A 144,179-nucleotide genomic window follows, 5' to 3' on the forward strand; every position below is an offset into this window, starting at 1 on the left:
ACATTGCCAAAAATAACTCACCGGGTAGAGCGGAAAATTATCGGGAAGACACATTTAGCGCTCCTGAGTAAAGGAGATGATGCTCAGCACCTGCTGTTCATCGGAGATCCCACCTGAGCTACGCCAAAGCTCATGATCTGAGTATGTATCATAAAGGAGCTATTAGTAATTTATATTACTAGTGGTTATCAGACAAGCTTCACTGCGCTCTTGCCAGTGGTGGAAATGATGTGGCTGTGATTATGAGACACCTGCGAGGTTTTGGAAGTGGTTGTTTGCCATCTAGTGGGTTGATGCGATTTTGCACGAAAGCATTATGATGGTTATTTTTGTATCATCCTCGATCACGCGCAGCGAGACGTGCAGGGGATGCTGAGATGCCAAGAGCCTCACTAGCAAAGGGAGAGGAAATTAAATCGCTAATATATAGGTAAGATTTTCCTTACTGGTAGAACCAACAGCAATATTAAACACACAGAGGTTTTGCCACTGATAGAGCGTAAATCATTTGCAAATAAAAGAAACTGCTAGTTTGAAATAATTAATTATAGATGTCATTGGGGAACTCTGTCCCCACAGAGCTGAGAGAAAACTGCGATATAAATGTAGACAGAATGCACATTTGGGACAGCAACGTCCCAGAGTATCTTCAGTACCAGTTAATTAGAAACAAGACTTGAAAATCCATGTTAGCAGGTCATTTATGAGCGTGGGTGGACACATCTTGTTCAATGATTGACGTGAGTGGGGACTGCTGTTGTTACACTCAAAGCTCCCCCATACGCTGCAGCGCCGTAAGTTAGAGTCAGGTTTATGCTTAATATAATTTACCTTTTAGTCAGCATAAATTAATGACTTTGTCACTTATTTTTGTAACAGATCACAGTCTCATTCAGTAAAATTCTCTAAACCGTATACAGGTTCTGTGAAGACCCACAATCTCATTTTCCTAAATTAATGAAAAAAAAGTTTTTGGCAAGTATGTGCAATTTGATACTTGGGTAAAACTCTTCATCCCTCCCCCTTTTTAAAAAGCGGGTGGTATTTGCTTTATTTGCTGGTTTTGTTCTGTTTTGGTTTTTTGTTTGTTTATTTTATGGTTTGGTTTTGGTTTATATATACATATATGTATAGGGATGTTTGGATGCAGCAGCAAGATTTCTGTGTGTTAGAAGCAGCGAGCGTTCCCCATTCCTCCCGCATGGGATTCACCGCTCCCCTTGCACCAAACTGGGCCTGATCACCAAGGTTTGGGGCAAACCAAACCTGTTTTTTCTGGCGAGGGTGAAGCAGAAATAAAGACGCTGCACTGAAATGCCAGGCTGTTTTCTTGAAGACCTTCCCTAGGCTTTAGACTAAATACTTTATAGGAAATTACTGAAAAAGGCTTTATTCTAGGGCACTTACCCAGCAGGAGGCAGCACTTTACTACAAAACCAACCCAAAGTAAGGATTTGACCTGAGGTAAATAGAACTTGATTTTGAAGTGAATTGGAAAAACAAATCATCAAAATAACACCCATCACATTGTGCCTGTCTCCAGTAGCTGTGCTAGAGGTTTGCAAAGACACTGTTTTACACATTGCATGGCTTGTCTCAAACTATGGAAAGCCAGTGTGCTTTCAGGTTCAAACATGCAAGTATTACCAGCAGAGTTGGGAGAAAGACTTTTGACACATAACAGGACTTACCTTGACTCTACACTCTAGAGAAATGCCAGATATCTGCTTTAGTGTTAGCGCAACCCACAGAAGTGATCAGCATAACACCCTTTAAAACCTTCCGGCATACATCCTTATCAAAAGAAAATTCACAGTCTACTACAATTATTATTTTTACTGCGCTGGAGCTTAACAGAAAACCTGGATGATTCAATCAGCTGGAAGCATTGGAATCTCAACCACTCGCCTGCACAGCTCTGACTCTCGCATGTCCAGAGCACATCGGAAAGATCATGATTTCAGATGAGATGGATTTCACAGGCTGTACTCCACCAAAGGACAAGGGGTGATGGCGTTAAACTCAAGGAGAGGAGATCGAGGCAGGACATGAGGAAGGAATTGTTGCCCTGAGGGTGGTGAGAGCCTGGCCCAGGTTGGCCAGAGAGGTGGTGGATGAACCATCCCTGGAGACATCCCAGGCCAGGCTGGACGGGGCTCTGAGCACCCTGAGCTGGTGAAGATGTCCCTGCTCATGGCAGGGGTGGCGCTGGGGGAAGCTGAGAAGGGCCCTTCAACACAAACCATCCTGTGATTCTATGAAATATTTGCCCCTTCTCACTAGTGACCCCAGAACAGAATACAACCCCCACAAAGCTCTCTTCTCCTTTGAAATAATTGCCACAGCCACCCATTTTATAGCCCTGTGGCACCTGCAGCCAAATGACCCAAACCCCGGCACCTGGTTCTCTGTCACCTCTGCAAGCCCAGGCTCTCACTTGTTTACCCACCTCAAGCCTCGTTGCTCCTTAGAAGGTGAGAAAACCTGGTTTGCTTGAGCATAAATGGGAATTCCCAGGTAGTTTTGGCCAAGTCCCATTTTGGGCTGCAGCTTGGATGAGGCGTGAGCACGCTGCATAAACTCTCACATTGGGCCAAACAAATGAAAGATGTCGCCAATGTCTTGGGGCCCATCAGATTTTAGCCTGTTAAAGCAATCTACTAACATTTAACAAGCTGCTGAAATCCACTGGTGGACAAGAGGCATTTCTGGCACTTTTGGACTTCACGCCAAGCTCTTACAGCAAAATGCAATCATCAAAACAATGCGCGTGTATCTAGACCTTTCCGAAAATTACCAGGTCTGGTGGGAAATGCAGTGAATCTGTAGCGTCTGTTGACATTCTCTGCAGGGAGCAACTTGTTTCGCCAGCAGATTTGGGTGCTGGTAAAGAATTGAGCGATATCTCTGCCTCCCCAACAATTTACAATGTGCTTCATCTACTCACATCCCGCTGAGACTTTGCTCATCATTTTGTTATTCTGAATTGCATAGAATCACAGAATGGTTTGGGTTGGATCATCCGTGGTCCACGAAACTTCTTCATTCCTCTTTTCTTTCTCTTTTCTCTCACCTACCACTTCATACCCGTCACTGTGCTGTTCTGGGACAACAGGGAACCTCTACCATGGGGACACTTTATCCCGTAGAAACTGTAAAGCTGGTAGAAAGGAGCTGGAAAATTCAAACCACTGTTACAGTGGGAACTCCTTGCAGGCAGCGGCTTCTCTAAGATCAGTCCTAAAGATTCTCCCTACCAAATAAACAGACAATGTCTGCGTATAAATAGGTGTCTCTGCCAATAGGTTTGTTTTGGCAAACCTGATCTTTCCTCAAACGAACAGGCGACCGCTATGTCCACCTTCATCCCACGTGCTCAGGTCCTCGATGTCCCGTTGCCTCTGTTAATCACAGTCTGTTTTTTTCAGATGGAAAGAACAGAGATGAACTTTTCCAAAGAAAAAATGAAAAGAGGAGCGGACGAGAGAAAGTGACTGATATAGAGGCAGAAGTGGAAAGAAGGGTCTTGCTATACCAATATTAGAACTATAGATCTAAAGAAAGGAAGATTGAGAGGAAGAGGCAAAATATTTGATACAGGAAGCCCTGAGATGCGGCTTTTTGGGTAAGGGCAGGTTTACAGGAGTGCAGCTGACAATATTGTAACTGAGATTCATGGTGAATCCTTCGGGAGCTGTGAAAGTTTAGAAGGCCCATTAGCTGCTTTGGGGATGAAAAAGACTTATTTTGCTCATATTTCAATGGACTTGTGGCCTAGTTTGCTGTTGCACTGGATGGTGTGAGACTCTGCTGCTCCTTCTGACTGAAGGGGTCAGAAGAAACAAACTGTGGAAACGTCCTGCAGATCCTCTTGCATTTAAGTACTTAGATATAACTTCAAATTTCCGACTAAAACAATGATCTGGAGTCACCTTCTCTTTGACTCCTCTGTGGTGAGACCAGGAGCTGATGTCTCCGCTCCCGGAGCCAGAAAACCCCAGTTCTGGGCACGTGAACCACTCTGGTGCTTTGCAGTGCCTCCGTGCTGCCATCAGAACACCTGCAGATGAGGACATTGAAATGATCAAACACATAATTAAACAGCAGAACTCGTAGCCATGGGATGATGTGGAGGCCAGGAGCACGGATGGCTGTAAAATGGATTGGGCAAAATCGGTGTTAGGGGTGAAGCATCTCCTGGCGACAGCAAAGGGGATGGTGCAGAGAGGGGTTCACTGGATATTTGTCTTCTCCCACGTTCTCCTCCAGCATCTGCTGTTGGAGGTGAGATGCCGAGCAGCTGGTTTTGTCTGAGACCATCGATCCGCCCCATCACAGCCCTCCCTGCTTACGGGCTTTACAGCCCACTGATGTTTACACATGGGTTTTATTTCTTGTGCCATAATAGTATGTACAACAGGTTGCTGATAAAATCACCATGTTTCCCATCAGCCTTCCTGCCCCTGCTGCGTCGCCCTTGTCAAAGGCAGTCGGAGCAGCGGGACGTTGTGAGTGAGAAGGTGACTGTGCGGAGCTAATGGGAGCAGAAAGGGAAACCCGAAAGCCGAAAGGAGCTTTTTGAAGAGGGCGACTGCTTTTCACATGCGTTCCCCTCTGTGATTAAATGCACTTGGATACAGCCAGATGGGAAACACTCAACAGAGCTGAAACGGTTTGCAAGAAATTGTTTGGAATACTCAGCTTCTCTTCGATTTGCTGCTTTTTGTTTATCCACAGAAGTATCTGGAGGGCTGCAGGGTGTTTACCAAGCTATTGACGAATTCTGGCTGGAATAGCTTTGCACAGGACAAACGTTTCTCCCTATCCAACATTTACCATCATTTTTTCTTTTTCCTGTCTGTCAGGATCCGCCGTTCTGTCAGGAAGCAGAAGCAGCAGCAAGTGGCCCGTCCTACGTCCAGCAAAGTGAAGAACACAAAATAATTTGTCCCCTAAAATTATCAGCCATGTTCAAGGCCACTACAAGTCAACGCATCTCATTGCACCATCGTTTGGCTGATGCAATGAGACGAAGGTGGCTCCGGTGGCCCCTTCTTGCTGCTCCCATGTAGCAGGAACAAAGGTGCTGCAAAACCTTTTGCTGTCATCCCATGAAACGTCACAGGGCTCAAAACTTGGTGGAAACGCAGCGGGACACATCGCTGGTGCTCAGGACTCAGCCCTGCTCTGTGTTCTCAGTGGTGTGGATCCATAGAATCATAATTTTGGTTGGAAGATCATTGAGTCCATCCTGGAAGACAGGATGGCTGGAGGTTTGCAGCTAAGGCAGCACTTAAGTTTATGGACATACAACCTTCAGAGAACCCAAGCCCAGCCCTTGGGGATAGGGTGCTTTTTTAGGTTGGTTGGGTATTTTTTAGAGGTCTTGTGCTATTTTACACATATAATTTGCCTCTTTTATGACCGTAAGGGACCTCCCTGGTGCAGTGCCCCCAGGTCCCTGGAGCCCAGCCGTGGAGCTCCTCTGAAGTCCTGCTGGATGGAAATCTCCAGCTGGCTGGGCACAATGATCCTGGAGACATCTCATGCTGGATCCAGAACTGCAAGGCATGAGAACACCATGAACCCAACCCTGTACAACCTCCGGCCGTGCACACACGGGACGTGTTTAGAAAGCACCTTTGGTTCTTTGTCATTTGGGCTGTAGTCGATGATTTGCAGCCGCACCTCCTGGGTGCTGGCGGACCATGTGCTGCCACCAGTTTTCTGGTGCTGATGCTGGTCCTGAGCTCTTGCTGGTGGGGCAGCGTGACGGACGCAGAGGGACTTCACGGAACCCGCGGCCACAGCAGCGTAGCTACAGCACGGCTGGAATGAAGGGCACCCTGGCTTTTTGTTTCTTTCTGAATTTCTGATCTATTTTATATTCTTTTCTTCCCTTCAGAAGAGAGGAGCAGCTGTACCAGGCTGCTGAGGAGCAGCACAAGAGCAGGATGCTCATCCAACCGCGCACAGAACCGTAGAATCACTTCAGTTGGAAGAGACCCTCAGGATCATCGAGTCCAACCATAACCCAACTCTTGCACTAAAGCATGTCCCTAAGAACCTCATCTAAACACCTTTTAAACACCTTTAAAAACATCAACGTTCAGAGAGCACCGAGGGTCTTAATGACACTTAACGAGACCAGCAAATTAAAACAGGTGGATTCCTACACATTAAACCCAGCACAGAACTGTGAATGATTCAGCAACAGGAACGAGACGTCGCTAAGGTCTGACAGAGCAAAACAGAGACCGCGTAGAGGGGAAAATATTCCTAGTCCATCAGGTGGGGAAGCGGAGCATGGCCAGGGCCTCTGAATCCCCACAGCGGCTTCTCCGTGTCATGGTGCAGTCATGGACAGCTGGAAAAACAGACTCTGCTGTTGCCTCAGCACCACCTGCACTGAGGCAAAGGACCTTCACGCTTGTGTTCTTCCAAGCAAAAACACCGCTTGCCACGAGTGTTTTCCCTCGGGCTGGAAGCCCCAGCCCACAACCGAGTGGAGCCCTCGGGCTGCGGATCCGCGCAGCACCTCCTGACATGTGGCCTTTCTGCTGGTGTTGACTCCGAAATGCAGAGTCGTGCCGCCAAACACAGGTTTGTAGCTATTGACAAGTGTTGCATGGGAATGCAAAGTTATCTTTTACAAAAAAAAATCAGTAAAAACAAAGGACTCTCTTACAGACACACATATTTTCCATGAATAACTGCCAGTAACTAGAAAACAGGGTTTTTTTTTTTCCTAACCTGGAGGCGTTGCTGTCCCTTCTGTGACTGTGTTTTTTCACTATCTGCACAGGGAAATCAGGGCAGAGACTCCGCACCATCCAGGGGTGACCACGGGCTGCAGCCCCACCAGCCTCAACCAGCCATCTTCTCCAAGCTTTGGCCCCAGAAAAAGCATCACCTGGTTCATCAGTACCCCCCAAATTCCGATTTCCTTGTGCTTTATCTCAAGACAGACAGAAATCACATGTCCAGGTGATTTCTGGGGTCCTGAGCTGGGGGTCCCAGGTGGGGCCGGCCAGGGACATCCAGGTACTGACCTGACCAACCCCAAACAATTTAGAAAGCTCTGGGTCGTTCCAGTGAATCAGTCAAATGAATCAAGTCTGATTTTGCTTCTTTCTTCACCTAATTAGACAACAGGGAGATTTACGGTATAATTGAGCCAACTCAATGTCGCTGTAATTTGACATCTAATTAATCAATGCCCAGCTCCTTCACAGGTGCGATATAAATACTCCTAATCAGTGCAGACAGGTTTCTATCAAAAAGCCCTAACCAAACCCCATAAAACATGTTTATTTTCTGCTTCGTCCTACCCTTTCCCTGCCCCAAAGCACAAGAAGCAACGTTGTGGGGCGGACACATCCCATAGGGCAGCCGCATTCTGGAGCAGCCCCGTGCACGTTGCCGGAGCCACAGACGATGCTCGAAGCTGGTGGGGTGAAAAAAGCAGCTTTTCTCACCAAAACCATCGTCTCTGACAACCTGTTGCCTGAGGTTTGTCAGTGGGGAAGGATGAGGTTGTGTTTCCAAATCTATCGGTGGTAGGAGCTGTAAAAGTACCACTAGGACAGGCGAGGATCGGAGTAAAGTTCTGGCCCTATTAGAGTTATGAGAGTTTTGCATTTGACCCCAGCGAGGCCAAGGATTTTACCCGAGGAGTATTAGTCACCAGCATCAAGCTGAATTAGACGACTTGTCAACAAGAAGCAGGCAAGGTTATTCCCATGGGCCGCTGAGCTCGGAATTGGAAAAGCTGGAAAAATAACGTCCAGCTTATTCCATTTATACCCACGACGCGTGTGATGCCTGTGCGCAATACCTCGGCATTTATCGCCTGTTTTATTCTGTTCCTGTCAAACGCGCTGGGGAACGCTTTGTTCAGGGAAGCGGGAGGGTAAAATTTCCTTGGAAAACTTCCCAGAACTGGGCTCGGCTCTCATAAACAAGCAGTTTCGATGTACAACCTATGGTTCACATTTCTAGGAAATACCGTGGAGTGGAGCTGCTAACGGCCCCGTGGCTTGGTTGTTAAAAATGTGATCCGCTTGAGACTCCGTAAGCACAGCAAAAATGTCCCAAATTTCAACTTGAATTTCCAGGCACAGGCAGTTTAGCACTGTGGGGGAAACGAGCACTGAATGAGGAGGTTTGTGGGTGATCACTGTTGTTTGTCATTTGGCCGCAGAGGCTACGATCCTGCTGTTCAGGCACAGAAATACCTGTTTGGGCAGGAAAAAGGGACTGGCACAGTGGTGGGTCAAGCGAGCAGAAACCGCCGTTTGCAAAAGCTTCACAAGCAGGAATATAAGATTGCTTCAGGGAATAATAGAACAAATGTATTTGGAACAAAGAGTGATTAGCTTGTGAGCAACAGAAAGGATAAATGCAGTAGTCAAGTTGGTTAGAGAAAGCAATGATTATTTATAATTTGCCTGGCACAATATCATTCATCTTCATGTTTATCTCACAAACCTTTTACCAGGTCAGTACCTTGTTCCTCATGTCCCCTGAGCTGTTGAAGTTGGGGTGTTACTCGTGATGCAGATCAGCCTCGGCTGCTTTGGTTTCACCCACCGACCAGGGCTGGATCAGCAGAGATGAGCCAGGAGAAACCGATACTTGGGCAGTCAGACCATGCGAGACACGAGTGGGAAACTGCAGGGTGAGAAATCTTTGATATCCAACCCTTGTGATCAGATGATCGTCTCAATAACAGGGACATGGGCTTGCATGGGAGAAACTCATCACAGGCTGAGGGAGATGAAACAGTCACAACCGAGACAAGTGAGAAGGAAGATCATAGAATCCCAGGATGGTTTGTGTTGAAGGGACATTCCCAGCTCCCCCAGTGCCACCTCTGTCATGAGCAGGGACATCTTCACCAGCTCAGGTTGCTCAGAGCCCCGTCCAGCCTGGCCTGGGATGTCTCCAGGGATGGTTCATCCACCACCTCTCTGGCCAACCTGGGCCAGGCTCTCACCTCCTCCTCTTCCTTCCTTGAAACGTGCTGCCATGGCCATCTGTTCTGTACTTAAAAGGGGCCTGTAAGAAAGATGGGGACAGACTTTTGAAAAGGGCCTGTTGTGATAGGACAAGGGGTGATGGTTTTAAACTAAAAGAGGGAGATTCAGGCTGGACATGAGGAAGGAATTGTTGCCCTGAGGGTGGTGAGAGCCTGGCCCCGGTTGGCCAGAGAGGTGGTGGATGAGCTGGTGAAGATGTCCCTGCTCATGGCAGGGGGGGCACTGGGGGAGCTGGGGAGGTCCCTTCCAACTCAAACTATTCTATGGTAGCTGCTAATGCATTTTTGGCAATCCTTTTGCCTCGCCATAGATCATAGAATAATTTATGGTGGGAGGGACCTTGGGAGGTCATCCAGTCCATCTCCCATTCCCAGCAGGGCTTTGGGCCAGCAGATCCCCCGTGGGTTCCACCAACGGCGCTTTAAGCCTCCACAGACTGTTGCCCAGCTGGAAGGCGGCTCATCCTACCACTGACACCCCGCTCCGCATCCACCGTCCCCGTCCCCGCGTGGTGCTGGCCCGCGATGGACCCGCGCTCCCGTCCTCTCCGCAGACGTGCTACATGACGATGCTGGTCCCGAGCGAGGTGCGAGCCAGCGCTTTCCTGCCAAAACCTGCAGCTTGTTCCCCTTTGTCGTGCTGTCGTCAGGCGGGCGCAGAAGTGATGCTGAAGCACCATTTGTTCTGGAGTGTCCTGTGAGGCCAAACACTCGCCCGGGCTTGGATTCTGCAAAGATACATGTGGTGTGGCACGGAAATCATGGTGGACACCAGCTCTTCCAGGAAAAAGTGGATTGTTTTCCTTATGCAAAAATATTCACAGAAGCTGGAGCCAATCTTTTGGAGAATCGTGTTTCCTGGAGAAATGATGCTGATCTGTAAAACTCGGTTTAGGTTGGGAAACTGCTCGCATTCAGGGGTATCCAGGTGCAGATTTTGGTCTGGTTTTATAGCTGTGGGCTCAGCTTTAGACTCTAAACCTCGCTCTGTCCCCTCGTATGCAAAGTGGACCAGAGGACACACGTGGCCAGGGACCCTCCCCGGGGCCACAGGAGCCCCCGCGTCGTCTCTACAGGGGGACAAGCAAAAACATGAGAAAACGCAGCACAGCAGAACTACCAGCACGTTCCCTGTTCAGAAAGCAGCAGCTATCGAAATTTAGAATGTTTTGATACGTTATTTTCAAGAATCAATAAATATTATTTCTATATTTGCTCAAGAGAAAATTTGCAACAGTGGGATTTATTTATCCTCTCATCCATATATCTATCAATTTATTCAATTAATTATTCAGCTATTTATTTATCTCCCTCCTCTCATCATAACTAGATTGATGATTCCTGCGTGTCTCCCTCTAGGATGATGACTAGAATAAGCTGCCATCTGAATTTCTCTTTTATTTTACTCCAAGTTTTAATTTAAGACAGCAGGAGTGTGGCCACGCTTCTTATTTGACGGAATTATATTTTGGCACAGCACCTGGGGCATCTCTGACTCCGTAGCCCTGCGTTCCATGTTGTTTCAATCACATTGGGGTTGACAGGAAGGATGCGACGGGTGACAGCCGAGTGCTGGTGACAAAGTCCGGGCAACGCAGCTGACACGGAGCCACACGTGACGTTCTCGCTCAGAAACTGATGGTGAGGTGGGTGCTCGGCCCTGATTTGTGCCCCCCCCGAACTCTGTCACACAGGTGACAACAGGCGCTTGTCCCCACGCACACACGGGTGACGAGGTGCATTCAATGGACAACGTAGCGCAGAGGTGGCCGACTGAAACTTGGCATCAAGATTATCAAATACAGACTATTTTGTCTGTAAAAGATGTTTTTAATGGCCGGCTTGGTGTGTCACTGAACCCCAGTGACGTGCCTCAGTGGGTCAATTTGGTGTTTAGTACAGGACACGATCCTGGAACTTGAGACCATAAATCCGCAAGTTCACACCTACGGGTTAACTTCATTCCCATTAGACTCAATGACGTGTCCTGTGGGTAAAATACAGATTTATTGGTCCAGGTATTGACAATTAAATGACTGAAATCCCTTTTCCTGGTCTGCCAGACAGGCTGTGGAAATTTCCTATCATCTGGTTTTTCCTACCTTTGTGCTGCTGCCTTTAAATTGAGGTTTGGCTCCAGGGCTTCCTTCTCCTAGTGGTGACAGCCTGGTCTGCAGAGCTGCATTGTCTGTATGGGAAGAGAAGAGGAAGAGGGGAGGAAGAGGGGAGGAAAGCCCAAAGAAACACAGAGATCCCCACCAGCATAGGCAACTAAAGAGGAGGGAACACGGAAATAGCAAACAGCCTCTCCAAGTTGAGCCTGAATTTCGTGTCACTGTAAATGGGAATTCACTGCACTGGGGCTGCCCCAGGTCCGTGGTGTTTCTCCCCAAAAGGTCTGATGGTGCTTTGCAGCTTGAGGAACAACTCTCTGGAGCTGCCAGCTCCTGTAGTACCATAAAACAACAATTTTTTTCTCCTTTTAACTTGAATAAATGCTCATTACCAAATGTTTGCATCTTACCTGTCAACGTAACAAATTACAGATTTCTGGCAGGCTGGAGAGACAAACCCCAGCAACACTCAGCACTTGCAACTTCTCCAACTCTAAAGCTAAATATTTATACAGACGATACAAGAATCCAAACTCTGGCCATAAACCCCAGGGAACAACGTCCCAGCAAGGCAGAGGACACCAAAGCACCGCATTAAACCACCCTCGGCAGAACCGAGTTTGCTCAGCAGAACTTCTGCAAGCTCCAAGCCGTCCAGCTTTCTGCCTCGTTGGGCTAAAAAGGTCCCAGAAGATGGGGGAGCTGTGTCCCTGCAGGTAAGGAAGGAACAAACGGGGTCTAAGAGAAGACAAAACAGAAGAATGTTTTGGTTATTGCCAAGAACTGATTTTTCTCCAGCTGCAGGTGCAAAATTGCAGCTGAAGGTCAGGACTATGACTGCTGGCCTGCCTGATGAGAGTGAAGAGATTTATCGAAGAACGGGGAGAGCCTGGGCTCTGATTTTGCAGTTGGCCCAGAGTGATGCCCAGGGTGCAGAGGCATTGGTAGAATCGCCCAAAGTTTGTCTTCATTTGAGGCCTCTCTTCAGGAGGTACCGAGCTCGAGCTGCTCTACGCTGTGCCTTGCAAATCAGTGATTTATTTAAGAAGAATCTCTGCAACCCACCTGGAAACTGAACAGAAACTTCATTCAGCCCCGCCGAGCGTCCCCACAGCAACCGCTGCCCCGTTTTCCCGAGGTGAGAGAAATTCAATGCAGAAGGAAAACCATGTCTGAGCTGTCCTGGGCGCCCTTTCAGAGCCACCAACCACCCCAGTGAAATCCAGAGAGCTGGCCGGTGGAAAAATCAGGCTGTAAATTCAGAAGTCCAGTTGTCCGACCTCACTCCGCCACAGAACAAGGTCTGATATGCAAAAGATATGTTTTTCTAGGTTGGAAAATTTCATACTTTTATTTCTACTCAGGCTCGAATGGTCTCTGAGTTAATTTCTTCACCCGCAGATTTCTCCTTCATTTCCCCCCCGCCTCTTTTTTGCTTTCAGTCTCTTCAGCACTTGCTCTGCTTTGGAACCATTGAGAGTGACACAGAAAACGAAACAGGGAATCTTCCAGTTTCGGAGAAATTTTGAAAAGTTGCAGGACAGAGAAGACAAATAATTAAAAAAACAAAGGGAAATAATGGTTTTTTAAATTACATTCAGTTGCAAAGCAGAGAAAAAGTAAGGGAAATCAAAACAGTTACATATTTAAAATTATTTTTCAGCAGTATTAAATCTTTAAAACTGCTCCATTTCAAACCTGAAAGCAGTAGCAAATTGGATTTTTTCCACCGACGCGTATAAACGGTAAAAGGATAAAGTACACGGAGATTAAATAAGAAGGAAAATGATCTGTTTACAGGTGGAAAGTGACTAAGGAAAGCAGAAAGTCCTCAAGTGCTCAAACACCCTTGGAAGTGTCCAAAGCCACCGAGACCTCGTGCATCTCAGCAGCCAGGGCTGAGCGCTTGGGGTCCAGGTTGGTCTCCAACCACGTCTCTTGGCTTGCAGACTATTACGCTGAACAAATAAACCCACATTTCACATGTGGACGTGGAAGGTGCTTCTACACCAGCAAATGTCCCAGTGCCAGTGTGCGCTCCCGCATGGCGGCCCCTCCATCACCTGGTAGCGCCATTGGGCGTTAGGCCTCTGGCGCTGCACAAAGCTCTCCCCGGCCCACGCCAACACATGGTCTCCCCATGTTATCTCATGGCCCTGTTGTGGAGGTTCAAGAGGTCCACGGCGTGGCCAGATGCGGTAGGTTTGGTGGCACGGCCATGGAAGTGCCAGCAGCTCTACAGGTAGGTGGTGGCCTCGCGGCTCTCCCGCTCCCTCGCCTGCGCCACGGCCACGTTGATGCACTGAAGCCACTCCTCGGCGTTCTTCTCGTCTTTGGCTTTGAAAACGTAGGTCTTGCTGTCGGTGAAGATCTCAAAGGCCCGGGGCAGGCTGCGGTCCCGGCGCTTCTTGGCCACCACTTTAACGCTCTGCACCTTGCTGAGCTCAATGGGGCAGTCGTCCGGGTCATCCTTCTGAAACACAGGAGAGACAAACAGAACCACGTTCATCTGGTTCAGCTGCCGGGGGGGGTCAGGTTGGACGTTAGGAAAAGGTTCTTCACCCAGAGGGAAGAACAGGCTCCCCAGGGAGGTGTCACGGCCCCAACCTGACAGTGTTCAAGAAGAGACTGGACAACGTCCTCAGACGCATGGTGTGACCTGTGGGGTGCCCTGCGCAGGGACAAGAGTTGGACTCCACAATCCTTGTGGGCCCCTTCCAGCTCAGGACATTCTATGATTCTATGGTAGAGCTTCCACCATCTTAATAAACAGCTGATGTCTCCAGAGCTGGGCTTGTAAACATTGCTCATGTGGCCAAACGCACTGATGGGACTTCCCAAAAGGGCCTTAAGGGAGTCAGAAACGCCCATCCCCTGTGAAGCCAGTCACCTATCAACCACCATCAGGTTATTTGGGGTGTCGTGGTCTGCATCCAATGGCCAAGGGTCCACAGTGACACCTACCAGCTCTTCCCCCAGCATCTGCATGGTTTAGTTCCAGACTCAGCTATTAAATGGGCTCAGATTTTCCTTTCTCTGGCTTTTAATACAAGTGACCTCTGTTAACGCTGCCACACAAAACTCGTGCCTATGGACCTGTTGTCTCCAGAGCTGCTCTGCCCTCCCAGCAGACCAGGTTTGCAACCTGGGACCAGAACTGGGCACTTCTTCATCCGTCTCATTCATTTTGTCTCAGGGAGCCAGTTCCCAGACTTGAGAAGCTTTCTTTACATGGATGATTTCCCTCTAAAACGTTCAGTTCTGTCCAAACCACTTTCCATGAGCAATGAAGTTCATCTCCAGCTTCACGTGGGAACAAACGTTTCCAGAGCCACCACTGATTCCCCACGTACAACCACAGGACATGGCCCAACCTCCTCCGCTTCCACAAACACTTGTTAGGGCTCTATCATAAAATCACAGCACGGTTTGTGTTGAAGGGACGTTCCCAGCCCCCCCCAGTGTCCCCCCTGCCATGAGCAGGGACATCTTCACCAGCTCAGGTTGCTCAGAGCCCCGTCCAGCCTGGCCTGGGATGTCTCCAGGGATGGTTCATCCACCACCTCTCTGGCCAACCTGGGCCAGTATTATCAGCAGTATTAAGCTGGCTCAGCACTGAAACCTCATCTAGGATAAACGCTGTGAAAACCTTAACCACAAAAAATACAAAGCAAGGATAGACTCGAAAACCAAAGCTTTGCACTCCATGAGCCAGACCCTTAGACTCAGAAGCCCATCTAGCAAAAATGATCTATTCCCTCCATTACCACACAGTGCTTGACCTCAAGTTGCTCAAGAAAGTTGATTGTACCCCAGGCACATTTCTGTGAAGGAGTTTACCACAATTTTCCAGGAGTTTAGGATGTGGCTGGCTTTCAGACCTCTTCTATTTTGGCTTTCTCCTGCCTCCCCTTTACCCACCATCCCCGCGGTTGCTTACACAGAGCGAACATTGTCCGTGTGGTTACTCTGCTCATGGTGGGGCTCCAGGAACCAGCAGGCACAGCCAGCTGGCCATCTCACAATGCCTTCTCTGTGCTGGGTTTGTGTTCTTAAGTGAACAACATGTCAAATGCAAACACCCACGCAGCACCCAGCCCAGGGACGATGGGGCAGAGCCGGCACGCTTGGCCAGGCGAGCGCCGGCCGGCCTCGGAGACCAAAACCAGCCCCAGATGCCGCTGGGCAGGAGCATCTTCCACCTCCCGCAGCATCTTGCGATGCTTTTGGCACCGGGACCGGGGCAGTGAGGTGCAGAGCGTGTCCTCCCACCGGGGGGGGGGTCTGAAAAATCACATTTTTATTGTCCAAGCCACTTCTGTGAGGCTTCACACCTCTTCAAGAGCTAGAAATGTTGTGTTTGGGGTCTGCGACAGCCAGCCCAGGGCACATGTGCAACCCAAATGGGTGGTGCTGCAAGCCGAGCAATGGTTAACAGCAGGACTAGATTCTCAAATTTAGGCCAAAAGTGTAGAAATAACAGGATATAACGCACCAGCTTGAAAGAGCGATAACCCAGGAGCAATAAGCTTGCTGCAGCCCCTGGGGACACCAGCTGGCTATGCTGACGAACCCATCCAGGTATTTGTGTTCATCTTTACAAAATAAAAAGCAAAGCAGCCGTGAGTTTGCCGGTTAAAAAGGGAAAGTTGATCTGTATGAATGACACCATTGAGCACAATCTGCCCTTCAGCTCCATGTGTTGCACGGGGAGCACCGGGAGCGAAAAGCCAAGGAGGCAACTTCTGCACGTTAATCACATCCCGGGAGCGATCAAGGGATTCTCATGTACCACACGCCTGGCTTGTTTGGAGAGCTAATTAAAGCCATTCCATTAAATATACATTTCTATAAGCCAATTGACTTGCTAAAAAAAGCCATTCTGGCATTCTTTCCAAAGGGAACACCAGCCGGTACTGAGCTGTAGCTACGGCACACAAAGTGTCTGCAGAATCTCAACCAGAACACCTCAGAAAGTCACTAAAAGTAAAGAAAAGGCTGTTTGATGAGGTACTTGTGTTCAGGAGGGTTGTGCTGTCCCACAAAAAGCAGACAGGATGTCCTGTTGTATTTCTTATAGGAAGGGGCTCAGGAAGCCACTTCAGCAGCTTAAAGAGCTTTACTAGGTTTCTATAATAATAAAGAATATTTATCAGAAATATTAAGGTTTGACTATAGTTGGAAGATGCTTCCATTTTTGGATTATCTAAGAGATAGGTCTTATAACAAAAAAGTGAAACAGACCATTTTGCGCCACGTTTGATAATTCTCATTGTGAAAAGCTGAAGAAAAAGAGTTTCTAATAACTGAGAGGTAATAATTATTAGGGACTGGATTCAATTAGCTGCTCTTCCAGGCCCTGGGACACATTTGTCTCTGAGTCCCTGAGTTCCCTTCCAACTCAGGACATTCTGTGATTCCATGAGTCTTAACAGTATAAATTTCAAACAATTTCAGAATAATCTAAGCAGGATTTATCTGAATTTAGGTCATGCTGGAAGGAAAGCAAAAAAACCCCCTGTTCCTTCGGGAGCAAAGCATTTTAGGATCACCTTGTTTTAAACACCCCTGGATTTCCTGCACAAATAACACCAGTTACAACGCCATCACCTCAAGAAGAGCTATTAATGTACAAAAGCAGGCAAAACACTCAAAAAAGGTGAACAGTTGCTTGGTTTTGGAGGCTGTCCTGTGGCGTTCAGGAGGGCCTGACTTTCCCGATATGCTGAACAAAACCATCACCCCCCAGACACTGCTGGTCCCACGAAAACCAAGGACCCAGAAATGCCATCTGGCTCGCAGCACGTTGGCTGTGGTGGCTTCGTACCTCGCTGCCCCATGCCGTGCACTTTGCAAATGGCAAAAACACATTACCTGAGCAGAATTTCTTGAATTTGTGCTTGTTAAACGAAATCAAGAGTCACTGTTCAACACTGGAAACTCTTTTAAGCCACTGTAATTCCATCGGGAGCAGAGGGCCTTGGGATGCAGAAGGCCTGGAGGTAGAGGGGACGATGCTCGGGCACAGGTCACCAGCACCGCCAATCTAAAACTCTTTAAAATCTCATGCTTTTGATCCAGAAAGGAAAATGTAACTAAAGCCAACGAGCAACCCCTTGGCTGAAGTTACTCATGTGGCGTACGGGCAAACCCAAGGGATAAAAACCTCTGGGAAAGGGCGTCGTGGAGGAGGGAAAGAGCAAAATCAAATGGACGCTCTTCTGACTTACGGATTTTCCTTTCCGAAAAAGCAGCTGGTTGCCAGCCAGCGTGAAGTAGCGAGTTTTCCACCTTTTGATGAACTTCCAGCGGACTTGCTTCTCCTTGAGCTTGCCCTCCATCAGAGGTTGGCCATCCTGGTTCACGACTGGGGAGAGAACACACGGCGAGAGGGTTAGTTCTGTCCAGGCTTTTGCTGCGATACAGGAAAGGGTTCTTTTAATTTGCAATTTAGCTGTGTCAGCTCCCAGGCCGCATTCCTCCCAACTTCGAGCGCTTGGCTGTCAGAGCAGAAAGACGTTTCAGCCCCGTGTCATGTTTTGCTTGGGAGGCCTCGCAGATGGAGCCGACAGCTCGGGCTGCTCCCTCCATCCCTTCTATTCCCTTACCCATCACGTACTCCTCCCCACCAATACACCCCCCAGTTATTCCTCAGCCCTGCAATTATAATAATTTACAATTTCATGCAATTAAAAGTAAGCATTTACGTTGTCTCTGAGGCTTCAATCCACACTACAGTTACATTCCTGCTGTGCAGAACTTTGGATAGGAATATTTTGAAGATATCGCTCTCCATTAACCACAATACTTTGCTTGATTGCAGCAGCAGCCCTATGGGGAAGGAATGAAGAGCCAGAAGTGGGACGTCCACATGGGGCTAAGACTTGGCACCATCCCACTGGAACGACTGCCAACCTCTCATAGGTAATTCCAGCCCAGAAATGTCATTTAGTTTGCTGAGAAAGGGGTTGGTGAGTCCCAGGGCTTTGTCTCCCAGGTGTGACCCTTCCCCACCCTCCCAAGACACGACTCCTCCTTCCCTTGGGAAGGGATGAGGTTGTTATCAGCCCTCCCTTATCCAGCGGTCGCGCAATAACCCAGCCCTGCGTTCTGCAGAGCTCACTCCCCGTTACATCGTTATTATCTTCTGTAGTTCTTCAGAGATATTTCAAAAGTCATTTAACATTAGCAATCCGTTCTGTAAAAAATGATCCTGACAAGAGAGTTTCTCATGCCCTGTAAATCTTACAGCACCGACCGGTTGGGAATGGGATATTTTCTATCGCTTTTGCACTCCTAAAATAACACAATTTATTTTGATATCTGGGCTGCCAAAGGCCAGAGCAGCCCCCGCTGTCTGTCCTGCGCCCTCGGGAACAGTCAATGTCTTTTCATCCCGTTACCCATTGAGGACATGGATGTTTTTACCATCTTATGGCAAAATTAACTTACAAACTAGCCAATAACACTCCAGTCCATACGCTTTCTATAGTGGTCTGAGAAGTGGCTTCAATTTGCCTTTGAAAAATAATTTAGGTTTGTCAATACAGATTTTCTTTTGATCACTTCTCTTAAAACCAAATAACGCTCCTAGGAAAGGGAAATAAACTCTTTTTTTCCCCCTCTTATTGCAAAATGATTGCTATATTTAAAATTACTTTCAGGATCCAAAGCACTGTGTGAGTATTGGGAAGCCTTGCGCTTCCATTGACGGCGTGTTCCTAAGGCTGTGGCCACCTCTGCCACCCGCCACACGGTCACTTGTCACCGATATTCACCACACTGACTGTGGCTGGAACCACACGAGGTTTCGGGAGCTGGAAGAGCCTTCCCAATCCTTGCACATAAAAGGGAATTTTCCAGCATAAGAAGAACCAAGTGACCAAGAGAACCACCACAGGCTTTAAACCACCGCAGAGCAACCTCCAGCCACTGCCCTTCGCAGAGCAAGTAGCTTAAACATTCTCTAACGCTGGGTTTCTTCTCCCTTTCTCTTCCAGTTTCGCACCCACAGACAGGACGTGATGAATCAGGTAGACCAAGAGCAGTCCAAGGCGTAAGCAGTCTGAGAACGGATGTTTTTTGATGTGATGTTTGCCTTGGAGCCCTTCCCAGCATCTGCCAGATGGTTCGTGACGGGCGGGCTGGCCGTCCCCACGTACCTTAGCATGGACATTCACCCATAAAGCCGCTTCCCAAAAACGTTTGCCTTTCAGAGTGCAAAACGCAGGAGGTTGGTGTGATGCTGAGGATGCGAAGGGATGAGGGTGGCCAAGCGCAGCCACCAAAGGTATTCTAGCACCTGGGGTTTCAAAGCCTTTATAGCTTTTGCGGCACATTCCTCCTGTCTGGCAAAGGAAAAAACAAATAGCGCAAATACAACACAGCAGATTTAGATAAAGAATGTACTTTTTCCCCAGCGCTGTTTATCTTGGCAGAGGTGCAGGCTTCGGGGGTCTTCAGCGTGTGCTATCGCAATTTCCTCGTGGAAGACCATAAATACTTCTGTTTCTGTAGATAGGGAGGTTTTGGAAGGAGATGGGCTGAATGACCTTATGAATGTTTATAAATATATAAAGGGTGTCATGAGGATGGAGCCAGGCTCTTCTCGGTGACAAACAATGGTAGGACAAGAGGTAATGGGTTTAAACTGGAACATAAGAGGTTCCACTTGAGAAGAAGCTTCTCAGTGAGGGTGGCAGAGCCTGGCCCAGGCTGCCCAGGTGGGTTGTGGAGTCTCCTTCTGTGCAGACATTCCAACCCGCCTGGACACCTTCCTGTGTAACCTCATCTGGGTGTTCCTGCTCCATGGGAGGATTGAGCTTTTGAGGTCCCTTCCAACCCCTGACATTCTATGACTCTATGAAAAGGGGGTGGCCAAGTCTCAGCTTCACTGGGGATCTGCAGCTGTGATTTCCACCATAAAACCAGGTTGTGCTCGACGCAGCAGCTCTGTTTGGTGTATTTGCATCACACCACCCAACTGAGATGGGACAAAGCAAAACAGACGCTCGCTTTCTCCCTGCGTCACCCACTTGTGGGTGGAACTTTTTAAAGCCTCTGCTGAGCAGGCTGTGCAGAGTGCGATGGAAAAGGCCACGGGGAATCTCTGAGCTCTACGGCAGGAAAACCATCCATCCATCCCTCCACCTCCTGACGTGGGTTTCTGCATCCCTGGTCCAGGATAGATGCCTTTGTAAAGGAGACTCGTGCCACACAGTCTGCACTGAATTTACACTCATGCGAAATACGTAGAATAAACTGCTGATGAATTAACAGCAAAATAATCCTGTGCAAACACACCCCTATTTTCTAGGCAAAAGAAAGAGTATCCTGTGGCAAAGATCCCCCATAACCACTAACCCTGTTCAAAAGCAGCTGAAATACAGCTCACGCGGGGAACAGGATGCACACAAGGAATCGTCAAATGCCACTGAACAAAAAATTACCAAGGAAAATAATAATCCATTTTAAGTGAGGAAAAAGCAGGTGTGAGTACAAGTTCTCATGCTCTCGTATCAGCCACTTTGTCTTCTGGTGACTTTGTTTCCCGTTATAAAGTCAGCATTATAATTTGTCAGATTTGTGACAAGAGAGAAAAAGGTTGGAATTTTTATAATGAGTTTGAAACGGCATCCAAGCTGGTCTTTTGCTAATTGTGCAAACGCCTCATCAAATGTCTGACTTCTAACACCCCTGCCATCCCCACGATTCGCCACTCTCCTGTGCACTCTCTTGACGAAGGACACGTTGTCACCATGAGAACATGTAGTGTGGTGGCAGGAAATCACCATCGAAGGACCACGTGGGTGACAATAACAGGACACGGCTCCGTGTCGTCCCCCAGGATGAAGCGTCAGAACTGCTGTGACAAAGTCTCTCTGGTGAGAGACAGAGCAATGTAAACCAGCAGCACCAAGCAGCAAGCTCTGCTGGTCAGGCACCGCAAGATACGGAGGTGCCTGGTGCTCAGGAATGCAACATGAGAAAGGAAAAGAATGTGCAATTTTGGCCTGAAGTGGATTTTTATGGCCAAAATCTTTAAAAAAATGTGATTTACTAAAGAAATGATGATCTCTCTTTAAGCAGCCGGTCCTGGAAACAGTGTTAACAGAGCACTTCTTGCGTACATCCACAAAGAAGCCCATGGGGAATTCTGATGTCAGCTTCCAAAGTCGTCGTAATGAACCTGATGCCAGGATGTCTGAGGGTCTCATTAGAAGAAAAAGATCCATGAAAGATAAGAATAAAGCCCTTTTTCCAATATTTTTCTAAGTCCTATTGCTTATTTTCATTGCGGTTAACTTCACAGAACCACAGAACAATTCAGCTGGAAGGGAGCTCGAGGGGTCTCTCATCCAACCTCCAGCTCAAAGCAAGGTCACCTATGGGGTCAGACTAGGTTGCTTGTGAATTTATCCATCCAGGACCTGAAAATCTCAACAACATCTCCAGGCAAGCTGTTCCAATGCCCGCTCATCCTCGTGGTGGGAAAGCTTTCCTTTCTAGCCAGTCTGAACCTCTCCTGTCCCAATTTATGCCCCTTGTCCTCCCACCACACACCACCGAAAAGAGCCCGGCCCCAGCTTCTTACAGAATCCCAGGATGGTTTGGGTTTAAGGGACGTTCCCAGCTCCACCAGTGCCCCCCCTGCCATGAGCAGGGACATCTTCACCAGCTCAGGTTGCTCAGAGCCCCGTCCAGCCTGGCCTGGGATGTCTCCAGGGATGGTTCATCCACCACCTCTCTGGCCAACCTGGGCCAGGCTCTCACCACCCTCAGGGCCAACAATTCCTTCCTCATGTCCAGCCTGAATCTCCCTCCTTTAGTTTAAAACCATCACCCTTGTTCTATCACAACAGGTCCTGCTTAAAAGTCTGTCCCCATCTTTCTTCTCGTCTCCTTTTAAGTCCGGAAAGGCCGCACTAAGGTCTCCCCGGAGCTTCTCTTCTCCAGCTGAACACCCCAACTCTCTCAGCCTGTTCCACAGCAGAGCTGTCCCAGCCCTACGATCATTCCTGCGGCTCCTCTGGCCCGTGTCTGTCCTGTGCCGAGATGCAGAGCTTTGCTCTTCTGTCTGAACTCCAGCCAAAGCCAAATTCAGCCACTGGTAACCCCAAATTCTTCCTGTGGCAGAGCAGCTTACACAAAAGCAGCATCTGCACTATCTAACTCAGTTAGAAGATTATTTTTTTTAATGCAATCAACTGCAAATTGGCACGTGCACATTTCTTGTACACATATTAATTAATGGAAAATGCCTAGTTTTGATTTCTTCACCTTGCGTGAACGAGGACGAATTAAAAGACTTCAGATAAGTGATACGAGAATGATGTAAGACTGATCTTTCATATGTCCATCCATATCATGAGAAAGTAACCATCAGGATGTGACACGATCATGTCTAGTGTGGTGCAGCGTTTGGGGACAGAGCAGAACCAAACCCACATTTTAACAGTGTGGTGACACTACCTGAGCAACAACGTAGGCACGTCATGGGTTCTCCTTCGCTTGGCTTTTAAAAATCACATTTAGATATCTTCAGAAAAAATATACAACAGTGATAGAGATCAAAGAGAAGACATTTCTTTGATATAAGCATTATTGGACTAGATTCTTGGACTATTGTTTGATAGAAGGTCAAACGAGGTGATCACATCATCTTTGTGTTTGAAATCACTGCGTGGTGCTCACATGGATGATGAGATATTTAGCTTCAAAAAAGAAGTTAAACGAATTGGAAGGTTACATTTACTATACATTTGTCATTTTTTTTTCTCTGGCAGAACACACACTAAAGCTGAAAATATTACCCAAACTCAAAACGAAAAATTATTTACTATAATATCCATTGTTTCTTAAACTATCTTAATATAGAGATACTCACTAACTCCAAAAGCAATTTAACCCTGAATAGTACCCAATGATGTGTAAGTGCCCAGTGGAATTATTACCTATCTTCCTTTCTCTGCAGAACTGCAATGCATCAAGCTTTAGGTAGTTTGGGTACTGAATGAAAAGTAAAAAAGCCTCCAAACTCTTCCAAGATGAACTCAAGACAGATAAACCCCAAAGCATTAAATCTTGCATTTGATGAAACAAAATCATCCACAAAAATCCAGTCCAATCATGAACCATCTCAATGATAATAAACTCCTCTTCGCTTGAAAGTGAGGAATGTGTGGGTGGCGAGCAGACAAAGATAGATGGCATTAACCTCAGGGAATATGGATTCGCTCTCATTAATCATCACATTTGGTTTTGTTGAAAATCTGGAAAGGATGCATTACTGCATGCCACTTTTTGTAGTTTTCAAGCAAGCTTTATACCGGGATATTTCAGTTCACTCGATAATCACCACTGCTAGCAAAAGATAAATGCATGCACAAGTTAATACGGTGTTGGCTATTCTGAGTGAATTGCTTTTTTTAAACGAGGAATTCATTAAAAACCCCTCTCGTTTCACCCGAATCGTTGCCCATGGGCACAATGTCTCTCCTGCAGCCCACGGGGATTACTGCAATTTCTGTGTCAGCTTCCAGAGCGGGGAATGTGCTGCAATTCCCTCGCCAGCTAGCGAGTGGTTTTACTGATTTGTGTGTGTGTGCAAGAGCTTGCGGAGCCAACTGTCAATACGGGAGGCGATGTCGAAATGAGGCTCTCAAAGGGCAGCTTTTCCTAACAAGAGGCACACACTGCGTTTACACAAATTCCAAAGGCTTTGTCGCTGAGCTCGAGTGGTTGTAACTGAAACAAGTAAAGCAGTGTAACCTGGTTTTCCTGGCTCTGAACGCGCCGCACGGCGAGGGCACACACGTGTGTCCGAACAGACGAGCGGGATTTGTGGGAACGCTCTTCCCCCTTGGCTCGAGAAATGAACAATTCGGGATGATTTAGCAGCAGTTCTGGAAAAGCGTGGTTGTACAAGCAATGCTTTGCAATCGGAAGAATGCATGAGAAGATAAAATAAATTCAAAAAATCCAACTTTCTCTGGGTTAATTGCCACTTTGGGCTTACGCACAACTGCCTTTTTCCTCACCAACTCCAAGAATCTTCCCAGCTACATCCCAATAAACCACCATTGATCTGGCGTCCTAAGGCAAGGTCGAGCTTTTAAGACACGATCTTTTCCTAAGGCTGGAGGATAAGTGGCATCTTGCAACATGGCATCCAAAAAATGCAATGTTAACAACAACAAAACACAAACAAAGACAATAACAGAAAAAGAATTTGCCTCTGAAATCCTTTTTTTAAGAAGAATTTGGTTGCTAAACAGCATTGCTGAGAGGGAGAAATTACTTTTTTGTCTTTCAAAAGTATTTGAGATTTCAAACACTCTGTCCCGCTGTGGAATGAAAAGAAGTTTTCCAGCCTTTACATTTCTTACCGATTTGAGGAGGCCTCTGAATCCTTTTCTTTTGCGTCAGGTCTTATAAACCCCAGCAGACCCAGGAGCGTCTCCCACTCTGGTTCAACCTCCACATCACCAACACTGGGCTGAATTTGTCATTCACCTGCAGAGGTTTATCCCTCTGAGCTCTATCCCCCATCGTCCTTCCTTTCCTACACCTGAGCTTTCAATACTTTACTCTGAGGAGCAAATAATGATATCCACAATGTGCCTTTTTTTTTCCAAGGTTGCTTTCAGCTGAGACAAAGGGAGTAATTGCTCGTTAAAAAGGACAGTTACAGGCCAAAAATATTCTGTGCCCAGTCCCACCCTGTTCCTGACCATCCCAAAGGCATCCCTGAACTCTCAGCTCTGGCTCTAGAACAAAGGGTAACTGATGATTCCATAGATGCTGATGTTTATTAGAGTCTCTTCCCTCCTCCCTGGGCTATGGCATTTTATCACATTAGGCTTTAGTTGACATCACAGGGATACAAGCTAAAGAAAAGGTAACTCCAAAAATAAATGGTTGTTTTCCACTCCTAGAAAGTGCAGAATGATTAACAAGGGCCTAGATAAGTACCAGCACACAGGAATTAAAGTCTAATTCATGCTGGGTGAGCTCAACAAGGGCAGCCCCCCCTTACCTGGCTGGCCAAGGGCTCCTGCACGTCTCGACGTAAGGCGTATTTTGGCACTTTTTAGGAGGTTTGAGAACATTACACTTCTCTGTTGACCCCAGTGAGTAAACAGAGAGCAGTATTTACACACCCAAGGACGGCGGACCAGCACATGCACTTTTGTCATCGCAGCCTTTTCGCAGCAGCTGGGGGAAATGGTGAACCCTTGAGAGATGTGACCTCCTCCCTCCTCTCTGGGGGACATCGTGACACCAGATGTACAGCCTACAACCCTGCGATGGGATTTTTCACCAGCCTGAAGGAAGGATGGATAAGCAAGAGGGGTGGCATTACACTCCTGCTTCCCAAGGACCAGTGGCCTCGGGCAAAGATCCAGTTGTCCCGACTTGAGATGTTGTCTCAAGTGCTCTGCAAACTGTCTCAAGAGCCTCTTGTGAGCGGTACAGATGGTCCCCACTTGCGCAAGCTCTTCTTGTGCTAACCCAAGAGCTCGCTAAGAATTGATGCCTGGTGTTGCAGCCTGTTATTACTGTTTGCCTGGTGTTTAGACCCATTTGAAGATACCAGCTCCATACTGGTTGTACTGGTGGGGTCTGGATCCCAGACCCAACAGCATGCTCCTGGCAGCTGGAGTTGTGCCACATGGACCTCCCGCACCGCATCCTGCTCCAGCCCTTCTGAGACCTCTCCTTGGAGGTCACGGTGCTTTGGCAAGAGAGCGACAGGGGAGCAAGGTCCCAGTTGTCCTCTGGTGTCTCTGGACTGGTGGAATCAGCAAAAACCACGGCATCAACAAGGAAATGGTGCCACATGTCATCCCCACCTTCATCCGGCCTGATGGCTCTAATACACCTGCTCTGCCAGCATAATCAATAACCAATAACTTCCCACAAACACCCCCCTTTTTAGAGGAGTTAAATGTCTTCAAAAACTCAGAACAAAGCTATTTGATGAAGGTTTGAAATTTTAAGCATTTTCTTTGTAGCTTGACACATATCTATCACTGATGTGTTGGACAAACCACAGCAAGACCACTGTACTGAGATGAAATTTCAGCCCAAAGCATGATTTCTTTTAGGGTCGTTGAGTCCCACGAGAGTTGTGGAAGGAGGAAGATGCTCAGACACCCACAAAATGAGCTGGGCCACTCTTGCAAGACTTACTAAACTCAGGGCTGATGAAATATAAGGAGATGCTAGCTGTTAAATTAAATAACTGAAACAGCCAATTATTCATAGGCTTGGCCAAAATATTCGGAATTCTTGGCCAGAATTGTACAGGCTTTTACAAAGTGGCAAAAAAACCTCTAAGAAAAAGGCCATTCCTTGGGATTGCAGTGCACAGATCTAAACCACATGGGTATCAGAAGGCTTCAGAAAGGTCACCAGAATCTTCTACCTGGCAAAAAGTGTGTTTTCCACTCACCTTGTTTTCTATAATGAAATAGCTGAAGTATTACGGGTGCTGCTAAGCAGTACTATGGATTCAATCCCCCACAGCCCCACCGCTGCGCAGCTCGCTCACCCGTCGCCTTTTCGGGGTTGTTGCACATGAAGCACTGCCACGCTCCCGCTGCCTCGCTGTACCCAAACAAATCGAAGAACCTCACTTCTTCCAGGTGCATCTGCACGTGGTCCAGCTCCTAGGCCGAGAATGAGAAAAGAAAACCAAACTCAGGAGGTGAACCACTGCACGGTTAGCAGCTCAGAACCCAAAATCACAGACTTCGCAACAGGTGCCAGTGGGTGTGCTCTTGCACATGTCTCCTGGGGGCAAACAACCTGCCAGGGAAACGGTGCTGAAGACGTATCTCCCTTTCTAGCGGCTAATATATAAATATAAATAAATAAGTATATATACATAACATGTCTGTAGGATGCAGAGAACTGGTCTTGGATTTTTTTGCCCCTCCAACACCGCACTCAGCAGTCACAGAATCACAGAATGGACTGGGTTGGAAAAGCCCTCAGAGATCATCAAGTCCAACCCTTGGTCCAACTCCAGCCCACTGACTAGATCATGGCACTAAGTGCCATGTCCAATCTCAGTTTAAAAACCTCCAGGGCCGGTGAGTCCAGCACCTCCCTGGGCAGCCATTCCAATGCCTGACCACTCTCTCTGCAAACAATTGCTTTCTAATCTCCAGCCTAAATGTCCCCTGGCAGAGTTGAAGCCCATGGCCCCTTGTCCTATTGCTGACTGCCTGTGAGAAGAGCCCAATCCCCACCTGGCTAGAACTGCCCTTCAGGTAGTTCTAGAGAGTGCTGAGCTCAGCTCTAAGCCTCCTCTTCTCCAGACTAAACAAGCCCAGCTCCCTCAGCCTCTCCCCATAGGGCTTGTGTTCAAGTCCCTTCCCCAGTCTTGTTGCTCTTCTCGGTCCTGCCCAGCACGTCTCCCACCAACTGGACTACTTTTATTACTTCCAGCCCTCTCCCAGGATGTTTTTAATTAATTAATTTAAATTAAATTAATTTATTTTAATTAATTAAATTAATTAATTAAAAAGGTCCACTGGATCTTCATTTTCCCCTCTTTGCTTTTTAAAGAAAGAACAGAGGCTCTGAACCCAGCCCCCTGGGAGAAGCGCAAAGACAAATGTTTAATATGAACGTTAATATGAACATTTCCAAAACCCCAGCAACAACAAGATGGATTTAGCTCACACAAAACACACCCAGGTAAATGTGACGTTGCTCTGCCCATGATCAGCAAGGGAAATAAGGATTACGCATCTGAAAAGTAAACTGAACATCTGACTTGATCAAAGAAACCTCCAGAAAGTATATTTGCTGCTTCAAGTACGGGAAAAGGTGGAGGAGTTTCCTTTTGAGGTAATTAATAACACTCTATAATCTAGTGTATTTTAAAACCCGTTATTTAGTTTTAAAACCCGTTATTTAGTTTTAAAACAGAGTGTGATCTCATAATTAAACAAATGGTGTTAAATAACAGCAACCAAGTTACTGCAAACAGAATGGGAATTACCAGGACCACTCAGAAAACACTCCTATTTATTTGCAGGTCTGCAGCAGCCCAAAGAAAACACCAATTTATGCAGCTGGTGGGGAAAATCCCATCCCTTGCCAGGGCCACGAGCTCAGCACACTGCCCAAGGCTCTGCGGAGGATGGAGTTGTCCAATTCGGGCCAATTTCGCTGGTATGGCGTCTCTCCTTCCCAGCCCCTTTCAACCGCAAAAAATGCTGTTTTCACAAGATTAAAACTACAACAAAAGCTGAATTTTAACCAGACACGAGGCTCTCGGGTGTCCCCACCCTCTCCATGCTGGAGACCATCTCCTGATGGATTTTTGGCTGTCCGAAGTAAGGATGGGAAGGCAGTTTGGGGAGCACTGCACACCACCTGAGCTGTGGGGAGCTCCAAAAACCGGCTGATACTGGGGAGCACAGGTAGAACTTGATTATTTTGCTCTGTAACTGCTCTTCATACATCGCTAAAGTTCTAATGTTTTTCCCCAAAAGGGAATTCAGTACATTGGAGGAATGGAGCTGGCTGTGCTGTGGACCAGGAGCGCTGCGCAGGGACACGGGTTAGTGCCAGGGTTGGGTTAATGGTTGGACTCGATCTTGAGGGTCTCTTCCAACAAAATGATTCTATGATTCTCTCCCTGTCTCCCGCTGGTCTGTGTGTAGTGGATCACATTGAACAGAAAGCCCAGGAGCTTCTCCACCCTGTAAAAAAACCTTTTAGTGGCTGCAATGAGCCAACTCCAGACTGAAAAGGAACAAATATCACTGAAATATCAATGCGGCAATCTTTCTTTTCCACTCTGTACGCTTGAAATAATCTGCAATAAGCCACTTATTTCAGGAAGAGGAGCATGGGGAAAAAGCCTAATTGGAGAGGAGAGATTTATCTCATCCCCATGCGCCATCATCTCAAAAACCTTGGTGACTCCATTGTGAGATGGTGGCGCTTCTTTCTGCTCCGTAAACTGAGATCGCAAACAAAGGAAAGGGAAGAACAGAACTAACAATGGCTCAAAAATGTTAATTATTCTCTTGCAATGCCGCTCAACAAAAGACCCTCTGAAGGCATCACATGGGGCTCGTAAAGTAGTCACCATCTCACTCTTCTGACACAGCGTGAGTCAACACAAAGAATTCAGCACCGAGCTCAACACCAGCTCAGTTTTTGTAATGTGGCCCCTGTGCGCTTTGATAAAGAACGATGAAGCAACCGAACGGAAATCTGCAAGGACGTACATCTGGAAGTGCTTTACTTCTGGCACGTCTTGAGCTGTGTTGGATAAATATTATTTGTGGCACGAACGGGCTGCCCAGTGAAACACGACGTGAGCTCTGTGAGCCAGGTATTCGCTGCAATTCCTTGCACGCGCGGACCGGGCCAAATGCAGAAATCGCTTACAGGGATGTCAATCTGAAAAATACTTCTCAGAATTTACTCTGGAATAAACCATTGATGTCATAGACTTTTTTTTTTTTTTCCAGCTTTGCAAAATAGTTTAGAATAAAAAGTCTAAGTTCGTTATTTTCTGGATTAGCCACAGGGTCACAGGGCAAAACGTGGATTGCAGAGCAGTGATGCAGGATGGACTCTGCTGTGGTTCCTTCGGACCTTCCCCACGTCCTCACAGCACAGAAACCCCTCGGTTCTGATACAGCATTCAGACGTCGCTGTCAGACGATGCAGAACAAATGTAAAATATCATACAGGGTGCTGATGCTGCATTTATATCCACAGCTTTCAAAATACTTTGAATTACAAGTGCTACGCTTACTGAAACAACCACACAATGCTAATTTGATTTCCTGCACTACCAGAAGAGGAATACAATTAGCAACTACAATAATTTTGTCAAATCTTTTGCAATATTTGAAGTACCATTAGCAACAGGAAGAACTGCTGAAAAAACAAATTCACATTACTACAGAAGCTTAAACGGACAAGTGAGGTAAGGACTAGGATTAGGTCTTGCTCCCAGAAAACGGGACTTTTCTCAGTAAATTGAATGAGAATTGCACTACAAACAGGTTCTGTACTAATAAGCTAAACAAAAACTGAGAACGTAAATCCAGCAGCACACTGTGGAGACTGAGCCTGAATATTCAAGTCGTTTACCGTTTCAGATGTGTTACATCTGCCTGTCTTCGGCCTCCAAAGGCTCGTAGGCAGTCCACAGTTCCTGGAGTTTCCAAACTTCCATTCACAGCTTAATTCATTAAATCAGTGAAAATCAATGTCCCATTTTCCAGCTCCACTATTTGGGAACTCGGAGATACGGTTACTGTCATGCAGCGATGAAACTTCCCAAAATAGGGCAAACACTCCTATCTGAGCATTAGCAGGATTACGCAACCGATGCTCCAGAGACTAATCACGTTTCTAGGGTGTTGGACACGTTTTGTAGACTTTGTGTGCATGATGTCTAATCCTACCACTCTTCCCTAAGCTTGTTATTCACCCCAAACTCCTTTACACTCCTCCAGCTCTGACTTTTGACGAGTAGATCTTGGCACGGTCTCAAGTTAAGCCAGTATTGAACAGCGAAGCAGTTCTAATGCCTTCAGATGAGTCAGGCTGGGATTTCGATAGCATTTAAAATACTTAGTGCCGGCTTCACTGTGTCTTAAGTAAAACTGGGCCATAAGCTGGGTCTCAGATGTGAGGATCCCCTAGTCCTCTTACATACACAGCAGGAGTCCCCACTTCAGTGCAGTATTATCTTGGGGTTTCAGTAGGTGTTGCTAACAAAACTCCTGTTTTTAAATCAGCCATAACCTTAGTAAATTAATCTGATTCAGTCAGACATCCTCATGCGTACAATATTCTGAGAGAGAATGTTTTAAAATCATGTTTGACAATTCATTTCATCCCATTGAGCTGGATGGAGATGTTCAGGAATAAATAGATATTTGTTTTACAATCCTACAGTGTCCTTTTCCAAGGAGCCCGATTAATAGCTTTGAAATAGCATTTGCTGAAATCCCGGAGACAGTAAACAGCTTTGAAAGAGTAATCTTCTAAAGGGATGGGGGTAGCTAATGGTGTATTTGCAAATGATCATTTCCATAAAATCCAAGCCTGTGTTTAACTAGGTGAATTTCCAAGTGGCTGCCAAACAGCCCACAGTGACAGCTAATCTGGATCTAGAGTTTGAAACTGCGAGCAGGAAAAAATCCATACGTAGCATCATTAGTTTCCATCACACCAGGAACCATCCAATGTGAAGCGTGTAGGAGAGGCTGGAGAACAAGCCTGGAGACCTTTTGACGCACGGAACATAAATGACACCGCGGACCTTCTGCAGAGGTTGAAAATATAATGGCTGGTCGACACTTTTCAACATCACCACAAGCCGAGTGTTCATGGCAAAGGGAGGTCAGAGGCACAGGCTGTGGATCGTGATCTGGCCATAGAGGAGGGAAGACTTGGGAAGATGCCAGAACTAAGGCAAAAAAGGGGAAGGGCAGGGAAAGGGGGTTTGTTTTTCACAGTGTGGCCACAGCAAAGAATTGCTGTCGTGATTGTAAAGGTCTTTGTACAGCTGTTCTAAATGTCAGGGGGAAGTTTTCTGCTATTTATTTTTCTGAGGAAGAAAAAAGCTTACCTTTTGGTGTGGAAATGTAGACTGGATCATGGCGGTTTCAAAACTGTGCGTCCCCTTGAGCTGTGTCTTCTCCCACAGGGCCTTGAGGACTTGCACAGAACTGCTCTGGATGGACAAAGGTTCTGCAAACAAGCTCTGAAGGAAATGTTGAAAACAGGGTGTCAAGCATCTTGTACTTGGCCATCAACAAAGATCATCTTGTTCTCAGAGTGGGACAGCCACGCGTGTAGCCAAGGATTAGCTCATTTCTTTGTAAGGAATTACGATGGATCAATATGTGCGCAGTTAGACAAATCCTCAAATATTTCATTTCCTTTGGGTCTTTTTCATTGCACATGTCTTTAAGTTTTGTGGCTCACTGAAGTTTATCTTTCAACTACGACTACACGCAGCAACTGGCATGTCATTTTTGCACTGAAATGCTGGTTTATCAAAACACTCGCAGCACTGAACCAGATGCACATCTCAGCGACACGTATTTTTTGGAAAGAACAGGTAATTTACCAGTTAACGCGAAAGACGCTTGGCACCGCTGCAGGTTTGTGTGTGGTTATCCAGACCCTGGTCCTGGCGTGGGGGACAATAACTGTGCATAACTGTGTTTGTGACCGCACTGAACAGAGAGTGGGATGAAACCCAAGAGAAGAAACCCTCACAGAACATGGTCAATGCAGATTTTGCTGGTGGGGTACCAGAGTATTCATCCCCTGAACATTCACAAACCAAGATGAACCTGTTGGGTGCTCTCACCCCCAGCGCTCCCTGTTTCAAAGGACAGCAAGGATGCAACCTTATCCTGCCTTGAATTATTCTAATATTTCACCAGCATTGAGCTCTTCACTGTATAAACCGCACACAAAGTCAGTGCTACAAGAGCACTGCTGCAGCTGAGAGCGCCCAGCACTTCTGCCTCTACTAGATCTGCTCCATGATCTTGGAATTAAAAAATGCATTTGCACACAGGAGCCAAGCTGAGAGCGCACGAGCAAACGCGATTTTCCACATTTTAAGTATTTGATTTCGCAATGTGAACAATGTCCTTTTTAACGTAGGATTCCTGGATGGATGTTCCTTCTCTTTCTGCACAGAAACCCAAGGATCCTAATCCCAGTGTCTGGCACCCAGCGCACACACTTCAAGACGCACCCAGCAACTTTATTGTGGCCAAGGCAATGCATTTTTTCCAGCTAAGCTGTCAGGATGGCGGGATCATTTTGTCCCAATTAAAAGGGAGAAGCAATCAGCTCCAGGCGGCCACCTGGCACAAGAAAACAGCAGCCCAATTAGCTGGTGTTTGGCTAATTAATGAGCAACGCAAGGGAAGGTGTTAGGAAGGGACAGGTCGGGCAGCCCCTTCCTCGCTGGTGACACTGTCCCACCTGATGAAGAAAATTAAATCATATAGCATTAGAGGATTATTTTAATGAATCTGTGAAACTAAAGCACCCTGTCTATCAAAGATGGTTGGATTCAATGATCCTGATGGTCTCTTCAAAATGATTTTATGAAATAACCTCTCTAACATCACCTCTTATTCTAATTTTGCTACTTTCGTTAATCGTTGCTTAACTATAAGATGATTTCTCAGGTCTCCGCTGACATACGCTGCTCTTCCTACTGTCCTGCGCTAATCACAGAATGGACTGGGTTGGAAAAGCCCTCAGAGATCATCAAATCCAACCCTTGGTCCAACTCCAGTCCATTGACTAGATCATGGCACCAAGTGCCATGTCCAATCTCAGTTTAATTTGCTGTTTCACAACTTCTGTCCAAGGGCTTTGAAACACAGCGAAACTATTCACTAATATTTTAAAAATTCAATAGAAAGCAGGGTTGTGAAGTTCAGGATCCGCTCTGGCGACCCAAGAGAAAACGTCTCTCTTCTACTCTTTGCGGAATGCAACGTCAAACAGAACATGGAGCCATTGGCATAAAATGAATACAACCACAGCAACTGCTATTGAAATCCTCAGAAACTGTATGTTAGCAGCCTGTCTGTGAATCTATGATGGATCTGCTGAAAACTACATTTTTATCACCAGCCTTCCATTTAACTTATTATTAACACATTATAAATACATTTTATGTCAAACGTATCTCTTGTACAATTTCACAGGTTTCAATAACATTATCCCACGGCTGGATTTAGTGCCCTGTATTTAACTTAACAATAGTTATATATCCAGTACTTAAAAGCCTTAAGATTTTGAAGAAAAGAGAGAACATACGTGATGTATATTAAACACCATCCTATGCACAGCACGCTCTAATGCTTGGTGCAGCACAACATTTAGCTTTTTTTCCCATTAAAAAACGACTTTAAGTGCTGTGTTTACAGCATATTTGCAAAGATATAAACTAAATAGCATTGCTTCGAGCCTGGCCCCGGCCACGCGGGGGGATTCATATTCAGAGTAATGCGGGAAGGGGTTAAAGGGAGAGGTTTGTCAATGGAAAACATCTCAGGAAAAGGCAAGGCACCCGGGAATAAAGGTGGATCAGTGATTAAATTGTCAGTGCAGCTGATTCAAACCACAAACCGCAGGCCAAACAGAGGTGGTTGTGTTAAGATCCGTGACAGGGGCTGGGGGGAGCGAACTGCGGCGGCTCTGCCACCCCCTCCTCTGCTGCTGCTCCTCCTCTTTGCTTCTTAGTGCTTTTGTCTGTATTTTCCAACATCTGTTTTTCTCTCGTCAGGAATAAAAGGATGCATTTGTACCACAATTCATTTATTCTCTCAAGGTCCTGTTGAAATTCTGAGGTTGCGTTAGGGTGGGATCAACTGCAGCGACTGGCTCTGCAGGTTAAGAAAGTGAACCGTGCTATTGTAACACAAAACCATCTGTTTCATCTTGAAGTGTGAATGCAGGGATGTCTCTTACCATTTCATACGCTTTGTAACCTATTACAAAATCCCATATACATCCAAACACCAGGCTGTATTTGGAAGTGGTATTAAACGAGAGAAAATAACTGTAGGGTTGGTAGGAGAACAGCACTGATCAGATTTGCAAATCCTGCTCGAAACTTCTGCAGCAAAGAATCCTGGGGAGTGCTGGAAACTCTAAGTTTTGCCTGAATGAGGACAACAAGGTTTGGTCCCACTTTTTCCCCCCCACCCTAGACTTTTTAATCTCTTCAGATCATCTGAATTTGTTGTATTTAATAGAAACATAAAAACATACAGACTGCAAAATCACTTCAACCTGTTGGAATGAGTTTCTGACAAATTACAAGGGCCGCAAAGCGCTGTGGAAGCGTATTTAAAGAGATTAACTATTAAAACGCTTTCGCCAAGTACAAAGTTACCCATACAGAGGTGCCACGAACCCGTATCGCACACACCTGCTGGAACAGGAACATGATGTGGATCCAGAGCGGAGGCTGCCGGCTGACCAGCGTGAAACTGGATTTACTGTACAGGCAGTAATGGCCCTTCAGGGGACAGCTGAAGAACAGCTTCGCTACGCAACTTCTGACAGTATCTAGAAATAAACACACATCATAATAAAATCAACTAATTTAAAAAAAGACAGAAATGTAACTGTCTGTTACCGGCATACAGGGAATAAACCAGTGCATGGGCATGGTCTGGGTCAACTCCTGGGTGTTCAGAAGGGCGTTGCTGTGCCTGCGCCCTTAAATTAAACACAAGCCACCTGACAGTACTGGAGAAATTTGGTCCCCAGAGGTTTAAAGCTTGCGTAGGAATCATTGACTCCCAAACATAAAAGGTGCACGGCAGCCCCCGGTCAGGCTGTTTATCCTCCTCGTGCTTTCTCACGCATTTGGTACTGCCATTTAGCTTATCAAACCAGACAGACCTGTCAAAACTGTGCATCGCTTATGCTTATTTAAAGCGTTTGTTGGAAAAAACATCCCATGTTAAGAGCGAGCCATATGGGGGCCTGACATCCGTGGGATCCTCGCCAAGAGCTCGCGCAGCTGAACGCTGGTGTCTGCAGGGATGCAGGAGAGCGAGAGCAGCTCCCGGCCAGGAACCGGCTCCTTCGGCCGCTGGTGGCACCCGTGGCGCTTCCCCTCTTTCTGTGGATCCTCCAGGAGCCAAAAGCGCATAAATCCATTTACTGTGCATGTAGCACGTTTGCTGTACAGGCCATCTTACTAATTGGGCATCAGAAGCACCACGGAGCTCAGGTCTGCCCGAACCTGCCGGTGCAGGGATGCTCCAGGTCCCACCAACCCTTATCAGGCATGCAGAGCACAACCCTGCTGGGCATGCCTGGTTGTTACACACCGAGCCACGGAGCCGCAGCTTTTGCAGCCATTCCCCGCAGCAAAAAAACACACAGGGAAGAGGAAAAGGCGTGAAGCTCCAGGTCCAACCGGACAAGAGACGGCAAATGCTTTCACAGCTACACACGGGGCAAGGTGGGATGTGTACGGTCAATGCTGTGTCCCGGTGTCACCACTCAACATGCCGGTTTTCTCCAAAATTGCAGTTACTGTCACAGTCCCAGCTGCACCACAGACAGACAAAACGTCTCCAATTCTCGCTGCTCTGCCAAATTCAGACCATTTGCACCAGCTGTGATCGTGCCGTCCGCTGATAAAAATCCCGGCAGCGGTTACGTGCGATGCGAAGGCGCCATTTGGGGTCCAGGGTGCGGTACAAAGCTGCGCGCCACATCACGTTACCTGACTCTGAACTTCCCGTGCTGGTTTTAACTGGAAATTAAACCCTTGAGATGCATGATTCTGCTTTTGCAAAATATTGACTCTGAACCCTTGTTGTCTCTCTTTGGGTGACTACTCATAATGATAACAGCATGTTAGGCATAACCTGATGATGATTATTATCAACTTAAAATAGCGGTATCATTTTATAGCCTCTCTGAACAGGAACAAGCGGCTATCCGAGGTAAAAAGGCACGGAAAACAAAAGACAGAGATCCTCAGATAGCGAGCTTGATGCAAACCCAGGGAGAGCTGCACCCGTGCACCCAGCTGGAGACCTGACCTGGGGAGGGAACCACCGGTCCCGCCAGCTGCTGCTGCATTCCTGTCCCCGCTAACGCCAGAAACGACGGACAGACAAACCGCCCTGCGCTCACAGATCAGCCCGCTGTAAGAAAATATCCTAACTGGAAAAAGGAGTTGTAACTTTTCAGAAAACGCGGCTAACGGGAGACTAGATCTACCAACGACGCGTGCCAGCAACAAGGGAGACTCGTATCAGGAGGGTGGCCTTTCTGCCCAACAACTGACCATCTTGAAATACTTGTTGCTTTCAACATTTTTCATCTAATCAAGATGTAAAAGCATAGGGGAGAAATGTAATAAATTCATTATTTTACATAAAAGCACTGAGTATGAGGAATGAGTTTATCAGAGGTACAAAAGGATGAGTCCCCTGAGCAAAAGTATCAATGGATCAGATTGTCGCTAAAACTGCAGAAAATTCAAAACTGGGGTGTTGGAACCTGCTGGAAATCCTGCAGAGAGGCCAGACGGCTGTTAGGATGGGAGGAAAAGCTGCAGAAGCTGGCAACTGGAAACCACTTTATTATCCTTTGACCAAACTGTTTGAATTTGCTGAGAAAAGCAAGTCACCTGTGCCACGCTGGGGCTGCAGAGCTCGCTGAGACCCCTCCGTAGCCCAGGAGATCTGAGGTGTAAAGGCACAGGAAGGTTAAAGCTGGAGCTCACAAACCCAGTGGAGTCACCGCACTCACACACACAAGCCAAGGCCATGCAGAATATCTGGAAGCGAGCACGGGGACCAAACCAAAAGGATGTTGAGCTGAATGGGATGACAAACATCATCCAGATCACTCCCCTCCAAAGAGACAGAAGGACCCAGAGCAGCCCCAGCTCTCCTGATCCACGGGTGAGCCAACAAGAAAACCCACCTGTACATGGACTAGACAACTTGGAAGATGTTTCCTTTGCTTTGCAATGGTGAAGGAAAGAGAGCTGAAATAGGGCTGCTGCTCTTGGCTTCACCAAACACACCCAAAAAAGAGGCACAATTGTTGGTGTAGGACATACGGCACTCTTCCCTCTTGTACAGGCCTGAAAAAATGAACATATCGCAGGGAAATGTTGCCTTGAAGAAAGAGAGAGTCTGCATGAAGTAGTGGTTTGATGCCAAGCGTTGGGCATCTGGAGGCGGCTCTTTGAAAACAACATTGATTTGTGCACATTGACTAAATCCTGCGGGACGTGGAAGTGCTGTCTGGGTCGTGTCAACCACCCATTCCAGCAGAAACGTAGGCTGAGGTCTACGGTGGGACAATATCCGAAGCGACTGTCGCTTTCAGCAGTAGAAAGCCAGGGTTTAAAGTCAAACCAACAAAGATGCAAATGCTGCTAAACTGATGATTAAGAAAACAAAACAATTAACTTAGGTGCAGATCACAGATATATCATGTCCATAAGCAACATGACCATCTTAGCAGGAAAAAGACCGGACATAAAATCCACTACTCTGGGATTAGTAGTTATGGGGGAAAACTGAGTTTAACTACCCAAACCAGCCACCTGCCAGTGTTTGCGTTCAATATAAAGGAGGAGTTTGAGAAAACGAAGGGGTTAATTAGAGTGACCTGAAGTCCTGGGACATATTAAAGCACAAAAGTCAATGATGTCTCCAAGGAGATGTAGACAGAACGCTCTTCCACCAGCACGGCCCGCGCTGAAGACCCCTGCTTTGTGCACCACAGATGGTTACAGGTCCAGCGGTTATTTTTTCAGTTAGAAAGGTACAAATTGACAAGAAACCTGGGAGGAATTTAAAGGCTGTGGGTTCATAATGAAGAAAGGATGCTCAGTGCTGGGCAGGATTGTGTTTGAAAGGACTGAGGAGGAGGTTCCGAATTGCTGCAGAACAAAATAATTGCAAGGGATCTATGGAGAGACACAAAAACCTAATGAATCGCTTAGTAAGACATTGTGGATGACACAGAGAAAAATATCAAGGCTGACAATAGGCGCCAAAATAACCGTCAGCTCAAGAGCTGGAGTCCACCTTGGCTCAGCAAAAAGTTTGTTCCTGGAAAAAAGCAGCATTAATTTGTCAATAGCGACTGAAAAGAAGGCTCCTCCTCAGACGATCTTCAAGCCTTTGGTATGAGACGAGCGATTACTCATCACTATTTCTGCTACATTTGCTATGCTGAGTTTGGCAACGTCTGATAACAAGCCAAAGTTTCCTACGTGTGTTTTTCAATGGTTTGCAATGAACTACGGGTTTCAACATCTAACAGCTAATCTCAGTTAGCCCAGTGTCAGTGGAAAGTGGTGTTTAAATAACAGACGTTCTGATGGAAACTAAGATGAGCCTGATCCACCTCTAGCACTGTTACACTGTATTTTGCTCAAATGCAAACCAACACAGCAATACCACGGGAAATGAGTTTCCTATCATCCGGGTGCATTTTAAAGAAAAAATGACATGTCAGAAAAATATTTACATTGTGCCATTTCACAAAATGTTTAAAATGGGGGGAAAAAAATAATCATTTTAATGAACAGCATCATGAGATACTAACCTAAAGCAGGAGAGATTAGCACATGGGATATACACACACTGCAGAATAACAAGGGGCCCGTTGGGCCATTAACTCCTGCACACAGACGCAACTCGAACTAAAAATACTAATTGTAATGTGGGTTCAGTCATAATATTCTGGCATTATGAATAATAAAATGGGTTTAAACTTTTAATCATATGTAACCGTGGCAGTAGAGTTCTCTTGTACTCCATCCCACATAAAAACATTGCAGATGGTGTAAATATTGTTCAACAGGTCGGTCTGTTGTGCTCAAAACATTCCCCCCAAATGTCTGTATTATATATGGCAAGTGTGTCCTGGTTTTATTAAAACAAGTGGTTGTTAGGCACTAAATTTGATATGCTACATCTTCATTTTTAAGAAGCCAAACCAAAGCACTGAATGTTTCTCGAAGTGACAATATTGCTCTTTACAAGTATTTCCCCATGCGTCCAGCAACTCCGATTTGGATTCTATACACCATGTCCCACTACAGCATGGTAATAATCTTCACCATGGGGTCTGATACTTCCAGTATAACATTGCACTTGTATAATATCTTATTCGAGGATCCCAAAGAACCATTACTTGGCCCTCAAAACGTCCATCACAGTAGGTCATTTTTGCTGTCCCTTGTGGATAAGTGCGGCAGGATTATTTAAGGAGTGCGGCAGGATTATTTAGGAGTGTGGCAGGATTATTTAAGGAGTGCGGCAGGATTATTTAAGGAGTGTGGCAGGATTATTTAGGAGCGAAGCACGTGTGTCACACATCCACGTTCAGACTCGTGCTCAGACACACTCCGAGAATGAAAAAGGCACTTTTAAAATCAGCATTCATGAATCGTATGTACTTAGGTACTCAGCATGATATGCAGGTTAAGAAGATACATTTTGGGCTTTCCTAAACCACACGTATGTAAACGGGCTGAGCTTTAGCTGGGCGACGTTGCCTGCTTTGCCCAGTCCATCATTGCAAGTTATTTAAACCACCATGAACCAAATATCAGTCTTGTGTAATCCCCACAGATTTCAGAGGAGTTAAAGGAGAGAAAATCCAACACAGCAACGCCCGCTCGCACCTGGGAGACCTGACAGCATCACTTTAGGGAAAACAACTCGTGGCGTTTGCACTCGGTGATGCGCAGTGGCTGACGACGGCGAATCTGATGGGTGAGCGGGGAACAGGGCTGGGGGTTAACAAGGAAATACAAGGATTTTTGCTAGGAAGAGCGAAAATAAATCACTTGCAGGCTAGAGTCAGCAAAATGCTTTGAGGTTAAATGAAACCATCCCCAGCCTACAAAGGTGAAGACAACTCAGATCCCTGACCCTCTGTGTAATTCCCTGGGTGGGAACACGTCACCGCTCGCCCTGACTTCACCTGGAAAGGTGGATTTAGCCCCAAAGAAACTTTCTAGGTATCAGTGAGACACAAGACACAGGAGATCCTGGTCAATAAAACCCCTTTGCTGTGCGGCAGCTCCCCCAGCACCCGGCACAGCTCGGTAAACGCCGCAATCCAGCGGTGACTAAAGGTCCTTTTCATGGGATTTAAAGCAATAAAGTCCAAATTATGGCCAAGATTGATCTGCGACTCTTTAAAATAATTGGTCAAAAGTACATAAGGGAGAGAGGAAGGAAAAAATTAAGTAATTTCCCCGAGGACATTAAGCCTATTACATTGGTCACATTTAAGCTGCGTATTTACAGACTCTGGAATCAGTTTTGTACTTTAAAAACTACCGACGGTTCTAAATGGGGAAAGCAAATCTGAAGGAGGGTGTTTGTGCCAACTTCCATTTCCCTGAGTAACCCGTCCCACTGGACCTCAACGAGGATTTATGGGAACACCATTTCAGCCACTGCATCTGTGGCTCTGACAGCGGGTCTATACTGCATGGGTTCATAGAGCCTTTGACTGCGGAAAAGTGAAATAAAATAATAAATAAAATAAATAAAATACAGAGAGAGGCTTATGACTATTTAAGAGTGCTAGCTCTTGGAGCTGGATGACGGATCCGATGGTTTCGCTCGGGCCAGGAAAATCCCTTGTACACATCAGCACGTGAAAAGATACGGCACGAGGAGGAAAGGGACAGATGAGGGATAAGGTGACAGGACACCAGGTGTGTCTTCATTGTGGCACTGACTTAAATACGGGCAATCGCATTTCTCATCACACCTGTTAGCAAGTCCCAGAATTCCAAGAGAACAAGCATCAACTTGTTTTTCCTATGGGAAACAAGAGAATATTTGTCTCAAAGTTCACTAGGAAGTGGTTGTGCCTGGGGAAAAAGAACAAAATATGAACAGAGGAATGTCAGCAGAGTTGTTAATTGTTGGTGATTCCGGGTTGACATGCTGGGCTAAACCAGGAGGGTGACAGGCAAGCGGTACAGAGTCGCTGGTTCTGGGAACAATTGATGCATTATTTGATTTACGTTGGTGATCCTTCGCTATTAAATAAAATCTGTTAATAGGAGTAAAAGTATGCTCATAAATTTCCCAAAGTGAATTAAACCCACCCACAAACGTGAAAGCGGGGAAAAAGAAACAGATGCAACTTTTTACATTTCAATTTCAAGCCTTTTTCGGCTTCCTCAGTTTCCTTTGCCTGATCTCTTCAGTTTGGATCACAAATAAGCATGCAAACAATAAATACGTCTATAGGAGAAAAGGTGTATTTTTAAAGCAACCAGCCTCAAGAAATGCTGATTTTTAACACCACTAGCTTTGCATGTGTGCTGTAATTCAGTCCCACAGATTGCACCTCCAATAAGCTACACAAAAATTAATGGGGAGGGCAAGGCTATGGTGGGGTCCACGACAATGCGCTCAATACACAGAGTCCTAATCTGAGTTGAGCGGCAAAAACCACACAGAATAGCTTAACTTTCTAATAGTTAAAGAAAAATAATAATAAAGTCCTTCCATTACCATTGGGACAATGAAAAGCCCACGTCATCAGGGAAGGTGCAACAGTCAAATACCAAAATGCCTCTGTCACATTGTCCCACCTTCAGAAGCAAAAGCGCATTTACCTCGTGTGGGATGCAATAGAGATACCAGTTCTATAGAATGAAATGCCGGCTAATAGGATGTTTTTGGCCTAGCAGCAGCAGTGTTGGTACCTCTGGAAGCGCTGGCCTGGGCCACATTGCGATCCCGGCGAAGGACCAGGGGTCCATCTGTTCCAAATCAGCGTCTGGCTCATGGAGAGCTGGAATTCCTCCGACCGGTGCAGGGCCAGCGCTGCGGGGGACCAACGAGCTTTTCCATCTCCACCGCCATATGGTACAGATTATCCCCCGGTACCGCATAAAACATAATAACAACCAGATTTAGGGCCAGCGGATTGCAACCTGTTTCCCCTGCCGCCTATGTCACTTTTCAGGGTTCTGCCATTAATCCCAGAAAATGTTTGCTGTCTGTATTTCCTCCTGTAGGGCACCAAGGAGCTGGGAGTGACTCAATGCTATTAAATGGTTATAATATCTTTCACTGGATGGCATCACATTTTGCACGTGGCTTCAGCGACCAGGGATGGAACGAATGGGCTCCATCCTTTTAAAAAAAGAGGCTGAAGATGCGCGAATGCTTTGGCATCCTCTACACACAGATATTACCAAGTGCTTTCTTTCCAACAGCTCAGCTGACACTCAGTGCTCTGAGCTGTAGGCATTAACGGTGGCATTTTAATCCCAATTATCTAAAGAGCAAGAAGAACTGTGGCCAGGGGAAACACGGCAAATGCAACATGGGGACCTCAAACGAGGGCAGTGGAAATCCCGCCCAGCGTACATCGAAAAGCAATAATGAAACTTGGGAGCATTTGGGAAATGATAGATGTACAAGTCTGGGCCGCTGCCATCTGCAAGATCCTGGAGGTACCGATAAGGTAAAAGATCACAAACCATCCGGAAAAATATGGGCTGATGAAAACTCCTTCGCTTAGCTCCATGAAAGATAAAGAACCTGACAAATATGGTGGCATTCTTTTTTTTTTTTTAGGAAAATATCCAACAGATTAAGAGGATTAGTGATGAATATGACAGAAAAGAATGCCTCTGATTGCGTAAGATACGGTGGAGACGTGAATCTGGGTGAAGTGTTCAAAATAAGCAGTAACCAAACCAAACCATCAGCCCCCAATGGAAACCATCTAAAATAAATGGATTTTTGTGGTTTCGGATGCCTTCCTTCTGCCCCTCGCTGACTCCAGGGGCAGTTCCAACAGGTTCACTCACGTACACACACACAAGCACTGGGGAAGCTGTTGGAGCTTCTCTGTTCTTCAAAACACCCTCGACTTGACCATTTCCTAAGAGGTTCTGGCCACCAGCGCAGCCGTGACCGCAACCCAGCAAATACTAAGTGAGATAACAGAGCTGAGGACAAGTCATTTTTCAATATTTATATGAGACAGCTTCAAATTAACTGTCACAGGCTGACCACGGATCCACCCTTATAGTTCTTCAGCTGTGTCCCTTCACAGCTGTAAAATCAAATGCTCGAGTTAATATTACATACGTTTTGACATATACCATAAATCAAATCATGGACAACGTTACCGAGCAGAGGACGTGACCGAGGAGCAGCCCTGGCCCCGTGCCCACGCTCAGAGCACCCGTGGCGTCGGAGTTGTGGTGGAAATGAAATCTTACATGAATCCAACTGATGCACATGGAAGAAATAGGAATGTTTCTTTAGCTCCATCAAACCTTGGCCAGCTTGCAGGTTTCTTTAATGTGCTCTGAACCTCCACACCTCCCCAGCCAGCACAGGCTACAGAGCTTTCTCTACTGTTGAGGCTGAAGAAGCATCTTAAGAACACTTCACACTCATATTTCTGCTTAGGGGTAAAAGAAGCTAAACTCGGTTCTTAAGCATATTAGGGAAATTGCTTTTATATCTTCCTGCTGCAAGTATTCATTTTTGTCTTGGTCTTTTGCTTCTTGTAAGTATTTCTCAATGTGCTATGGGTGTCTTTATGCTACGATCTAGATTAACTTCAAACCAGAAGTCCACATATATTCTTTACACTTCCTTAGGCTTAAGTTCACTTTCATCAATGGTTTGAAATATCCTTATGCTATTTTTTTAAAGAAACAGACATTAACAAGCATAAACCCCTGACTATCTTGCATTAAGAGATCTCAGCTCCATTTGAACACTTCATGTTTGTTCTGCAGCCCGTACCTGCTACATTCACTGATATTTTGCATTCATTTTTCTCAGCTGTGCAATTATAATACAACTATTTCTCGCCTTGTCCAGCATGGGCTGTTCCCTTAACTGCCTTGCAGAGTGCTGATGATTGTTACGAACCCTCCTTCAGTTTTTTGGTTAAGAAATCCCATTTTCTCAACTTTGGCCCTTAGGAGGGACGTTGGAATGGCGATTCTGATTCGAGTCAGAAAGTCCCCGCAGCACCGTATCCTGGTATTAACTCACAAAGGGTGAGTAAAAGAGCTGTAAGCAACAAGCACAGAACACACACACAGCAGCAACTTCTCTATTTCCCTATTTCCCTCCCTATTTCCTTGCAACTGACTTTACCACTATTTCCTTCTCTGTTTCATGGGACTCTGAAGTGCCTGACTCTTCACATTTTCCCCTTTTTACGTATTACATTTCCAGTTCAAACTCCTACATAACCAACATAATATTGCCCAACTATGTATATTAATATATTTTTCTAACATCTTCTTGCTATTTTCTAAACATCTTATTCGAAAAGTAAACCAGATATATTTGAATGGGCCGTTACAATGTGCAGAAATCACAGAAGTCCAATAACCGCGAGGTTTGGGATGGGATGGTTTATGTAACATCTGAAATATTAACAAAGCTGTCCCCGGTGTAATGAGCCAGACTGCGTTTCTCCAGCATCTTTCGAATGAGTCACGTAAATCTCCTGTTCTGCACATGTGTCCTTACTCAAAGAATTTCCCTAAGAATGCTAGCTGTGGATTTTCGGGAAATTACAATAGTTTGGACGAATTTAGAAACAGTCACATACTTAGAACATATCATAACAGTTACTTCAGAATGGAAGCTAAGCAATACATTGAAAAATATTCAACGTATTGCATTCGATGAATGCGAGGTCATCGCATTCAGCACTTCAAAAGCCACACTGTTCACTCTTCTGTTTCTACTGTGACTTTATGAAACAAAAGCTTCTACCAAATAACTATTTCAAATAGTAAGCCTGGAATTTAAGATATTTAGGAAACTCTTGAGAAGCACAGGCTTTTAAAACATATGTAGTTATGTCTATTTTATGACAGGAAACTTCAGTGGTCAGAAAGCTGAAAAGCAAAAGTAAACAAGCAAATATTTTATCAAGAAAAGTTGATATTAGATGGGCCTGAAGTTACGTAGTGTTAGAAGATGATGTTTTAAGTGACTGTAAAATGATTTAATTTATTGAGTCAGCTACACTTTGGAATCATCGAAGGGCTGGGCTGTAAACAGCTCATGACCAGCAGCAAGTGGTTAGATGCACATAAATTCACACTAAAGGGCAGAACTATGGCTCAGTACAAGAGGCTCACAACCCAACCTGGAAGATTTACTTCAAAGAGAAATATCAAAGCCCCATCTTGCAGCGTATCGCCCGCCTCCCCCGCAGCCTCAGCAAAGCAGCTTCCTCGCGCTTGAAAACAAACACCCACCCTTGATGAAAGCACGAAAACCTTAAACAACCCCAGGAGAGCGGGGGGACAGGATCCAACCCAACCTAACGCGTCAGGGATCTCATTCTGCTGGGCCTCAGGGAGCTTCGAGTCTGGGCTGGAATGTGTCAGCCTGAGAGTCCCGACCTGCCTCATTCCTGGTGTATCCTGCGATCAACTGATTTAATAATAATATCACTAAGAATAGATATGAGGAAGGAATTGTTGGCCCTGAGGGTGGTGAGAGCCTGGCCCAGGTTGGCCAGAGAGGTGGTGGATGAACCATCCCTGGAGACATCCCAGGCCAGGCTGGACGGGGCTCTGAGCAACCTGAGCTGCTGAAGATGTCCCTGTCATGGCACTGGGGGAGCTGGGAACGTCCCTTCAGCCCAAACCATCCTGTGATTATGATTCTAACGTTCCTCCCCATCCACGAACTCTGCACTAGAGGATCTTTCCCACCCATTTGCTCAGTCCATGAGAGGACTTTCAGTGCCATGTTGAAGTTCTGGTGATGGGACAGGCTCAAGGGTTCTTACCTTCAATAACACACTGGTCGGGGATCGGAATTTTCCTCCCCATCTCCGCAACGTATTCTTTCACTTTACCCAGGTTTTCCTTCAAGTGCAAGTAGAGCTTGTCCTGGTATTCCACAGGGCTCGTCGCTGCCTCTGCGCTTCCTTCCAGGGCCTTTTCTTCAGGAGATTCAGCCAAATTCGCTGATTCTGTGTAATCGAGACTCTGGCGTGAAACTAAAGAATTTCCCAGTTGCATCGCCTCAGGATCAACACCGAAAGGCACTTTGTCATTCTCTTGGCTGATGTAGATCTCGGTGAAGGAGATACCAGCAGTTATCTCCCCGTTCTCCTCGTCCTGCCCGCTCTCCGAGTTTGCCCCCTTCATGCGGACTGCGTGCAAAGCCAGGCTTTTGGACCTGGAAGGTGATTAAGGACAGGAAAAGTGGTTTGGAATAGATGTAAGACACAAAAATCACCCGAACACATGTTCTTCCAGGTTACCCCCGTGCAGCTGCTTCAGAGCTGAACACAGGGCTTGCTCAGCCAAAGGCAAGTATCTTGGGGTAAATATGCATTTCAAAAGCAAAACTCAAGCCAGAGCTTGAATAAGCAAACGAAACAAAATGATATCCATATATCACAACATCTGCATGCCATGGGGGGAGCCACTCAACCTATCCACAAAAAGCTTATAACCCTGGGACTGGAGTGTGTGCTTTATGGATCACATCATAAAAATGCCATCCAGCAGCCAGTTAACTGCACCAAGATTCAGCCTCCAGTTCTGCATTTATATATATATGTCTATACACATACACTGAGGGTGAAGTTAAGCCCTTATCTCACCCAGAGTCCCGGGAGAGTCGCACTTGTCTCACACAGACAACATTTGATTAAAACATCTGATACGTATTGTTAGCAACAATACCCAGGAGAGGCCTCTGTATCTTCCTTTCTAGTAATATCTGTATGCAAATATTTTCCTACCCCTTGTGCTGTTTTAGGGCACAGAAGAGATTAAATAAATTTTTCGGTTAATAATTTAGAAAGATTTTATCCACCTTGTAAATTCCTGGATATGAGACTTGGTTGAAATTAGGCTCATGATGCTCATAGGTATCATGCCAGGGGACCAATTTCTCAATGTTTGGATAAAGTTTTATTATAAAACTGATACTCATGAAAACTACACACACATTTTACACAGCCATACCTGTTAAATCTCATACCCTTACCTGTTAAATCTCATATCCTTCCTTTCTTCTTTAGAAACCTGGCCCAAGCTGTATCTCCGCACTGAGCCAGGAGTATTGTTGTCAACATTTATTTTCTCTTCAAAAGCCTGTATTTTGACTTGAAGCTTTTCATCTTCTTCATTTCCATTCATAACAGACTTTAGATCATCCAGTGGTACAGGAGATTCTGTTTCAGCATCGTTTTCCATCCTAAGGAAGTGGAGAGCAGAGGTTTAACTCTGGCACACTGTGCTCATAGTGATGCTGATGCTGCGTTTTCACACACTGTGTAGCTGGTAACGTGATTACGTTTCAGCAGAGATTCTCTTAGAGGTTAATTAATCATTTTCAAAAACATCTTCTAGATCGATGTGTCTGTCGCATTGATCAGAAACACTGAACATCTCTGGCAACACTAGATCACAAACCACACATGCTCTATCTGCATAAGCAAGACCCAACTCTTCCCCTGGTAGTCCCATAGGAAAGCTTTTTAGCTGAGCTTAAACTATTCTCTCAAGCTTACTAAACAATGACTTATTGCATTATTTTCATAAACCAAAAATAGAGCTAATTGCAGAGTTCATACAAGTCTGTGGTTTTAAAGGTTTGACAAAAGAACATGCAGTTCCTACTGAATTATTGTACCCCGGGTAAGAAATAATTGAAAACTCAGTGCACGGATGGAAATGAGCTCAGGAAAAGTTCTAAGCAACGTGACTGAAGTTCAGCAAAGGAGAAAATGAAGAGTTCAAATGAATTTGTCGGACCGCAGAGGAAGCTGTTTCGTTTTAAATCTGTGGTGTTCATCTTAGGGCTACTGCTGCAGGAGGACCGAATTTCCAGGGACCAACAGCAGCGTGGGGCGAAGCAGCGCTGCTCCTTCCCCTCCTCTTCGGGGAGGCGCCTCCTGCTGCGGATTCCTCTGGTCCCATCTCACTCCTGCAGCTATGGAGCGGCCACACCAAAAAGTCATGACGGCACTACAAAGACAACCAGAAATCCCTTAGAGAATTAGGGGCTATTTGACAGTATTTTCTTCTTAAACCCTACCCACAGATCTAAAACAAGCTTCTTTTTGCTTCTGACCATTTATTTTGTGTTTTTCCCAATAAGCAATATCTGAGTAGCTAAACCTGTAAAATACGGATGCGGAAAGGCACAAGCGAGAGTTTTAACGCAGCTGTTTCAAAGCAGCAGAGCTTCAACAAGTCACGCTCACAGTCGGGAAGCCTATTAAAAACTCCCAAATACTGCAAATTACCAACAGCGGAAACAAAAAAAAAGCACATTTAAAAAAAAAAAAACGCATCACAAAATGCACTTTTTCATGTGTTTTGGTAAAGGCAGTTCAGGATATTTCTCAGGGGAGTTGGCAAGTTTTGTCTTGTTTTGTTTTTCATTTAGGCAAGATCTCGTAATATATTAACACAGCAGAACACTTTGACAAGAAAATATTCTTCTGTAATAAAGAACCTTGGTGTGACCTTTACTAACAAATCTTTCTGGAGATGTGGGACAAGATTTAATTTATGAGAAGGCTGTCACTCCAACATAACTCTCAACACTGCTCCCATTGTGGGAGCCAAGCGATACGAAAAATGTCTGTTCCATACGTAAATCTATGTAAAGCCCTCTGGGCGCAGAGAGGGAAGTGATGGACTGATGGGCTTTATGAATGACAGGCCCAATGTTTGGAAATAAAAATAGCATTTTTATGATAGCACCTTTTTGTCCAGCATTCTTCAGTTTAGCTCTGGTTTTGTGAAGGAAATAGAAGAAAATGCTTCTGCTAAAGAAACACGCGAACTAATCCTACATGCCATATATGAAGCAGCAGTAGGTTGGTGGACATGGGGCTCCTGGTGCTCCTCAAGCCACCACCTCGGCCCGAGGGTGCCCGTGATTTCGGGGTGACTGGAAGCACTGGGGAGGGCGTCCCAAGGGACCACAAGAGCACAAATCCCACGTGAAGCGTTGAATGAACCTCCAGGCCAGCCCAACGGGAGGCCTGGCAGAGCTCCTGCCGGCCGCCCTTCCAGCAACGGGAAAATAAACCATTGTTTGAAATCTTGGCAGGAGACCTTGGGTACATTGCTGAGGTTGCTGGAGCAGGATCAGCTTACACCAAAGCTCAGGCTGTTTTTGAGAGGAAAAGGACACACAAACCAGTCAGAGAAGTCATAAGGAGCTGGCCTGCAGAGATAGTACTGTGCTACTCATCGTTTCACTGCTTTTAAATGAAAGAGACCTAAATATAATAGAATCATAGATTAGTTTGGGTTGGAAGGGACCTTGAAAGCTCATTGAGTCCATGAGCAGGGACATCTTCACCAGCTCAGGTTGCTCAGAGCCCTGTCCAGCCTGGCCTGGTTCTTCACTTATTCTTGGTATTGGTGTAAAACCATAACAACAAAAGGCAAAATAAATTCAACCCCTTTTGAGTGCAGAACCCAGCAGAAAAGGGGCCTCAGAGACACTCACATGGAAGAGATGGTTCAACACCCTAAAGTACAGAATCCCAAAGAAATCCTTAAGTTCTGATTCCAGCTGTGCTCATTGCAGGATTAGCTCCTTAGAAGCTTATAGAGGTTCTTATAAAAGTAAATTTTGCTGGGGTGATGTTGATAAATAAGGAGGGAACAACAAACTTCATTTGGCTCACAGTCTTCAATGTGATTTTGGCTTCTCCCCTCCCCCAGAAATAAGATTTACAAAGCCAAACCAAATCTGGTTTTGATTCTTCCAAGATAAATTGCATTTTAAGTGAATATAAACCTCAAGATCATCCACCACCTCTCTGGCCAACCTGGGCCAGGCTCTCACCACCCTCAGGGCCAACAATTCCTTCCTCATGTCCAGCCTGAATCTCCCTCCTTTAGTTTAAACCATCACCCCTTGTTCTATTGCACCAGGTCCTACTAAAAAGTCTGTCTCCATCTTTCTTATCAGCCCCTTTTAAATACCGACAGCAAGTCAAGAGCGATACATTAATTTGAAGAGCATTTCCACCAGCGTTATCAACATCACCAGCCGGGTGCTTAAAATAGGAAAGAGAACATACACAAATAGATATTGCTAAAAACACACTCGATACGGGATCGCTTCCAGGGCTTCAGCTCCGGGTGGACGGGGGCAACACGACCGGATCAAGTGCAGGCCCTTGTGGTTCATCAGTGTACGGACATAATCACCTCCTCAAATACAACGTACAGGTTGAGGAAATAAAATACAGCGCAGGTTTGGGGAAGGCAAGTGGTGGATGGCAATGGCGATCCCAAAACCTCGGGCTCACGGTTGGGAAGCACATCAAGAGCTTCCAAATACATGGTGGAAAATGAAAGGGAAATGAATGATAAATGAATGCTCACACCGCGTGCTAGACCTACCCTCGACTTTAAGGAGAAAAGATACTTTAATCCAGCCACTACACTAAAATGAGCAGCACTGGTATAGCATATTATGCTCAGTTCTTACCCAGAACCTGGCCTTGGAAACATCATTAATTTTTTCTTCCTTACTTTCTTTCTGTCTTTCTTCTTCCTTCCTTTCCTTCCTTCATCTTCTTTCCTTCCTTCCTCTTCTTTCCTTCCCTTTCTTGTTGTCTTTTAATTGACCGTACTATACTTCTAGGTTGGACCAATCCATTAAAACTCTATATGTGTTCTTAAAAAGCACCTCTGAGACTGAATAACCTGCAATTCTGTGACAGTAAGGGGCAACAGAGCATGGCACGGTTTTAATTATACTCTCCACCAACTGCATGTAAAATTCCCCGTGTCAAACAACTCCAAGCCAGCCATCGCTCTAAAGAAATCGGTTTCTCCTTATGTAAACACATGATTCTGGAAGGAATGGTTATAATCCAGCCACACGTTTAAAAATTCTGTTTTCCTTTCATAGCATAAATACTCGGGATTGCCGCTCTTTAAAAACCACGGCAGCTCCGCAGATGGGAGCGCATTTCCACACCGGTGGCGGGACCAGTCCCACCTACACCAGTACAAGACAGAATAAACTCTGCTTAAATCAGCAGAGAACTCTCATTTTAGCCCTGATCACTGTGCCGTACTTGGTCCTGTCTGATGTAGCTGATGCTTTACTTGATACAGGCCTGAAATGGCAAACCAAATACCTACAATTGTGACAAATCACAGAAGCCTTTTCCTTTCATGCTCAGCGTCATCAGTCGAGCTTTTTTCTTGAAGGGAAATAAGGATGGCTCCTGAAAAATCCATGGAAATATATAACATCCTCCCTTCCCTTCCCCTAGACTCTCCATCCAAACAGTATTTTGCATCTGTAACCACACACACACATATAAAAAAGCTTCTGCTCCTCAGACCAAAGCAAGTCCTTGACAAAGGGGAATTTTAGAGAGAAATGGGTAAACACAGCAACATTTTAATGACGACATTTTTGGTTTTTTACCATTTCTTATCAGCTCTGGAGATAAATGTTACGCACAGAAGATAATAAGGAATACAATAACATGTTAGTGAATAATTTTCCTACCGTAAGATAAGGGATCATGATGGGCTGCGTGAACAATTATTATTGGGCTTTGTTACCGAAAGCTCGATTCCTGCCCCGCTTCCCTGCCGTCCCCAGCACTCGTGACAACCTTCTGGTCCCTTTCACCCAGTGACATCGGGCTCACTCTTCTTCACCGTTGAACTTGACTAGCTTGGAAAATGCGCAACACCATTTCACGCTCACTTCGCTGTCTCCACTGAGGATTTTTCATCCTTTCTAATGAAACTTCCCATAAAAGAGGCACAGAGGCTCGATTTCAGCAGAGTTTTCTGCCACCAGGTGAAGTTTGGACACGTCTTGTTGTAAAATGAGAGACTATATCAGGCTTATGCTCCTTTCTCCTTTTTAACACTCTCCAGAATACCAATTAATTGTTTCTGGAATGACCCCGATGTTCTGGCTCCAGCCCTGCCAGCCTGGCTCCAAGTTATGAGTTTTCTGACATCTGTGTCACATTTTTTCAAAGAATTACTATTCCTTTGTGCTCTCTTGACCTATTTCAGTATTCACAATGCTAATTATAAGTGTGTCCCTAATTAAAAGTGACTATCACCATACATTTAAATAACACTTACATACTGTGACGAATACAGCAGCGCTCCTGATGGCTTTAACCTTAGGACGCACATTTAAAAGAAGCCGAGTGAGCAGAACATACTTTTGTACAAACTTGAGAACATTTGTCCAAATTTTGTTAGCAAACCTTTATCAGGGAGCTACGCCAGTCATTGTTCTCACCAGCTTCACGCGTTATCTTCTAGAATAAACTCAACAACAATCTGACTTGGCCGATGTAACTGAAGCTTTGCAGATTGTGTGAGTCGACTTATCCGAGACGTGGCTTTTTTCTTGTTCTTTAAGTGCTGAAGCTTGAATGGCTTCTTCATTCCTCGGTGCCACAGGAGAACGTCTGTTGTGTGATGTTCGGAGGTCGCTGCCTGGCAGCTGGTTCCCAGAGCCCTTACTGCCCCCCTTTAATCCCAGATTTCTGCGCTAGTGTCAATTGTCCTTACGCTTGCGTTTGGAATACAGACCTCAAGTTACCTCTACAAGTAGCAATATTGCCCACCAGACGTCTCTAAACTATTTTGTGTGCCTATAAATAACACAATCCAATGGCTGAGTGAGTATAGACTGGAATGATACAAGAGGAACGTCAAGATCAATATGAAAATGGCAACGTAGCCACTTACAGGAACTGAGGTACATCTTGCTTTCAGCTGATTGTTCACCCATCACAACTTTGAATATATTTCACATAAATGGATGCTGCCCCGCGCAGCCACAACCGTGACTTTATAATAGAAAAATGAGCTTTACCTGGCTCCTGAGGTGCTGTCGCTCTCCAGCTGTCGGACGAGGAGCTTGGCTATGGCAGTGAAACTGTTGCTCATGCGGTAAATGTCTCTGCTCTGGGCGCCCAAGATGCTCGAGAAGGTGTCAGTGAGACTCTTGATTTCCAGCAGAAGAATATGGTGAAACGAGTGCTCCATGTTGGCCAGCTGGTTCACTAAATACAGCAGGCATGTCCTGGCTCGCTCCTGGACAACACGAGGAGATAAGGACAATTTTAAACTAATTAATTAATTCACCCGCAGCAACCCAGCTCCCCTCGCACCTTCAATGAGCCTTGGCCAAACCACTTCACATCCCTATGCCCGGTTTCCATGCCCATTTTTTGCTGTATCCCGTGCTGTCTGCGGCAGGCAAACCCTCTTGTAAGGGGCCAATTGCTCACATACGCTGTTCCAGTCCACAGGGTCTTCTCCACCAGGGTCTTTTATCTCTTGTTGATACCCAATCTGTTGCACATTGAGCTGGTGGGGGCTCTGAGGAACTTGACCTGGTTGAAGATGCCCCTGTTCATGTTGGACTAGATGAGGTTTGAAGATCCCTTCCAGCCCAAACTATTCTGTGATTAGCACAGACACAAACACATGATAACCTCCATCAACACACGCCGCGACTCAGGTCTGTGCTGGTTTGTGGCACCACAGGACACGCCAGGTTTGTGTCTTCATTACAGCCTCGTATTAATGGGCTAATATCCAGATTTTTGCTTTGTCCACGTCACTCTGCAAATAACCCAGGATCACCGGGTAACTGCAGTGAATTCTGCACATGCCATTAGCTGCTACCAAAACTTTGCCAAGAGCAAAGATCCATTTTTCAGTCCATAAAACGTTTCCCAAACCTGCCTTCCTTTCTGGGCCTGGTGGGTGTTGCAGATCTGCTATATTTAACAAGAGCCTGTCGTCACCCCGCGTTCGCAGAGCAGCGAGGTGCGGCGGGACTATCGGCATCTCTTCTGCAGGTTAAAGTACCTCGTAACTCACCGGGGCGCCCTCCTTTCATAGCAATTCACTTAGGAGCAACACTCAAGATTAGAGCCGTGACTAACGCCCCAACAAAGAGAAGTTTCAAACAAGATTTGGCTTTAAGATCCGATGGCAGGCGGCGCGGCGCTGTCTGGCAGCGCTATCAGTCACTGCCAGCCCGCTGAAGCCTGATAAGCAGCCAATGTTTTGTGAGCCCATTTATCAGGGGGATGCGATCTTGCCAGTTTATCAGCGAGATCGCTTCCCCCACAAACGAGGATTAAAGACGCTGCTTCGGATCATAATATTAAACACGCAAATATTTTCTAGTAAAGATACTTTTATCATCTGTGCTTGGCAAGGGCACACAGCTCCAACTCCAACTCTTTCTGCACGTACATGGAGGAATTCGCATACAAACCTGCAGGTGAAGAAACGCATTAGGGTTCTCCTGCTTTGTTATAATTGTCCTAAGGTGTATTAGGTTTCACAGTCCTAAAGATTTCTAAGTGGGAAAAGCAGCAGAGAAAGAAGGAATTAACTCAGGAGCTCATCTCGGTTCCTGCACTGGGGTAACTGGGAACGGCTCCACGGAGCGAAACCCACTCGATACTCAACAGATTGTTACAGAAATAGGGAAATATTGTGCTTTTAGACCCTGTGCTGAAACACAAGCAAAGTGACTTAAGGAAAATAAGACATTCTCATCTTCCCAAGGGTCAGCAGCAAAGGAGGGGCACTCGTGTGCCATATCATCCTCCAAGTGCCGCGGGGCGAGACCGTTATTATCTCTTCTCTTCTGGGACCGCGTAACAGGAGAGAAACAATTGCTGAAAGTTGGATTCCAAGTACAGCGGGGCCATAAAAATACACGGGGGACTTGGGCAGAACACAACCCCAGCATCACAAGCAAGAAAAGTCAACTTAGTTTAGGCAAAAGCGGATCCGCTGTGCCGGGCTGTGACAGAGATAAATGAGAAAAGCGTATCAGACAAATTGCTTCCCTGTCAGCCATATGGGGACAAACTCCAGCTTGTCCCGGGCTGGGCTGCTGGGACCAAAGGAGCTTTTTTTTCCCCTCAATGGCTTAAAAGAAGTTGACTTTTTGGTCCATATTCACTAGTTTATTTGAAAGACAATCTCCTCCCTCCAAGAGATAAACACAGGCTCGATTAACATTTAAAACACATTTTTGTTTCCTAAACAAACTGTGGGGCAGACGTAACTGGAAGGGAAGTTTTGAGCATTTTCATGTCACTTTGATGCAGCTGGAGCGGCTCCAGCGGCGCTGAATCGCGGCTACTCGCCTGGAGTGAGCTGAAAGAACAATAAACTCCACCAGTAACATAATATGTAACTGTTATACAAAACAAAATTACGGTAAAATAGCTCAACATGAAAGCGGCTGTTATGCCTGCCATGAGTTTTCGCAAAAAAAATATGTGGATATACATTACTCACTGTTATTTTAACAATGCTTGTTTGATGTACTCGTGTGCTTTTTCATAAGCATTCCTTGCATTTTCTGGTATTCCGTCTGCCAGTAGGTGAAGATCTAAAACACCAACAATGAGGTGGGGCAAAGTATTTTATCTGAAAATCAGGCTCGGGAGACGACCAAACGAGATCACACGGCTTTCAGAAGCAATTCCCATTTCCAGGTGGTTCAAAACACACAGTTATTGGAGAAAAAAACAATTAAAATGGTCAACTGACCTATGCGCCAAGATGGTGTTTTGCTTTGCACAAATTTATGGTTGAGGGACAAGCTCTGATTTCAAGTTCACCCATGAGACTGTTGCTGAGATAACAGCGGCGGCGCCGATAAAGATGTGGACAAGCTTTAAAATGAAGGGGTTTCTTTCTGGCCAAAGCCCCCAGCTCTGCAGGGGTCTGTCTGACCCATCGGGGTGGAGGGAGCAGCTCAGGGAAGCACAAGCCGTCACTTCTAGGAGCCAGGAGAAAGAATTTTCTGCTTGTATCTGCAATCCACACCATGAAGGGCCAAGCCTCCCTTCTTGCCGTCTCTTTTCCCCAAGCAATCCTCGAGTGAAAGTAAATACCAATAAATAAAATCCCAGTGCTACCATTATAGTTTAATTTCCCACTTGGAAGGGGGTGTTGGTGACGATTCATGTGTCTAAGTGAGGACCCGCAGCGTTTTTGTAACTGTGAGTCTGTAACGCGGATCTGCTACAGGAAAAGGGGGAGAAGTAGGGACAGCATTCATGGAATCATAGCATCATTTAGGTTGGAAGAGACCCTCAGAATCAGCAAGTCCAACCATAATCTAACTCTTAGCACCAACCCACGTCCCTAAGAGCCTCATCTAAACGCCTTTTAACCCCTCCAGGGATGGTGACTCCAGCACTGCCCTGGACAGCCTGTTCCAATGCCCCACAGCCCTTTCCATCAAGGTTTTTCCCTAATATCCAATCTAAACACAGAGTCATGACCACAGTGGCTGCGAGATGCAAGCACCAGCACTGCATGTCTCTGCAGGGACCGTTTGCTGCTTGCACGTTTCTTAGACCTGATCTAAACAAATTAACTGCTGCAGTAATGCTTGGAACTTAACAGTTACGCTTACATCAGAGTATTAATGTTATATTAATTCTTTCTTGTGGGTGTGCTCATTATTATATACCAATCCTCGAAGATTTGTCCAGCATTTACAATGCCAGTTGCATTTCCCTATATCTTACCGCAGGCTGATCATCTGCCTGGCAGTGGGTGATGCCCCAAACACCAGTGAGACCCATGGGGATTTCGAGAAGCCCGATCTGCACAGGAGCATCCAGAGACACCAACTCTTGGCTCACAATAAAGTGGGGCAAAAATCTGCGCAAGGAACTGCTGCATTAAAGCAAACAGAAGCTTTACAAGGGGAAAAGAGGGTTGTGAGAGCTTCACTGTGTCACAGAAGACAGAAGGACCCTTGGGTCACCGTGCTGCAAGCCCAGGTGAACGTGGCCCAATGAATGTGCTGCTGAAACGGCTCCTCATTCCCTCAGAAAACGCTGGGCCACAAAGCACTCAAAGTCTCTGAAATTAAATAATACTAATAATAATCATCTAGTGAAAGTGAAAGGTCTCCCGGATGGCACTAAACCAGAGCCCACGACAAATAAATGAAGATTGTGCCACCCCGAGCGCACGGGATGGATCTGCGCCTTGCGTCTCCGTGCAAAAACCAAACGTACAACACGGGGTGTAATGCCACTTACCCAACAGATTGGAGACTAATCATCCACTGCTGGCTTTTGTGTAACACTCGGTAGCTACGTGTATCCACGCAAACCAAGAGATGAAAAAATTTAAAGAGAAAGCGTTCTGCAAATCACTTTTTTGTAAACTTCCCTGTAGCCTTTGATTTCCAACAACATATGAAATACAACACATGCGGTTGGTTCTTTGCTTATTCTTGGTATTGGTGTAAAACAATAGCAACAAAAAGCAAAATAAATTAACCCCTTTTGAGTGCAGAACCCAGCAGAAAAGGGGCCTCAGAGACACTCACATGGAACAGCTGGTTCAACACCCTAAAGTACAGAATCCCAAAGAAATCCTTAAGTTCTGATTCCAGCTGTGCTCATTGCAGGATTAGCTCCTTAGAAGCTTATAGAGGCTCTTATAAAGGTAAATTTTGCTGGGGTGATGTCGATAAATAAGGAGAGAACAACAAACTTCATTTGGCTCACAGTCTTCAATGTGATTTTGGCTTCTCCCCTCCCCCAGAAATAAGATTTACAAAGCCAAACCAAATCTGGTTTTGATTCTTCCAAGATAAATTGCATTTTAAATGAATATAAAGCTCATGATCAGCAGAAACAGCAAGTGTAGCATCTTCCACAACGACCAGACACCCGTTGCCAGCCAATACACAAAAGGGTCTCATTTGGAAAGGCAAATCCTGCCCTTTGTGCAGGCAAACGCCCATTGACTCGGTGCAAGTTTTGCCTCAAGGATCACGGAAAGGACAAGGAAACCGCGGGATCCAGCTCTTTGCTGAAATAAACTACCCAGGTTGCTCTATGGCCGGCACCAGCGCCACACTTCAGCAAACGGTTAGATTTATTACATACCATTCATTTTCTGCCACTTAACGGAGTTTTGTCACAGCCACAAAAATCTGAATTATTTACCAGGAACTCTTCTGAGTTCAGCAGAACGTTGGTTTTGCCTTTTCAGAACTGCCATTTGAGGTGGGAGGAAAATGTCTATTAGCAGTGGTGAAAGACACATAAGCTCATATTTGAGAACAAAGATAAAATCTCATTAAAAATTGTGACGCGTCATAAGTCAAAGCAGTTTGGTGTCCTCAGGACACCCATGGTCTTGAGCAATGGGGCAGTTTAGAAGCTCATAGTGGTAATTTCCTCCGGGCTGTGTTTCTGGGAGGTGGGATGGCAGTGGGGTAAAATGGGTCTCATCGGGCTTTTAAGGCATTTCCCAGTGCCGGGGGGACAGGGCTCACGTTTGAGCTGGTGTTTTGGGGGGGGAAGGGGACTCTGGGATGTACAAGGTGCCCAATGGTCTCCCAAAATATATTTGAGTCCGTTCATGGTGCTGGGATTACATGACCATCGCTCCCATGTTCAGACTGCACATTGACGACTAAAGCAAAAACTTCATTATGCTGCCACAAAACTCCCAACATTTTCAGGAGTTTGTGAGTGTAAATCCATTTTAGGCATCATGTTCCCATTGGGTCACATCCCACGTTAACTGGGAGGATGTTCCTGTGATGAGGTTTGAGCCCAGCACCACCACTGAGAATTTTCATCATAAAAACACTTGTCAGGAGTATCCAAGTTAACGTGGCTCTAAAGCCAGAATTTCTGGATTACGCTATACAAGGAAGTTCATATTTCGCTGCATGATCACAACATCCCGGAGGGCTACAGGCATCTAAAATGGGGCGTCATACAAACAGGGCATCATACAACGGGTGTGCAAAATACTTCTTCCTTTTCTCCACCTTCCCTTTCACACTGATGCACGCTGCACTCTAACTTGGCTAAGCCCCTGGAATAATGACAATTATGTGCTTTTATAAAAAGGGAGTTTCAGCCATGCCATAAAAAGGCAACTCATATAAACAAAGTATATGTGCGCAGCCCAGACACACAGTAAATAATAATAATTTATGTATTTACATTTACACTTATGAAAATTGAATTATATTTTGCATGCTCGTTAATTTCTATATTTATCTTTATAGTTACAAGAATTTATCTATATTTTTCATACTTATTAATCTCTTTTAGGAGATGTCTTTCTTTCTCATTAACCAAAACCCCATTTCTTTGCTGGTATTACAGTCTAGACCTACTGTGGTCTTACAACCAAGAATATGTTCTGATAGGGCAGTGTGGGCATTTGGGAAACAAAGGAAGACTTTGATGTATTAACTTCGTACAAGATTTGGAAATAAAAATAAAAAATAAAAAATAAAATCAAAACATCACAAACCAATGAACCCACCAACACGCAACCACACCAGCCTCAAACTAATCAACCAACCAACCAACACGCAACCACACCAGCCTCAAACCAATCAACCAACCAACACACAACCACACCAGCCTCAAACCAATCAACCAACCAACCAACACGCAACCACACCAGCCTCAAACCAACCAACCAACCAACACGCAACCACACCAGCCTCAAACCAATCAACCAACCAACCAACACGCAACCACACCAGCCTCAAACCAATCAACCAACCAACCAACACGCAACCACACCAGCCTCAAACCAATCAACCAACCAACCAACACGCAACCACACCAGCCTCAAACCAATCAACCAACCAACCAACACGCAACCACACCAGCCTCAAACCAATCAACCAACCAACCAACACGCAACCACACCAGCCTCAAACCAACCAACCAACCAACACGCAACCACACCAGCCTCAAACCAACCAACCAACCAACACGCAACCACACCAGCCTCAAACCAACCAACCAACACGCAACCACACCAGCCTCAAACCAACCAACCAACACGCAACCACACCAGCCTCAAACCAACCAACCAACACGCAACCACACCAGCCTCAAACCAACCAACCAACACGCAACCACACCAGCCTCAAACCAATCAACCAACCAACCAACACGCAACCACACCAGCCTCAAACCAACCAACCAACACGCAACCACACCAGCCTCAAACCAACCAACCAACCAACACGCAACCACACCAGCCTCAAACCAACCAACCAACTTACGTTCTCAAACTTACCTCATCGATGTGCCCGACAGCTCCAAAGATCTTTGCTGTTTGCCCAATCAAACTCGGGAAGCTCTCACCAATTTCCTTCAGCATGGGAAGGAACGTTGCTAAGGCTGCTGGTTCGGAGCTGGATATTTCTGTGAGTATGTTGAGAATAATGTCGCTGTGGTTTGGGTCTCTCAAGAGTCCGAATAAAAACGGAACACACTCTTTCAGCACCTATTAAAAAATCACACAGAAGCAAATTGTGGACATGTTTCTCAATTGTGAACACATCTAAGCCGAAAGAGGTTCTGTGCATTGATAAAAATAAAACACTACACTTTGATTTAGTGCAAGTTTTCCACCCTTGCTGACCTTTGCACAGAGCTGTTGCTGAGGTCAATGGAAGTTCAGCTCAACATATGGAATAAGGGTAAGCTGTAGCCTTGAAATATTGCAGTTATGCATATAGAACTAAGGAAATGCCCAATTGTTAAAAAAAGACCAAAAAGAAAAAAAACCTTGCCAAATATTTCCCTTGCTCTGGGCTAGTCTCGTGCTGCATTGATTAAAACAACATAGGATTTAACCATCCCCAATGATATGGTAAATTAAAGCACCAGTGCAAATGTTTGGTTTCCACGGGCAACTAAATAACGTGACAAGGTTAATGGGTGGAACAGGGGGGAAATAGAAGAGGTGAGATCCCCACTGCACAAAAAATGCTGTAGGCAAGTTGTCAGTTCTTGTAACAACACAATTTGCAAGAGGCTGAGGGTGTAAGTCCCTCGAATCACCTCGCAAACGGGATGCAGGGAATGTCTACCAAAGGACTGTTTTTCATATAAACACACATGTACACCAGTACACCTCTGATTCACTGAAACTAAGGCATTTCAACACAGAAATGGGGCATAAAGTGACCCCTTTTGGGCTTGGTTTGGTTGGTTTTGGTGGTTTTTTTGTGGTTTTGTTCGGTTTGGTTTTTAGGATCTGAGCTTTCACACACCAATAGCTACCACTCCGGCAAAATACTGCAGGTGGGCGGCCAAATAAATTGTTAGTAGTAAGAGATGACAATAATAGCAATAACGATAATACAAAGCAACTTCAGCCGTGCCGGCTCCAGCGTGGGGCCCACAACCGCCAGCTGTGCTGCGGTAAATTCCCTTGGCTTGGGGGAAGATACTAATTACTGTCCATTCTTCTTTTCCGAAGATTTTATTAATTTCATCAACTCACAAAGCAGGTAGTTTTGTGCCTTCTAATGCACTGGGTGCTGTCAATGACACGCAACTTTCAAAGCATGTTATATTTTGCCCTAAGTAATTACATTGCAGCTCACTTCTAATCAATTTCTCATTCATTTTCACTTTCCTTGATATGAAATTTAATATAGTTCATATATTGTAATGGAATCACAGTCATGGGAATTTGTACCCAGATGACAGAGGAAGAGCCAAAAGAGTTGAAAACTGTTCTGGTGCGACACAAATTTCTTGGCCCAGCAGAGTCATTATGTTCTCTTTATGATCAGATGGAGAATTTGGAATGGAATGAAGGAATTTGCGGGGAATTAACGCAGGAAAGCCCCGTCGCACGTGTTACGCGACCGGCTCACAGTGAGATCTCCCCGAGCGTGTTTTGCGTCACAGAACGTGTTTTACCCCGGGTTGTTTCTTCCTGGCCACCATGAGGAGCAGCCGCAGGAGGTGGTGCCGCTCGGCCGGGTCCGGTTGGGCCAGCAGGGCCAGCAGGTCGGGCAGGTGCAGGTCGATGGGCTGCGGACGCCGCTCGTACAGCGCGGGTAGGACCCGCAGCAGCAACCGGTTCCCTGTAACACAGCAAAGGAGACACGGGGACGTCAGCACCGGCCGGGGGACACCAGCAGTGCAATGGGATCAACTGAGAATCATCGGCGCAAAACCAGGGAGGCAGAAAACACGCTGTAGAAAAGCACATTCTGGGCCAAGAAAGCCAATAAATAACCCAAATAGAACAAATCATAGCGGGTGTAACAACATAGCTGTAAAAAAATGAAACACAACACAACACCTTAATAGGATTATCATAGAATCATTTCAATTGGAAGAGACCCTCAGGATCATCGAGTCCAGCCTTAACCTGACTCTAGCACTAAACCACGTCCCTAAGAACCTCGTCTAAATGCCTTTTAAACCCCTCCAAGGACGGTGACTCCAGCACTGCCCTGGGCAGCCTGTTCCAATGTCCCACAGCCCTTGGGGGAAGAAATTGTTCCTAATATCCAATCTAAACCTCCCCTGGCACATAAAGTATCATTTTCATTCTCAAGTACAACACAATGAGAAGGCGGCTTAATGAGCATTCAGATTTGGATGATACTCTGAGTCCCTGACTAAACTAAGCATGACTTAAATTAACCACACACAAAAGAAAAGGCAGCTAGAAAGCACGTAAAAACTGTATCTCTCCTTTGTTGAGATTCAGGCTTTCAAATTAAATAAGTGGCATATGGAAAGAATAGCTGGTTATTAAGAGAACTAAATAGGCACAGCAGTGAATTTGAAGATAACTAGTTAAGGATGCCATTTCCAGGAATAGCAAGGAGCCAGAGAGAGGCAACTGCAGACAAAGATACACAAAACCCACTCACACATTTTCTTAAGATGTCTGCGCATAATTCAATTTGAAGCCCAGGCTCATACCAAAATATATAACTTCACATCGCCGTACATGACTGCCTCAATATATTGAAGTTTCCCCTCGAACAACATATGGAAAACATCTGGTGATGGCCGTGCGGTACGGCTGCTTTCGTGAACCCCTCAAAGGGCTCGCGGTCTCTTTGGGTTTGGTTTCCAAGAGGAATGAGCTCTCGGGCCTGCTGCTGTTTCTCCCATTTTACAGCTGAGCCTTTTAATTTTGGAAGATGAACAGGTCGCTTCATGGATGGTAAGAAAAGGCTATTATGGGTCAGACCGGAGCGCCTCATGCTCCCTCAGATACACCAAACACACCCAAGATACTGTTGGGTCTTGCAGCATCACTCTGAGCCACAAAAACAACATACATTAATAATTCACAGCACCTCCAGCCCCACAGACATGCGGATTTCTGTCTTCTTTTATTCTCTATATAAAGCACAAAGGCCAGTTGCAAAGGCAAGATATTTGCTGCTGGATTACCCCAAGCAGCTCAGCAAGCCCGGGAGTCCTGGCCGTTTTTTAGCCACATTCTTTGTGCAAATTTCTTCCTGATGTTACAAGCGAGCCTGTCAAAACGTGTCAGGTTTTATTACGAGTTCCACTAACGTGCCGTGGGATTCACGCAAAGCGCCAATCCACCCAAAGTTAGAACTACAATGGAGAGAGAACGTATTGACTTGGATTCTTCTAGATTCACATCTGAGTTTGCAATTGAACAACTTTGTAATCGGTAATCGAATACGCTAAAAATTACTTTATTCTCTGGATAACTTGGTGCTTACAGGAATAAATCCTTCGCACTCGCACGTGTTTAGTTCCCACTGGAAGTTTTCTGTCACAGACAGGAGGGAAAATCACACTAATGATTCACTCTGAGGAAACAGGCGTTTGAAGCACCAGCTGAATTAGAGAAGTGACGCAATTTGCAGCCGCACAACTTCTCCAAACAAAAATACAATTGCAAATTTGGGCAGTTTCCTCCAGGTTTATATTCTCTAACCAAGATAAATGAAAAGCAAAGACAATTTAGAAGCAGCGCCATCGCTTTAGAGTGATATTTAAGCGACCACAGACATGGAATTGCTTTTAATTCAATAACCTGTTTATACACAAACTTGTAAACGATCTGAGCAGACACCACAGTTTGTGTCTCTTCTTCGCATAACTTCAGAAAGGTCACGAAAAACAACCCAATTCCTCATTTTTCTTGTATTTTCACATTTCAAGTCAGCTCCGAGTGCCTCTTGCCACTCATTTCTCACACCTTGTCAGTTTTTAAGGGATTTAGGCACCTGCAGCTCGCTACCTTTGGATCCTCAGAGGTGATACCACTTTCGAGCTTTCTAATATATTGCTTCAACATTCCTATTTCTTATTAGTGTTTGCAGGAGAGCAGCTGGAGGCCCCACCATGGCAGGAACTCCATGCAAAGAAACACAGATTGCAAATTAGATGCAATTATTTGTGGAGTTCTGCTGTTCTCTGAATACTTCGCGGCCAATATATAATTCACAGCATTGGTGTACTACCTGTAATCTCACCTAAGCAATGGGTCTCTCAAACAATTAATGGCCCATTAAGCTGATAAACTTTACAGAATTTGAAACAGATCCACACCACCAACAACCATACTTAGCACTAGATTCGCATCTAATCCAAAAGTGCCTTATTTTGTTAACAGAAACAACTCTAATCATGCAGCTGCTCATCTACATGCTCCCAAAACAAGACACTAGCAGTAATGTCCTAATATTATCCACAGGGTTATGATGCTGTCAGTAATTAGGGCTGGAAAAGCAAAACTCTAACAAGCTGTCTTTAAGTTCTCCTTTACTGCTGAAAGCAGGAAACTGCTCGTAGGTAATACAAGTTCTATACGTAACCATCCAAAAAGCTACGTTTTTTAGGTTAAACCACAGACGTGTATCCAAACCGACTCCAGGTATGTTTGTTTTTCTACCAATCCCCTCCAGGGCAAAACGAGCTCGCAGAGAACACTTTCCTTCCCACAAAGAACACAAAAATCCCGTAACGGGGGCGGCAAACCCCCCGGTGCCGCCAGCCCTCGTGGGGCTGCGCCTTGCAGCGGCAAAGCTGCCAAGAGCAGGAGTAAGAGCGGCTTTTCCCCATTCCTGCCCCTCCGGGAGGGCTGGGACTGAGCGAGCTGCACGCCCCCCGGCCAAGCCCCCTCTTATTGCGGCGCTGGCTCCAGCCTCCCTCATTCATCCCAGCCCCGGCGCTCGCAGCGTTCATCAGGGCTTGGCTGTGGATCCCGGTGTTCATCAGGGCTTGGCTGTGGATCCCAGCGTTCATTAGGGGCTGGCTGTGGATCCCGGTGTTCATCAGGGCTTGGCTGCAGATCCCCCACAGTCTCATCTCCGCTCAAGCCTGGGGCTGGAGCTCAGCCTGCCCGGAGGATGCTGCCCCGAGAAATCCTGTGTCTGCTGACACTCTGCTGTGTTTTCAGGGCTTCTGTCTCCGTTCTGGATGAAGACAATGACTACGACCTCATGTATGTGAACCTAGATAACGAAATCGAAGGGCCGGTTCTTGGTACTGAGGAAGGTAAGCAGACTTAAACCAAATCTGTGCTAAGTGCAGACTTGCATTCTTTGCTGCCTAACTTTTGTAACAGTTATTATAACAAACCATTTTTTTTTTCCAGAGGAAGAAGCATATGCTTGTACCACTAGATTATTGCAGACAGCAAATCCTCAAACACTTGGTGCACCTTGGAATTTGCTTTATACCTTTTATTTTTCAGTTTACTTGCAAAAGAATTGCAGGCCAGTTTTAGAATTGCTGTAACACGCACTTTTTGATACAGAGGGAGGTACGCTGACAGTCTGGAGCGTGTAAGCCTTGGAGAGCCAGATTTTGTCAAATACTCCTCCTGTTTATATATGTAAGTCCAAGGGAATAGCAACATCTGTCTCTTCCATTCCAGCTGCTTCGTGCGACTGCCAGCGAGAGCACACGGAGTGGGACAAGCTCTTCATCATGCTGGAGAACTCGCAGATGAAAGAGAACATGATGCTGCAGGCGATGGACGATCTGCTGAAGGTGGATGTGCAGAGCCTGAGAGCAGAGCTGAGCCAGCTCACCGCCACCTTCGCCGCTGCCGTCGAGAAAGTTGCCTCCCAAATCGTGTCCCAGGTAGAGCAGGTGCTTGCGAAGGACGGTGACCAAGCTGAAGAAGCCAAGAGGCTCCGTGAGTCCGAGCAAGGGAAGGTTCTCGAGCACGTTCTGCTGCTGAGCCACAACGTGTCCAGCAGGCTGGGGCGGCTGGAGAGCGCGTGGCCGCGCGGCTCCGAGGCTCAGGACACGGCTCCGCAGCAGGAGAAACGCGGTCCCACAGGAGACCAGCTCGTCTTGAACGCCCTGTGGAAAGAGCTACAGCAAACCAGAGCCGAACTGAAGGCGTCGCAGAAATGGGCAGCACAGCGCTTACTGCCGGCAGGTAAGTCGCCATCCCGGAGGGGTTTGAAAGACACAAGATGAGGTTCTCAGGGTTGTGGGTTAGTGTCAGAGTTCGGTTATGGTTGGACTCTATGATCTTGAGGATCTCTTCCAACCAAAATGATTTGATGATTCTCAGTCCAGGTGCGCTGTGCTTCACCAGAGAGCCCTCTGTGGTGGGCCTGTCCAAATACAAGTCCTGCAAACACTCCTCTTGAGCGCCTTCCTCCACATATGACTCCAGATTAGCCTTAGGAACATCACAGCAGCCTGTACACCCAGGGAGGAAACCCACTAAATGCTCTCAAAAGAGAGGCGCTGAGCTTCTCAAACGTGGGATCAGAGAAGCGTTTAATCCGAGTCCTTCCGCAGTCACCCAGCGCGGATCCCACTCCCGCAGGCTCGCCCAGACCCAAACCCACGTCAGAGAGCAGCAACAAGACTTAAACTACACAAATGGTGCTGTCTCACCTTTTACCTCCCCAGCTGGTGCCTCCCACCCACCCGCACGAGCCGCTGAGCTCTCCTGTTCTCCTCACGCATGTACCCGCTCCCTCCTCTCCCCATAATAAACGCTGTCTCCTCCTCACCAACCCCAGCTGCCCAAGAGACATGGAAAAATTACTAACACTCTGCTATTGTTGTGGTTTTGGCTTTTTTTCTTTTCCCCCCGTTCCAAAATACTTGCATGGAGCAGCAAGCGCGGTGGCTGCAGAAAGACGAGCTCGCATCTCAAATTTCACGTCAGTTTTCCTGTACGTTGTAACAGGACACCCCAAAAAACAGCGACAGCAACTTGGGTATGGCAGAGTAGACCCCCAGCTATTCAAAACGTGGCTGCAAAATTGCTCCATGCACAATGTAACTACGCTGAGTGTAACCCTGCCTGCCAGATTGTTATCACCGCAGCTTTAAATGCTGACATGTTTTAATGCTGACATGTCTTTAATGCTGACATGACTTTAATGACCATATTGACCTGAGCAGCACCGCCAGGAGAGCTGCTTATAGCTGCTAAAGCAAAGGCAACAACGATACAAACACAATATAACAATATTTACATCAAAGCGTTTTACAACCCAACACGAATCTGTCCTCTCAGGGAAGACACGGGTTCAGCTTTATACGTAAATCGCTTTTACTCCTTGATTTATCACAACGCTTCAGTAATCTTTGTGTACTGGGAGTAGATCTCACAGCATATTCCTTTTTTGCCCCCAAACACATGAATCTTGCCTTCCAAAGGCATGATCTCATCCTTTCTGTCTGCAGCACGGCCGGCCCGGCAGCGCCTCTGCGCTAGGTGAGAGTCAAAACCTCATCAGCATCAAGGATCTCACTCTCATTAGTGGAAATCCAGACAGTTTCCGCTGGTTCCTATGTAGTTTTCTAGAAAATCTTCTTATTTTTTAAATTTAAAAGACACATTTTAAGTACTTCCAGAGTCTCCCTCTGGAAACTTTTTTCCAAGGGAATTTTTAGCAACTGACTTTAATTTCTCGCATCTTGAACCACTGCCAGCCGTACTCTTGAGGGGTTTTCTAATCACACTTTTTGTTCTTCTGTGAGGCTGGTTTTAATTTTGTCTAGGCCTTGATAATAGAGCCTGAAAGCTTGCTAATTAAAAGCTTTTTCACAATAGCGTTCCTAAGTAGCATTTTGGGGAGTTTCCCCAGCAGTTGCTGCTCCGGCCGCTCCTCAGAAGGGCCAATGGAGAAATGTAAAGTGTGCTGGGAGGAAGCAGACTGTGAAATAACACAGCAGCGCGGGCCTGGCGGGCACAAAGAGCCCTTCATTCCCCCAACCTGAAATTTCCACACACATTTAAGGCATTTTAGATCCTTTAGCTTGTTTAAATAGGAAATGAACCAGCTCAATTGGAGAAGGGGGCTGCTTTTCCCCCTACGTTGCTTAGAATATTAAGTTACATATGACTGAGGAGCAGTACGCAGAAGACCAAAAATGGCTTGGGTTTAGTGATCATCAATTACTTTCTAAGTTTCTTCAATTTCTGTCACTGCTTGTAATTGATCTATTATCAATATATTGATTAACTAGAGATGAGAGATGAACTGTTTTAAAAAAATATCAGCTGTCCTACACATTTCCCAGGCTTAACCAGTGTGCATGGAAGTTCCCGACCAACAGCCCTAACGGCAGGGTCAGAAAAGGGAAATGTTATAATAAATAAAGACATCTCAGCACATCCCTGCCCACACTGCACCTGCTTTTTTGCCCATTTATCCCCAGGATGGGCGCAGGACACAAGCAGCTCAGGACCAGCATCCAAACCTGCCGTGTGACAGATCACCGGCCCCGGCTCCTCACCATAACGCTGCTCTTCTCATCACTCCAGCCTGAAAAAAAGCACACCGAGGCTAGACCAAGCCTTAAATGAAGCAAAGCGAGGACTACCAGACATAATTACCTGATGCAAAGTGCTGGTTTCTCTAGGTGACCCGGCAGAGCAGCCCTCCTGGGCGGCACAGGCTGCCGGGCAAGCGCCAGGGCAGGCAGGATGAAACCCAAACACCACTTTTCGTGGCTCAGGACTGTACAACACGCCACTTTTGCAGCGAGGGAAGAGCTCACATGTGTTCCTGAAGCCTCATTAATCCCTAGATCCATTGCCATAGCATTTAGCAAACCCATCCATCAGATCCGAGAGCCTCTTCCTAGCGTTCTGTAGGTGGGTTCCTACATCCCACTGCTAAGCTGAGCTCCCAGCTCCCTTTGAGAAGCCCAGAAGTGACCATGTGTCAAGGTTCTTAACTGTGCATGTACAAACACACTCATTTTTATTCACCTAACCACCTTTCTAACTTTTTCCAGGGTGTGAAACAGCAATTCTGTTCCCCATGCGTTCGAAAAAGATATTTGGAAGCGTTCACCCAACTGCTGGAATGACCCTTCGCTCCTTCACTGCGTGTATCTGGATCAAAGCGACCGAGGCTTTGGACAAAACTATTGTCTTCTCCTATGGAACCAAGTTCAATCCATACGAAATCCAGCTTTACCTCAGCCGGGACTCCGCAGTGCTTGTTGTTGGTGGCGACCAGCACAGGTTAGTTGTCAAGAACGTTGTTGTCCCTGGGAAGTGGCTCCATCTCTGCGGCGCCTGGAGCTCACAGAACGGATCCGCGTCCCTGTGGGCGAAGGGCGAGCTGGCGGGCGCCGCTTCGGGCATTGCTGACGCTCACGTCGTTCCGGATGGAGGGATTTTGCAGATCGGTCAAGAAAAGAACGGCTGCTGCGTGGGAGGTGGGTTTGACGAAGCTTTAGCCTTCTCTGGGAAATTAACTGGCTTTAACATATGGGACAGAGTGCTCAGCGGCACAGAGATAGCGGCGCAGGGTGGAGAAGACGCGTGCGGCATCAGGGGCAACGTGGTGGGGTGGGGAGTCACGGAAGTTTTGACGTATGGAGGAGCTCAGTACATTTCCTAAAATCTGGCAAGGCAGTTTCTGAAGCAGAGAACATATTTGATGAAGAGCTGGATGCCAATACGTACGAGTGAACAGAGCCGCACAACCCCGTCCCTCTCACATTCCCAAGGAAGGTCGGCGGTGCGAGTTTACAGACCGAGGTGCTGTGGAGATGGGATTTGATCTCTGCCTGCTGCTTTGGCAAAACACTGAAAAAAATACAAAACAACCCACACGGTGGCATCAGAAAAGCTGTTCCTGAGGCCAGGCGACCGTTTTCTGATGTATAAAGTGCCACCGTGGACATTTCGCAGCCGAGTGGTGCCCCTGGCATCCCTGCAGCACAGACGTGAGGGCTGCGCATCTTCCGGCTCCTCCAGCCGTTGGCTTTTATAGCGCTAATGTGAATTGTACAGAGGAACCACATAAGCCAAGAAGTGTGTTGTTTATTAATCGTTAGTAATTTGTAGACTATAACAAAACTAGCTCCTTGTTTAAAGCATTATTTATGCCACAGATTGACCTAACATATAGAAGTAATATTCCCCATCATAATCTGATGTTAGATGTGGAGAAAACGCAGCTGTATTATATTGTAAATTGACTTTGTAATAATTTTATTGAAATTATTTTTGTAAAGTTGTTCTGTAAATAAAGACACTATACTAAACTAAAACTTTCCACGCTTCTCATGAACCAAAACTCTGAAAGTAACTACCAGTTGGGAATGGTTCCATATTTTGAACCACACAGCTTTAGCTGCTAATAGGAAGAGAGTAAAAACATCAACATCTCATACAAACAAGACTGAAATCCAAGCATTAGATCAGTAAAGGCCTGTCACGATAACAAGCCCCCCACGCAAGGATCCGCCACCGAGCTCTCCCATGGGGACATGGGCACTCGGACACACGTGTGCACTGGGAGGCTGAAGGAAGGGTTGGTTTTGAGGTATTTCCACATAAAAATCAATCAGTACACCATGCATAACACTGGCTGGCCTAGAGGGACACGTTCAGTTTTAAGATACATTTAGATGTCCAAATAACCAACTTAAATGATGCTAATGGGACGTTCGTACGAGCAGAATTGATGGCACTGGCTTTCTTCTCTTATGTTTGCGAGTTTATCCAAAATCCACTAAAAACACAATGCATAGGAGCAGAGAGCCAAGACACGGGGGCCAAGCTGTGCATAGAAAAATGAGCTGAAGCAGACAATGATGAATCGTTCTTCGCTGGATATGTAACCATTTATGACAAGAATGATTCTTCACTACCTGTTGAAGCCTCTGAACAAGTTATCGTGGAGAACGTCTCATTTAAAGCAATTCTTATTTCCACTGAAGGCAGTGGAAAGCCTTCGGCTTTACTCACATTTTCTCATCCTCTACAGATGCCCTAAGGCCGCACTTTGAGAGGCTTCTTGACGCGTTGCTGCTGTGCTCATTCCCGAATGACGCGGCTACCAGATCCTTCCTTCCATGATAAAAAAGTAGTAAGAAAAAGTTATGACAAGGTAATTTGCACTTTACTGTGCCATGCAAGAGGGTTGTGCTTTGGAGCTAAAGTTACACAACCTACTCCAAAGTTTGGGCAACACTGTTTGTTTAAGGTAAAAATAACAGCTCTGATTGCTAGAATTTCTCCTATTACCAAAGAAAAATGTATCTAAATTATAAATACTTAGTACTAAGTATGACAAAAATCCCTTACTACATAATACCTGCAAATACAGATACCTTAACTACAGAAGGATGAAATATTACCTCTGATCTTCAGAGTTCATTAAGAAATACTTGAGGTCCCAGCGTTGTGCAAGGGCAACACTGCTCTACGATCCTCTTTCCATTAAATGGAAACAAATGGCCATGAAACGCAGCAGGAAAAGCAAAAATCCTCAAAAAGACCATCAGAAGTCCTCCCTGGCGACTTTTCTCACTGAAATGCTGTGTCTTGGCAGCCGCTGTTTCCCCACCTCTATTCTGGTTTGGCAGACAACCCAACACAAAGCCCGTCGTTTCCTTCACTCCGACTCAGCTGCAAAATCCTCCTTCCAACCGCTCTGCTCTTCCTCTATCACCTCTGGACTAGCAAAGCTCATCCCACAGTCTAATCCCCTCCTGCCCACCGCAGGTCACCGCCAGCAGCTTCTCTTTCCTTCCTGCCTTAACTATATCTTTTTTCACCAACAGTAACTTTGCCTGTTTGGAGAACACCAAGGAAATAGTATTTGCGGGGAATTCGGGCTCCAAACACGGAGAAGCCACCACGACAGATCCCATACGCTGCGGGGGTGTCGGCACAGGGCCCGTCAGCATCACGGGCACAGCACAGACATCTGCGTGTTTAGGAGCTGAATTCATGCAGACTGGAACAGAGCGGTTGAACGCTCTTTCAAAGAGCTCTTGTTTAGCTAATAAGATAAGAAACTGATTATGCAGCCAAACAGTTGCCCCAGGTAATCAAAAAAAAGCCCAGTTAGCTCTCAAATGCAGGCAAGGGGCCAAGGCCTCGTATCAGCCCGGCTGGTGCCGCTGGGCTGAGCGCGTCTGTGGCTCCAGAACAGGCCCTTTGTAAATCCATCAGCAGCTGATCCTCCTGCTTTTCTCCCTCAGCAATCACTCCGTCTTTACGCGTGTTTTTTAGCTGCAAACCAACCTCTTCACGCCTAACATATAAATTCTGTACAGCGCTATTAAGCCACTATATAAAACAAAGTACTTTGCCCATTGAGCGAGCTCTTGCAGCCTGGAATTTCCAAACCTGATGTCCACAGCAACATCTGCTGGTAGAAGAACAAAAATACACAGGTACAGTCATGACCAAACCTTCAGCTGTGGGTGCGTATCGCTTTCCCCACACCTACGACTGTACCATCAAAGCTGCTTCACTTCATTTCTTTCTATTAACAGGACCAAGTTACAAGTGGTAACGTGCAACGTTAACACATAAATACTCATGTCACAAGTCTCAGAGGAATCGTCCATGTGCCTCCAAAGTTGTCAGCAATATTCTGTTCTTGGGTGTGATTAATATTATCACACAGCTCACACATATTTATCATGTTTATCACACATTTGACCTTAAACGAAGTGGACAGAAATATGAAAACTCTTACCATAATGTCCTGAGGACAAAATTACTGCCTAGATTAGCTATCCCTCCATAATACGCTCCACTGATATTTTTTAACAAATACAAAATGCACACATTTCATTTGAGGGCTTAACATCTTCACAGCGATGTTCTTGGAATAATTAGACAGCTATTGCCACTTATTTCTATTACGCATGCTTGAAGAAAAGCAGTGATTTTACCACCACAGTGCCGCTGTATTGCAACAAATACAGTGAACTTCACTACTTCAACTAAATTCGATTTCCTTTTGGAGAGGAATTAATCTTTTTGGCTTTTTAAACCACAAAAGTAATATGTACAGAGTTCAGCAACAATATTCTATGTAAAGCTAATAACGTAGGCAAAATTACAGAACCACTACAAAGCGTTTCTATCTTACATCTGACTTTTTTGCCACAGAATGGGATTCATTTCACCCCCATTTATGTTTTGGAGCGTTGCCAATGATACTAATAGAAAGGATAAGAGCCCAGTAACTAGTATCTCATATAATGGCTTATAATTTGAAGTCCATTAGTAGGGTGTACTACGAAGCGCAGATGTATTTCCTGTCCGACGGGTCATCCAATCTATAATAAAACTTCCACAAGGTTCAACAAGGTTCAGTAAATTCACATATTCTTGAAAGCTTTTCCTTGATATATTCCATTACAGATTGTGTCTAACATGTTTTATCACATGTTTAGTTATGCCCATACATATGCTTGATCCATACATGCCTCACACATGGTTTTTATGTACAATGTCTTTGTATATAGGCCTAATACTGCCTAATTAATCTAACGGTGGGCACGCTGCAGGACTAGATCCTAAAATCTCAGTGTGTTCCTACCTTGCAGGACACTTTTGACAATGGTGTCTGTGTGCTCAGCCAGCAGATCCGCTTTAGCGATGGCAGCCAAGGACAGGTAACTCGACATGTTTCTGCACAGCTCCTTATTGCCCCTCTGCAGAAACTTCACGGCCACGGGCACCGCTAAGGCCATCACCGGAGCTCGATTGTAATTCTGTGAAAACATGAAAAAGCGCTGAAAAACAAGCAGCTGGAAAGAAGAAGAAAAAATAAGTCTCACGCTGATCGGTGTAGAAAAAACAAAAATCAAAACAACAGGGGAAAAAAAAGCAAAACACAAGCAAGGCCGTGCTTTGGTAAGGCCACTGAAGGCAGACTTCGAAGACAGAGCAAGGACAGACATTTAAAGCTGCTGCCCCAGGAGATGCTAATAACGCACCTACTTTTGTCCTCTGCAGGAGGAAGAAAACGCACTATACGAAGTTCAGTGGTTAAATGTGAACTGCTGTAACATTGCTGACAAGACATTGTGTGTGTGGTGCTTGCAGAGGAAACAGCGGCTGTCCCAGCTCCTCTCGCGGAGACCAAAGCGCGGTGCTGCTCTGAGTTTTGGCCTCTGTGCTGGCAGAGGCCACGTCAAGAGAGGGCTCTGGTCCCAGAGCAGCATCCCATGCTGAGCCACTGGGACTAAATCAAAGGCAAACTGGTCAAATGAGGAAAAAGAGTATGCGTAAGAGTACTGGGAGACTTGCTCGCAGGGCAACAGCTTTAGTATTGATCAGCAATGTTCCTCTAATAATAATTTTATTTCCTTCCTAAACTCCAGCCAATTTCTCTGAACACCAGCTAATTTCTATCCCCAAAACAGCACCAAGCCTCAGCGGTCTCAGAGGTATCTGCACGTACACTTAGGTTTTGATAGTAAGGTCAGAAACGGATTTCTGCAACTATTTGTACACGTGGAATTGTGTGCACAGACTATACGCATCCATTGCCCATGAAGTTCCCACACATAACTGCCCCTGAAAGTAGCAGGATGTATTTATGTGCAACTGAGGACCCGCATCCTCTCTGGAGCCTCCTTAATCAGTGCGTTTCTCTCCTCTCCACTCGATTCTGAACATCTCTTTGAAACTGGAGTACATCGCTGTTTTTGAAAATAAACCTGCAAGATGATTGTATTTAATTAGCATCTGAAATCACAGGCAACCATTGGAACCCAGATGTTTCAGCAAGCAACGAAATAGTGCAAAGAAAGGCAAGCCAGACTTAAGAGATGCTCATTCTGGAGCAGCACTGAAAAAAAATCAATTTAGATTTGAGAAAAGCCAAATCTGTTGTTCCATATCCTCTGCTACCAGCCTCCTTGGCCGAGCGCTGCAGCCGCTCCTAAGGAAGAAGGGGCCGCAGCAACCCCTACGAGTCGAGATCGCCGAGCGCAGCAACGGCCATACGACCAAAAACTGCATCTTTAATGAGAAACATCCTTAAAATGAACAGAGCTTTATGCAGCAGCACGTTAAAATCAACATAATGCCTCATGATGTTTGGCTGAGAGGCACCGCTGAGCAGGAGCCAACTTCTGCCTCCGAGCTGTGCTCTGGGACTCCGCACACAAAGAACGGGAAGATAAGGTCTGGGCCTCTGACTGCGATTTAAAAGACCTAAGAAAACACCAAAGAGTATTTTTTTCCCCTTACAATAAAGATAAAATACTTAGTTAAGCAAAGGTTTGAATTCAGATAGAAGGACAAAGGTTTCATTTGTTCCATTACAAATATCAGGGCACGAATGCACATTTATGAAAATGTGAAGGTGACAATGAAAACCAGATTTCGATAATATGATACAGCGATGTTTGCAGACCCAGGGGACCTCCCTGCTGTTAATAGCAACAGAAACACGCTGCGAGATCCAACCCAGCTGTCAGATATTCATTACTACTTCAACTATCCCTCACGTACTGTGTAAAACCTCATTCTATGCCTCCTTTCTTCTTTTTATGCGAAGGAACTTACAGATAATAGCTCTATTTCAGGGAGCAGCAAACGCACTTTTATAACTTTCTCATTAAGTTTCAATTAACTCCTTTCTTGAAGCGATCGGCACCACAGTGCAAACCATAAAACATTTAGATATGAGCTTGCCTGACTTGGGCACACAGCACGAGCTGAAGGTTTAGACAAACCATTGCATACTTTAGTATTCTCATAAAATATGACTTCTAAAGCACCACAAAGACAAAATACGATTTTACAACGTAGGGTCTCTGGTCTGGAGAGGTTTAGCTCTGCCCTGCTCACGGTTCGGGGCTCGGGACGCTGGCGCAGCAGGAATCTCGCTAAGCCTCACCCACAGTCTTGACCAAACACCTGCCTAGAATAAACCTCTGCGCTTCCCAAGCAAAGCCAACAACAACCTGGCTTCTTTTAACATTTTGCTGTAATTCACTTTTTTGTGAGTCTTCAGAGTAAACAGAACTGACCGTACTCTAGGACCATAAAGTAAAACGTTATTGAAGCGAATTCAGCATTGATGGTATTATGTCTGAAGCTTTTTATTTTTGGACTTTCAGCCAAACTGGACGAGGAATCTCAGTAAGTCTATGGAACAATATATCCTACAAGGGGCTAAGCAGCGCCTTCCATGGGACAGCTCTCACAATCAACACGTTAAGGGAGATCCTCCTTACTGACAGGATATCTAATGGCCTAATATCATGCCATTAATATCTCTTTGGCATTCTGCTGCTTTCCAGAACGATCCCAAAGAATAACCTCTTCCTTGATATTAAGTGCTTTCAAATGAATCTTTCTGTAACCACAGAAAATTATAGTTCTGTGCCTCCCACTTTAATACTTACATAAAATGTGAATACTTTGAATTAATGGAGCATTAAGGTAATGAATTCTGTCAGTAAGCAGTCAAGACACTTCTAAAGATAAGGAAGCTGCCAAAACTTTTGATTCACTGCAACAGATGCTGTATGCATGTAACCACATACAGTAACGATCGGGGTCATATCCTTGGGTTTTAAACAAATGCAATCGCTCCCGCGGACCCTCAGAAAACAAAGCACAATTGCAAAAGCACAACTGGGTACAAACTGGAACACAAAAGGTTCCATTTAAATATGAGAAGAAACTTGTTCCTGGTGAGGGTGGCAGAGCCTGGCCCAGGCTGCCCAGGGGGGTTGTGGAGTCTCCTTCTGTGCAGACATTCCAACCCGCCTGGACACCTTCCTGTGTAACCTCATCTGGGTGTTCCTGCTCCATGGGGGGATTGCACTGGATGAGCTTGCCAGGGCCCTGCCAATTCCTGACATTCTGGGATTCTGCATTTTAAAATATAAAGCTGAATAGCCAAGGGACATGTGACATTGCCTCAAATCAGCTCAGTCTCACCTGCAAGATGCAGCTCATGATATCCGAGGCGATTTTGGCGTGTGGCGTGTCCTCGTCTCGGCCCGAGGGCTGCAGGTTGTGCTCCAGGCAGGACTCCCAGAGCGCCACGAGCGCCCTGCCATGCCGCTCGATGGACGCGTTCTCCCGGATGGCCGCGGTGATGCGGGTCACGCAGATCTCCACCACCGCCTGGTCGTTGTCGTTCGTCTGGTAGTCCTGGCTCAGACCAAAAGACATTTTGCCAGTGAACACCCGCCCTTCTCAAGGCCCCCACAAAATTAACCTGAAGAGGTGGAGTTTTTGTCAATGTCCAGTGTCCATTTCCTCACTTCCACCTTTACAACAGATGTTTAGTGTAAATAAACACAAAAATTAGTCATCCCATACACAATTCACTGTCTTAGGTCCTAATTCCCATTATTGTAAAGGTATAGATTATTCTGTCGATTTATTTTCAGTAGCCTATCTATCACGGATTCTTCTATCGATATCTTTTCGGTAGTCCCTCATGGATTATTCTATCGATATCTTTTCGGTAGTCCCTCACGGATTATTCTATCGATATCTTTTCGGTAGTCCCTCACGGATTATTCTATCGATATCTTTTCGGTAGTCCCTCATGGATTATTCTATCAATTTATTTTCGGTAGTCTATCTTGCAGCACAGCCTTCTGGAATAAGACTGCAGCCACTTGCACAGGCCACTTCTGCCATAACCATCCTAAACCAGAAACTGCAACTGCTATATCCACAACATACACAGCCAAATTAAAGTCCCTTCCAACCCAAATCATTCTATGATTCTATAATTCTATGAAATGCAGGATCCCAAATATTTCACATGACGTCAAGTCCCCGGTGTAAACTCACTTAGTTTCAATTAGTATCAATGTAACATGAAAAAAAGTTAATTAAACAGGCTTTATCACAAAATCCTGTAATCCTCTGTAATTAGTGACACTGATGCCACGTGGATATGAAACAGCAGAGCTTCACAATAACTGAAAGACTTAAAACACACAACTGTCCCTCAGTCTAACCTATGCTGCTCTGCCCTGAAAAGTAATGAAGGTGAAAGACTGACTGAAGTATTAATCAAAACTCCCTGGTTTTGTCAGATAGAGCACACACATTTGGGAAGGGCTGGCACCCAGTCCAGCACTGTTTGCAGACACGCAGCTGCAGAGGCAGCTCTGGGGACCCCGCGCTGCAGCGGGGACGGCAGCGTTTCACACGCACAATCCACAACGTTTGGGTCTGTTTCAAAGCAATTTTCTGCCTTTATTCACAGCTGGCGTGACAGAAAAATCCATGCACTTATGAAGAAAAAAAAAAAAAATCACCTTTTTTCTTCTGTATAACGTTGCCTACCGATAGAGGTAAAGAAGTTAACGCTGCTGGGACGGCACAAGAGCAAAGCCCTGGTGAGAGCTGCTGTCGCCGGCTGTGGGGGCACAGAGAGCAGAGCCATCCCGGCCACATCGCTGTGAAACTCCACATGTTTGGGCAAAACCAGATCCCAAAGCCTGAGTGCTCAGAGAGTGGAACAGGGCAGCGCTGGAGCAGATCCTGATCTCCAGAGCCCTCTCGTGGGAACAGCCGCTCGGACGCTTGTAAAAACGTTCTGTAGCAAATCCAGGCATTTTATCTCAAAAAAGTACATTGGGGTAATTTGTGTGAGATTCTGGCTAATCTGCAGTTAGATGAGTTGAAGTAGCTCACAAGCAGCAGAGGCAATGGTCAAAATAACTTGCTTAACGTTCTAGAAATTGTGCAGATGTAACTGCTGTCAAAGAAGCGACGGCAGAGGTGGCGCACGGCGGCTGATGGATGAGCCGGTTCCTGTTGCGACCAGCAGCGCCGTGATCAATGCTCTGAGAGTCAGAGCTTTGCACATTGTCAAAACTGATTTCTGAAATTACCTGCTATATGAAGGGCCATAGAAGTGCAGCTGTGAGAACATGTACGTGTTGCTAATCAAATATCTTGAGGCTCAAAAAAGATCTTCTCTTCCCTTCAGCAGGAAAGATAAAGAGCTTTTTTATTGTGATAACACTTTTAAAGTCTTTACCCAAATCAGTGAGCCTGCCATCATTCAGAACACTTCCTGCTGCAAACAGAATCCACGCTACTCATACAGTGTACCTGTAACCTCCTGTTAATCTCTAATAGGCCTTAAATAAGTATTTAATGAAAAATATTATGAAGATTAACTTTGCAATATCTTTAAGGGAAATCCAGTTAGTAACAACTGGATTTGGATACCACACTTTTAAACCTTACACTTTGCTTGGCATTCTTGAGGTTTTTTAGAAAATTAAATTGTGTACGTCCCTGTCTTAATCAAATTAAATTTCTCATAAAAAACTGTTGAGGACAGCATTTCACTTACCGCAGACGAACTAATTATTCTTATTTGTTCGAGAGCTTCTGAGAGGCTTCCTTCGATTTCAGCGTCCTCTAAGGAAAAAAGATCCCCTGCGCGGGAAAGGTCCTTCTGTGCCAAAACCAGCGCGAAGAGCTGATGCATGGCTGTGTTCCTGCCACACCACGGCGGGAGCTGCTCACACCAGGACGGAATGGAGACGATCCTGTGGACCAGCCATCAGTTTAACGTGAAGAATAAATATTGCAGGACTTCCTTGGCCCCCATCTAAAAAGGAAATAAAAAATAATTAGGAAATACTGTGTTATGTCACATCCAGGGATGCGCTTAAGCACGTACCACGACCTGCACGTTGAAGGACCTTTTGCACTCCAACACTAAGTAGCTTAAAATTAGCTAAACAATCCATAACTTTTAATAAAGAAAATCAAGTTTTTGTGATTTCCATGCATACACCTGTGCTGGATGGTGACTGGACTAAGTGATAAGGATTACAAACCACTTTTCTCTGGTCAGGAGCAGAGTTAGAGGCAGCGGGTGAAGCCGCTTTGTTTGTTTTTTGAGTTGTGTCTGTACTCCACACAAACACACTATTAGCAAGAATGAGAAGCTAATGATATTTGTTTAGAAAAATAGTCAGTTTTGTTGCCAAAATGACCCCTGTGGTCTTTTCAACTCATGCAAAACAAACACTTGGCTGAGCTGACACTGTGCACTTCTCCTTGGCCAGGCAATTTAATCCAAGCTGAGCCAAGCGGGGCTCAGCACCACACACAAGCGTGAAAGAAGAGAGTCCCGCACTTGTGCCCCAAATATCTGGTGTTTAAAAGAGACATTTGCCTTCGTAACAGGAGAAGTTTGTTTTTTGCGCACCTCAGAAGTGCTATTTGTTACTCCAAGACTGCCAGGACCTGCCTTGTGCTGATGGGTCCCTCTGCTCGTACACTGTTGAAATGAAGATTTTCACGGCCAACCTCAGCGCACACGAGGAAGGGACCAACAGCACAGGGCCCTTCAGGCCCAGAACATCCCACGGGCCTTGGACACCCCGCCTGGACTTCACCAAGGCAAGTATAAATCCATGCAGGCAGAAAATGTCTGTCCTGGAGCCTTCCAAGAGCTTCTGTGATGGCCCTACCAGCAGAACCAGGGCAAGGGCCATCCCTCCTGCCCAGCTCCTGTTGTACCACACTCCTTCCATCCTTTCCCACCAACACTATTCATGACGACAAATACAGAACAGCACTAATTTCTGAGCCCCAAAGAGCACCTCAAAGCGCACTCGGGGCAGAGCTGCGAGGGACATGGGGTGGTGGAAGAGCCTCCTCTTCGAGACCCTACTGAGAAAGGCTTGAACCGCACAGAGGACATTCCCCAGCACCCACACTGCTCAGGAGCTTCTGCCAGCCTAAGGGGACACAAAGAGTAAGCTCAGACACACACAGAAGGAGAGACTACAAATGGGAATGTCTCTTTGCCCCCAAAAGTCACTGCACAGCTCAAGGACCTCACCTCAAACAAGCTCTGCTCAACCGTCACCTCAGGCTCCCTTTAACTTTAATGGCGTGTGTGGTGGCCTCTCAGTACACAAGCAATCCTGCCCACTGCTTCAACACCAACACCTTCCACACCAGCAATATATATGTGAAAGAAAATGTCTTCTGAATTGCAGTAAACACACCTAAATGTAAAGGACACCCATATAATACATGTGTATATGCGTATGTCCTTTACATTTAGGCATCTAACAATCTAAACAAAGTTTCAGCTTATTGTAGGAATACAACAGACTACCTAGCTGACCGAATTCCGACGTTAAGGTAAGCATGCACCAAATATGATACTTATTGATTCAGGAGCCTGAGTTAGCCTCAAATGTTATGCAATAGAAAAGCAGTTGCCAGAACGGGATCAGTCTGCCTTCGTGCACATTACTTCAATGATCAGTCTGCATTGACAATCAGTAACATTTCCCTGTAGCTTTATACAGAGGGAAGAGACATGTCAGATATCTGACATATATTAGCTGAAGTAAAATATAGGAAAAAAGGGAATCTGATAAAAAAATAGGCTCTTTGTTACCCAGACATAGTGAGGAAGAAGCCGGGTAAGTGGGACAGATCAAGGATTCAGACATCGCCACATTTTCCGCATGGGATTGCGTGAGATGGACCCAGGACGAGAACGTGTATTAAAATAAAAACATTAGGTCACAAAGGAAAATCTTCCTTCTGCCTTCACTCATTCACTCGCTGCAGAATATTTCCTGGTTGTGAGGGCAGGAGATGCAGCACATCTGCCCGACGGCCCGTGTGGACTCACAGCCAGCTCCGCTCCCGAGCCGATGAACCAACCACACTGTCACAAAGTAGATCCGTTATATTAATTATGTGAGATACAGAGTACCCTTAATCCCTCTATTTCATGCTATTTTTCAGAAAAAAAAAAAAAATGCAAAATGTCAAAACCAATGCAAACCACTAAAAACCTTCTGGAAATAACTCAAGGAAACAATATTTTAAACAGCATAGACAGCACCTTGCGCTTGATCGCCATAAGCCTGATCATGAAGCATTTTTTATTTTCCCGCATCTATCAATATAATTACACAGGACTTCGATTATTTGCAACAGGATAGAATAATAAGCTAATAAGATTGCAAACCCTGACACACAACAGGCCAGACCCTCCTGACAATCACTATGGCACAAAGCACCAGTCACCGAACTGAAGGTCACGGAGCGAGCAAAGAGGAGATCGGGCCCATCATACTCACAATTCTCAAATTCAAACACACAACTTCAAAACGCGCCAGACACAAAGTGATTTTTCAAATTATGTTTTTGTTTTACCTGGCCACGGTTCCACAACACCATCCCCAACGGTGCTCACAGGTGCAACGCTCACGTTCTCGGACACAAAGCCCGAGCGGTCCCTTCGCTCCCCTGCCACCCCGGCAGCGTCCGAGGGCACCGAGAGCCGCGGAACCGGGTGGCAGGCAGTGAACCTGAAGCTGTTAATCCCAGTGCCAGCAGCGAGGCATTTCAGGAATGCAGACTAAAGCAGCCTAAAAGTTCCCAATGGCTCCGTCAGGTGACTGGGAGAACCTAAATGCAGAGGGGCCTTATCTCTGAATGCAACGCTCTGTTTCCAGGACAAAATACAAAGCCCACTCCGCTTGAGGGCTGTTGTTTTTAATAGAGAAAACAGAACTCTCTGTGTTAGTGGAAAGTTATCCTTCCCTGGGAGGAAGGTAAGAGAAAAACAACCCTCGGTTAGCTCACAGTGTTTGAAAGAAAAAGAACAAGTGAACTTGCTACAGAAGAGATTTTCTGTCCAAAGGAAGAAATGCTATAATAACATTCTGGAACACTTGACATAAATACAAAAGAGGATCTGAAGTTTGCTTTGGCTTTTAACATGACTCCCATAAGCAGCACAAGAAAATCTGCACTTGTAATTTAGAAAAATGCTCTAGGAAGGAAGATGCATTTGAACCCTGCCTTTGATCGGCTGCATTGAAACCCAGCAGCCCCTTCTCGCCCTTTTGCAAACAACACTTGATGTGCTGCTGCAGGAGTTTCTCAGAAAGCTCCTGTTCTGCATCCGATGAGCAGACACCTAATTTCTGTTTTACAGACAACATAAGCACAACACAGAAAAACATTTACTTCCCAAAAGCTCTTGAAATGGACTTATAGCAGACCTTAATACTTGCATTATGTAACAGTGCTGAAAATACTTTTCTCACACAGGTTTTAAAAGGAGAGAATTGTCCTTTAAGCACCTCCTTTCTTGCTACAAAATTGTACCGTTTCCTACTGATAGGGCGATGGCACTGAGGAAAAGGAACAGTATAATGCATGTGCCTTCTAAAGTTTTCCTATTTTTATAAAGGGTCAGGTTGGATGATCAAATTGCTTCAGATTCTGGTTGCCAAGGCGTTCCCTCATTGTCAGGGATTGGCTCAAGAAGCGTGGACATGAGTCCACCGAGCAACTGTACGAGCAGAGCCCATTTTAGTTGACATAAGTAGGCCTTAGTTAGGTTGTCTATTAGGCCATGGGAAAGGGGGGAATGAAAAAGTACTGACTAAGGCAGGGTCAGGATATCCTTGAAGAGATAAGAGTCAGAAGAATGTGGGATGCGCATAGCTAGCTAAACCCAAGTAGGTGGAGTAAGTAAATGTAACCTTTTAGTGCTTAGCCTATTAGATAGAGACAAGTATGCATAATTATGGTATTTAGTATAAATACACGCTATCTCGGGCAATAAAGTTGAACAATGCTTTATCACTCACATTGAGTCGGCCTGCATGTTTTCCTCAGCCGCGTACTCGCACCTCATCTTGACTCCACCTCACCCACAGGACAGAGACACCGAATCTGCCAGATCAGACACCGATCTGTCCCACGACATTTGTGTCCCATGCACACAAGCGATGGAAAAGAGGCAAAGGGTCTTGCCAAAGCTCCTGCATCCTGCGTGGCTGCCCACGACCACAGTGTTCTGGGGGGTTCCCCATAGGGATCCATCCCCTCCCACGGCCAAAACGCGGGAGCAAAGCAGCGACTCACGCTCTTGGAACAAACTCCAAGTCATTGTTATGCAGGGGAAAAAAAGACCCAGCTCAAACACCGGCATTTCCACCGGTTCACAGCGCAGTCCCATGTCTAACTCAAAGTTTTGATTCTCATTTTCAACACCTAGTTTTCCCTTTTCATGAGGAGCTGAAAGGCCCCTACATTCCCAGGGACCTTGAAGCTGTTCCCCTCCAAGGTGAGTCTCCTTGGAGGCACAGCGTTCTTACCAAAGCTCCTTATCAGAAGCGATCAGAATAAAAGGTAGCCTGACAGGTTTCGGAGCTGGAAGCAATTGAATTGGTCTGTTTGCAAAATAATTCCCCCAATAATAGAAGATTAACAAGAAAAATTCCATGTAAAAGGGCAGTTGGACCTAAGGGCATCCAAAAGCCAATTGAACTTTGAGCTCAAAGAGTCTTACGGTTTTATCAGGAACTCCGATTCTGCAGAATGACATTAGAAGGACAAAAAAAACCAAAAGTATCTTTTAAATCAAAGATGATAGGAGAGGATAAGAATTTTTAAATTTACAGAGAAGAAAATTCTGCAAGAAATTGAATAATTTCCTTAACTTTCAAAAGGCTTGAAATGAAAGTGTGGTTACTTGATTTTACCAACTGGTGCTATCCCACTGAAAACTAAAGGGCAACCTCCAAAGAACCGGGCAATACTGTTCATCTAGTTCCACGCTAAGCAGCATAAATCAGGCAAACCTTCATTACATTTAAGGAATTTTAGGAAACACAGACCACCTGGAGTTCACATGAAGTGAACCCCACGGTATCTTCCAATTTGCTTGCTGCAAAGCGAGAGGTAATTAACAAAACCTTGCTATCGCGTTGGGCCAATCTCCTAAGTGAACTGTCCCGAGCCCGTTCTGCTCTGTAACGCTCCGGCTGCCGCGGGCACCACGCGTGGTTCTCCTAAAGGATGCAACGGCACCTCCAGCTGATGCTTCTTGTTCTGGACCAGGGGACCAAGCTGCCACAGGTGCCAAAGCTCTTTGATAAACAAAAGGTAATGTTTGTGGCCTGAAATATTAAAGAAAAAAACCTAAAAGGTATAAACTGAGCGCCTGGCTCAAAAAAGTAACTTAGATTTAAGCATCGGGTAAATTATGCAGGAGAAGAAGGTGATCTGAGACTTCCCCTTAAGTGGAAAGACTTGTGTTAAAGGACTGGGAGGCCAGAGGTCTTGCTTTACCACGGCAATCCTGGGCACATCACAGACCTACGCCTTGACTATATCTATAAAAGAGAATAGAACAAAAGAAAACCAGTTCCTTACCTTGCAGACATGTTGCCATGCTTAACACACTGGAGTCTATGAAGTGCTTCAGATGCCTTGGATGAAAGACGCTATAGGAAAGCAAAAGAAAACAGTATTAGTAACTCTTTGCCTTTTCAGCACTCTGCGTGCAGACTATAAAATACGTATCGGGTGGTGCCTCCAGGAATACGGCTGTGTACTGCACCAAGGGTTTAATATTTGGGACATGGTCCTGTAACAAACCAACAGGACAGCAGCTCTACAAAACCCTGCAGGAGTTTGGGATTTTATTCACATGTGCACGGATTGAACAAAGCGAGGTTTAGATTTCCATTCTCTCTGGGGGTGGGAACAAACGTTTTCAGCAACTGTACGTTTAGTTTTATTTCCCTTTTCCATGAATAGGAGGAAAATTAGGATCATCTTCAAAGCAAACTTTTACTCTGGGCATATGATAGGATTCCCTTCTCTTGCAATCCTTCTCCCCCATCTCGCAGGAAAAATCTGGTTTGTGGAATCAGAAAAAATACGTCTCAAACCATTACAGAAGTTCATAATATCTCCAAGGCTGCTGGGTGTTTCTTTCTCCACATGATGTTTCTTTTCTCCAGGAAAAAAAGAAAGCCTGGACACATTTCCCAGTTATTTTCAGCCTGAAACCTCTCCAAGAACATTCACATACACAATTTATGGACAGAATATTGCGAGATATTTCAGAGGACCTTCCCCTCCCCCTCCCCCACCCACACTAATGATTTGATTTATTTTTATGTTTGGAAAGCATTTACTCACTAAAACAGAGCACTCTAAACTTTTAAATAAAGTTCTCACATTTTTCAGTGAAAGAAAAGGATTAAAGATTATATTGAAAGAGCATCATTTTCACACAGGGTGAATAGACTACAGCAGTTCCCATGGGATCAGCTGCATATATTTAAACTCTTCCCACAAGACAACCATTGTTTCCTACAAGCCTTGCTGGTTTTTTTCTGTCAGGACAGGTTTCCACACTTCATGTCGTCCACAAATCCCATGGATGCTGAGCTGGACCGGATGATGAAACAATAAATTATGAAGTCTACTAATTAGGCTAGGGTTAAAAACAGGGGTTTTTTGCTAATGAAACATCTTGCTGCATCCTGGGAACTGTGAACTGACTTGCTCTCAACATCCAGTTCTTACAAGGAACAGTAATTCTTATTGCAGGAGCTGCAAAACAATCCAAGGAATGATATGGCCTCGGAAGATGGGTCTCTTCTCCCAGAATGGCAGGGCCATCCGCAGCTTGAAGGAATTTCTTCCTAAACATGTAAACCAGCGTGTAAATATTCTCCCCTGTGATAAACTGGTGTAACCCATACATTGTACAGGTCAGACGCTGCTTTAAGTGAACCAGGTTTCACACATTTCCCCATTAACTTTGGCTGGGCAAGCCAGGCAGAGCCCAATTGATGCAAAGCGGTAAGGATGTTCTTATAAACTTGCTAAATGCTACTTTTGCAAACAGTTTATAACTTGACTAATTTTTTTATACATCTACTTGATACCTATGTGCTCTCAAGACAGTTTTCTACTGTTTTCAATATAAAAGAAATCACAAATGTCTACATTTGACCGCTGTTTTGGAACACAGCACTGCTATACATAACACTTGATAAGAAAGCACTTTTTAACATCAGTAAGGCAGATTTGTAACAACTCCATTGCTAAATATCTTCATGACATTAAAATATTATGCTAAAATAAACAATACACTGCTAATATGGAATAAATTGCTTCATATAACAAATACCAATACACTCAGTGTCACGGTGATGCTGCCAAACCCTGGGCATTTTCAAGTGTTGCTTAAGAAGATTTCATATCTGTGATAGATTTTCAGCCCTGTAGTGATGTTATAGAAAAAGGACTTGTTATCAAATTTTATGAAGTATATAAATAAATATTTCTGTACAAAGAGAGTGAGAGACTAAACAGAGCAGAGCATTCAGAGAGACTACAGGGTAAGGTGTCTAAGAATGCCACTCTGGAAGTGAACATTGGTTCAGAGCGATAAATCAATTCCAAGTCACTGTCCCGCGAAGTCTCTTGAACAGCAGCCACTGAACGATCCCCACATGTCCTATGGGTCCTCCCAGGTACCCAACAACCCACCCCAATTCCTCACCAGCACGTGTTTGAATAGAGCCAACACGTTTCCCAGCCAGCATGTTCCCCTAAGGTAAGGCAATAATTCTACAGCACCAGGCACAAAGTGCCTCTCAAGCCACCACATTTTCTTTCTGTGGCACTTCAAGCTCACTTAAAATGTTTTTCACAAACATTACTGTAATAGTTATACATGTAATGACCACAGTCCCCGCATTCACAGAAAAAACAGTCACACGATTAAAGTCTGCATTTCCTACACTCTTAAAAACCTCGTCCATTATTTAATATTTGGATCTGCTACTCCTTTCCACGCAGTAATTTATTCATCATTGAAAATGTTACAAGAATGCATATTTAAGCTAGTTATTCATACCTCTCAGAAGAGAAACCTCTGAAAAACATTAATAATTGAAGGCCAAGTGCCGCTCTTTAGAGACGTTCCGATAAAATCCATCGCAGTTGTCAGTGCTCTCCATCCCCCGGTCTCCGGAATGCGAAGCTGCCGGCTCCGTGTGCAGCCTCGTCAAACCGACCGTACAGTCTATTCAGTTACCCTGGAGTTGTCATGTGGAATTAAGCAAACAAATATCTTCTCCGCATTTCCCCCAACTCCGGCACTCAAAACCGACTCAGAACTAATTCTTCACAAGGCTTAACTTGGGCAGCAGCTTGAGCGAAAACACGCCGAGCTTGATATGGAATTTGAATTAGTTAAAAGGATTTATCAACAGCCGGTGGTTACATTCAGTTAATTAATAACTTGCTTAAGAGTAACGAGGAAATTGCAGAAGTTAATATTACTTATGGGGCCTCTTCTCAGAAGTTGGTGAGAAGGCTGGACCCTTTCAGTGCCTTTGGAGGAACACGAGCCACAAGAAAAATTGGAAAAGAGCAGGACACTGGAGGAAATGAATCCTTTCAGCTGGCACCCTCTGCATCTGAGCACAGCTTCAGCCAGGCCTAAGAAAGCCTGACTGCCCAGGTGGAACCAGGACCTACCTCAACACCTCCAGAGCTTGGCAGCCGCAGGGGAGAGAGGATTTCCAAACCATTCCAGCAGCGTTCTGCGCGCAAGCTGAACACACTTTCCTTCCACATTAAGCACGTCTGTGTGCTTTTCCCCTTAACTTTCCTTTAACAAATAAATTCCAGATTCCCAACAAATCAACCGTAACTAAAACCTGCCCGAAGGATCTCGATGGTACTGATAGCAGCTACGTCCTCCTGCCCTGGGAGCGCACAGGAGAAACCCACGCTGGGACTGTCCCAGCACTGACATTTTTCTAATAACGGCCAAATTAATAGCAAATGAACCAAGTCTCAGAAGAGCAAAGCGCAAGGTCAAGCACACTCAGCCAGCTGCTGGAAGAAAAGAAAGACTGTTTGTCCAAAGATAATGAGGAGGCATTTTTGTACCATTCTTGTTAGGGCTTTTGTCCTTTTGCAATACAGAAAGGATTTATAAATTAGACAGTTTAAAATAAAAAAATCTCTTCCATAGAATACACATTCAACCATACGAGTCCTCAATTTGATGGTAAATCCTGCCAGCAGCTTGTTTTGCTGGTGTTCATTCCACCATGGCCTCTACAACCAAACATAGAATTAACAGTGGGTGAACACACACTTTCAATGATGTTAAGAAAGTTGTCGTTGGTGTTTTTTTTTAAATAAAATGCAATTGTGTGTTCTCTGCGTCTTTCTTTTAACTTAGTACGTACACGAAGAACACAGCTTGCTTGTCTCCTACCTCTACAATACTGTAATAAACTTGCAAGCTGTTAACAGAACATACTCTCACTCTCAAAATTGTTTTAAAAAAGTTTCAAAAGGCAGCATGGTATAACTGGGAGAGCATAAACAAGGATTTTACTTCTGCATCCAACACCTTCTTAAGTCATTGTACAGTAGGAATTAAGAGGCTGATTCCTTCACTCACTGCAAGTCTACTTTTGACTTCTAACAGCCAAGTAACATTCTCCCCCAGGGTCTGACTATCTTAACTTTTCATGTAGAAGGAAAATCTGAACCAGAAGCTGGTTTTGTACTTACTCAAACGCAACTACAGTTGTAGCTAATGACAGTCCTCAGAAGATTTACACGGAAAAGCTTTGCTGGTATCTATGCTGAAAGGATAAGAGCAGCGATGGCTCTTGGACAACGTGTCACGAGGCGGAGAGCAGAGAGAGGTCCCCACACAGAACATCTCCAAATCGACTCTACAGTCAGAAAGGAAAACCAAGACAGACATCATGCTGGGGAATATAAGGTAACAAAGTAAGGATCAGGTAAGAGATCCAAACAAGCTTGGAAAAGATGACTGATGGCATTACCGTGGAGAGAGACAGTGACGTGGCCCTTTCCAAGCCGGGCAGTTCGATCCCTTCCGATCCGTGCGCTCCTTGCAGAGCTTTGTGTCACCCTTCACAGCCCTGACATGGCCAGACCTTAATTATTCTGCTTTTTCATTGATGGATTCATGGCTGTACACCATTAATGTCGCTAACACAACAAAACCTGAGCTAATGCAAGATGGACACAGCAGGAACACCGATTCAAACCGCCCACTGCTGTCGTCTTAAAAGTTCTCCAGCTTTCCTCTTGCTGTTTATAAAAACCATAATCAACTACACAGAGCACCAAGAAATTACCACTGGACCAGGATACGCTTGGAAAGGCAAATTAAATCAGAGAGCACTTGAGCAACTCAAAACTCCAAAGCATATAATGTGCACAGTAAACAATAAGGCAAACCAAGATATTGTGATAATAAAGCAAAAAGATTTTCACATACAGTTCACTATCACAAAAGGAGAATTTACTTTATGAAAAAGGATTTTGCCATCCTAGGAAAAAACAACTTGGTTTTAATTTTTATTGTGATAGCCGCAATGAACTTATGTCCTTTTTAAACAAAGCCCTGAAAATATTTATTTTGTTCGACTTTAAAAATAAGCATCTCGTTAGGCAAGAGACATGCTATTGTTGTCTCTCTGATTAATTAGTGAAGAGAAACAGAATATTCCGTAGTCATTGCATTTAGCCTAAATGAGTCATGTTATCTTCCACCCAGACAAAGCATTTTTATTTTAATAATGACAATGCTGACAGCAACAATATGGTTCTTGCAGAAGTTTGCTTGTAAATAATTAACAATTGTTGTATAATGACAGTGGGGTTTTTGATAGCTCTATTAATTTTGCAGTCAGGCTGGAGTCTCTTTAATTTAGGGTATTCATAAAAATCCAACCCCCTACCTGACATAAAAGGCTAATGGAGAAAACAGGTTTCTGCCCCTGCAGTCTGTCTCAATGCCAAAAAATCTGTTGTACGCCAAGAGTCAGCCATGGAAAACCAAGGAGAACAGTGTAGAAATCACACATCGCACCTCCGAACGGTTTACATGTTTGAATAATTATTGCATTTTGAAGTTAAAGTCTACGTTGAGAGAAATAACAAGTTCACATGGCCAGACTGTGTTCTGCGCTGCAGATTTGGCACAGGATGGGGCACCACACATTGTCCTTTACAGACACGTGCTCAGGCCTCTCAAACTCTTGCCAAGCAAGACACTGATCAACGTTCCTCTAACCCTCACATATTTTTAAAATGTGGCAACATTCCTCAGATTCTGATGGAATCGGTGAGGGTACAAATACCTTGAGAACCATGAAAACGTTTCCCTTGTAAGCAAGTTCTTTACCCATCACACGCCATATAGTTCACTAATCCACATACCTATCAGGAATTTTGTCCAGGAACTGTAGCGGTGGATTCAATGTTTTCTCTACCATAACAGGAAAGAACCAATTAGATTTTATTTTTCCTTCAGATAACACATCCTGGTGTTTCCATTGCTATGAGGATGAAATATTTCACTCCAAAAATAACAGACCTTCTGAAGTTAATGAAAAGACTCTTATTGGCATTACAAGGATTTATAGTCGGTTGTGCTCCCGGTGGGTATTTCCTCAAGTTACCTTATGCCCATGTCCTGTCCCAAAGAAAAAAGTGGATAACAACACAGATGTTTGTAACGCCATCTTTGGTTTCTACATGGACCAGGTAACAAGAAGGATTTCTGGGCCATGCATTTGACCAGCAGCAGCCCAATATTTAGCGTACTCACATTGTTTCATTCATTAATTGGATTATTCACGACTGTAAACCGTCCTGCCAAATAAATGTTAGATGTCCACCTAATATTTCTATCAAATTCCATGTTAATTACTAAAGCTATTTTCTAACTATCCTATTTTTTTTTTGAGTAAGCATTGCTTACACTCCACATCAATTACTGGCAAAGCACAGCAATCTTGTTTGACACTTTTAGAATAGTTGTTTATTTCTAAAGGGCAAATCCTGTGTACCAGGCAAAGTCAAAGCTCCTGTTGAAATTAAAAGAGGTTTTCCCCGAATTAAAATTAAAAACTATATGATTTGACCCATTGTCTCAGAGGATCTAGATCCTGCCTCAGCACCGTGGGGTTCGTTAGTTGGGTGTGTAGGTGGTTATTGCCTGGCAGCCCTATCTTGTAACAATACACAGAGCTCATTAGCAGCTGCACTGCTCCAAAAGGCTCATCTGCATCACAAAAGACAACATCTGCTGCGCATCTAGGTGCTAGCTCGTTGATAAAGTATATCAGAAATGTAGAAAAAGTTTGCCTACTCATTTCTTTGTGGCCACTGCTGTTCTGGAGACAACTCCAAAATACTCACAGGCAACAAATAAGTCTCACTGCTGGTCCATCTAATAGCACTTCAGACGCTCCACAGCCTCCCCTGCTGGGATGAAAAAACTGCAAACACACCCAAATTCTTTTTTTACATATCCACATACATGCACAGACACTCTCACATTCACATTTTGCATCTCGGGTAATATTTTTATTACTCACCTGCATCATTTTCCAATGGAATTGCATCTTTTATTACTTCAGGCACCCATTTCCATTCACTCTGTTCCCCTCGTACAGGGCTTCCTTAATTGAGCTGCGTAGTTGATGAGCTGTGCTAATTGAGCTGCATAGCTCCACTGCTGAGTTTTCCTATACCGTACCAAGCAGCACACGGAGCGCTGGATTGGTGCCACCGGAGTTACAAGCTCTGCAGGTTGAGGAGCACTTTAACCATTCCGCTGGATTTTTCACTTGGATTTCTGTACATTTTTCCCACTTTGTAATACCCGAATGGGTTGAAATCTGCCCTTGGCTTAAGCAAAAGTATTTTAAAGGCTAGCCAGGGCAAATTAATTAAACTATTGACAACAGCCCAAGTAACCCTTGTATCGCATCCCTCAAGAGTGGAAGAAAACTTACCCTAGGAGAGCAAAAGCAGCTGCTCCCACGCAGAACTGCCTGACCACAGGGGACTGTTCCCAGAGGTGCTCCTGGTTAAGAGCCAGATGCCTTTAAAAGGGTCCTAGAAGCAGGAAGGAAAAGCAGGATTGATAAGTAACCATGAGGACAAGCTGTTCTCAGCTGCCAGGAGTTAAGAGCTCGGCAATCAGGGCTTGCCTGCTGCCGAGAGACACGGCTTCTGGAGCCAAGGCTGGTTCTGCACAGCATCCAGCTGTTTCTTGTCCTAATTAAGTCTATAGGCTAACAGTGATTATTAATATTAAACACCTACCCTCTGAAGCTACTAATGAAAGCAGATAATCCGTAACATAGACCCGCATTTAAAATTAACACAGGCATTTATGCTAACTTCCAAGAAAAAGAAGCAGCACCCACCGATCCGACGCGCTCACGCCTTTCTTGCGCGCAGGTTCTCCCGGCTCTGGAGAGGTGCCACACTAAGAGCCAGTTTGTAAAGGACACTTAAACATCTGGTGAGATGCTCAATGAGCTCCCCCTCATTAACGCTATGCCTCACAGATGAGCACGATGCTGTGAAAGACAAACAGGAGGAACAGCACTGCCACCAGAAACTCCAATTTCAGTAACGGCATCAGAGCGGGGTAGTGGCAGAGATTTGGAGGCTGAAGGAAAGCAGTCAGCAGACAAGAGAGGCAGCACCTCATGGGACGAGGTATTTAAATGAATTAATATAGCACTAACATGACTATGTAAATTCCTGCCCAGGACAAAGCTTTGTTTGCTAGATTTGCAGAAGAAAGTCTCTATATAAATAAGTTCCATTCCACCCAGTGCTTTTCCAGACCCTGCTCACTCAGCTTCACTTCAGGCCGAGGCCTGAGCAAAATCTGCAGAACCTCCTTTTTAATTTTCTTTTTTTTTGGCTGGTTTGGGTTTGTTCGCTGGGTTTTTTGGGGGTGGTACCGCTATACCTGGTGTCTTACTCCTCAAGTATTCCCCCATAGCCTGAGCAGCCCCTGCTCCACAGCCAACAGCAGGGGCTCCGCTATGAAACCCAGTCCCTGAATTTCCAAAACTTAGTGCAGAGAAACCGTGTTTCGCTCATAAACCAAAAACTTAAACCAATAGTCTCTGCAACATAAGTTAACATCCAATCCTTTGCATCCAAAACGTGGTTCCCAGTTTTTCCCCAGCGGGTCTGACCTTATCGGACAGCGAGGTGTACACCTATCACAATCAAGTAATGGAAAATTTAGTGTTCACCTTTCAAGTCCAACTCAGCAGGAAACTGATTCAATTTTGCTGCCCATTACATTAGAGAGAAAAAAGCAAAAAAACATTAACACATTCTGAGAAAAATGGTATTTCAGATAACTTTAATCTTCCTTTGGAAAGGTGTAAACTTATCACCTACTTCTGCACGAAAAACTCTACACAGTACCTAGACGGCTCAACACCAAAATAGTTGCACCATCATCTAACTGTATTGGGGTTTTCTTGCATTCTTCCTCAGCAGGACTCATGAGGTCAGACAAGAATTTAGGCTGAGGCCTGAAATTCCCATATCCAGCCTGACTTAAACCATAAAGGTAATCGTCTCCTAATCATCAAGTTAAATTGCCCCGCTAATCTTCTTCATCAGACTATAAATAGATGTTCCTATCTCTCCCCAGAAGAAAAGAATTCAAGATATGAACTGGACTCAACCTCATTACAAGAAAGACATAAATGTGATCTCGGTGTTGTAATACATAGAAACTTACAAGAGCAAACAGATTGGTATTCTAGAGTTAAAACTGAGAAGAACTGTCAGCCTTACCTGGAAGTTTTCTGATGCTTAAATAAACCTCCAATTCCATGTTCTCATTAACTCTTGCAAAGAAACTCTCTCCTACTGGTTGCCATAATAACTTTCTGAAAATAGAGAGGGTAAAACAGAACAGCGTTTTCTCATCTAAGTAATATCTCAGTTCCATTTATCACGTCTCACTAACAGGAAAAAAACCTGCAAAGCCTCTCTGAATATCTTTAAATATGACAAATTTCATTAGCATTATTTGACTTTAAAACTTATAAAATCTACTTTAAATTTGCAACCTAATAGTACCTTCACCCACCCTACATTATGCTCCCAGAAAAGGCTTAATGTCACGCATACATACAGACTAAGGACTTCTTTATTTTAATGGCAAGGCAACAAAGAAATTCACTTAATGACAAGTTCTTGGACTAATGTATTATTCATTTTGTTATGTGACAGTAGAACAAAATTGTATCCATAAATATATAATGTTGTACACGACTTTTTAATGTAGTTTACACTTCTGAAATAATTGGCTGCCTTTCACCACATTATGCTCTCTTGATTCCCCTTTTTTTAGGCCGATGTTATACAATGAATTTCATGACGTGGCAGATGCACAAATTCCAGAAACAGAGGCAGCAAGCGGCCTGGACAAACCTATGAACTTCAACCTCTGTTTCTGAAAATGTTTTCTACTCTCTGAAAGTATTTTGGAGAGAGCTCTACGTTGTTTTTTCCACATATAAATTGCTACTTTACTCTTCTCACAAGTAACGTTACATATTTTTAAACGTGTTAACTCATTTGAGGTCATCTAATAATCAGCACACTTATGTTCGTATATTTAATGATATATAGGGTTTTGACTTGAATAATAAAAATCCTCATAAAGGTCTATCAGTGCCCTCAGAGCACAAACACCTTCCAGGTTCCGTTACCAGTTTACTCAAATTTTGCTCAAAAACTGTTACAAGGAGCATTTGTGTATTATTTTACCCCCTCCAGTCACCCGCCTGGTCTCTCCAGTTGCTGCCCTTTCATGCTTCATGTTCACATCCAGTTCTGGGTTTGGTACCGCACAGGTTACTTACACCAAGGGGGTTTTCTTCATCCACCGGGGAGGTGTAGGAGAATTCTCTTCATTCCTGCTGCCAGTACAGCCCTTCCCAAGCACAAACAGCTCCTTCCAGCTTGTTCCTCTCTTCTGCACCAGCCACAAGACCCAATTGTGCCCACACAGGTGAGGAGACTCCCGCTAGCAGGGTCTTTAACAACAGCCACACCTGAGCATCTCGGCCAAAACATCGTTAACACACTTAACAAAACCTGTTCCTTCCACAAGGCTGTGCCACTAAAAATATCACAAATCTTCATGCTTTTGCCCACCAGCAACAGATGAGTCTCATGGACATAAACAGGGAGTTTCACGGTGCCAGACAAGTGCTGCTCAACTGCCAAGACCAACGCTGAATTGGTGCTTGAGCAGCAATTAAACTAGAACAATGCAGACAGCCAGAGCCTGCCTTTAATCGCTCTTCCAACCCTGCGTTAATTAGCTAGGCTGCAGTAACGACAGAACTTATGAGCCTATATGAGAATAAAAAGTAAAATTCTATTAAAAATTCAGTGAATTATACAACACTCTTTCCTATCAAAATATTTTAAAATATTAATGTCTGAAAGCACACATCCCCGAAAGATCCCGGGATTGTTCGTTAGACTCCTCTGTATGGCGGATCACTAACTGCTGTTACCGATCACATTAAGATGTGGCATTTAAGAGCCGCCAAGGCCCGGCCATGGAAAAGCCACCACGGTGTTGATCAGGCGTCCAGAGCAGAGCCCGGGCTTGCACAGGGCACATCGGCCTCAGCCCTGGGGGAAATGAATGTCTGGGGTTCCCTGCACCCAAAACCTCGCTTGTTTCTCCCAAGGGCTGCTCTGCATAGGGTACACAAGCCTGAAAGTGATGCTTTTGGATGAAAGGTGGGCAGCACCAAATGACATAACTGACTCAGTCCTAAGAAAACCACAATGCCTTGTGCTGTGTGCCACTTCAGGTACCTTAGAATCATTTAGGTTGGAAGAGACCCTCAAGATCGAGTCCAACCATAGCCTAACCTAACTTTAGCACTAAACTTTGTCCCTAACAACCTCTTCTAAATGCCTTTTCAACCCCTCCAGGGATGGTGACCCCAGCACTGCCCTGGGCAGCCTGTTCCAATGCCCCACAGCCCTTTGGGGAAGAAATTGTTCCCCACATCCAACCTCAACCTCCCCTGGCGCAACTTGAGGCCGTTTCCTCTGCTCCTGGTGCTTGTTCCTGGGGAGCAGAGCCCGACCCCCCTGGCTCCAAGCTCCTTTCAGGCAGTTCAGAGATCAGAAGGTCTCCACTCAGCTCCTGTTCTCCAGCTGAGCCCCCCAGGTCCCTCGGCCGCTCCATCACACTTGTGCTCCAGCCCCTCACCAGCTCCGTTCCCTTCTCTCAACTCGCTCCAGCTCCTCAGGGTGTTTCTTGCAGCAAAACTGCCCCCAGGACTTGAGCCCTTTGTCTGCACGGGGCTGCGCTGGCTGCTCCCCCCACCTTGCACTCGAAAGGCAGGAGCACAATTACCGAGCTCTGCGAGAACCGCCCGCGGCTGCTCGCTCCCTGTGCGTGGCCGCACCCCGCGCCAACCCGTGCCCGGCTCCCTCCCTCGGGCCCGGGAGGCGGCGGGACTGCCGGGCGGTGAGCGCGGCCCCGCTCCGCCGCCCGCAGAGGGCGCCCGGGCCCCGCGATGCGGCGCCTTATGGCGGCGGCGGTGGGGCGGGGCGGGCTGCCCGGCCTTCCCTCCCTCTCTCCTTCCCGTCCCGTCTCCACGCCGGGCTCGGCGCCGGGGGCGTCCTCTCGACCGCCTCCAGCCGCGGGAGCGTTACGCCTTCCCTGTCCGCAGGCTCCTCCGTGCGGCGGACCCCGCTGCGGCCGGGGCGGCGTGCGCGGCGCCGGGCGGATCGCGGAGCGGCGGCAGCGCTCGCCAGGTCGGTGCCGGCCCCGCTCGGGCGCGTGTCCTCGCCGAGCCCCCTCCCTGCCCGGCGACCCCTTTCCTAAAGCCGGGCTTAGTGATCGTCCCGCTAACGTCGCCTTCCCCGTTCCCGGTGACCAAGTGCTGGCACGGTCCGGCGCTGCAGAAGCTCACAGGCTCGGACCCACCGTCCCGAGGGCGGGGCTGCCCCGGGATGGGGCCGCGGTACCTGCTGGGCCCTCCTGCAAAAAGGCTTTTTTTCTTTTTGTTTCCTTTTTCTTGTATTTTTTTACTCTTTTTCTTCTTTTCCCTGTTTCCTATTTCATTTTTTCTCTTTTTCTTTCTTTTTTTCTCTTTTTCTTTCTTTTTTTCTCTTTTTCTTTCTTTTTTTCTCTTTTTCTTTCTTTTTTCTCTTTTTCTTTCTTTTTCTCTTTCTCTTTCCTCTTTCCTCTTTCCTCTTTCCTCTTTCTCTTTCTTTTTTCTCCTCTTCTCTCTTTCTCTTTTCCTTTTTTTTTTCTACTTTTTTTCTCTTTTTCTTCTTCTCTTTTTCTTCTTCTCTTTTTCTTCTTCTCTTTTTCTTCTTCTCTTTTTCTTCTTCTCTTTTTCTTCTTCTCTTTTTCTTCTTCTCTTTTTCTTCTTCTCTTTTTCTTCTTTTTCTTCTTCTCTTTCATCTTCTCTTTTTTTATTTTTAGCACTTTCTTCTTTTCCCTTTTTCTTCTTTTCCCTTTTTCTTCTTTTCCCTTTTTCTTCTTTTCCCTTTTTCTTCTTTTCCCTTTTTCTTCTTTTCCCTTTTTCTTCTTTTCCCTTTTTCTTCTTTTCCCTTTTTCCCTTCCTTTCTCCCCTTTCCCCCCATTTTCCTTTCTTTTCTAAGCTAAGCTGGAAGTATTCTATGAGAGCTGCATTTGTTTTCTAGGTAAAATGTGCTCATACATTATCACTCACAATCAGGAGTGTGTAAACATCTATTTAGAGAGTAGCCAGACCCAAACTACAGTGACCAGGTTAATATTGGGCAGTGTTTGAAGAAGCCCTGAATTTACTCCTTAGCTTAGCTCCGCTTCTTCTTTTCCCTGGGAGTCATTAAATCCTGAGTACTGTACAACCAAACATCCTTTTGGATTCCAGGCTGTTATTAGCTGTTATTTAGGGAACGCGCGAATGTGCCAAACCCCATCCCCGCCATCCTCATGCATTTCTATCAGTGTCTTGTTTGACATCGCAGCCGAGCACACGGATGCTGGAGCGGCAGCGGATCTGTGGCGAGATCCAGGGAAACCTTCCTTGTCCTCGGCTGTTCTTCAGGAAGCGTATTTCACTTTTAAGCCATCGAATATTTGTTTGCACTTTTTTACTCCAGAACAGGGGATTAAAATAAGAAAAAGAGTGTCCAGATAGGAATCTCAAGCTACTGCTTCCTTATTATTAAATAACTTACACCATAGCCATTTTATTTCTTACTAGACAAACACTAAAGCTTTTTGGAAAGGTATGATGTCAAGGTTCCAAGTTAACTGTTCTGTGAAAATAATACCTTTACTGTAATTTTTCCGAATGGTAGTAATTGATATTTGGGCAGTAATCTAAGAAAGAATCTGAGGTTACAGGCAAGGAGTTGTTATAGGAACATAAATCCCATTTTAATATTAATTTCCTTTCCCATCATTGACAACTGAAATACTATAGGAAGGAAATAAATGTCATAGCAATCTGCTTATCCTGTTTTCAGGTGGAAAGTGTTTAATGCAACAACAGAAATGAAAACATTCAACGCCAGACTCTGTGTATCTGGGGAGGGAACCATCTGGATTGGTCTGGCTCAAACACCATTACTTTTTGAGCTGAAAACACCATTATAACGTAGTTCAGTGTCAGAAGATGTGGCTGATTTGGTGAAGGGCATATCCTGATATGTCAGACCCAGCCCAGGTGTGAAAACAACTGAAGACCCGACACTGTCGCCTTTTGCCTTCCCAGCCAGGGCAGGAGCAGCTCAGGTTTGGTGGCCGATACATTTAGTTTACGGCATCCAGTTGTTCCAGCTGCTGGTGGAATTATTCGGTTTGGTGATAGAGCCCTTATTGGGAAAGAATATTTTCCTGAGGATTTAAGAAAAATAGCAAATATTGTACGATTAACAATCCGGTCACAAGGACTGGCAACGCTGACTTTATTCTGCTGCGTAAATGTGGAGTAATTACAACCCAAGAGTATCCACACGTGCTTTAAATGTGTTGAGCGTGCTGTGTGGCAGGAGGCCAGAGCTCCAGTCTGCTGGGGAGTGTAAGTGGCTGCTCTAATTCCTACCACGTTTAAACTGTTTGGTTTTCCGTAGTAGCTGCGGGGTTTTGGACCAGGGTGCAGCACCAAATCAGTCTGAATTGCTGCCACATCGTCCTTGATCTTAGAACTTTTTCACATGTGAGTCCAACTGCAGTTCTGATACTCAGACATGGTTTTAAATACCATATTTAACCTAATTTTTCAGACATGGTTTGGTTTTTTTTTGACATCTGACATACACTGCTTAGCTTTAAATGGGCATTTTGGGATGAAGCTTAACAAAAGGTGTAAGGTTTTTGTTACCGTGTTTATGAATGCTTGAAAGTTCATGCCTAAAAGCTGCCGAAATAGTACTTGTGCTTTGATGTTTCTCCCTTTTTAGTGGGTGGTAAAACTCTGCTTAACTCTAGAGTACCAGAGTGGGAACGTTACCTGAAACATTACTCCTAACTTTTTTTTTTAACTTTAAAAATTATTGTCAAAGATGGCTACAAAGTCTAATAACTTCCCCGGTATAAGCTGAATGTATCTAATAGGCCAAGGTAAATTCCCAGTGTATTAATATGTTCTTCTTCTCTCGTTTAATTGGTTTAGGTCCAATGATGACAGCTCACTTGAGAGGCAGCCAGTTTCTGCAGAAAACCTGTCCCAGCATTTAACACCACTAATACCTGACGTCTGACGAAAGGAAAAAGCAAAGCGAGCTGAGTGAGTCCAAGCTCTGTGAAACCTCATCAGGATTTGAAAGTAGTTAATGAGGGTGGCTCAACCCCAGGGGTTTATTGTCAGCCCTTCCAAGCCCTGTGCCCAGGTGTGTGAAGAACATCAGAAATCCCCACCGCAAACATCAGCCCTTTGGGAGCGTTGCCTGTGAGATGATAAAGAACTTTGTTCACTTCTAGGGGGACACTCTTATACCTCAGTATTACTTCTCCGTGTTTTCCCAGTTTGCTGTATATCTGAGATGCTCCAAAGGGTCTTAGAAATTGTCACCATCTACATTTGGCTTTAAAGAGGTGAATCTACTAGTGTAGCACTACTTTTTTATTTTTCTTTTCTTTTTAAACAGTTCACTTGCTCTGGCTTTTTTTCTTTAATAGGTAGTTGATTGAAGACTCCTCTGCATGAGGAATTATTAACCTTCAGAGGAATTAAATTGGACTGTTATGTTTGTTATGGGGATTTTGGGGTGGTAGTACCCTCCACTCGCCTTGCGCGAGTTTCTCGTGCTTTCTGCCTTTGCTCTGGAGTATTAAATAATGCAAACTGTTTGACACTGTTGAATCACCGGCCAGGCTGATGGGCGAGCTAGATCAAGTAGAGCCTTTCTGGAATCTGAGTCATACGTGACTTATTTTTCATACTGTTATGCTGAAATTAGCTACATAGAAAGCAACATTATGTTTTCTAAGTGTGAGTAGAGCGTTCAGAATCCGGGCTGGTACCATTAAAGAAAGTTCTGTTACTTCATTGGCATAGCGTTGAGTGTGAAAGTCAGAGTCTAACAAAACCTCCGACTAAAATGCTGTAGTGATATAAATCTAGAGCGCTGCATATTCATCAAGAGCAAATGACGGACCACAAAGTATTTTTCTTTCTTGGAAGTCTCACTTCTCTTCTGTAAGCGATAAATATAGGCAAGCATTGCACAGTTAATGTCTTATTCACACTGGCTATATTTGTTTCTTTGAATTTGGCAGGTTCGTTTATGAGATTGGAAATAACTGTGATATCGAGCATCCGCCTGGATGCAGAGGCCTTTTCACAGCGGATATTCAGCATCGGTAAATGGATTTGCGGATTTGCATGGGGTAAAAATGGAGGCAGAAATAAACTTCTGAAATCGGATCTCGGTCCAGGAATGATGGCTTCTCAGCTGCACACACATGCTTTCAATATCTCGCCAGTAGAGAATAGGAGATTGTGCATAAATGGAACACCATGGATTTGGCATCTTCTGGAAGAATGTGTGGAGAACGCGTGGGAGTACTGGAGCGTTGTCACAGGGCTCATTTCCATTGTCTGTTTTCTGTTTGCTGCACTACCGTAAGTTTGAAGTCTTAAGCAGTCCTCAGATTCAAACATGACTAATCTTGCCTCAAGCCTTTTTCAAAAGCTGCCTTTTTTTTTTAAATTTTATCTTGGATATGTTCCTCTATCTGCATAATACAGATATAATATGCCAGAGAAGCATGTTGTTCATGTTTGCAACAATATTTGGTGGTTGACAAATGAGCTTGATGTACTGTTCTGTTGTACTGACTTGACACTAATCTCTGCCACTTAGAGCAAATGAGAATAAATCACCTCTTCCCTCTTATCTTCCCCACCCTGAGATGTGTGCAAGGCACACTTGCAGCAAAAGCTGCCTCTGTGTTGATTGAAACCACATGCTTTGTCACCAAAACTCCTGTCCCGGCTCCCGCCAACGAAATTTGGGCTGAGAAAAGGTCAAAACAGCCCATGCGTGGTGCTAAATCAGTTGCCGTTTGGTCGCTAGCACTGGCTTCAGGTTTCACGTACGTAGGCAGGAGATGACAAAGGAAGAGTAGAAATGCTCCCAGCAGGTGAAAATGCCTGAAACAAAATGGGATTGACTCCGTAGTCTGTCCCTGTAAGGGGGATGTAATTTACCCAACTAGTAAAAGGGCCATGGAAAACCAGCAAAATAAACCCACTCTTAGTCAGCGCTTGAGCTTCAGAAATATTAGTTGAAATATTAGTTGAGAGGGGGCTTTACATTAAAACTGTCATGTTAGCGAGCATGGAATTCATCAAGAGATGTCTAATGGAGTCGCGTTTGGGATTGCTTCCCAGTCCCCACCGTGAATCTGAATAACAGCTCTGCAATTTAGAGCCCTAAGTGTCCTTGTCAGCTCTTTTAGAAGCTTCGCTCGTTCTTAGCCCTTCTATGAAAAATAACAGTGCTTTTCTTATTTCGGTATTTTAAAGGCTGGTATTTGCAGCAGATGAATGTAAAATGCTTACGGCATAGTTCTGCTGTCCAGAAAATGGTATTTCAGTGCAGGCCACAAAAAAGGAGCAGTAATGAGGTTGTGATTTGAGTCGTTTGTTAGGTTAGAGTGAGGCATGGTGAGCTACAGTGGTACCGAGTTCTCCTTCAAAAGCTGAGTGCAGTGTTGCTGTGCTGGGTCTCTTGTGGTTCGAGTTTTAATCTTTCTTTATTCAGATTCTGAAAAATGTACTTCTGAGCTTGTTAAATGTCTTTTTCCTTACGCTGTTTGACAATTCCTTCTGCAATTTGTGCCAGTCAAATTTCCGTTGCCTGTCAGAACGGAAGAGTGGATCAAGCGCTGTCTTTGGGCTTTCTGCTGTGTTGGATAGCTGGAGATCTCACCAATTTCATAGGCTGCTATTTAACAAATCAACTGCCAATTCAGGTAATCCGTCAATATAACTGCTTTCTGATTTATGCTTTTCAAACTCTCTCTAGGATAATGTAATATTGCACAGCAAAGTACATACTGGGAAGGAGAATAGCTTTGTATTCTATTCCCTGGTGTACCGTCTACAAAATAAGTCGTAATTTCCCAGATATTTACATTGATATTGTTATGTGTTATAGCAACCATTGCACACTTGTAATTAGCATTTGGAGAGACTTGCTGGGTGTTACTCGATGAATAAAGTGGGGAATTTCCAGTTAAGCTTCAGCTTCAAAATGAGCTTGGAGAGCACATAGGGCTGGAAGGAAGTTTTGTTGTTAACTTGTCATAGATCAAGCTGTTCCGAGGTTACTACTCCTTAAACTTGCTTTTTTCTTCTTTTAGGAAAACTTTATTAACAAGGAAATAGCAGCTCAAAGCTGTTAGTCTCTGACTAGTTTGAAACATATGTTTTCTTCCTTAAGGGAAGGCTTTCTCTGAAAGAAACAGTAGTTGTCAACGCAAGTGTCTGAAGGTTTCTTGTCTGCTGGTTTGATTTTTGACTCTTAACTAAAAGAGCGAGAGGTCCGTGGCCGCCACTCGCGGTTTTCACAAGCCGGGGATGGACCCAAGGGTGGACAGACTTGTCTTCTCTTTCACAAGCTGACGTGTGGTGCTCCCCGTTCCACCTCCCCGTTCCACCTCCCCGTTCCACCTCCCCGTTCCACCTCCCCGTTCCACCTCCCCGTTATAAGAAAGGGAAGAGAAAATGTCAACTTTTGTCTTTTTTGGGGAAGAGACACTGCTGAGCAGTTTCCGAAGCGCTGGGTGGAGCGGAGTGAAGCTTCTGGCGGGATTTGCCATCTGCCCAGGCATGAATTTCTTCTGCGCACCCTGGAAAATGTCCAGCTACTGCAGCTGTGTCAGCAAGTCCCCATTGCACAAGGTTCACTCTGCGTTATCTGCAGCAGTCGAACTTGTTTTGTACTGGAAACACTTGCTTTTTGCCTTTTCTTGTCTCTTTTTGGCAGTGCTTTGCTATTTGCCATTCGCATTGTGATTATGACGCCAAATTTCCGTGCAGTTAAGGTATTTGGATCTGTGTGCATACTGAACAAGCAAATGTATCTTCTCTTTCAGATCGTCACTGCCGTTTTTTATGTTAACATGGATATAATCATGATTTCACAATTTGTCTACTATAAGCTCAAGAACCAGAAGATGACCCAACGTAAGGTTTTTCAACAATTAAAATGCTCTCTTTACTCTGATATTTTCTACAGCGTTTAGATAGGGTTTTTTTCAGAGGGATAGAGTGCACAAATTCTAGTTGACATTGTTAGGCCTATTGCTTCCAGTTTTCTCATCTCTTGTGAAAATCCTGCCCTTCCTCTTCTCTGCCTTTCTGCCCTTCTCTTTTCTTACCCACATAATATCTGTAAGTATTTTCCAATTAGTTCTTTCAGTTTAGATAGACGTGCAAAATGTGGTAGTTTTGTGGTTCCGTATTTTAACTCACTCCATGGTTACTACATCTAAAATACATCTAAGTCGAGAGCAAGCATTATTTCTTTGTGTGGTTCAGTTAGTTTTCCTCCATGGTGATTGAAACCGGACTTTATTTGCTTATAGCATAAAATAACTCAACATCTTCCTGTGTTCTGTTTCAATATGGCTAAAAACGTATTAAAGGGGAGAGAAATGAGTTGTGCTTCGTAAAACCCTGGCAGTAGTTGTATTAATAGTATTCAGCCTACCAAAGGACTCCTGTTTTGACTGCAAGGGAAGATAGGAACCTCATTGTATCGAAGAAAAAACATCAGCTCATCAATCTGAACCAAAAATAAAGAATATCGAAGAAAATCCACGGTGCAGCAGAGGTAACAAAAAGCTGAAGTGAAACAGATGCCTGCCCAGTGGAATAAATAGGGATAAAGCAGATTCATTCAATATGGAACCGATAACCTGGAGACAGGTTTTAGGACAGGTATTAGGACAGGTTTAGACGGGGTTCTTAGGGACATGGTTTAGTGCTAGAGTTAGGTTATGGTTGAACTCAATGATCCTGAGGATCTCTTCCAACTGAAGTTATTCTGTTATCATATTCTATGATTCTAGCCCAAACCCAAGAGGTGCGCTTGACATTGCTGCTAAGGAAAAGACACGTGGAATCGCACCTTTACATTTACATATTTATATTGCCAGCAGAAAGTAACCTTAAATCAACAGCAGATGTTGTTTTTCAGCCGATTTGTTTGTTTGTCATCCTAGGCAGCAAAAGCCTGAAGAATTTCTGTGTGACGTGGGTCGTGGTGTGTATAGCACTGTGGGTTATTTTACCCTCACAGATGTTACTAAGAAACCGAGAGCAGAGGAAAGTAATCAAAAGAAGTGATGTAAGTTCTTACCTGCTCCCATTCTGAAAGAATCCCACCCAAAAGCCTCTTGAAAAGCTTGTGTATTCTGCGCTTTAAAGAAATTCAGATGACGCTTTTAGCAATGATTTAGAAATCACAAATGTGGCGCTATGTGGATGTTTTAACTACGGGCCATACGTCCCAAAATAAAGTTATAAAATTGCTTCTTTTACCAGCTTCCTGCATTTCAGGCTTATTCTGTCCCATGGTCGTCAGGATGTGCTGCTCTGCGAAATGACACGGACACGTGTTGTGTTTCTGCTCGTGGAACATCCTGTGGGCGTCTGTAGAGACCGCACAGTCACAAGTGAAATCGATAGTGGAAGGTGACAATTGTACCTGCCGCTGCAGCCGTTGCGGCGGGGAAGTTCACAGCCTATTCGAGCAATTTTATGGCCTTCATACTAATGGCAGTAAAATAATTGTAATCCAGCAACGTTGCCCAGCAGGGAAGCAGCTTATTTTCAAAACACAGCTAGAGTGAGAAAACTGACAACTCTTAAACTATGAAAAATGAGTGTTTTGCTTTCTCCAGACAGGATGATTCATTCTTTTTTAGTGGCCCTAGCCACAGTTCTTAGTTTTGGTTTGAATTATTGTGCCCAGGCTTTTTTAGCAAGGGGACTGGATGGATATTAGTGTCGTATCCTAAAGCCCGGCTCTGGTTTTGATCTCGGTTGTGGCGATGACGCAGCAGCGTGCATTGTTGTGAGATAAAGATTAAACCCTTTCTGGCCCTTTCTGGTCATTTGAAGAGCAGCACTGAAGTGCCATGAAAGGAGTTCTGTCCAGAAAAGCAGCCAGCGGACTCTCGGTTTAATCCTCTGAAACACCTGAAAGCTTTCTTGCCAAAATACGTGTACCTTTCTTTTTCAGAACACTCTCGATATGATTGAAATGTCAGGCTTCATTTGTGGCTACATATCCTGTGTGTTCTACTTGGGAAGTAGATTTCCTCAGCTGTATAAAAACGTAAGTGGGTTTTTGTCTAAGTAGACGTGTGTGTTTTACAAGAGACTCGGAGCTGCTTTAGGTGGTGGATTCTCCCCAGCAGCGAGTCCTCTGAACTCAAAGCTGCTTTGCTTTGGTGACTCTCTCAAATGGTAAGAAATAATAAAAAGAAAAAGAGTATTTTCCCCATTCAAATGATGGTCTTTGATTGATGGAAGAGGATTGATGGGCAGGGAAGAGGAGGCGAATTCAGTTGGATTTGCCAGATATGAGCAGAAACGTTCTGTGTCTGATTGTTGTCACAAGCAAGTGGTATCTCCCTTTTTTCTCTCCAAACTAAGTAACTAATCATGGGATCAAAAGTTGGAATCAGAGGGAAATTACTTTAGAATTTTAGCCCCTTTCCCACAAAGATGCCGTTTTCCCCACAGCCTCCTCCCTATCAATATATTCAATTAAAGAAAAAGTTAAAAAGACTTGAAGGTTTATATTATCAACTGTATACGGACTTTTGGATTGATTATGTGAATTATTAGCTCACTTCTAAGCATATTCATATTCCGCCTTTACCTTTTCCATCACAGCTGGAATGCCACAATATTTTCAAGAAGGTTCACTGGAGAGCAACAGATTTCTTAAGACCTAAATATAATTTGGAAGCAGCTGATTTTTGCTGCTTTGCACTTATATAAAAACGACATTAAGCAGAGCTGGTTCGAAGAGCTGTAACAATTGCAGTTGCTTTCAGTGACACGTTCTGGAAGCACCAAGGTCGGGGGATCCAGAGCCTGGGAAGAGATGGACGAGAATGACTGAAAGTCTGGATGCGTTACAGTACAAAATGCTAAAATTGTCTATAACTGGCTGCTGTGATACATGTTTTAACATTTCTTCTGTAAAATTTGTGTTTAGTTCCGAAGAAGATCGACAGAAGGCACCTCGTACCTGCTGTTTGCATTGGCCATGGTGGGAAATGGTACATATGGACTGAGCCTTGTTTTGAAGATGCCAACGACTGAATCTTCCAGGGCGCTCTACTTGTTCCACCACCTCCCATGGCTCATTGGGAGCTTTGGAGTTCTGTTTCTAGACATTTTTGTATCCTTTTCCTGTTATGGGTTTCTCAGGTTGGGCTTGTTAATCAGAAATTAAGTAGATTTTTTTTTAATAATTTTTTTTTAATGATTCTAACTTGATCACAAAATCGTAACTTCTTTCTGAAGAATAATTTGTATGCTTTTAATAATTGTAGTTCTTGATAAGAATAACAAGTTTATAGAAAATATCTACATTAAAGCTGCATTGCGCAGGTTAATTTATTTCTATAATTTTTTATAATAATTTTAATTTTATTTTATTTCTATACTTTTTTATTCTTATATTCAGGGGACGTAGGTAAGATGCCAGCTATATATTAGTTATTGTCTGTCATGTTCTTTCTAGATTGAGCATCGGCTTTTTCTGATCAAGAAATTAAAAAGCAAAACGTTTAGAGTAAAATTGTACTTTAGTTTTAAAAGGCGAGAGAACAGTCTTCCTGTTCACTATAGGTTTATAGTCACCAGTCGTGTTACTATAGCTTGTATTTTCACTTTCAAAAAGTATAGGGAGGAAATTTTCTCATTATTCCCTGAAGTAAGAATTTTAGGTTTATGTCTAAAAACTCGGTGCTTAGCTCTGTAAACTCAAACTACAAACCTGGATAAAATGACGAGCAGTTTCAGGCCCGTGCTGAAGCAGATTGCGCTAATCCGTTCCATATTCAAAGGAAGTTCTTTACCCGATTTACCTGGGAGTGTTCCAGGAGTTATGATTCCCAGGCATCAGTCTTGTCTTTCTGATTAAAGTAATTTCATAAGCCGCTCCAATTAGGCGAGCGATGGGACGGTGGCTGTCGGATGGCCCGCTAATTAATTGTTGATCACAACAGCCGTCTGCTTGTTCTGCATTGTGGGAAGACAACGTTCCACTGCAGTGGAGAGGCTGAACTGCCCATTTTGAAATAAATTGTAGTTTTTATGAGGCAACACCATTGCTTTTGCATGAGCAGAATGTCGGGATTTGGGTTCCAAGCCCATGTGGCATTTTGCTCCATGAACAAAGTGACTCTTCTTCCATCCCCAGCTGGAAACATAAACCAGCCAGTGTTTATTTACCTAAAAAACCCCTAGAATTTGATCCTGATGACCCTTACAGTACGTAATGTGCACATTTGCAGATGCCTTTGTGTGATGGGCTCTGCAAAGGAACTTTAGATATTGGCCACGGGCCTCCCCCCGGCCCGGGCGGCAGTGCCAGCCGCGACATTCATCTCTTGATTGGAGTCTGAATCCAATCTCGCTAATAGTCCTCCAGTTCTGATGCTATTGGAAACAGATGCTTCCAAATCAGGTTGAGGAGCTTATGGGGAATCTAGTCGAGTGTATAGTGTTGGTTGAAAATGCATGGAGTATTTGTAATCAAGAGGAAACAAAAGCAGACCTCCTGCTTGGGGAAGCCCTGGAGGTATGGAAGTAGATGCTTTCAAAGAGCTTCGTTGCTGTCTCTCGCCAAGCAAGAAAATCAAAAATCTAACAAACTGATATGTCATGTTAGACCAGAAAATGAAGAACAGGATCACCTGGGTTTTGGAAAATGGGGGAATGAAACCCTTGGTGTCTACACTTCAATTTACTTGGTTGCACAATGAGCCAGTTGTTTTCCATAAGTAATGGAAGTGTCCAATTGTTTGTGAAGTACGACTTGTCCTCCTTTTCATTTTAAGAGGAGTTTTGTAGCATTATGCATTGGAATTATAAATTGTACACCATTTTATTCTCCAGTAAATGCTTCCTTCCAACTGCTGCTTTGCAGGGGTTGGAGCTCCTCAAGGAACCACAAAGCCCAGGGTTTAATTGGGCTTGAGAGCGTGCCTTGTCAGTCAGAGATGCTAAGTCCAGCTTAGCCTACTGTAGGGTTCCACTGTGGAGCCTTATTAGAGCTTTATTTTATGTGCATCGTTGCTTAATGTTTCACCTGTGTGCAGGGATGCAATACTACATATTGGAAAATCAGCTGATGGCCAGTTCTGCCCTTAGACTTTTGGCAGCAGCCACCAGTAAGTTTCCAAGAGACTGAGTCTTGTGCAAGCTTTTCCAGAAAACTTTGTCCTTTTCTGTGAGTCACCCCGGTCCCTCCCCCCAAAACCAAACAACTCTGCTCTGGATTTAGTTCAGACAACATTTTTTTTCCTTTTATTTTTATTTGACATCACCCTATTGTCAGAGAAATGTGTTCCAATCCTCCACACGCTCTTCTTTTCATTAAGCATAGCCAGGTTGTTACTGCATCGCCAAAGTACATTCAGTGAGAGCCGAGCTGTTGTCCTCGGACTCCTCTCTCACACCTTTTGTGATGTGCAGGACAACCACTTGGAACCTATTATATACTTTCAGGAAACACCACGCTTTGTAATTTAATTACACTGTGCAAAGAATAGAAGCCTGACCTGACAATTCAGCCGGGAGAGTTGCCCAGCCACACATACAACTTCTCTGCGCTCCTGGAAATGCCCGCTTTTGTCTTTAAAACTACTTAGTTTTTTTGAATTGTCATTAAATGATTTGATTTAATGAAAAAGATGGATATAGTAGCTCAATGTCTGTCCTAAGCTTCACTCCGAATGGTCAGTTTGGTGTCTCCTCCACATTGGGCTGTTTGCACACTTTAAGTTTCCCCAGACAGTCAGACTTGAGCAGCAAGTTAGTTCCTATTAGTCTTGGCAGTTTAGCGTTTATGTAAAAAGCCAGGAGCAGCTGAGTACATATGCTACAAAACCATATTCTGGAAATACGGTTTGATAAGCTCCACATAGCTTTGGGTTATGATTGATTCCGGTTTTAAAGCTCGGTTGCAGTTGCCGCCGCGGTGGCTCGATGACAGTGTTTGGTGCTACAGCCCCACAGGAGGAGTTCAGCAAGTTTTATTCCCATTTCAATTTCTTCTTCCACCCGTGCAACTATTAAGACTTGGGGAGCTGCTCAGCCACAAGTACAGCAAGGCCTATAGAAAAAGGAAAAGGCAGGAAATTTAAGTGGTAACCATATATGCTATAAAACCAATTTGCTAAGCTCTAAGAAGAAAGCATTCCCCACATAATGCTGCAGGAAAACTAAGGAGTGCTGAGCTGCTGTTCCCGAGGAAATCCTGTCTAGTCTTTCGTTCCTCAGGGGTGCTGGAAAGCTGTGGGAAGGTGGGAGAATTCTTGGGGCTCTGCCTGGGATTTGAAGAATTTCCTCCCTATTCATCCAGCCCTCCCAGCCAGCTTTTTAATTCTTATTTTTATAAATAGTTACATACATTAACCTCAAACTTCTCACAACCATTGTTTACCAGCCAAGTAATTTTAACTGATCAAAGCGTTCCCAGTAGAATTCCATATGTCAGATCTCAACTATTTAATTTTTAAAGTGGGATTTTGTGTCTTCCAGTAGCGGTGATCCAGGATCTATGAAAGCTGAGCATATATGAGCATACATTGGAATTGTAGAAGGTACCTGAGTGCACAGATGGCCACTTATTTCTGTATCACGTCCCTTTAAAGCTGCTGTAAAGCAGATCCTTACATTGGAGGCTCCACTTGGCCTCATCTGCTCACCCGCTTCCACCCATCTAATGTCCTCACAGTCAAAAATTTGAGAGCCGGAACTGCTGAGAAAAAGGATAGATACATACTTACTGATTCTGTAGAGACTAGCAGTATTTTCAATGGCCTGTTTTACAATAACAATAAATAATTATGTCTAATTGCACAATTCTGTGCTGAAAACAGCATTAAATATTGAGTCGTAGCGTGGTCTGCGTGTTGGTGCCTGTGAATACCAAACTGCCTGGAATTTTGCAGGAGATGAGGATTTTGTTTTCTGATCTATCACTAGGAAAAGGTTTTCAATAACTTGTCCTCCTTAGCATCCACCCCCAGCCCAGCCCAGCCCAGCCCAGTGTTTAAACCACCGCGGCTGGACTAGGACAGCGCAATATATTTCATTGCACATTGCTCCTGCATGAACTTTGTTCCACTTCTACTGCTAATGAATGAGGATGTAGTAAAAGATATTTTAACGTGTATTTGAGCCATAGAACCAAAGGGATCTGAAGTTCTGAGTGAGAATTTTTCTGTATATTCCCTTTTCTAGTGTTGCAAGTAAAATATGATTAAACTTTTTCTGCCATAAAGGAGCCCTGAAAATGAGCGTTAAGTAGGGTTTGGAAAAGGTTATATGCTAATGTAGAAAATTCCACAGTCGGGATTAAATAAATGGATAATACTTATGCTACAGTACATGAATTAGACACAGCAAGTTTTAAGCTTTCCTCTGCGGACTGCGGTATTCAGAGTCGGTGCCAGAACTGAATGGATGGCTGCTTTTATTCTGTACAGCTGATGTGGGGTTTAATTGAAAGCAAGCTCTGCAAATGCTGCCTCTGGACCCCGGGTGGTTGTTTCCTTACCCCAAAATCCCAGGTGAGCCTGCAGTTCGCGCTCTATGGGCAGCGCAAGGGAAGAGGAGCCGGTTCGGTGGTGCTGGAGGTGGAGCCGCTGCTGGGGGCGGAGGCGGCCGAGAGCCCCCGCAAACCACACCTTGGGTCACTTTGACAAACTACTCCCATTGCGGTTGCTTAGGGACCAGAGTTATTCTTCATTATTTATTTCGCCATTAATTTGTCGCTACTCATTTGCAAATGACATGCCAATAGTAGTACTTACTCTGTTGCTTCAGGCTGGATACATTTCTTTTTCCAAATGTTTTTTCCCCATTTTAGCTGTTTCTCCCCAAGTGTGACATGGAGTCATGGCGATGGGTGCTATAGAAGTATTTATTTGACACCATGATGCAGTGACTATTTCCTTTTGGCTGAACACGTACATCTAATTGACAGCTTGGCTGGTTTCAAACCAGACTATGAGGTTTCCCATGTGCACTGAACCCAACCTGGGCTTCCAGGCTGGTGCCTGTAAGATTTGGCCTTTTCTATTTGTTCTCCATGTTATTTGCCTCCGAAGAGAAAACATCCTATAATTAAGTCATTTCCATCATTGATGCAACAGCACAATCCTGCAGTTGGTTGTTGGGCTCATTGCTTATTGGGTTTATTTTGAGGAGTTAAAGTGCTTGTACATCAATATCTGTGTCTTCCAAGGAATATAATCTTACCTACGATATAACATTATAAGATACATTTTCTTTGCGAACTTCTGGTTTATATAAGTATCAATTAAAAAAAAATCAAAGCTAAGGGGACTGTATAATGCAATTGTGGATTTTTCGCAATACTGTGTTGTGTGTGAAGAAAGCTTTAATAAAATTATGTCAAAGAATGAACTTCTTGTTAATATGTCATTGAATATATGTATAATTATTTACTCCTAAATTTGTGAATGAAGGGGCTGTTTTTTTGAAAGGTTAATATGAGCTTTTTATACATTTGTGGGCTTGCCATTCAGCTCTTTCCCTTTGATTTCGGGTTAAAGGGACACGGTTTAAATTTTGTTTGTCAAGAATGAAAATGAATATGTAATAAATATGTTAATTTAACTAATGAGTGCAATGGATTGTATCTAAATTGCTGCCAAAAGTGCCCACTGAAAACACTGAGTTGCTGAGCTGTGCGGTGAAAATACAGGTATTTCTGGAGCGTTTTACAGCTCTGCGAGACACGGGGGGTTTATGTGGGACCCACCCCAGCAAACTTGGTGACTTTATTGGTCTCAGTGAGGACTTGGAGTGAACGTGTTTCCCCCGATTTCTGCAGCACGGGGAGGGTGTCAGAAATTAACCTTGCCAGTGCATACATTCAGATGTGATTTGTTGTGTGTTTATATGCTGTACATGTGAAAACATCAAACTCCTGTTGGGCTGGTGATGGAAACCACGACTTGTTAGTTTTTGGTGCAGGTGGAATTTGCTCTTACATCATTTCTTCAAAGATTATTTCCCCTTTTATTGCTATATGTGATCCTATTTGGGGATGTCTTTTTATCGCTGTTTCATACTGGTGCTTACTATAACAGCCAAGTGCAGGGTGTGTGAAGTTACTGTGATTTAATTTGAGATTTTTAATGGAAAAGAATAACTTTTTAAATGTGAAGGAACAGTACTTATTTATATATATATATAATATTTAGTATGTGGGTGAATAGTTATACTTGTGAAAATGTGATTTCCAATTAACTATGTGACTGCAAGAGCTGATCAAATGCACAGAGTTGTCATTGCTGTTTCCTGTCACCTATTGGGATGTGGGATTTGTCATCCCTTTGCTCAGCCCCTATTTTCTCAGAACCAGAGGGAGAAGTTAAAGCCGAGCCCAAATATACCAGGTTAGAGACTAAAGGGCAGATCCTGATCTCCTCGATGTTAATCTCAGATGGGAAAATACGGCACGTAGCTTCTATCACAGCTATTCTGTTGCAAAGCAAAGTGTCTTAATCTTCCTGCTTTATGCTACTAATTCTTTTCCGTGCTGCATGTAATCCAAGATTAACGGCATTGTTTTCTAATTTTATTTTTTAAACTATCATGGAAATCTCATTAACTGAAGGAAACATCTAAAATGTCTTCAGGGCTTGATTTTTAAAAAAATGAAGCAAATAATGTAGCTAACATAGTCCATCATCTGCAGAAGATTCTTCCCTGAATGGAGTTACTCCTGACCATAACACATTGGCTTTGCTCACTTGTTTCAAGAAGAATATGTATTAATACTTAATTCGCCACTTCTGACAGTGGAATAGTAAGTTTGCCATTTTTTTTTCTATATAAATTAATACTTGTATTCTTGCTGACCAAAAAAGAATTTAAAACATGGTATTATGAGTTTAAAGGAAACAAGGTGGGTTCATCCAGTGGGATGCCACTGTGCTTGGCTGCTCTGGGATCTCGTTCCCTGTGTCCTTCTGACTTTTAAGGTCTGCAGCATCTTCTGGAAGCCAGAGAAGATGCTCCCACAAGGTTTTCAGCACAATACCCTCGAGAGAGGGGTTTTCACAGCTCTGCCAAAGTACAAGGAAGCACAACAAGAAAAAACACCTTATTTTGATGTTCAAAGAGCAGAAGGCAGTGCCACGTCTCTGCCACCAGTGCAGTGACAACCTGCGCAAGGTCACTGCTCTGTCTCTGGGAAACCTCATAGACAAGAACATCCACAACTGGGCAACAACCTTCTTGTTCTAACTGCTCTGCCACAGTTTTCTTATGTATTATTACAGATAAGAAACAGCCTTTTCCTAACAGAGCGATGTTTGTTTGCTTTGTTGCTGCCCCTTTGTGTGCCTTAATGCATCCCTGATATTGAGGTTTATGGATGTTAAGAGTTAAACGTCGCCAGCACTGTGAGTAAGGAGCTGCAGGTTAAGTTAACCAAAGTGTTAACTGAGGTAGCCCTGAGAAACTTGTTACACACATCCAGGGCTTGGGTCCTTTCCAATGACACTTATTAGTAGACAGGTAAAAGACAACGAAGAAGACTTAATGGATAACGAGGAAAATATTAATAGCTTGTAGTACTGCAGTGTCCGTTCATTGTGGGTGCTGGCGAGACGCTGCTGAAGATGGATGGTGTGGAGACAGGGCATTGATTCATGTCGTGATGAGGGGGGTTGCCGTTATGTGCTCCAAACAGCTTTTAAATGGTGATTGCAGAAGAATTAAGACCAGTTTAATCCAACTAAACAATACTCCTAATGATAAACCATTAAAATCGAGTTGGCTTTTAGATTTTAGCAATTGTACCACACAAGGTGGTTACACTCAACATCAGCATTGATAATCATTAGAATAGATTAAACTATTGACTGAGAAATAAAACGCTGGTTGGCTCTGGCAGAAGTGCTGGTTTGACTTTACAGCTGTTCTCTCCTGCTCCCTGGAACTTCTCGCTGCTACTTGGAGGTTCAGATAGGAACCCATTACTGTTCTTCATGAGCATCACGTGCCTCCAAATTACCACCTATTGTGACAGCACATTTTAGCTTTAATTGTGCTTGGAGGACAGGTTGCAGATATTGAGAAGAAAGAAGCATTGTGTCATTTTGTCTGACTTGCTAGTGAGCCCCAGGCTTGTACCTGCTCCTGCTTGGAGCCCAAGGCATGGTTGGGCTGAAGGACAATTCCAGGGTCTAAACACACCCGCAGAGAACAGTCCTCACGGGGAAATGAGCCTTTATTTCTCTACACAACCACTGTGACTCTCTTGGCATTTCCTTCAGCAGCAGCCTAAACTTTCTCCTCTTAAAGCAAGTTCTTGTAGATATGTCCCAAAGTGACTCATATGTGAAATGATTGATATTTTCCAACATATGGAGCTGCCTAAGCTACTTACTGGGACCAGGCCATGAACAAAGCCTATAGGTATGAGCATCTCATGTCTGAGGTGTAGATGGAGCTGAGGTAGCCCTAAACCCACCAGCCCGTGGACCAGACATCTCACATGGACTGACACCGTCCCTGTAGGGGACATTGGCTCAGCAGGAGGTGGGACACCGAGCTGAAATGATGCAGGGTCAGGGAAGGCTGGGGACTCCCTCAGCCCCCACAGCCCATGGGGCAGAGCCCCTGGTGTGGATGGTGTTGGGGGAACGCTGGAGCAGAGCGGTGGGGCAGGGTGACATGGACCCCCACAGCCCCTCTGCTCCGGGGCTGTCACCTGGCACCGAGTTCACGCTGCCTACAGCAAAACCAAAGACTTACGCAGGCCCAGTAGTAAGTGAAGTTAATGGGAAGGACTAGAAGAAGCCAAAGAAGGAGGATGTGATGCTGGGCGAGAGGAGAGGGATGTGTATGTGAAGGGCATGAGAAACCACCAAGTCAGAATTGATCTTTTCTTGCCATAGGCAGCGCTTGCTGCCTGATGCATTGGCTGTAATGTGGGAGCTCGATGGTAAAAATATCCTCCATATCAATGCCAGGATGTTTCTTGCAAGCAGGGAGAATGGATGGTGCAGAAGAGTTCTTGGGCACATCAGAGGAGAAATTGCTCAGTGTTCAAAATGGCTTCTTGGAAATGGTGTCCCACTCCAGAGCTCTCTGGAGCAGCCTTTTGGTCGGGACTTTGCCCTCTCCTGTTGCTGTGATGCCATCTGGCCGTATTTGGGCTGCTCTGGTGAACCATGGCTGCTGCTTTGCTGTGGGGATATTGAACACTCACTTGTCTGTGCCTTCGATTACAAAGGGCTTTTTAAAATTGATTACCGGTCTGGCTCAAGTTATTGTATGATCCTGTAAATATAGAGAGAAGATGGGCATTTTATGAGGTCTGACTTTCCTACGATATTTTTTTATTAAGTAAACTGTAATGGAAATATTGGGTTTTCATTCCTTGCTTGCTTCTTTTCCAACAATTGCCAGTAAATCAAAGCTGCAAAAAGCCATCTGTCCCTCTGCATGGGCAGAGCTAACAGCAGCCTGCTGGTCACTTGCTTTTGGAAATGATATCACCTTATTTCTAGGCACTCAGCAGGCTTCAGCGGTGATGTATTGACTCTTGCAGCTTTCAGATGAAGAAAATAATGGAGGACAGCATTTCCAGCAGAGAAATGCCCATATTTTAAAATAAGGACTGCCAGTTGTAGTTAACACCAATTTGCAGAGATACAAAAGTGCCACGCTGAGAAAGCAGGCAAGTATTTCTTCCCCTCTTCATCCAGCGTCTCTGCTTGTTGGTGTGTCCGCACAGAGCACATCGGGGATGTCAGATCATGCAGAAACCTGCCGTGACCCCCAGGCTGTGGGGCCAGGGGCTGGTGGGGCTTCATTTGGGGCACCTTTCCCATCACACATGGAAGGACCTACTGCTGGGCGTTTTGGCCCTTCCCTAGACCAGGTAGCTCCAAGCCCCATCCAGCCTGGACAGGGATGTCTCCAGGGACGGGGCATCCCCAGCTGCTCTGGGCAGCCTGTGCCAGTGTCTCACCACCCTCCTGGGGAAGAATTTCTTCTTTATATTGAATCTAAATCTGCTCTCTTTCAGTTTAAAGCCACCACCCCCTGTCCTGTTACTCCATGCCCTTGTAAAAAGTCATTCTTCAGCTTTTCTGCAGGTCCCCTTTAGGCACTGGAAGGCTGCTGTAAGATCTCCCTTCTCTCCTGCAGGCTGAACACCCCCAGCTCTCTCAGCCTGTTCCACAACAGAGCTATTCCAGCCCTCGGGTCATCTTAGTGGCATCCTCTGGACTTGCTACAACAGGCCCATGTCCTTCTTGTGCTGGGGACCCCAGAGCTGGAGGTAGGAGTGCAGGGGGGGCCTCATGACCCCAAGCCCCCTTGGATGCAGCCCTTCGTCACTGCTCTCCAGCATGTCCGCCTTTCCTCTCCCCTTCGTAACGCATCAGCTGCAGGGCGAACGCTGCATCCTCAGTCTGCACTCTGCTCTCTTTTACCTGTGTCCTTTACCAACAGGCACATTTCCCTGGTCCATCCTTGCCACACCAGGACCTGGTGCTTCGAGCAGGCGATGGCAGAGGGCTGGGACCCCGCAGCGTGCCGGGACGTCACCGTGAGATGAAGCTGCAAGCGCACAGGCCCAGCCCAGACAGAGCCGTTCCCACCAGATGGTGCAGTTGCTGTTCCAGTGCCGCCGACTCGTGAAACCCCAAACCCTGCGGGACCCCCAAGGGCTGCACCCCCAGCCCCAGGAGGGACCCTGCAGCACATCCTCACAAATCACCCTGCAAGCGCCCTGGCTGATCTCATCTTTGCTCCCGGATGTAAATCCGCCACAAAAGCCACAGAACTGTGAGAGCCGAGCTGAAGCACTGCATCTGATTCATTCCTTCACTTTGCTTTTTGGCAGCTCCTTGCTTTTTGGGCTTGCCCAGGCCTCTGCTTGTGTATTTTCTAACTTTGTCTAACTAACCTTGCACAGGGGACTTGTGTTTTTTAGCTGCTCACCCGGTCTGGCCAAAATGCACAGATCAGGTGCTTAAAAATCATGCAACAATTAAAAGTAAAATCTAATCTAGCTGTGAATCTAGATGTGCCTTTCCTGGTGGGAGCAGCAACAACCCATGCTGTTGGCCCCACACATCACACTGACCGGTGCCTTCATCTGTTGCTGCAATGGGAGTAGGAAACCTGTTGAAATTGCCAAGTAAGACTTCTTGACTTTGCTTTGCTATTGCTTTAAAAAAATTATTACCCAATATGCAAGGACTGCATATTGCCACAGACTGGTGACGTCTTCTTCTCAGATGCAGGCACTTTCATGATAATCAGGCTAAAGTTTTTCATCTGATCTGCTGGAGATGAAGCTTGGGGTCGAAGCATCCCCAAAAGCTGGAATATTCAGCCAGAGCTCCAGGTTCTGCAGTTCTGAACTAGCTCTGTGCTGGTGGAATGTAAAGTTATGATTTATTATTACATGCAGCGTAATTCACTTTTACATTGGAAGTAATATTATGTTGCATAATCAGTTCTCATTTGATATTTATTGCATTCTCTCCCCGCACAGATGTGGATGCTTTGCCCTCTCTCCTGGTGGGAAACGTCCTTTGTGCTTTTCCTGGTGGGGCTGTGGGTCCTGCTGCAGGACGGTGCAGCACTGGGGGGCAGGCAATGGGGTAAAGTCTCTCCAGAGGAAAACAACATCTTCTGCCTACAAAGCTGCAGTAACTTCTGCAAAGTGCGACCTCGAATGGGCCGAGCAGGCAGGCGGTGGGACAGGAGCCACCGCTTGTCCTGGGAGATGTGTCTCAGCAAAACATCTGCAATGAAATGCTTGGACATCGAGGTGCTGCTGCTACAAAATTCCCACAAAAGGATTCATTGGCCTTGAAACCCACTCGTTTTCATGTGTGTAGCTCTCCCACATCCATTTGCTGCCTTTTCCTGGTGCTGGCTGCTGCCCGAAGAGCACAGTCTATCCCTGCCCTGGTTAAAATCCACCTCTTACCACAAAAAAGTGAGGTGTTTGGGTTTTTTTTAATGCAAGTCATGCTGCATCAAGCCCACATCACTAATGTCCATCCCCGCTCCATGTTGTTCACCATGTCTGGCTCGATTTAGAAATTGTTTAGTTTAAAATAGATTATAATATATATTCCAGATGTATTAAGCTTCAGAGTGTGTCTTCGCTCCTAATCTTCCCCACACCGACATGTATCAGCTCAATCTCCCTCCCTACAACAGACAAACTGTTTTAGTTGTGCTTTGGAGCCTGATGTAATCAACAACAAATATTATATAACACAATTGGTGGCTACCACCGCTGCGGTAAGATGCCTCAAGCACAGAGCTGGAGGTGGGTGTTATTTTAAGCCCTCTTTATTCAATATTTCATTCTATACTTAAAAACGAGTATATGATGGGGATATATTAAATGCTGATCTTCTTGCTCAACCATCTGCTAATGTGATTTTTGGTAGCGCATCCTGGGGAAACTCTGAATTCTTTATGTAAAAGTGCTGTCACAAACCCAAGCAAGTTTTCAATGTGATGAGACCCTTGAAAAGCAGGAGTTGTTGCTGTTGTTACTGATGTCTTCTGAAAAGACCATCCTTAAGATACAGGAACAGCTCTAGCTGCCGGGATTCTGAATTGCTCTGACGGTTTATACTGCAAAGAGAGCCGTGACAATGACACATAACCTCTGCAACTTCTCAGCAGTGGCTTTGGTTTACGCTGCCTTTTTGTGTTGCTCATAGGCAAACACCTCTGGGTAAAGAGGAGACCTCACCAAGACGTCCATCATCCCTGGTCTTTGTAGCCACCGTGTTGGATACTGCAGGGTTTGCCTCCATCTCTTGTCCATGTTTCCCTCCCCACACTTGTTTGAGTTCTTTGTTTGTTTTTGCTTTAAATGTTTCAATAAAATCACTGCTCTAATATAGAAAGACTTTTCTTGACAGCTTAGTAGTACTTGGATAAACTCATTATTTCATTAAGGTGATCTGGTGGTAGCAAGAAATTGAGTGTGCACTTGGGAGAGAGGATTTGGGGGGGTTGTTTTGTTGTGTTTGAGGTCCTGGAAAGTAGACAAGTGATTGCTTTGCCCATATTGCCTGAGTAATAAAATGTTTATAGACATGGGAAATGGCTCATGAGGCTTTGTAAAATCTTCTTTGCTTAAAAGGAATTGGCTAGACAGTAGCTTTAAAAAGGAAAGAAGAAAAAGATGTGGGAAGAGGATTGATGGGAAGTGGAATGAAGGCACTGAGGCAGAAGGTGTTATCCTTGAGGCTGTCATCACTGAAGTTATCCTTGAGGTTGTCCTTGAGGCTGTTATCCTTGAGGTTGTCATCCTTGAAGTCATCCTTGAGGTTGATACCCTTGACGTTGTCATCCTTAAGGTTGTCCTTGAGGTTGTTGTCCTTGAGATTATCCTTGAGGTTGTCATCCTTGAGTCTGTCCTTGAAGTTGATATCTTTGGTCCACTGAGGCTCATGGAGCCAGGAGCACCAGGCAGCTCCAACCCCGTGGGCACTGTCAGCGTGGCTGGACAATGTCAGTGAGGAGGAGGGGACTCCCAGGGGACCCCCCATCCCCATCCTGTGATCAGGGTACCCGGTTTTACCTTCCAGCAATCAGCTCCTCATCAACACAGTCATTAGGACATCCACTACCAACGCCAGTTCTTCAGAGGGGCCTGAAGTGATCCCACACCAGGTATTTCAGTGCAAGCCCACCTCTAATTAATAGTAGTATTTGCTTAAGCGGATCAATGTCTGTCCTTGACCTCAAAGCACAATTGAAGCTATTGCTGTATCACTAAATGTGAAATGAACTATAATACATTTGAGAGGCAAACCACTGATATCGAACACAGTAATACGGATGAGAATCTTTTATTACATCCAATGAAAGCTGTGTGGTTATATTTAAATACTCTGGCTGCTAAGGGCTGCAGTGAACGGCTTTCCGCAGCGAGTGTACCGAGGAGCACCGTGGAGACTGACCCGTGCCTCCAGCACACAGCAGCTCTCCCAAGGAGAAAAATGGGTTTGGAGTGAGGAACTCTGATTAAAATAGTTCACTTAATGTATGCTGGAAATAGGGGTTGTGGTAAGTGCATGGAGCTATAAATGTGAGAGGTATAGGATGCACTGAAGGTCTGCAAGCTCAGGGTCTGCTGGTGGTGTCACCCCCTTGGTGTGGGGCAGGGGATGCACCCTGGGCAAAATAAACAGCAAACAAACACAGGGAGCCACCATCAAACCCACTGAAATCATGATTAAGAGATCATCTCCAATGGAAGCAATGAACAAGGACCTGTGATGACTCTAACGAAGGCTTGGCTAATTAGCAGCAAGTTTAAAAGTCTCCTGTAGCACATGGGTAAACAATCTCTTGGAGTAATATGGGGGTTTGTCAACGATGCTTTTATGTTCAAAAAAACCTGTATTGCACTCTGGGTCAATGAGAAGCTGCACGAGGTGAGGACTGTTCAATACTCATGGCCTAAGGTCTGCAGAAATCTCCATAATTTAGAAACGGATTCTGCAGGGATGGGGATGCTAAAAGGCGGCATCGCCACTCCAGGCTACGGCTGCTGTGGTGCTTCGTGCACCGTAAACATCATCATTTCAGGTCTACCTTTATACTTGCCTGTTATATTTTGCTTAAGAACACACAAAAAAGGACAGACATTGGGAAAAGAAAGCAGCGCTGGTACCGGCTCCGCTGTGGGTCAGGCTGGTTTCCTCGAGTCCATGGTTGTGCTCGTGCGTAGTTTCCTTAAAAAGTTGGCATTTCTTCCATGGGTCAACGCTACATACCATGCAGTGCTGTAGCTTTCATGGCCACTAGATGCTTTAGATCAATTTCAGGAATTAATTTACATTTGGGGGGAAAAAAGGGGCACGGGGGCAGTTTTCCTGTGGATGCAAACCTTCTCTCTCGGAGCGCTCTCCTGGCCCCCGCTGCTGCTCAGAATGAGGGTTTTTCATGTAAAATCCCAAAGGAAAAGTTGTTAGTGAATGCCGAGCATTCCTCTTTAGTCTAAATTAATTAAACGACATGGTATCTATTGTACGAAATAAATGGGGATTGTTTTACATGGTATACTGTATGCAGCGATTATAGTGTGTGATCTTCCTAGAGAAATATGGGAAAACAATGTCCTTTGCTGGAACAGGCACGGCGATACATCTCCTTGTTACGCCGTAATGCAATGTAATCCGCAGCGTCTTAATAACGAACATGACAGATGTATAATCGAGAGGAATGTAAAGCGTTGTAAGCGTACGATGCACGCGACCATCCTTCATCCGAAACATCTGTAATCACCCGCACCCCCGGCGCAAACAAAAGCTGCCCCCACGCCGGGGGAAACGCAGACGATCGGCACATGAGCGCTGAAATGCTGCTTGTGGTTTCCATCTTCGTTAAGTAATTACCCAATCAGGTCACTATTGATATCCGTACTCCAGATTAGTTTAGTGTAAACTAAGTCTGGTTTGCTCAGGCTTCCTCTCTGCCTGGTAAAGCTGCATTGCCTTCCAACCAGCATCCTCCAGCTACTTAGGAAAGTCTTTACACTTGCTGATAATATGTATTTACCACAAATTGCACTTTTTTCTTACTGAACGTGGCGAGATGACGTGTGGCGATGCAGTGATAGGAACCATCAGCAGGACGAGGGGGTCACAGCACATGTCACTTCACAGCACAAGCGACAAAAGCTGTTGGAACCGAAGTTTGTCTTCGCAGTCATTATTAAATCTCTAGAAAGTGTCGCTGAGAGAGGAGAATCAGCCCAAATTTGTCAGAAATCATTTAAAACAATAAGACCACAGTCAATAAACATGATGGAGGAGTTTTGGGAAAGAACCAGCATTCTCATGCTCAGTGAAATCACCTCTCGCCCTTTCTGCTTCGGAGTGTTTGCTTCTGTAAAACACCTCATACCAGGCAGGAAAAACTGTAGGATGTGTGTATATATACACTTAGTCCTTGGATGTGCAGCACATGGTACCTTCCACTAAGATTTTTTTTGTCCTGGGAAGGAAAATGTATTTAATGTTTAAAAAAGGAAATTTTGGGTATTTTGGGTGTGTAATGTGTTATATTTTCAGCAGCTCTGGGAATCATGGACCTTGCTCCGTGGGGCTATCAGGGGAAATACCAACCCAGAAATGCCCTAAAATGTGGTCTAAACCATGATGTGTCCTTCCAGCCGTTTTCTGCTGGAGCAGAAGCAGACATGAGATAAATGGTTTTGAGCATCTGATTCAAACTTGTCAAGGGATTTTGTTGATAGCGCTTTTTTGGTGACTTATCTCAGTGCTTGGTTAAACACGGTGCTGGTGTTTGCTCTCAATGCAAATGGTTCTTTGCATTTTTCCAACCACACTGAACTTGGACTCCTGGTACCTGATATAAACCCCATCCCAGACCAGGTCTTCGCAGTTGCCCCGAAGGAAAGTGGGAATATGGAAGAAAAAAGGAAATCAAACAGGGCACAAAGAAATGAAAAGCCAGATTTCAGGGAGAGATGAGCACTTCTGCACACAATGCTGCCGTGCTCTCCGTGTTCCTATCTGCTTGTTTTGACTCATCCTATACCTCCAGCTGTGGCAGAAGGCTTCTGAGAAAGCAGTTCTAATACAAATTTTATGTTAAAGTGGAGGAATCAACAGAATTATTCAACTAGCGCAGAAAAAGCCTTAGTAAAGCAAGTGTGTGTAGCATTTCAGCTAGTAATGTATTATTCCCTAAGAGCATCTCTCATTCTTTGAAACAGTAGAAATGCCTGATTTGGACTACTCCAATTTAGATAAGAAAATAAAATATGCAAAAGCTCTTCCAAATAATGGGTTTTATTAATCTCACCGAAACCTGCACAGGGTGATTTGGGATGTTGCTCCTGATGGCAGCACCTGGGTCCCCTCACCCCGCAGCTCCAGGGCAGGGGAAAGGGGCCACTTGGTGCCTCATCTGCCTAAGAACTTCATTAACGAGTAATTAAATGCCAGGAGCAAACGAGTCGCACATGTGGCACCTCCAGGTGCTGCTCACGGGCGGCAGGGCAGCGGTGCCCAGGCAGGGTCTCACCATGGAGCAGCCAAAGAGCTTTCCATGAAAACTTTATTTGCTTAAAATAGCCTCTGTGATGCACCAGAAAGACATTCCGTGGACTTTTATCTGCCCTGCCATTGACTAGCTTGATTTTATAAGTCGGGGCCTTGCTGCACACACGCACAGACCTCGCTGGGGTGGGAGACAGGATCTGGCCATAAAGCACCATGCGGGGCTGCCTTTGACACTGCTCTGCTCATTTGATAAATGCTATTTTGGTTAAATTTAAAGATATGTTCTCAGAAGTTGACTGATAATTTGCTTTAACAGAGCTACCTGGGAAGTGGCTTTCCGCTCAACACGGCTAAAGGGATACAAATCCATCTTCTAACCACAATAATAAAGAGTAACATCCTGAGCAAACAAGTATCATTGTCACATCATCATGGTGGATCAACATTTCCTTTTCCAGCAGGAAAAAACTATTTTGGCTTCACAAACCCTTTCCCACTCAGGCAGCAAATGCTGCTGTGGGTGCTGGCGAGTGGCAGCAAGAGAACATAGATGCCATCAACACGAATCATGGAATCATAAAGCAGTTTGTGTTGAAGGGACCTTGAAGACCAACCAGTGCTCCCCCTGCCATGAGCAGGGACATCTTCTGCAGCTCAGGTTGCTCAGAGCCCCGTCCAGCCTGGCCTGGGATGTCTCCAGGGATGGTTCATCTACCACCTCTCTGGCCAACCTGGGCCAGGCTCTCACCACCCCCGTGTCTGGCCTGATCTGCCTGTGGGTGCTGGTGGATGTTGTGCTCACGGGCAGCTGGAGAAGAGCCGCCAAGGCTGGATGAAGCAGCTGGAGCAGATCTCCATCCCTGCCGGCACCAGCTCCGTGTTTAAACAAAACCGGGGGCTGGATGTGTCTGCCAGCCGCACTGATTGACGCCACCGAAAGGATAAGTGGTTAAATATTGATATAAATATTTAAACTTCTCTTACGGCCTTCAGCGTCTATTTACTCAAAAATATCCCCTTAGAAAGTTTATTCGACATGATCTGCAAGTCAAACAACTTTTCAAAAGGCGCACCGAGGGAAACACAAAGGACCAAAACTCTCTTTATATTGTTATGGGGGTCGCACTTCCAGCCTGCTTTATAAAGGGGTGGTGAGAGTGAAGCGAGGGAGGGCCGGGCATGGAGGGCGAGGGGCGAGCGGGGCTGGGGTGGCCGTAGCCGGTGCTGCCGGTGCTGCCGGTGCTGCCCGTCGCTGCCCGCGGCTCCTGCCCGGCAGGGATCGGCACTCGCCGCAGCCTGGGGAGAGAGGAGACACATGAAAGCGGGTCTGGATTTGCCTTGCAATGACAGCTGCATATTAATCTAAAGAATTTCTGAAAAATCAAAAAGACATTTTTTCAGCAAAATACACCCCTAGAGCCTCAATCATAAAGCAAGGGAATAAACTTGAAAAAGGATTGATTTCATCTTAAAGGGGATGTTTCTTTGAAATGCTACCAGCTGCAGTTGTCTTATTTGGTTTTCAATACTATAACAAAATTGTGCCATATTGTGTCAAATAAGGAGATAATATAACAGCTTTAAACAAATTTTGTAATTATGGGATCAATCAGAAATGAATTAAATCCGTGTGCATTAGGTAAGCTGTGCCGCTGAATACTGAGCAGCTCCAAACTCCAGCTCCGAGCCCGTATCCAGCAGCTTCTGTCCTACACCCGGCGCCCGGGTGACACAGGGGACGGGACAACCCCCAGCAAGTGCTGCAGGCTGGGGCAGAGGAGCACAAGGCACAACGTCTTGATTAAAAGCAAAGAAAATAAGAAGAAAATTACAAACTCCCCAAAGCAGTCTGTGCTGATGGAATAAAACCACCCGTTCTTGCGGCAGCCTGTGTTTTGGGTGAGGTTTTGGGTGTTTTTCTCCGCACAGCCCTGTTGATCAGTCTCTTGCACTATCGGGTCTTTTTTCCGCTATTTTCTTATGTGATTTCAAATCTCCACAAGCCACAGCACAGTGAGGTTCAGTATTAGTGACTATTGAACCCATTGTGAATATATAGTGGCTACAAACCCCATTGCAGTTATGGGATGTCCCCGGGATTCAGGAAGGAATTTTCCTGCTCTTTCTTCATTCCATCACCACAAAAACTCCCTGAGCTGCCGAGCACAGCACGTTATTTCCATTAATCCCTTTGCTAAGGTTGTTTTCCACTGCTGAGAGGTTTGTGTAAATATTTTCAGGGCTCTGGGCACTGCACTGTCATGGGGTGGGGAAAATAAAGGAGCTTGAGGGATGTGGTACATCTGTCCTTGTCCCCATCAGTGGCAGCTGCACTCACGGGAAAACAGAGCCCAGGAACCCGAACACCACTGTTGTCTTTCCAAGAACTCAGGGCAACTGTTGTCTCTTGTGTAACTTCATTAAATGGTATTAACCACCTTTTACTCACCAATGTCATACATACATGCACACAAAAAATAACGAATAGCAAACAAATAGTAATTAATAGCGAATTTTCTAGCAAAATTTGTGTTCACTTGTTTTTTTGGGAAGTCTGATGCAAAGTCTCCTTTTTTTGGGTTCAATAAAACTCCCTTCTTTTCCCTGTATAAGTATTTGAGTCCAAGTCAGCCTGGAGGATCTCTGCCTGCAGCCAAACGCTGGGCCAGGCCTGCGGATGCGTCCCCATCACCTGGTTCCCTCTCCTTGCAGGTGGATTAGTGTGACAACAGCTTTCTGCGTTGGAAAGCATCGAACATTTTGGAGTCACTAGGAAGAAGACAAATCACACAGCGTGGGGAGTGTGGGTGAACCATTTCACACAGAACACCGACACTCGTGTGATGTTCCCAAAGGAGGCTCCGGCAGCAAGCACCTACTTAAATTTTCATCCTAATGAGCTGTGTAAATAATTTATTTTACTGTTATTTTTATGAAATATATATATATGTATGTACTGAAAGAGCAACTGAGGTTGGGTGCTGCTAGGAGACCGGGGTGACACTGGGAGAACTGGTGCTGTGGAAGATGCCCCTCGCTGGGCTGGCCATGGGTCAGGGCAGCTCCTGCAGGAGTTTTCACCTCCTGCCCATCCTCCCTGGTCAGGATGTGGGAAAACCCCCGTACAGCCCAGCATGGACCTTCCCAGGATTTGCCCCGGCGGGCAGGAGGGACCCTGGGGGATGATGGAGCTTCCACTTTGCAGAAGATGCTGTGATTGCTTTAAGTATGTTGTCAGAAAAATATATCTACATATCTATATCTTTTTGTTTTCTTATTCATTTAAATAGGAAGAAAACAGGGAAGGGTTTATTTAAGCTCCTGAACCTCCCACGACCGTTCTCTCCCTCTGCTGAAGTGCAAACCCAGGCAGGTGAGAGCAGCTGCGGTGCAGCGGGACGTTGCGCTCTCGGGAAGGGGAGCGAGGCCGTTTTGGTGGAGTTTCTGAAGGCTTTAAAGAGCTCATCTCTGAACGGGGAGAGGGAACGGTCTATTTTCTTGAAACTCGGGCTTCACAGAGAGCCCCATTCTCCCGTGACATCTTCAAACGCGGTGCCGGCTGTGATTGAAACCGGTGTGGGTCCTGCAGGGACGGGGAGCGGAGATGAAATGTGCTCCGCTCCTCAGAAGCCTGATCCTCTCCTTCCTCTGCCTCCCGTCATCGATTGCTTTAAAAATATGATTTCTTTGCTTTCCCTTGTCTCTCAAACTGATCCTTCACTTGTATGGGGGGTCCTAGTGCAGGGTCCCACCTGCTTGGCTACAGGCATCAGCCACCTTGGGTGCTGGGGATGCTGAGGTTACTGGGATACTGGGGATGCTGGAGGTGCTGGGGATGCTGTACTGGGATGCTGAGAGTGCTGGGGATACTTGAGAAGGAGCATGTTTGTCCATCTCCCCTTCTCCTCCTTCTCCAGTAGCCCATGAGCTTGCTAGCAACTACTAGGGTGTTATTTTTATGAATACACCTCTCTTTTCCATCGCTTCGGAAGTAACTGGCCTCTGGGGTGAGGGTCTTCAGTGCCTCACGTCTGCTGCTGCTTTCCACAGCAACTTGAGGAAACTCAGCAGAGATATTTGGTGAGAGGAGGAGAAAATCAGCACAGCTTGAAGCTCACAGGAAGCTGAACCCCTAAAACAGGGATCCATCCCCCAAGCAAAGAGCATGAATACGCAGTGACATGACGTGCACATCGACCTCACGCTTTCCAGTGAAGAAAGAATGTCCCAGGTTGGAAGGGACCCAAAGGATCATTGAGTCCAACTCTTGTCCCTGCATAGGACAACCCCAAAATTCACACCATCTGTCCGAGGGCATTGTCCAAATGCTTCTTGAATATTGTTAGTCCATGCAAAACATTCACCGCTCAGTCTGCACCTGCTTCTGCATTAGGGGAATGATTTTCCTCAGGTGAATAGTCCTTTCCAGTTTCAAGTGAGCAACACACATGCGCAAGCGGTTTGCAGGACCGAGCTGTTGGCTGCACATCTCTTACACCCCCCCGGGGGAAATGAAAATTTGTCTTAAAGGAGTTTCTCTAACAATTTTTTAAAACAAAGAAAAAAAAAGGCAGTATTTTCAAAGCAATCACAAAGGGAAAGTAGCAGAAGATGGAAATCCATGGGGGCTGAGGGGGCAGATGGTGAGTCTCAGCAGCTCGGGGTGCATGGACACAGGTCCCAGCCCATTGGGCTGGAGTTGCAGGTATCTCCGAGACATCCCTTGTGTGCAGATTTTCCAAGAGGTTGGTGCTGTGGACCCACTGCCGGAGCTCACCATCCATCCCCAGAGGTGATTGCACTGAGGCACAACGCAGTTTGGAGCCCAACTTGCCCCAGCAGCTGCTCCAATACCTTCTCCTCATGGCCAACAATGCAAATAAATGGTTTTGCAGCTTGTCGGATAAATACAATGTTTGTTCTTCTTAATGGATTTCAGCATGATATGGTAAATATTAACTCCCAGGTGGGGCAAAATGCATAATTCATCAGCAAGCACATTCTGACTGCTCCGTCTCTCTCATGATTAACATGTAAGGCATTCATTATATTTTTCAGCCGGTGTGTAGACGAGTGTAGAAAGCTCTGCAGATGAATACCAAGCACCTGTGTTGTAGAAAACCATTGCAAGACCTACTTGGCAGCCAGGCAGCCCTGTTGCACCCCAGGAGGGCTCCGGGAGGTTTTGGGGTTGGGTAGGTGGATGTGGGTCACTGTGTGACCCTGCACGCCTTGCTGTAGGAGATGGGCGCTTTTCCTGATGCAGCCACATGTGGGTTCATCAAAATAGCCACTGTCAACCCGCCAGCAGCCCTTCCAGTCTGCACGTTCAGGTTTGTCATCTCCCTGTCTCATCAATGTGACCTCAAGGAGAAATGACACTTGGCCAAAGAAAGTGCTTAGGTTACTGACAGCATCTACCACGGGGCCACGGAACGTGGTGCCTGATCCTGAAGTGACACAACCAGTTCGTTACTCTCTGCTTTTCAGGCAAAGTTAGATCTCTTCCCACACTAATGGATCTCCCTCCTCATCCATTACATCTCTGACTTGTGAAAGGCACATGTGTCCATCTTGTTCTTCTGAAAGGACAAGACACAAAGGCAGATGCCGATAACTTCAAGATGCAAGACCCTAGAGCGTCATCAACCCTTGTCCTCCTGCATCTGCTCTCCCAGCTGCACAGGCTTCACCAGCCGTGGCCCATCCATGAACCACCCATCTGATGGGTCTTCTAATGGTGGTTGCAGTCCTTGTTGTCTTAGATCCAAAATAACAAAAACAGACCTTCTACCTGCTTTTTCCATGCAAAAGGGGGACTGCTGCACCTGCATCCTCTTGGGTGGTCCTGGTCAAGAACCAAAGATGCTGCCAGCAATTTCTTCACCCACATTAATCCACTGCCAAAATGTAAACCTTTCCATATTCGCATCCTAAAGGTTGTGGTTCAGTAGGTGTGAAATGACGCTGTGACCACGAGAGGGCTGCTGAGCAGCCCCAGGGCCTCGTGGAATAAATAGATTGTCACACAAAATCTAGCCCAAGAAAGGTTTGGCCTTGTCACTTGTTTGCGGAGCCTGCGAGCAGCATCCTGATCTCCAGCGCCAAAACAAACACCGCATCTCTAGCAGAAACATCTTAATATGAAGATGGCAGCAGGTGATACATGTTAGTGGTTGAGCCAGGACCGGCTCTGACTGCGTATTTGTGGGGAAAATGGGTTTCTGTAACTAGTGAATCCTCTCCCCTATGGACTGCATACTATGCGTCAGCTAATGCATCCCTACACAAACCCACCTGCCTTGCTCTTGCACCCAAATAACTCTCCATTTCTCACTTTATCTTCCAAAATCCCAGTTATTAGCTGGTGTGGGCATAAAGGGTTAAGAGGTGAAAACTTGCTGCACTGGTCTTTAAAAATGTAGTTTAACCCAATTAATTTCAGTGAAGTAAATAGGATTTAAATTTCTGCTTAAGCGATTTGTTAAGTCAGGAGATATATAATAAATGTGCCTTCACCTACTTCCTGTTAATTAGATGCCAATTCATAAATGCTGGCATTTGATGCTTTCACAAAAATTGCCCCAAGAAGTGATTAGCGCCTCTCAAACCCTCAGCCGGTGGAGGAAATCTGTCTTCCAGACTAGTGGTCTTCTACTTGTTCCTAGGCATAAATTAACCTCCTTCATACATCTCGGTATCTCCCGTGGCCATGTGGCAACCATGGTGAATTACGCCATCCCCTTTGCTGGCGAACATCTAAATGGATCTGATCCACCACCAACCTTGCTTCACCTTGCGCTGGAATTAGATTTAAACCCAAGACTAAGGAGTCAGGTCTAGTGCACTGACTTACCACTTGCTCATGTTTTTTCTCGCTTGAAGTAGTCTTCGCCTTTGCACTCGTGTGGTGACAGCACAACAAAAAGCCATCTTAGCAAATGAAAGAAGTGACATTCAGCAATGCAATTTAAGACCTAGATAAGTCAGATGTTAAACACCTAAGGGGTATAATCTCCTTTTAATGTGAGCACAATTCCCATTAACATTAATGGCGGGTTCTACGACAGCTTCAAAAGGAGACTATGCACCTAAAAGTGCAAATTAGCACTTACAAACTCTATTGATAAATTATTAAAGCATATCATTAAAGCATAGCCACACCTCCAGATCATTAGAGCAAGTCAAAAACATCCAGGCAGCATGCGCAGTGCTCCCTCATTATAACAAGAGCTAAAATGCCATTTAGTCACCAAAATGAATCCAGTGTAAATATTAGTTCATCAGCCATCACTTCATGCAGAATTTGGAGTTTTAAGAGCTTGCACTTCTCTTCTTTAAATGCAAATGAGCACCAGGAGATGCTTCTAACGCAGGTCACCACTTAGAAATCGGTGTTTAAAAAGTAAATCAAAACTAAAACCCCTAAACCTTGGGGACCATGCTGTCACCAGAGTTCTTTGTTGTCATTTACGTGGCACCATGACTGCAAGAGAACCATCACCTCCCTCCTCCTGGGGGGGTTCAGACCTGATTTACCAGGTCTGCCACAATTAATCTTCCTCTCATTGCTTGCTCTGTTGGTGTTCATAGGCGACGAGGAGTAGAAGTCAAGAAAACTGCACCTCAGTGGTGACCCTGAGTTTTAAGTGACACCAATTCTTTTGCTGCAGACAAGTAAACATACAAATTCAGCTCCTGAGGTTAGAACAGACTGAAGAAAGTGTCCTTTATCCCTATGGAGAAGAGGTGTAAAATGGTAAAAAACAAAACAAAACAAAAACTCCCAGGATGTCTTCTAAAATTCAAATCAAAAAATAGGGACATTTTGCTTTCTAAACTGATTCAGACAAAAACTCTTTCTTGTGAATGTGGGGTGGCTGGACCCCAATTCCACAAGGTCTGGACCTGGTAGCACCAGGTGAGCTGTAGTTTTGCAGATAAAACCCCAGCCCGGATGAGATGGGGCCAGGAGAGGCAGAGCAAGATGAAGGTGGCAGCACCACCTCTGATGACGGCTTGTAATGAGCTTTTTAAGGTTTTCCAACAAAGAGCAATAAAGGTCAGCTCCCTTCCACTGAATTCAGCCAATACTTTATTAATACCAATTGAAATGTCACGCATATAGCAAAAGAGACAAGTCCGCACGAGTCCCGTCACTGCTGAAATCCAGGTTGTCTCGTCTCTCATCCTGCTCTAACCTAATATTCAGCACTATGCTTTCAAGATATAGTCTCTAGAAGTGCATGTTTTTTGCGATGACAACTTAAATAAGGATGTGCGACCTTCCCTTCACATCTTCTGAACATCAGTTTGGTTCATCCCAGCCCCTGCCTTGCATGGAGACCCCACTGGCAGCTTCACACCACTTCCCAGCCCACACATCCCCAGCCTGGTGCCGAAGAGCAGCTCCTCGTGTTGTACCATGGCGGAAGATGCTTGGCACGTTATCTCCACCAGCTTTGGTCATCAGAAGGTTGGGACTGAAACCAGGAACTGAACCAAGATCTCAGAAGAGCCTTTCTCCTGCCCTGCACGGGTGAGGACACCCAGGTCCAGGTTTGGGGACATCGATGGAGGGAGATGAGATAGAAGGTTGCATCAGCTAGAGCTGGTTGTTAGCTTGGCTGCTGCCACGGTGGTTTTTCCCAGGCAAGCTGAAAATATGGACTCTTTGGGTTGGGTTTTAGGAAGGCTCAGCTCCGAGCAGGAGACTCCAGGTGAAACATCTACCTGGTGACATCCCTGACGCCTGGTGGTGTCACACAAAGCCACTGGTGCCCACACCTACATCTCCTTTAGAAACCCAGCAAGTCTCATCCTCACTAAACAAGGTTTAATTATTCCACACATTACATTCAAAACAGTCCGTCCTTTTTAAAAATATTTATCCTGAGAAAATACCTTTTATCCCTCAAATAAGAAATCATTAATTAGCAGATGTTGACCCAATGAGCTGTGATAGTTCGGTGGATGATGAACACTGCCTTTAATCAGACCTTTTACAAGCTAGGGGATGTTAACTTCTGGCTGTTAATTATTCACACCTTCAAGTATTCAGATGGTTGGAATATTTCATGAATGCTCTTCGTTCTATTTAATAGCGACATTGGATTTTATGAGCTAGGAATTGCAGTTATTAATTTACAGTCGTTTTGCACTTCCATGCCAGTCACTTAGCATTAACTCTCTGTTTAAAAATAATAAATGACCCCTGACTCTCTATTGTCTGTCATAATTAGCATACTGTCTTTTAAAGAGGAAAGCATGTTTTCTCTTCATTAACAGTAATATTACCTAGGAAGATAATCAGTAAGTCCGTGATCTAGAAGCTGCCGTGGACACCAAATTACCCTCTCTACCAGGACAAAATCAATTAACACCACTAGGGATGTCATTATTGTCACATTATGTCACCGGATATACTCCAGGGTAAATAAATGATTTGTGGAATTTTTAATGCCGCCGCTGGAAACCCGAAGCGGAGCTGCACGGGTGGTGGGACCGGCCGGCCGGGGAGTCCGAGCACCGCACGTCTCTGCCCTTCCCCGGGGACAAAACTGCGGCTGGTGCAAAAACAAGGGGGGAAATGTCAACTGGGGCAGCGTGGAGCTTGACCAGGCTGGTGGGACCCACGTCCACCCCTGAGCATCACCCAGGGCCACTTGGTGACACACACAGATTGGGACGGTGCCGTGGGCAGGCGGAGGGGAGGGGGCACGGGGAGGTGGGACAGGGCTCAGCGTTGAGAAAGACATAATTTTATAAACAATTTAATCAACGTAACTACATCCCAGTGTTTGCTGCTCCATCAGGGTTGGTCCTTCACGGAGCTTTCCATCCACACACAACACCCGCGAGATGCCATTTTTTAAAAGTATCCGCAACTTCTATATTTTGCCCTACGTCGGGGGCTATTTAATTAAGTCTATTCTGTCTAACACGATCTGATGTCATTGTACAAGGAGATGTTCTTTGTTAGCAGCGCTCTTAGTTTCAGGCTCCTCTGTGTATTTGAAACCATGGTAACAGAAGAGTAAGCTAAAGCCAATGAGATAATGAGATATTCTCATTGTAATTGTGTTTCATGAGGGCACACGCTCCCATGGGTGGGATCCGACTGTCTTACAACTGCTAACAGAATTTAAGGAACAGGCATATATTAGCGCAGCGGCGTTTTTCACAACAGCCATGTAAACACTCCCGACACGGCGCTCGCCGTTGTTTCCAGCGCGTCCGTAACGTGCATTTGTGTGGCAGGAAAGCACGCTCCTAATGGGCACCCGTATTTGTAAAATCCTCAGAACTTCAAGGAACTTGGGGTTTGAAAGGCATTAACGAGGCTGCGAGGTGCTGGTTTGCATGATAATTGCGCCGGAGCGTGTGCGGGGAGGAGGCGATGGAGGGAACGGGCTGGAGCTGCCGCAGCCCCGAGTCACCGGGGGTTTGTGGACGAGCCCGTGAGACACAACCCAAGTGCCCCGCAGGGCTCCTCCTCCTGCAAATCACATCTGAAAGTTCGATCAGCATTTTAATTCTAAAACTTTCCAGAGGCAGTAGCAAGGAAGGTGTTTATCTTCTTCCATCGAAAAGGAAAACAAAAATAAGTGCTTGGGTTTTAGAGATCCCTTCATGGGATTTTTCATTTTGTTCCCAGACGCATTAGAAGGCACTCACTAAATTGCCCTAAATTACTTTGGGCATTTTAATTCTAATCTTTAACGACAAGGATGATCACACATTGCTGGTCCAGCAGGGGCCGAGGTGCATCCCCCAGCAAGGAGTGCGTGGCCTCCTGCTCCTCCCACAAACCCAAACCGAGTCAATAACCTGAATTACGGGTGTTTTGAGATAATTACGGACATGTTGCCAGAAACGGTGCTGTCAGGCTGGGGAGTGGGGGGAGCAGGGGGACCCTCTTGCTGTTCATTTGCCACGGTGTGTGCAATACTTTACATATGAGACATATTTTGAATGGTATGCAAAAGCAGAATGGGAAATATAATTTGCAGCAGGTTTAGCATTTTGCAGGAACAGTCACTAAGGACAATGCTGCTGTTGAGATTTACAGGGTGTGTTTCTGCTCTGGTCTTCTGGGGGGGCCAATTCTGCCATTCCTTTTGGGTACAACAACGCCGGGCTCATGGATGCGTGGTTGTGTGATGGAGAAATGCACAAAGAAATGCTCTGGAGAACCTGAGTGGTTTTGGAGCAGGTCCAGCGTGGCCACTGCGGCCCTGCTGCATTGTTATTGGGTTGGCTGTACCCACCTTCTGCTGGCAAAGGCAAAACTGCTTCATCACTGCAAATCTGCCTCATCAGTGCAAAATAGTTTCATCAGTGCAAAACTGCCTCATCAGTGCAAAACTGCATCTCTCGGTGCATCGCCTCCCCCTGCGTGGGCTCCAGCCTGGCGGGGCTTTGGTGGGACAAGAGGTGATGGTTCAAGCTAAAAGAGGGGAGATTCAGGCCAAACACGAGGAAGACATTTTTTACACTAAGGCGGTGAGACACTGACCCAAGGTTGGCCAGAGAAGTGGTGGCTGAACCATCCCTGGAGACATCCCAGGCCAGGCTGGACGGGGCTCTGAGCAACCTGAGCTGGTGAAGATGTCCCTGCTCCTGGCAGGGGTGGCACTGGGGGAGATTGGAAGGTCCCTTCCAACCCAAACCACTATGTGATTCTATGATTCTGTGATTCTGAGGCTGGTACCTTGCCCCATGTTCAGCCTCGCTGGGACCTCCATCCCCAAACACCATGGGCTCACGCGTGGTGATGGGACCAGCCTGGACCATCGCCATGATGCTGGGCTTGGGCATTGCTCCTCCTGCTTTCCTGGCGATGACCTTTCCTGCCTTCCATTCCCTGGGACAGACAGACATTTGGGGTGAGCACAGCCCATGGCACCAGCTGACGGGGACCCCGCGCGCAGACGCAGGCAGGCGAGCAGCCAGAACTCACTTCACGCTGTAGTCAGGGATGATTTTTATGATTATTATTACTATAACTTCAAAGAACACACTTCTGATGTGGGGAAAGCTGACAAGATAAATTATATCTGTTGTCAGCTGCATGTATAGACCTTTGTGATACTTTAATTAAAACCAGGCTCTCCATCTTCACCAAACTGCAGCCAGGAGCCGCCAGCACTGTCACCAACACAACTGCATGATTCCACCTCCTTCCCACACCACATATATTTTATGTTCATCTCATGCACACCAAAAGTTAGTACCTGCATTTGTTTCACATGAAACGAAACCATGGAAGTGTACATCATATTTTAGATGGGGTGGTTGCCGCTTTCGGAGGGTGCGTTTCCAACTGAAGCTGTCTGTCACACAGCACCAAAATGGAGATTATTAGTCTACAATAAAATGACTTTTAACTGTTCAAATATGCAGTCCAAAGGAAAGCTATTTTTGTTTATACTCTTAAAGGAGTGCTATTTCCAGCTCTGTGGCTTAAAGCTTCAATAATTCAGTCCTAATAAATAGGTAAAATGCCTGCAGTGGTGTATTTCAAAGGAAACCTGTTCTCTCTTAGGCAATACATTAAAACAACGACCTGTCCAGCCCCAGACGTGTGGGGTGAGGCAGAGAGCTCGAAAGATGCTGTAAAACACCAGAGAGGTGTCCGGCTCTCCCAGCACATGGATCCGCTTCATTCTGCTGCAGGTGTTGAGCGGACAACCCATGTGCAACCAGAGGACAAAAATGTCCTTAGAAAAAGGACACTTTTGAAGATCAATTGTGAGCATGTCGCTGATCCCATATTAACCCATACGTGACACTGCGATATGAGTCATTTGAATGACTTTGTAGATTTATTGGCTTAATCATGCCCAGCGTAACCGCGGGGCATGGCTGATACCCCATCACATTTCTGACCTTCCCTGTTAGGAGCCTTTTCCTCCTTAATCACTTCACAGGCCCTAAAACCCCAGGAACAGCCTCCGAATTACCCAAACAACCCAAACCAGTGCCAAGCAAAAGTTCAATTCACCTTCACAGCTCCATAATTTTTTCCCCAGCTTGTTATTACAGCTGTGGATCACAGTTCAGCACTTGTAAAATAAATCTGGTATCATAGCTTGCATATAATTAGTGCTAAAAGCGTGTGGTTTATTTTCAATATCAGGATCCGCATTAGGCATCAAAAACACTTAAGATGCTGGCTATCACCGCACTTTATGACTCTGTCATTTACTGACTCAAAGCAACAAATATTCAATGTGACAGTAACATTAAAATACGGTTCAGCCAATAAAGCAGCATGTCCTGCAATTTGCATTGCACGGCGCAATGATGAGCTGCACATATTAACTCTGATGCAGCTTGTCTGGTTCAGAACACCCTTGTTGTTGAGACACGGAGAGCCAAGGAGACGACAAATATCTTTAGATACTGATGTAAATAAGACACCCCTGGATTTCAGCCAAAACAATCATGAGGTAAGATGCTTCTGTAGGTGGGCAATGGCTGTCATGCAAGACACCCAGCTCTTGTGTTAATTAAAATTTGTGGAGCATCTCTTGTGAGCATGTTGCTTTTACGAGACTACCTGGGTTTTCAGAGAGCTCCTTTGCTTCGTTGATGCTCAGAGCTGACTCCATGAAACGGGAGAAAAGCAACACTGAGTCCCAACCCTGTGGTTCATGCTCTATCCCTCCCACATTGACCCTTCTGCAGGGGCTTTCTGGAGCTGGGGTTTGGGGTCCATTTACAAGCACCCCTTGGTGGGTGCTGGGGTGAGGGCAGCCCTGGGTGCTGCTGCCTTGGGGATGACAAGCCACGTTCTCCACCCACAATGACCACAGGATGCCAAAAACTTCCCTGGAGGTAAATACCACCTTTGGGATGGACTCACATGCAACTCATAAACATTATGAGGTTTATAACATTTTATGAGTTATGAGGGTTTTTATGAGGTTTGGGTCCAAGTTCCTCCCAATCTTTGAAGGTATCTGGAGGATGCTGAGTTTGGGACATGTCTGGTTGAGAACTTTTCACCAGAGATCTCGCAGCATGGAGCGATGGCTTGTGCATCACGGCCACTGCCCTGAGCCCAGCACCAGCTGTCACCATTGTCCCCCTTGCCCTGGGACAGGGAGGAATGTCCACCAGACATGAAGTAGTAAGTTGGTCCAAGGGAGGTTTAGATTGGATCTTGAGAACAATTTCTTCCCCAAAGGGCTGTGGGGCATTGGAACAGGCTGCCCAGGGCAGTGCTGGAGTCACCAGCCCTGGAGGGTTGGACAGACGGACATGAGGTTCTCAGGGACATGGGGTAGTGCTGAGGCTGGGTTAATGGTTGGACTCAATCACCTTGAGGGTCTTTTCCAACCAAAACAATTCTATGATCCTATATATCTCTCTGTGTTTCTATACATATATATATGCAGACATATGTATGTTCCTGTGGTGTAGGCTCCGGTCTCTTCCAGCCCTGTACCCCTGGCTGAAGCGGAAGGACCCTCCAGGGTCCACATGTGGGCCTGGGGTGGTCACCATCCATCCCCGCGGCCAGTTCTGCTCCCCGAGCTGTCCACATCCACATCCACCATCCTCCACCAAACACCCAGACCTCAGATGTTCACAGATGCCCTGAGAAGGAAGATCATCGGAGATGTTGTTCACAGAATTCTGCCCAGAAAGAAACACAAACCAAATGCTGGTGTGATCCGTTCTTTCTCCTTCACTCACGTGCCCATACACAGAGCAACATGGCAAGAGACTTCTCGCTGAATTTACTGCAGAGAAAACTATTTGACAGTCTTGTACAGGAAATCAAAGTTATGTAGCGTCTTTTTTTAATTTAAGCAATATACACAAATCAAGTATATTTATTAAATCAATGTATAGTCATTTTTACAAGGAAGTGTAATTTAGAAACAGACATAAAAGATTTCTAAAGTAATGATACACATCTCTTTTGGACAAATGTTATTTCAGGGATTTATGGTAATTCCTTTTCTGAAAGAAAAACGAAGCTAATTGAAACAAACTTTGTACTTTATATTAATGCCATTCGAATACAGTATGTGCTGCCAGTTATAAAGTGACATTGAAAGCTGATGCTGTTCTCAACAACACCATGGTTTCTCAGTTTTATGTACTTTTTAATTTCCTCTGTGGAAAATCTGTTCTTCATAAAAGGGCTGCTAAAGAAAATGTGGAAAAAGTTGATTCATTCCATATTTGCATTCTTGCTAGTACCTGGAAATGAACCAATTACCAGGGCGAGCCAAAAAAGAAGTTAGAAAAGTCATTTAGAAAACTCATCTTCCTACAGGCACCGCTTCAGAAGTGCCCTGGGAAAGTTCTGCTCCGATAGCAAACACCTTTCATCCTAATAAGATTTTGGGCTCTCAGCCCCCTGGCTGGTGCAGCCTGATCCTCGCCTTATGCTGCGCTCAGATCCCCCTTAGCTGGGGGCAGCTTTGGGGAGGGGCCTGGACCCGCATCCCAAATCCTGAATGCGACCTCAAACCTGGACCAGAACCCAACCGAGAACTCAAAGCAAAACCTGAACATGAACTCTAACCCAAACCCAAGCCCAAACCAAACCTGAACCTGAACCCAGTCCAAATCCAAACATGAAACTAAACCTAAACTTGAACCCGAACCCAAACCAGAACCCAAACACAACCCAACACAACCAAACCCCTCTCCAAACCCAAACATGAACCCAAACCTGAACCTGAACCCAACTCAAACCTGAACCCAAACCCAAACCTGAACCTGAACCCAAACCCAAATCTGAGTGCAACCCAAACCAAAACCCAACCCCAAACCCAATGCAGCCAAAGCCATCTCCAAACCCAAACATGAACCCAAACCTGAACCTGAACACAAACCCAAACCTGAACCTGAGCACAAACCCAAACCAAAACCTGAACCCAAACCCAAACCGGAACCTGAACACAAACCCAAACCCAAACCTAAACCTGAACGCAACCCAAACCAAATCCCGACCCCAACCCAAACCTCAAACCCAATGCAACTGAAGTTCTCCCCAAACTCAAAACCCAAACCAAACTTGAACCTCAACCCAACCCAAACCCAAGCCCAGTCTCAAACCCCATCCCACTCTAGCCCAGGGCACCTTGAGCGTGAGGATCCCTGCCAGTGCTGAGCCCAAGGCCACCCCACAGCAGCTCTGGCTGATGCTTTGCAAACATGCTGCTGCATTAACGCCGGCTGTGGCTGTGTATTTTTCAGCAAGGAAGAGCAAACAGCAGTTGCAACCTGCCCCTGGGCTCCAGCATCCTCCTGCTCCTTCCCACTCTGATTTGGTGAGGACAGAGAGGGCAAATTAAGCAGCCAGCACCAATGTTCCGCTCAGCCTCCCAGGGGGACCGGCGTTCTCTTCCCAGAGCTCTTCTTCAGGGCTTGGGGGGCTCCGTAGCAATCACCCCTCAGCCCAGCACATCAGAGCACGGCTGCTGGTGGCTGTGGGATAATGAACTTCTCGTTAAACCCTTATAAACACCTGGACTACCTTAAATCACAATTTAAAAAAAAAAAATTGATGACATCTCCAAGAGCTCTAGGGAGAAGAAGGGGGGTCGTTTGTCTTTAAAGCTGAATTTTGCCATTGCTGACATCCACCCTGGTGGAGCGGTCTCTGGTTTTTGGTCACTTTTCCCAATTTCACCCTGAAACCACCACCACATCTGCCCAGAGGAGCCTGGTCTGACCCCCGGCTGCTGCTGCCACCTCCAGCCTGAGCCGCTCTTCTCTCCGAGTGGCACAAAAGTGGACGTGACTCGCTAAAAAAGCCACTAGTCTCTGAAGGGGGGTTGTTTGTAGCGTCTGCATCTCCTGTTTGGTTACTCACTTTTGCAGAAATATGTTTGTTTTGTTCTTTTCCCTGGGACTGGGTTTAATAAAGTCTTGATGTGGTGTCTGTGCGGTGCGGTCACCCACGAGGTTGCTTGCTTGGGGCTTGCGTGGCTTTTGGCGGCGCTGGGACCGGGCAGGGGTTTATTAAATTCTGCTATAGCAAGAAAAGTAGAAAGTTGAATTTCCAGCACTAATATGATTTTTATTCTTTTTTTTTTTCCCCCTCTCTTGTTGGTTTTTCACACTTATATTGTGAGTTTCATTTCAAAAAGCAGTTTGATGGACGCGGCGCGGTGCCGCGGCTCCTCATTATGGCAGCAAAGCCGGGCTGCGGCACTGCCGGCCCCGCTCTCCTCCCGAGAAAAGGAGAAGCCTTGTCCCACTTCTTCCTCCTGAAACATAACGTCTGGAAGTGTCAATATAATGAGGCGGAAAGCTTTGCCTTTGGATTTAGGTTTTCACACAATATATCTGTAACGTCTGTCTGGGTTTATTTTGAAGAGAGGAAGCCCACCACCAGCACTCGGTGCCCGCAGCCCCATTGCTGCTCCCAGTAACATCTGGAGGATGCAAAGAGGATTAACTCTCCCTCCTCACAGGCGTGGATAAAACACTTAGCAAGAAACTTCCCACGTTCAGGAGAACTGGGAAAGAAACTATTTGATTTTCCCAAAGCGGAGGAGAAAGCAATTCCCCATCCTGCCCCTGCGCTCACCACGGAGCTGGGGGGAGATGCAAACCCTCCAAGGGGGGTTGTGACCCCACGACCACCCCGGGCTCCACCAGCATCTGTCTGGGGGTGCAAAACCTGCTCAGAACCTCCCGAGATGTCAGCCCAGCCTGGGGGAAATACTGGTTGGGATGGGACAGGATTGACCCATCGATCCGCTACCCGATTCCCGCGGGCGCCACGGCGGCGGCTGCACAGTAACCACGGCACAGAGCAGATACTCCAGCATCGATCCCACGCTCGTCATCTTCTGCACTTCCATGGGGCTTTTAGGGAGTCCCGGGGGGGTTATGAGCACTGATGTTCATATTCAGAGCCCCACAAATTCGCGGGAGCACCGTGATCCCCAGCACATCCAGCTTTTTCAAGCAGCAAAAGTTAAAATTGCTTGACGTGCAACAGGCTTGGTGGATTCTCTGCTCCAAACCCTGTTTGTAAATACAGCTTTTTGTGCTCCTCGTAGGAAGCAGTGAATGTGGAAGTTGGTTTGTGGTCTCCAATTAAGTTAGGATTGATTTTTTTCTCTTCTCCTACTGGCAGACTGAAGAAATATCTCTAGTTAAAATTGCTTTAACCCCATTTTAAAGTATGCACACTTATACTCAATTTAGTGCATAGGCTGTTTGTCTTGCTATTTTAAATTAACTAAAAAATCAATTGCAAAAAAGCAACTTCTGTGCACATCTGCAGAAATCTGTAGGAGCTCCAGTATCTGTTCCATCTTAAATATTAAAAGAGATTACATGGAACACTGAATATAGAATCTTTAAACTAACTCAGCTGAAATATAGTCATGGCATTAATTAAGGAGCTAAGTAAAGATCTCAACATTAAAATACCATTATACTGAAAATAACAATAAATGGAACTCCTGTCTTCTCGCGAAGTGGCGGGTTTGTGTGGTTACACACCCAAAAGCAGGGTTGTTAGGTCAGGCGGGGGATGAAGAGCCCCGAGTAAATGAGACATGAGCCCTTCAGCAAGGGAGAGACCGAGGGACTAATTGTATTGCAAAACATAAACCTTCCATGGAGCTTTGATAAAACACAATTTATTGATCAGCTACCACAGCTGCTAATGAAATCCAGTGTTTCTTCTACTCTCATTGACATATATATATATTGAAACATGATGTATTTGCCAAAATGTGATAGAGTATTATATAATACCCATTAAGTATCCTCTCTCAAAAAATAATCTGTCATTTATTTCTATTTATGTCTATTATTATTTATTTCTATTATTTTTCTATTAGGGGACAGAGACTATTTTTTCCATTCCCTAAACCCAACCTTCACTTACACTGACCTATGTGGGCCCAG

General features: G+C 45.3%; 3 protein-coding genes across 15 annotated transcripts; 2 read left to right on the plus strand and 1 right to left on the minus strand.

Annotated features, from left to right (window-relative positions):
- Positions 1-12,476: 12,476 nt before the first annotated feature.
- On the minus strand, positions 12,477-97,981 carry VEPH1 (ventricular zone expressed PH domain containing 1). 11 transcript variants are annotated; one of them, XM_065073392.1, is made up of 20 exons: positions 96,331-97,981; positions 95,255-95,349; positions 93,850-94,005; positions 93,433-93,535; positions 92,834-92,896; positions 90,164-90,330; positions 85,979-86,049; positions 80,115-80,375; positions 77,723-77,938; positions 74,358-74,532; positions 62,482-62,648; positions 60,842-61,051; positions 53,586-53,806; positions 47,730-47,939; positions 46,516-46,910; positions 35,123-35,262; positions 31,778-31,912; positions 26,711-26,828; positions 17,385-17,521; positions 12,477-13,627 (listed from the first exon to the last, which is right to left on the minus strand). In XM_065073392.1, the coding sequence occupies exons 8-20, from the start codon at positions 80,250-80,252 to the stop codon at positions 13,391-13,393; spliced, it is 2,499 nt and encodes an 832-aa protein (XP_064929464.1). In that variant the 5' UTR covers positions 80,253-80,375; positions 85,979-86,049; positions 90,164-90,330; positions 92,834-92,896; positions 93,433-93,535; positions 93,850-94,005; positions 95,255-95,349; positions 96,331-97,981; the 3' UTR covers positions 12,477-13,390. The 11 variants fall into 11 exon arrangements, with proteins under 11 accessions (XP_064929464.1, XP_064929465.1, XP_064929466.1 ...); XM_065073393.1 differs by lacking the exons at positions 90,164-90,330; positions 93,850-94,005; XM_065073394.1 differs by lacking the exons at positions 90,164-90,330; positions 92,834-92,896.
- On the plus strand, positions 65,510-71,061 carry PTX3 (pentraxin 3). Its single transcript, XM_005507180.3, has 3 exons — positions 65,510-66,066; positions 66,449-66,961; positions 69,793-71,061. The coding sequence occupies exons 1-3, from the start codon at positions 65,919-65,921 to the stop codon at positions 70,404-70,406; spliced, it is 1,275 nt and encodes a 424-aa protein (XP_005507237.1). The 5' UTR covers positions 65,510-65,918; the 3' UTR covers positions 70,407-71,061.
- Positions 97,982-98,101: 120 nt separating the features above from the next.
- On the plus strand, positions 98,102-113,850 carry SLC66A1L (solute carrier family 66 member 1 like). Of its 3 annotated transcripts, XM_065073416.1 has the most exons (10): positions 98,104-98,257; positions 101,116-101,332; positions 101,424-101,537; positions 102,222-102,567; positions 103,793-103,922; positions 105,048-105,138; positions 106,179-106,303; positions 107,201-107,296; positions 108,188-108,373; positions 112,779-113,850. In XM_065073416.1, the coding sequence occupies exons 4-10, from the start codon at positions 102,230-102,232 to the stop codon at positions 112,908-112,910; spliced, it is 1,098 nt and encodes a 365-aa protein (XP_064929488.1). In that variant the 5' UTR covers positions 98,104-98,257; positions 101,116-101,332; positions 101,424-101,537; positions 102,222-102,229; the 3' UTR covers positions 112,911-113,850. The 3 variants fall into 3 exon arrangements, with proteins under 3 accessions (XP_064929489.1, XP_064929488.1, XP_064929487.1); XM_065073417.1 differs by lacking the exons at positions 101,424-101,537; positions 112,779-113,850 and adding an exon at positions 112,241-112,766 and having other exon boundaries at positions 98,102-98,257; positions 101,116-101,229; XM_065073415.1 differs by lacking the exon at positions 101,424-101,537 and having other exon boundaries at positions 98,105-98,257; positions 101,116-101,229.
- The last annotated feature ends 30,329 nt before the right edge of the window (positions 113,851-144,179 follow it).

Source organism: Columba livia, chromosome 9 (genome assembly GCF_036013475.1).
Source record: "Columba livia isolate bColLiv1 breed racing homer chromosome 9, bColLiv1.pat.W.v2, whole genome shotgun sequence".
Lineage (NCBI taxonomy): Eukaryota > Metazoa > Chordata > Aves > Columbiformes > Columbidae > Columba > Columba livia.

Coding starts and splice junctions, on each gene's coding strand:
- PTX3 (XM_005507180.3), top strand. CDS start 65,919: ATGCTGCCCCGAGAAATCCTGTGTCTGCTGACACTCTGCTGTGTTTTC. Junction 66,067..66,448: donor GGTTCTTGGTACTGAGGAAG/GTAAGCAGACTT, acceptor CTTCCATTCCAG/CTGCTTCGTGCGACTGCCAG. Junction 66,962..69,792: donor ACAGCGCTTACTGCCGGCAG/GTAAGTCGCCAT, acceptor AACTTTTTCCAG/GGTGTGAAACAGCAATTCTG.
- VEPH1 (XM_065073393.1), bottom strand. CDS start 80,252: ATGCATCAGCTCTTCGCGCTGGTTTTGGCACAGAAGGACCTTTCCCGC. Junction 62,649..74,357: donor TGTCAAAAGTGTCCTGCAAG/GTAGGAACACAC, acceptor GCTGTGTTACAG/GGAACCGGTTGCTGCTGCGG. Junction 26,829..31,777: donor CTACATTTCCACACCAAAAG/GTAAGCTTTTTT, acceptor TTCTCGGCCTAG/GAGCTGGACCACGTGCAGAT.
- SLC66A1L (XM_065073416.1), top strand. CDS start 102,230: ATGAGATTGGAAATAACTGTGATATCGAGCATCCGCCTGGATGCAGAG. Junction 102,568..103,792: donor TTTCTGTTTGCTGCACTACC/GTAAGTTTGAAG, acceptor AATTTGTGCCAG/TCAAATTTCCGTTGCCTGTC. Junction 103,923..105,047: donor CAAATCAACTGCCAATTCAG/GTAATCCGTCAA, acceptor CTTCTCTTTCAG/ATCGTCACTGCCGTTTTTTA.